Source organism: Oryctolagus cuniculus, chromosome 1 (assembly GCF_051225735.1).
Source record: "Oryctolagus cuniculus isolate XC-2025 breed Fujian yellow rabbit chromosome 1, ASM5122573v1, whole genome shotgun sequence".
Taxonomy (NCBI): domain Eukaryota; kingdom Metazoa; phylum Chordata; class Mammalia; order Lagomorpha; family Leporidae; genus Oryctolagus; species Oryctolagus cuniculus.
Genome location: NC_142867.1, coordinates 212,738,194 through 212,847,639, shown reverse-complemented (window position 1 = coordinate 212,847,639; position 109,446 = coordinate 212,738,194). Strand labels below are relative to the sequence as shown.

The 109,446-nt window shown below is 44.6% G+C and overlaps 4 protein-coding genes across 5 annotated transcripts; 2 read left to right on the top strand and 2 right to left on the bottom strand.

Annotated features, from left to right (window-relative positions):
* Window positions 1-561: 561 nt before the first annotated feature.
* On the bottom strand, window positions 562-5,700 carry ABITRAM (actin binding transcription modulator). Its single transcript, XM_002708118.6, has 6 exons — window positions 5,279-5,700; window positions 3,968-4,019; window positions 3,262-3,391; window positions 2,451-2,527; window positions 2,303-2,372; window positions 562-1,936 (listed from the first exon to the last, which is right to left on the bottom strand). The coding sequence occupies exons 1-6, from the start codon at window positions 5,355-5,357 to the stop codon at window positions 1,799-1,801; spliced, it is 546 nt and encodes a 181-aa protein (XP_002708164.2). The 5' UTR covers window positions 5,358-5,700; the 3' UTR covers window positions 562-1,798.
* On the top strand, window positions 5,696-80,533 carry ELP1 (elongator acetyltransferase complex subunit 1). 2 transcript variants are annotated; one of them, XM_051842674.3, is made up of 37 exons: window positions 5,696-5,921; window positions 9,916-10,120; window positions 10,601-10,753; window positions 12,976-13,057; window positions 13,798-13,878; window positions 18,776-18,861; window positions 22,720-22,816; window positions 23,154-23,244; window positions 24,967-25,090; window positions 25,801-25,894; window positions 28,219-28,449; window positions 29,520-29,690; window positions 33,411-33,510; window positions 35,574-35,759; window positions 40,342-40,448; window positions 40,786-40,889; window positions 41,993-42,046; window positions 42,142-42,247; window positions 43,704-43,819; window positions 44,149-44,222; window positions 45,343-45,421; window positions 45,514-45,593; window positions 47,027-47,164; window positions 47,266-47,351; window positions 47,657-47,805; window positions 49,740-49,863; window positions 50,839-50,936; window positions 52,721-52,922; window positions 55,755-55,816; window positions 67,411-67,473; window positions 68,192-68,252; window positions 71,167-71,280; window positions 71,758-71,869; window positions 74,059-74,186; window positions 74,639-74,793; window positions 77,083-77,158; window positions 79,886-80,533. In XM_051842674.3, the coding sequence occupies exons 2-37, from the start codon at window positions 9,971-9,973 to the stop codon at window positions 79,951-79,953; spliced, it is 4,002 nt and encodes a 1,333-aa protein (XP_051698634.2). In that variant the 5' UTR covers window positions 5,696-5,921; window positions 9,916-9,970; the 3' UTR covers window positions 79,954-80,533.
* A 2,557-nt stretch (window positions 80,534-83,090) lies between these two features.
* ACTL7A (actin like 7A) lies at window positions 83,091-89,181 on the bottom strand. The gene has a single exon (XM_002708122.6). It carries the CDS (start codon window positions 86,645-86,647, stop codon window positions 85,325-85,327), a length of 1,323 nt encoding a protein of 440 aa, XP_002708168.2. The 5' UTR covers window positions 86,648-89,181; the 3' UTR covers window positions 83,091-85,324.
* A 2,807-nt stretch (window positions 89,182-91,988) lies between these two features.
* ACTL7B (actin like 7B) lies at window positions 91,989-93,439 on the top strand. The gene has a single exon (XM_002708125.6). It carries the CDS (start codon window positions 92,118-92,120, stop codon window positions 93,372-93,374), a length of 1,257 nt encoding a protein of 418 aa, XP_002708171.1. The 5' UTR covers window positions 91,989-92,117; the 3' UTR covers window positions 93,375-93,439.
* The last annotated feature ends 16,007 nt before the right edge of the window (window positions 93,440-109,446 follow it).

Sequence of the window (109,446 nt, the reverse complement as noted above, 5' to 3'; positions counted from 1 at the left end):
GAACCAACGGCAAAGGAAGACCTTTCTCTCTGTCTCTCTCACTGTCCACTCTGCCTGTCAAAAAAAAAAAAAAAAAAAAAAAAAAAAAAAAAAAATTAAAAGATGCTGTTACAGGCCGGCGCCACGGCTCACTAGGCTAATCCTCCACCTGCAGTGCCGGCACCCCGGATTCTAGTCCCGGATGGGGCACCAGTTCTGTCCCGGTTGCTCCTCTTCCGGTCCAGTTCTCTGCTGTGGCCCGGGAATGTAGTGGAGGATGGCTCAAGTGCTTGGGCCTTGCACCCGCATGGGAGACCAGGAGGAAGCACCTGGCTCCTGGCTTTGGATTGGCGCAGCGCGCCACCCATAACAGCCATTTGTGGGGTGGATCAATGGAAGGAAGACCTCTCTGTCTCTCTCTAACTCTGTCTGTCCAAAAAAAAAAAAAAAAAAAAAAGATGCAGTTACATACTTCAGTAGGTGTGGGGAGGGGGTAATATTTGACTTCAACAGCGTAAGAGGATAGAAACTGTAAAAAACACAGCTGTTTAAATATATGTAGTCTAAGGAAAAAGTGACATGTTTTCTTAATGTCCTTTATTTGGAATTCATTGTAAATCAGTATCCAATTTTAAGCCATAAATTGAGTTAGTTTGTTTCTTTTTAAGGATGTAGAAGTCTTTGTTGTGTTCAAAGGCAGAAGCTTGTTAGTTACCCAGTCACCAGAGTGACCTTGGTTGACTACAATGTATCCACTATGAGAACCAACTTAAGTTGCCTTATTTTCCATTTGTTAAGGCAGAATTTGGTATTTTTCAAAGATGTGTTCCTCATTTAGTTGTTTAATAGGTGTGAGGAGGACAAAAGGTACACTCTACACTCCAGCCTCTTCCTGTAACTTACAAACAGGCGGGGGCCAGCTCTCTGCTGTGGCCAGGGAGTGCAGTGGAGGATGGCCCAAGTACTTGGGCCCTGCACCCCATGGGAGACCAGGATAAGTACCTGGATCCTGCCATCAGATCAGCGCGGTGCGCTGGCTGCAGCGCGCCAGCCGCGGCCGCCATTGGAGGGTGAACCAATGGCAAAAGGAAGACCTTTCTCTCTGTCTCTCTCTCTCACTGTCCACTCTGCCTGCCAAAAAAACAAACAAAAACAAAAAAAACAAAACAAAAAAACAAAAAAACAGGCAGGACAAGACTTTGTGTCACACTCAAGCAGGGTGAAGAAAGGTCATTTAGGTTTTTGAAAAAACTTCAAACTGATAGAAAATTGAAGTAAAAACAACAGCCATGCCATAATGTTCAAACAATAGAAGTATGTCAAAATACAGTATTTACTTCCATTTAATACGATGAGGATGAATAAATCAGTTACTTAAAATTTCTCCATGTTTGCCAAATTTTACCCAAAGAGGGGTGTGTGTGTGTGTGTGTGTGTGTGTGTGAGAGAGAGAGAGAGAGAGAGAGAGAGAGAGAGAGACGGAGAGGGAGGGAGAGAAAGAATGAATCAAAATGCATCCCCTGCTTGAGAGAGAGAGAGAGAGAGAGAGAGAGGGAGAGAAAGAATGAATCAAAATGCATCCCCTGCTTGCTTGTTTACTTGGAAGCAAGGGAACAGGGTGAGGGTGAAGACAAGTGGGAGCCAAAGCTTATCAGGCAAGACAGAGGGAAAACTAGGTTAAGTGAAGGCTTAGGGCTCTTCTGCTGATGGCTGGGGGAGAAATGTGCTTCACACATTATGCTGCGTCTCCTTGAGGGCACTGATGGTTTAGGCCAGGTAAGGCTAAGAATCCCATGTTGCTCTGGCTCCATTGCAGTCCTCATGATGTAGCTGCAGTAGCATCAGCGCGTTTCAGCACAACTTCTTCATACTGTTTTTGTGTCAGTAAGCCTTCTGTTATGCTTTTGCTTTCTTCAAATTTGGGTAACACAACTGCAATGTAACCTTCAGTAGATGGCTGGAAAGGAAATAGAATATTTAGTACTGGCAAATATATCAGGGGGGTGGGGTGGGGTGGGGTGCGTATTTGGCACAGCAGTTAAGCTGCTGTTTGGGGGGAGGGGCTGTGCTCAGGTCCCAGCTCTGCTCTCAATTCTAGCCCTCTGAGGAAGTGGGTAATGGCTCAGTGGGTGATGGCTCCCATCCATATGGGAGACCCAGACTGAATTCCAGCTCCTGGCTTCAGGCATCTGGAGAGTGAACTAGTGAATGGGAAATCTCTCTTTCTCTGCCTTTCAAATATACTAATGAATAAAAATTCAAAAACGGTTTAAAAATCCCTTAAAAGATACAGGGATGAGATCATATATTTTTCCTCTTTTACCTTTTCTTGAAGAATAGATGGCTCATGGAGAATGTTTTCATTCACTTCCATCAACCGTCCCCTCACACAGCTATTAAAAACAGAATTATTTGTATGAAAAATATTATCTGCTTTGTCTCTCCTAAATGATGGTGAAAAAGTTACTCACCTAGATATGGTATATTCTTCTCCATCTGAGCAGTAAATCTTACACAGAGGTGCGAATTCTGTTAGAAACTGCGCCCCCTGTGTGATGGAAGGGAAGAAGTGAGGAATTGATGGACATTTCTCCAGCTTCCCTAGAGAAGCAGCCCACAGTGCTGCCAGTATATCTGGGCCAGCATTGTGGTAGCTGGGATAAGCTGCCACTTGGGATGCTGGCATCACTAATATGCTCTTAAAATTGTCTGTGGTGTGAAACCCTCTTTCAATAAAATGTCATCTTGCCTGGACCTGTGGAGATACCATGTTTCATAACTGAGGACTGTGAGGAGGTAGAAGGTGATGTGGGTAACTGTGTATTAGACTGGCAATGCAAATACTGTATGTTTTCTCAGGTTGACATATTTTCCTACTCTGTCCAGATTTTTTCCTTTTAATTTACATGTGAAAAATATGGTAAAGAAGACATGGTCACCTAAATTTTATAGAGCTCAAGACACTGGTTTAATAAACTAGAAGGGACAAAATACCTTGTTGATGTTAGAGGTGTCTGTTAAAAGGCCCGCATTCCCCCTCCTCCATCCTGGAGATAAGCGAGAGAGTGGCCCACAACCTAATATGACAGATGTAACTCCTGAAATATCCCATCTTTTTGGTCTGAGAATCTCTTTAGGGTTCAAGGATACATAAAACCAGCGAATCAAAGTGCCAGAGAAGCATGCTGAGCTTGTGTTACCAGATTCTAAGGCTGACTGGATGTGTCACTACCGTGCATGCAGAGGAATTAAGTAGATAATCACAGAATTACAGCAACATACCCGCTTAAATTTCCCAGAGACCTTGTTCTGGAGTCTGCTACAGTTGGTACTTATCTGATAGGAAATGCTCTTAATCGTTTTTCCACTTTGAAGGACCGGATGAGATCCTGCCAATGTGATGACACATATTCTAGAAGGAGAAAAGATTGATCTGGAGTTACTGCTTGCTCTAGTTCTTCCTCTTACATCACAGTATTCCTGCTGGCACAAGAGGACTTAACTACATCTGTTTAGTCAAGCTACCAAACACCTCCCTTTTTTTCTTTGGCTATTACTGGGGCATCACTGTAGAATGGGGAATGCAATAAAGAGAAAATAAGATTGACTTTCCTTCCCAGGAAAGAAGCGTACCAGAGGTGTTGAGGTGGCACTGGGGTAGAAGGGAGAGAAGCAAGGCACTGTGTGGACAGGGTACCGCGGAGGCCTCTGTGGTAGCAATACCTTGGGCCCTGGCAGTTTGGTGCTGAGGCACAGGCTGGCCACTTCAGGTAGCAGCTGACTGAGGGTGAGGTCCTCAGTTTGGACATTTGGAGAATCAAGTTTATTTTTTCAGAGTGAGTAGGCCTTGGAAGATTCATCTCTGCCAACCAACTCTTCTAACACCATTTCAACACAGTGGAAAATGATGGACATTGTTCAAGACCATACCAGGCTAAAATTGGAGGGGAGGGGCTTTTTAGTAAATTAAAATTCCCAAATTGCTTACCGGTTAGAGTGCTGTAGTATACAGTGGTCCTCACAAGGTTTTCCTTTGACATCTGGAAGAAAAAAATTTTATTGGTTATGGAATGAGTATGTATTCCTGCTATTTAGTACTTTATTGGGTTTATATAAATAGTAATTGTGAAGACTGCACACATACTGATCATTGGTATCCTTTCATTACTCAAAAAGATAGACCTAAAAGCTTCCAAAAAGTACTTACAGGTACAGGGACTTGGCCTGGACAGAATCATTTATTCCATGTTTAAGTTCCTTGCTCTATCTTGCTTTGTCCTCACATTAAGAACATCCATTATTTCTACTAGAAAAATGCAACTGGCATTGCTTTCTTTCTTTCACAGTAGTGTATTTTTGTGGGTGGTTTCCAGGGCTGATGTTAGCTTGGGAAGTCCTGCATTTGGATAAATCCCTCAGTACTGGGCAAACCAGGAGGGTTGGTCACCTAAGTTTAGCCAACAGGAAATAGAAAGGACTTAAAAAATGTCCATAGAAAAAAATGAAATTCAAAAATCAGTTTGTTTTGGTGCAAAAATCTTTTGAAGTCCATACATAGTTTTTTTTTTTCCCCTCAGAATGTGCATTTTCCAAGAATTTGTTGATTCCTCATATTATGGACTGCAAAAATCTTTTTGCAGCAAAATTTGTTTTAATCCATTTTCTTGAACTTTTTGGAAGTATCTTCGTTTGCTACAGTATTTTTTTTTAAAGCACACTCTTAAGATCTCCGAAGAAAGTAGGGGTCAGAGAATCCCCATGAAGTTTCTGCCACTGGGGTTACTGTGTACACAAAACGGTACCACAGGAAGACACACTTCTAAGTGACAAATGGTCAGTGCGGCAGCTTCTCATTGAGAGAAAACCGCAGATTCTGCTCTCCAGTGAGTCTATCATAACACCCTCCTCCCGCCGTCGCTGCTGCCTCTACCCGACCGCAGAGCTGATCCTCTGAATAATTTCATGCATCGCTACTCCCGGTAGGATGGCGCTTTCGTCCCAACCGGCAGGCACGCACTGTATACACCTTCTGGCCGCCGCCGACCTCGAGGACCTCGCTTTACTTTAGAATTCCCGCGAGCAACCCACGCCGGAGCCCGCGCTGCCCTGGAAGCCCCGGGAGGCGCCCCGCTCCACGGGTGTTCCACGCCTGCGAGTCCTCCCAAATGCCATCCCTCGATCTAGAGGGTAATTCCGAGGGCCAGCTCCTCCGACGCGGGAGGAAGCGCGAGAGCGCGCGCGCATCCTCATCCGTCACTGCCGTCCCCACAGCATCAGGCCTCCGCGGCCGAGCACTCACCCGTTTTGTACCAGCGAGTGAAATAACGATCCACCAGCGAAGGCACGGCCGGCTCGCCGGCCGGCAGCTCGGTAGCCATGGCGACCCCCGGGGCCGCTGCCCCGCCCTCCGGGATGCGAGCGCTTCCTCCCGCCGGGCCTGCCTTGGGGGGTGTCCTTCCGGTGGGAGGCCACGTCCAGCGCACGCGCACTACCCCCCAGCCAACAGTCTCCGCCCCCTACCCCCACGACAGAGCTTAGGGATCTGATGTCAAAGCAGGAATCAAATCCAGTAGGGTGGGCAGTAATCATAATACAATAGGGGGAGATATAGGACGGGTGCTAGCGCAGCCCCTGTATTTCTACTTCTCCAGGGTTACAGAGTCCACCAAGCCGAATGGCCTGGGAAGCCACCCTTTACTCGGCCACGCCCCGTCGTGTGACGTCACTCCCGCGCCGCTTAGCGCGTGTCCGGCCAGCCCAGCCCGTGGGTCTCTGTCGCACGCTTAGCACCTGAGCGGCGCTTCGCGCTCCACCTTTGGGTGTCCAGTGGCTGTAGCCCCTCCAGCCTAGCGCGCTCCCTGAGAGCTCGGAAGCTGCAGACAGAGGCTTCGGGGGGCCAGCGGCGCCCTGCCGCGTAGGCGAGGGTTCTCGGCGCGGCGCAGGTGAGCGTTCCAGCGACCCCTGCCTGAGCAGGAGGCCAGGATTGGGCCCTGCGCGCCCAGGCATGTCCTAGTGAAAGGGACACCGAGGGTCCTGTGTCTGCTGCAGACCCAGGAGTAGAGTGAGGCGTGGGCGACCTCTTTCCTCGATCGTCAGCTTCTGACTGCGGACGCGCCATCCTTGGCCGTCCGGGGGAGCTCCCGCAGGGGGATGACAGCCCAGCCTCTGGATCCTTGCAGCGGGGAGCTAATGCCCCCGCCGCGAACGCATTAACCCAGGCTGGAAAGCCATGATTCGTAGAGGTGGGGGTGCTACGCTGCGGGTCCCTTCTCGCGAATGCGACTTTTCCGTGGACGTGAAGTCCCGGTGCTTCTTCAACTTAAATTGGGTATTTTATGTGGCTTGCTGTCCCGTTCAGCCGTGGTCTCCGTGGAAGCAGTGACTGAGTAATCGCCTAGCACTTCGTTCAGTCGTTGTTTGGTGGAGGTCACAAACCGGGTCGCGGGATAAGGTGCTGCACTTTGACAGCCACTGATGGGACCAGTCAACTGTAAACTGTGAAAGGGTGGGCAGAAGGGCAAAGACAGCTTTCTGTTTAAAAACGGAGAGAGTGGCAGTGCCGTGTCCCCAAATAGAGCAAACTGACATTTGGTGGAAGAGTAGTTAATGCTTCCTTTCCCAGGTTGCATTTGATGTGCTTGTGAGACATGCTTGTGATAACATCAGAAGGTTGAAAATGTGGACTTAGTGTACAGTAGGGCTTCTTCAGCAGGGCTGAGTATTTCATAATACCTTATCAGCATATCGGTGATCTGCCTGGGGCTGTAGTCATGAGCACCAAGTTAGCCAAGAGGGGGCTAGGTGAGGGGCAAGGGAAGAAAATGGAGTTGTCAGAACAGTAGGAGAGATTCCCAGGAGTGACCAACAGTGTGGACGGATTTTGGGCACACTTAAGTACCAAGAAAATTGAGTCAGTGGAGGCAGGGGAGTTGAACATTACTGATGTCAAGGTAAGAGTATTAATATGGCTGGGTCCTGGGGGACTATTGAGGATATTTCTGTCCTAGCCTGGAAAGGGCTGGGCATGTCTTTCCCTTGAGAGTGTAATGGAGTAAGAGTGGTGAGTGTGAGAATTAAGAGTAGTTAACTTTTGGGTGGGAGGGAGATGAATGAGCTCACCTTTGCAAGCTCAGTGGCTTTGAAAGCTCTGATTTGAGAATGCAGCTTGTTTGTGTTAGGCAGGGCCCTGCCAGAAAAGTAGAAACCGCACAGATTTTCAGTGGAGAGAATTTAATGTAAGAGTTGCTTAAGGCCGGCGCCACGGCTCACTAGGCTAATCCTCTGCCTGCGATGCCGGCACCCTGGGTTCTAGTCCCCGTCGGGGAGCCGGATTCTGTCCCGGTTGCTCCTCTTCCAGTCCAGCGCTCTGCTGTGGCCCGGGAGTGGAGTGGACGATGGTCCAAGTGCTTGGGCCCTGCACCCACATGGGAGACCAGGAGAAGCACCTGGCTCCTGGCTTCGGATCAGTGCGGTGCGCTGGCCGTAGCGCTCCGGCCGCGGCGGCCATTGGAGGGTGAGCCAACGGCCGCAAAGAAGACCTTTCTCTCTCTCTCACTGTCCACTCTGCCTGTCAAAAAAAAAAAAAAAAAGAAAAGTTGCTTAAATAGCTGCTGGAGGAACAAAAACTGAAAAGGAGCAGTGAAGGAACAGACCAATAGACCTGGAAGAAGGAGCTAGCTGCAGTACCTAACTAGGGCTAGGGGTCAGAACAAGGGGAGATGTGGGGGGCTGTTACCACGGAAACCCTGGAGCATTGTAAAGCTGGGCTCTGACTGCTGGTGGTACTCCCTCAGGAATTCAGAGGGTGACACCCACAGGGTTGGGTTTCAAAGTCTGTCAGGGTGCAGGAGAGCCTGCCTAAGTGGTGCCTGGGGGTGCCTGGGGGTGGTCGTGGAAGTGCTAGAGATTGGGACAGAGGCCCCTGCAAGAGCGAAGGTCCACTACTGGGCTATCGTTGGGGAAACCAGTAAGGCAGGAAAAAAGTGGATCCTTTCGTTTTGCCTTTACCGTCCCTCTCACCCCGGGGTCCATGGATCAGGTTGTTGGCGAATAGGTTACAAGTTCACAGGGAGGGATATGGAGATGTGATAATCTGGTCATGGCAGTAGTATGGGCATATGGTGTCGTTTGAATGTGTTCCCTAAAGTTCATTTGTTGGAAGCTGAATCCCCTGTGCAGCAGTGTTGAGTGAGACCTTTATAACCCAGTGGGAAGAACAGCTGGGAGACTCCACATGGGTGACCTCCTGTTGCCTGTCCTATCTCTTGTTGCTTGCTCTATCCCTTGCCGGGCGTTCTCTCATCTCAAATATACTCATCTGTTCAGATGTGTTTCAGTGGTCATCTTTGAAGGTAAAAGACATCTAACTTTTATACGCCTTGAAAAATCCAATTCTATAGGTGGAGCTGGGTTTTTATTAAAAACTTATGTGGTATAAAACTTGATGACATAATTTCCAGAAGTTCTAGAATATAATGTCTCTAAAACTTACTGAAACCATCGTCTGCCTTGATTCTCTTCTTCACACCCACCATACATGATGTTGCATTTCTTTTAACCCACATTATGTTTTCTCATTCCTGTTACAATTGGCAGTATCTGCTTTGTACTGTAAGGAATGTCTCATTTTTATTCTTTTACTGTCCTAAGCATGAAGTGCCAAGATGAGACAGTTTACCTTGCATTAAAGTGATAATAAGGCCAGTGTGGTCTTTGTAATTTCCACCCCTAACATAAGTTAGGGAACTTCTAATTATAAACCTTAAAGAGATCTGAATATAACTATGCAGCATATTAATATTTTTCCCTATTTAGATAATGTTATGCATTAAAACAAGTCTGTTTTTACCAGACCAAAGTAGGTATTCCTATTTAGCATTCTTTTCTTACCTTTTCTCTTATGCTGATAAAAGCCTGGCCAGGAAAATGAAGTTGCTTGAAGTGGTTGTATCAGGTCATCAGACTGATGTCGGTCATCATTTGGAAGCAAACTCTTACCATTCCACAGTATCTTCCTTGCCCTCTGAGAATAATAAATGTTTTTGGCTTAAATTTTTATTTTTTATAAACATATAAAACTAGTTTATTAAGAGTTACCTGATGGAGGCCGGCGCCGCGGCTCACTAGGCTAATCCTCCGCCTTGTGGCGCCGGCACACCGGGTTCTAGTCCCGGTCAGAGCGCCGGATTCTGTCCCAGTTGCCCCTCTTCCAGGCCAGCCCTCTGCTGTGGCCAGGGAGTGCAGTGGAGGATGGCCCAAGTGCTTGGGCCCTGCACCCCATAGGAGACCAGGAAAAGCACCTGGCTCCTGGCTCCTGCCATCGGATCAGCGCGGTGCACCTGCCACAGCGCGCCAGCCGCAGCGGCCATTGGAGGGTGAACCAACGGCAAAGGAAGACCTTTCTCTCTGTCTCTTTCTCTCTCTCACTGTCCACTCTGCCTGTCAAAAAAAAAAAAAAAAAAAAAAAAAAAAAAGAGTTACCTGATGGATATTAAAGTCATTTTATTCCATATTATCTTCAACTGCTAGTTCATATATGTGGATTTTATGTAGTTCTAATGAGTAGCACAGTCTTGTTTTCTCTTATGACTTTATAAATCTATTGGGTTATAAAATTCCCTAATGTGCAAAAATAAAACATTTTCCTGTTTGCTTGTTCTTTTCAACTTTTCTGAGGAGTATTTTTTAAAGAAGCTGTGAAGTTGAGTCTTGCCTCTCAAAGAGTGAGAACCTAAAATAGCCTCTAGCACCCTCAGTGTGTGGCTCTGCACTGTACATGTTATACAGCAGGTGCTGCCACACCTGAGTATGTGGGGTGGGTGTGTGTTCATGTTGGTAGTTGTGTTTTTTTACTCCATCGACCGCTTCTCCACCCTGAGTTATTCTATGTAGGTGAGTGGCCGTTTATCTCTAGTAAGCTGTCCCTTTCTTTCCCAGGGATTAATGCTTCATCCAGGGAGATTTGTACTTTTCTCCTGGGAATTGCTTCATCATGCGAAATCTAAAGTTACTTCGGACTCTGGAGTTCAAGGATATTCAAGCTCCAGGGAAACCTCAGTGCTTCTCTCTGCGAACTGAACCGGGGACAGTGCTCATTGGCTCAGAACATGGCCTGATAGAAGTAGACCCTGTTACGAGGGAGGTGAGTTCCTCATGGAGAATCCCAGCACTTGACATGACCTTTGACTTGTATCCTGCCAGACTTCCTTCCCCCAAGATGGTCGTTCTTTACATCTTATTGAATTTCTTTCTTCCTGAATAAATATTCTCTTTGATTTACATAGATGCCATGTTAGACATTGCTTAAATAGTAACCTTCCTTTAACTACGATTTCAAACCAACTTGATAAGACTCTGACCATATAGTTTGTATGGGTATCCTGTGTTTTACCCTTTCTGCCATGTGTGTATATTGATATGACAGTGGTCCTCAATGGGGAACGCACCTAAGCTTGAGTCCTTAACCCATACCAACTGGTCACAGTCCTCAGTGCTGGAGCCGACCATATACATTTTTAAATGCTCTTTGGGTTGATTTAAAGTATTTTATTTCTGGAAACGTTATGAATTGTTCTTGAAAGTGGGCTGAGTTAATTTGTTCATGTGTTTGCTTTGGTAAAAGGTGAAAAATGAAATTCCTTTGGTGGCAGAAGGCTTTCTCCCCGAAGATAAAAGTGGCTGCATTGTCGGTATTCAGGACTTGTTGGATCAGGAGTCTGTGTGCATTGCCACAGCCTCTGGAGATGTCATTCTCTGCAATCTCAGCACACACCAGGTGAGTAAGGAGGAGGGTCCCGCAAAGAGGAAGTCACAAGCATCCTCAAACAAGTCACTTACTTTGTGTTGATTTTCGAGTCAGTAACCGTAGTATTTAAGCCTTTGAAGTTAGAAACTTTGCATTTTGTATCTCTTTATTAAAAAAAATTGGCATAGCTTTAGCTATATTTCAGAATTTTTCCAAAGTCTGATTTTGTCTATTGGATCTGTTAGAACATTCCAAATTAGAACTCTAAAAAAGTAGTGAAAACTGGCCTTTCCTGGGTGGTATAGGTCACGTCACTTCTTATCAGAATCTCATCCTGAGTTGTAATCTTTAGTTGTCAAGTTAGAACATCTTCAAGATGTTTACATGGCTAATGTTTCTGTTATGGATCTGGTTGGTTAACATACTGAAGTAATTCACTATAGTTGCATACATATTTTAAGACTTCTAAAGAAGATAAATTTCAGCCTGTTGATTTTTTTCTCTACTCTAGCAAAAAGTTGAATTTCTGGATTTCCAGCCTCACTTGCTTAACTACACACTTTCAATTTTGATTGCCTGATTCTTACTTAATCTTCTTTGATTCCTCCATTGGTTGTGATCTCTGCAACCTCGATTATGTCACAGGAGTTATACTGTTACAGGTAATAGGATAATAACAACAGCTTACATTTACTAAATGTTTAGAGTACACTTTTTCAAATGCTCTTCATGCAAAGTTTAATTTAATCCTTACTGTGACTTTATGATGTAGGTCATTGTTTCCCATTCTTCAGAAGAGGAAATTAGGCCTAGAGAGCTTAAGTAACTAAGCCAAGGTCATACACTTACTGGATGGAATTTGAACCTTGTATAAATCCGAGACCTTAACTCTGTTTTTATTTGAGTTACAGAGAAAGAGGGAGAGACATAAAGAGAGAAAAAGAGCAATCTTCCATCTGTTGGTTCACTCCCCAGGTGGCTACAATGGCCAGGGCTGGGCCAGACCTAAGCCAGGACCTTTATCTGGGTCTCCCACGTGAGTGGCAAAGGCCTAAACACAACTTTCACTACTTTTCCCAGACCATTAGGGAGCTGGATTGGAAGTGGAGCAGCCGGGACACAAACCAGAATCCATATGGTTTGCAGACAGTAGTTTTACCTACTACACACAACGCCAGCACCCGAGATCTGTACTCTTTGTTTGTTTGCTTGTTTTTTATTTGACAGATAGAGTTATAGACAGTGAGAAAGAGAGACAGAGAGGAAGGTCTTCCTTCCGTTGGTTCACTCCCCAAATGGCCGCTATGGCCAGCGCTGCACTGATCCGAAGCCAGGAGCCAGGTGCTTCTTCCTGGTCTCCCATGCAGGTGCAGGGCCCAAGGACTTGGGCCATCCTCCACTGCCCTCCCAGGCCACAGCAGAGAGCTGGACTGGAAGAGGAGCAACAGGGACTAGAACCTGGTGTCCATATGGGATGCCGGCGCCGCAAGCGGAGGGTTAACCAAGTGAGCCACGGCGTCGGCCCCAACCTTTACTACTCTTAACCATTCTGTATAATACAGTAACAGACTACTCTCAATTCATGGTGGGAAACATCAAGGTCATTATGTACAATTTAACATTTTATAGAATTTTTTCCTAATACTGTGCTCTTTCAGTCCATTTATATCCATTTAGTGGTGTTGATCCTGTCCCTTTGTGGCTTCTCAATTGTCTGCAAAACAGAATCTGTGTTCCTTATTGAGCATTATAAGGCCTTTTACTGTCTGTTCCCCAAATTCATTTTTAGCTGCATCCTACATTGTTTATATCTTATGTTCTAGTTGCAGCTCATTCTTAAGTGTTCTTTTTATGCTTTCTTGCTTCAAAACTATGTTTTTCTTTCTGTCTCTGTCTCCTGACCTTGTTATCACTCTTTGAGACACAATCACAGAAAAATGTTCCCAGAGTTTCCTGAGCTGTTGGTCATTCCTTGTTTTAAGACACACTTTATTTCCCAGAGACCTCAGTTATAGCTTAATCCTGCTGTAGAGTTGTATTTTTATCTCCTTTGTGAAAGAGTTTTGGGAAGAATGAGGTGTCCATTCGCATCCTTGTGCCTAATACCCTGTCTGGTCTCTATCTCTGTTACTGATGAAATGCGGAGTAAATTCACATTTATGTATGTTTTCAATTGTTTGGGTTGAGGTCATAATAAATTTTTACTGAAACTTGGTGTTTTGAATCTCCCTTTTCAATTTTCTTAATCTTAGCTGGAGTGTGTCGGGAGTGTTGCCAGTGGTATCTCTGTCATGAGCTGGAGTCCTGACCAAGAGCTGGTGCTTCTTGCTACAGGTAAGTTTGTCACCAGTACCTAATTGACTTTTATAAAACATTATTCCTATTATCTTACAGGCTTAAATTTTGGCATTTCAAACAATTTCTTTGAATAGTAATATCACTAATATACTGTAGAATGAGTATTTTTTTCTAACTTAAGTTTTACCTCATATGTTATAAAAGTTGTTTCATGTAACTTTTTGAGTCTTAAGGAATGAGAATGAAGTCATAGAACCTGGGAAGATTGCTAAATTCCACACACGTTATTGTTAAAAAAAAAATCCACACACGTTATTGTTAAAAAAAAATTCCACACATGTTATTGTTAAAAAGTGTCAACAATATTTAACTCAGTTTGATATGCTTTTATATAAACAGATTCTAAAAACTCCTCTGGCATTACTTTTTTTTTTAATTGTAGTCACTTCACTCCAGGTGTATTCTGTCAGCTTGTATCACACTCAGATATGTTTGAAGAGATGTCTTGGAACTAGAAATGGTGAAGTTAGTTGGGAGAGGGCTATGTGGACTTTGATATCGGGCTTTACACACACGAATACCTGAGAATAAGCACCAGGTGATATGTTGAGTCAAGACTTGATTTTTTTTAAGTGAAATCATTGTGTGTGTTCTGTCTGCCCTATTCTGACTATGAGTCTTCTACTCTGGCTCTGTAGCTTATAGTGCCATAAATAGTTATGGAATGGCAAATTAGTTACAGGAACGTGAAATCATTCTTGTTTGTCCCTTCTAAGGTCAACAGACCCTGATTATGATGACGAAAGATTTTGAGCCAATTATGGAGCAGCAAATCCATCAGGATGATTTTGGTGAAAGTGAGTATAGCTTTGTTTAAAACCGAGGTTTCTCCTCAGTTTTAATCATTTCCTTGTGCACTAAGTTGTATCATAATCCAAAGAACCATGGAGCTTCAGATTCTGTAATTAAACGTTTTTGAGCACATTTCCTTCAGCCCATCCCAGAGTTTTTGTGTGTTTTTTAATTTTATTTAAGTTATATAAGTTTCATGTATTTCATATATACAGCTTTAGGAACATAATGATACTTCTTTCCCTCCCACCCTTGCTCCAACCCTTATTCTTCCTCCCTCTTCCATTCCCATTCTTAATTTTTACAGAGATCTACTTTCAGTTTGTTTAATGATCCTAAAGTTAACCGTACACTAAGTAAAGGAGCTCAACAAATAGAAAAACAAAACGAAACACTGTTCTTCAATAGAAGAAACAAGGGCTGTAAACAATCACTGAATCTCAAAATGCCCATTTCACTCCAATGCATTACATTTTAGGTACTCTGTTCGTTACCCCAGATCAAGGAAAACATGATATCTGTCTTTTTGGGACTGACTTATTCCACTGAGTATAATGGTTTCCAGTTGCATCCATTTTGTTGCAAAAGATGGGATTCCTTTTTTACAGCTGAGTAGTACTCCCTAGTGTATATATACCGTAATTTCTTTATCAAGTCATCAGTTGGTGGACATCTGGGTTGATTTCGTATCTTAGCTATTGTGAATTGAGCTACAGTTAACATGGGGGTACAGATAAGTCTTTCCTTTGCTGATTTCTTTTGGTTTGAGTAAATTCTCAGGGATGAGATGGCTGGCTCATTCTCTGGTAGGTCTCTATACAGACTTCTGAGGTATCTCCATGCTGCTTTCCACAGTGGCTGCACCAGTTTATACTCCCGCCAGCAGTAGAGCAGGGCACCTTTCCCACACATCCCCAGCAGCATTTGCTGTTTGTTGGTTTCTGTACGGGAGCCATTCTAACTGGGGTGAGGTGAAAGCGCATTGTGGTTTTGATTTGCATTTCCCTGATGGCTAGTGATCCTGAGCATGTTTTCAAGTATTTGTTGGCCATTTGAATTTCCTCTCTTGGAAAAGTGCCTGTTCAAGTCCTTTGCCTGTTTCTTAACTGGATTGTTTGTTTTGTTGTTGAATTTCTTGAGCTCTTTATAGATTCTGGATATTAGCCCTTTATCACTTGTGTAGTTTATAAATATTTTTTCCCATTCTGTTGGTTGTCTCTTCACTTTGCTGTGTTCCATCCCAGAGTTTAAAAAGCTTAGTTTTAGTGTCTCTCATGGACTGAGGTTTGGCTTTGTTAGTAACTTAGGGAATAGGAATCTATGCTTAAAGTCTATTGCATGGTTGTTGCCCCTGCGCTAGGGAGTACTTAGGCTGGGGTCTCAGTGAAAAGGACTGTACAAGTTAGAATAAAGAGAGTATTTCTAGGGTACAGTTCTGGGGAGAAGAAAACGAGAGAAAGCAGAAGGCTGATTTTTGTTACTTTTTATTAGTTATGACTCTGCATTTCCATGAGACTAGTTAGATAGTTTTCTTGTTAAAATCTACCCACGATCATTTGGACGTTGAGGCTGGGAGAGGGCTGAGAGGAAGGAGAGAGGAGATGCTTATTCAGCGTAAGAAATTCTGGCCAGCTTAAAGGCACTGGATAGCTGGCCTGATTAAAGAGAGGGGTGGGAAAGGGAGTATTTCAGCTTTGGCTGATGAAAACTTGACTTCACCAACTCTGAGAAATCATTTTTAAACTCTTAATTTTATTTAAAGCAATTTGCTCAGAAGTCATTTCTGACTAGGTATATATTTGGTGATATGACCATTTGAAAAAAGGGTTAAGTTGTTGGCTTTTCCCTTAAGGAGTCCCATATGCATAGTAATAATGTGATAAGTTGGTATTAGGCTACTAGAAGGGAGGGAAGGGAGTCACTGGGGAAGGAGAATTTCCCAGAGGAGGCTGACCTGAGCTGAACCTCAGCTGAATTGGTGTTGGGTGTTTGAGGGTTGAAGGTGGGAGTAGCCCAAGCATGTGATTTAGTCCATTCCAAGGGAGGAATGTTATATAAAAAATCATGGTTTATCCAGGGAATTGCAAGTAATTCAGTATTTTTTTTTTTATCCGATGGCAGGAGCCAGGTACTTATCCTGGTCTCCCATGGGTGCAGGGCCCAAGCACTTGGGCCATCCTCCACTGCACTCCCTGGCCACAGCAGAGAGCTGGCCTGGAAGAGGGGCAACCGGGACAGAATCCGGCGCCCCGACCGGGACTAGAACCCGGTGTGCCGGTGCCGCAAGGCGGAGGATTAGCCTAGTGAGCCGCGGCGCCGGCCAAGTAATTCAGTATTACTGGGGGGTAGGACATGAGAGTAGAACAAATGGCGGCCGGCGCCGCAGCTCACTAGGCTAATCCTCTGCCTGTGGCACCGGTACTTGGGGTTCTAGTCCCGGTTGGGGCGCAGGTTCTGTCCCGGTTGCTCTTCTTCCAGTCCAGCTCTCTGCTGTGGCCCGTGAGGGCAGTGGAGGATGGCCCAAGTGCTTTGGCCCTGCACCTGCATGGGAGGCCAGGAGGAAGCGCCTGGCTCCTGGCTTCGGATCGGCGCGCGCTGACCAGATTGGCTGGTCTTGGCTATATAAGATGTAGTTTCAACTGAAATAAACGAGTCTGTAGGCTGCTCACCTCAAGCCTGCTTTCACCCGACTCCCCCGGTCTGTGTGGTGACTCCGTGCCTCTTGCCCCCACCACTCTGCTCCTCTCAGAAATGAATCCACTGCAACATTATTGAGAAATCAACAGCAACAGTGGCCATTTGGGGAGTGAACCAATGGAATGAAGACCTTCCTCTCTGTCTCTCTCTCTCACTGTCCAACTCTACCTGTCCAAAAAAAAAGAAAATGGTGTGCGTTTTGATTACATTTTTGTGCAGTGGTAAGAAATTTGGAAATGGAGTTCTAGGTGATTAGCAGTGAACAGTTTTGAGTATTGGATTCTGAATATATGATTTCCAGACCATCTTTCTATTGCCTCTTTTTTTTTTTTTTTTTTAAGATTTATTTATTTATTTGAAAGGCAGAGTTATAGAGATGCAGAGAGAGAGGGAGAGATCTTCCATCCTCTGGTTCACTCTACAAATGTTACAATAGCTGGAGCTGGGCCGATCTGAAGCCAGGAGCCAGTAGCTTCTTCCAGGTCTCCCACACTGGTGCAATGGCCCGAAGATTTCAACCATCTTCTACTGCTTTCCCAGGCCAGGCCATTAGCAGAGAGCTGGATTGAAAGTGGAGCAGCCAGGTCTCGAGCCGGCGCTCATATGGGATGCCGGCACTGTAGACAGCGGCTTCCCCCACTATGCTACAGCGCCAGCCCCTCTATTGCCTCTTGTAGCTCCTAGCTCCAGGGACAAGAAAAGCTGCATTGTTTCAGCAACTCTTCATTTTTTATGAAGGTACTTCCAAAAATTTGTGGAAAAATGGAATCAAGGTACAGATTTATTTTGGTGCAAAAGGTTTTGAAATCCATGCCTTTTTTTCCATAATATACATTTCCATAAACTTTTTAAGGTCTCTTATAGGTACTAATCTCAGATTTTTATTTTCACCAAAATAAACTTATATTTTAAAAATTATTTATTTTTATATATTTTAAAGGCAGAAATGGGGAGGGGAGAGAAAGAAAGAGTTGGTTAGAGATCCATCTACCATCCACTGGTTCACTCTCCAAATGCCCACAACAGCTCAGGCTGGGTGAAACCAAAACCAGGGTCCTGGAACTCAGTTCAGGTCTCCCTTATGGGTGGCAGGGACCCAATTACTTGATCTATCACTTGTTGCTTCCCAGGATGCAATTAGCAGGAAGGTAGAATTGGAAGTGGAGCCAGGACTTGAACCCAGGTACTCTGGTCTGGAATGCAGGCATCCCAAGAGGTGTCTTAACTGCTGTGCCAAATACCTATCTCCAAACTTATCTTTTAGTCCTTTTTCCACAAACTTTTTCCAGATACCTTCATGTTTATGTAAGGGAAACATTGTGATTTAGAAAAAACCCCAGCCTGGAAGGCAGAGCCCAGTGTTCAAATTTGGGCTTAAGGGACTCAATCTTAAGTGTACAAGAAGGGCTGTTTTCTATGATCTACAGTCCCTTCCACCACTGGTGGGAAGATTGATACATTTGGCCTATTTAAAGCTGATAGAATTCTGTTCTCAGCTCTTACTTGAGTCTGTTGTTTTGATATGCATGGGCATATTGTATAGATTCTCCAACTTTTATTTTTCTTGTAAGATGAAAATGAGATTGCTGTTTTTGTTTTTAAGGAAACTTACAATATTTAAGATGACAGTTAAGTACTTTCCAAAATAAGGGGTATTTCAAATTCTGCCAAGTCACTGCTGCATATAACACATGCTTTTCAAATATTGACTGCTGGTCAATTTATTGAGAGGCCCTAGAGGACTCAAGTAACTGTTAGTGTCTAACTTTGTAAAGAATAGTAATGAATGGCCGGCGCCGCAGCTCACTAGGCTAATCCTCCACCTGTGGCACCGGCACACCGGGTTCTAGTCCCGGTCGGGACACCAGTTCTGTCCCGGTTGCTCCTCTTCCAGTCCAGCTCTCTGCTGTGGCCCGGGAAGGCAGTGGAGGATGGCCCAGGTCCTTGGGCCCTGCACCTGCATGGGAGACCAGGAGGAAGCACCTGGCTCCTGGCTCCTGGCTTTGGATCGGCACAACAGGCCGGCCGTAGCAGCCACTTGGGGGTGATCCAACGGAGAAAGGAAGACCTTTCTTTCTGTCTCTTTTTCTCTCTCTCTAACTGCCTGTCAAAAAAAAAAAAAAAAAAAAAAAAAAAGGCAATGAAATTCTTATTTCATTTTACGTAACTTATTGGTTGTCATGCATGTTCTCAATTGTTCTTTAGGTAAGTTTATCACTGTTGGATGGGGCAAGAAGGAGACACAGTTCCATGGATCAGAAGGCAGGCAGGCAGCCTTTCAGATACAAACGGTAAGGTCGGTTTGATGGCTAAAGAACCTTGATTGGAACTTATGGAAGTTCTGCCACCACCAGGACCTGGGTGACCAGGTAGAGACCAATAAAAGACAAATCTCTTCTGTTTTAGTAAAACTAGTTGTTTAGAGCCCTCAGGGATTGAGTCACCTAAGATTTTTTTTCTTTTTCATTACTGAGTTTATCTGTGATGGTTTTAGTGTAGAGAATAATTATAATATGGTTTAAAAAATGAAACTTCAGGATAAAAATGGAATGCCCTCTGTGGAGCCCTTCTTGATGTGCTTTCCTCCCTCTCCAGAAGGCTGCCGTCTGGTGGTCACTGTTGATCAGTCGCATACATGTTTCCATACTTTTCCTCTAGATGTAGATATTTTCTGAGTTTTCCTTTTGGATGAAACTTTTTTCCCCCCTCTTTTGGGATTGTAAATTTCTAAAGATTACATAAGGGCATCTTGATGATAGAAGGCAGGGCTTTTCAGTTTTGTAACGTGCAGAGCCCCTGGAGCAGAAGAGTGTGAATAGAGATTCTTTGGGCATCTGGGGAGTAGCTTCAGTGTCTTACCATGTTAAATTTCTTTAAATTCTTACCTTTTTCAATTTATTTGTGCAATGTGAATATTTTTAAAACATTAATTTGCTTTAAAAAACATATGAATGTACTACTGAGTCAAATTAAAGCCCAGGAATACGTGCTATATTTATGCTTTGGCCCACTGCCAGGTACCTCCCAGGATAGAATATCTCTGTTAGAGAAGTGCAGATTACATTATTGCCATGACACTTAATAGCTATGCGACCAAGTTTCCTAACATTTCTGAGCTTCAGTGTTCTTGTACAGTGAACATAAAAGTGTCTTCCTTATAAGGATTGAGATTTGGAAGTAATAATAGGTAAAACAGCTACAACAGCACCAGCCCAGAGCAGGCACTTGGGAGGTAGTTGCTGCCCCTATTTTAGTGGACAGATAACTTGTGAAACTTCAAAACAAAAATTTAGTTTTAATTTCAAAACAACTGTGTTATAAGATGTGCATGGCAGATCCACTTTAATGTTCTGAAAGGTATGCTGACCTATTAGAATTAATGTAGGATTATTAGAGGACAGAAAAATGGAATAAGTATACATAGATATAACCTTGCTTCATTAGGAAAGACTTCTACAACTTATAGCTTAGGACAACTGATTTATGTGTGCCTGGCTTATGAGTGATTTTTTATTTTTTATTTTATTGTAGAAAGACTAAAAAGGGGCTGGTAGGAGGGAAAGAACTTGACCAAGTAAAAAGAATTTTACACAGTCATGTATTCTTCTTTCAAACAACAAATAAATATGGTATAACTTTTTTTTAAACTTTTATCTAGTAAATATAAATTTCCAAAGTACAGCTTATAGATTACAATGGCTTCCCCCCCCCACAACTTCCCTCCCACCTGCAACCCTCCCATCTCCCACTCCCTCTCCCCTTCCATTCACATCAAGATACATTTTCAATTATCTTTATATGCAGAAGATCAATTTAGTATATATTAAGTAAAGATTTCAACAGTTTAATGCTATAACTTTTTAAGAGCATATATTTTAAATTTTAAAATTAGTACTTTACTGATACTTGCTATACCATGTTAAACCTCGTAAACATTATGCTAAATGAAAGAAGCCAGTCACAAATGATGATGTATTGTGTAATCTCATTTATATAAAAAGTCCAAGAGAGGCTATGTATTGACAAGAGATGAGAAAATAGATTAGTGGCTATCTAGCACTGGGAGTTTTAGGGACAGGAGTGGAGTCACTCCTGATGAGTTTGGAATTTCCTTTGGGATTATGAAAATGTTCAAAATTTAAATTATGGTGATGGTTACACAACTTTGTATGCTTAAAAACATTCACATTTCAAATGGGTAAACTTTATGATACATAAATTGCATCTCAATAAAGATGTTAAGAAAAAGAAATAGTGCTTTAATGGAATGTTCAGTAGTCTTCAGAATCGGCTGCTTTCTTTAATCTGTTAAATCCTGGAGAGGACATTTTACTCCTGCTATGTTTAGAGTAAGTTATCTAGTACTGCCAGAATTGGGTTGTAAAATTATTCAGGTGATGGGTAGAGGAGGGAACCCACATTCTAATTTATAATGTGCTCTTCAGTAGGTTTTTCTAGCTTTTGTTAGGAACTTTTTTTGCAGGCTATCTGGAACCTTTTCTTGTTTGAAAGGTCATTGTTACCCTTCAGAAAATAGAACAGAAGTTCATGAGTTAATCAGGTGCAACTATTCAACATGGATAGTTTGGTTTTTAAGTTGTATTTCTTTAGCTTATTCCCTACCTGGCTCTCCTATTGCCCAGACACACTGACTCAGGAAGTTGCATTGTGTGGTGTTTTCCTATTCTCTTAACTGTTGATCACTCATTCATTATAAATTGTTTGTTGAATACTTACTATGTGTTGGGCTGTTTCTGAGGCACAGGATATACTTGTATAGCAGAGAACACCCTTCCCTTAATAGAGCATGCATTCTGTTGAAGAGAACAGACATTAAAGTGAAATTAATTTTATTTTTATTTTTATTTTTTTTGACAGGCAGAGTTAGACAGTGAGAGAGAGAGAGACAGAGAGAGAAAGGTCTTCGTTCTGTTGGTTCACCCCCAAGTGGCCGCTACGGCCGGCGCGCTGCGCCGATCCGAAGCCAAGAGCCAGGTGCTTCCTCCTCATCTCCCACGCGGGTGCAGGGCCCAAACACTTGGGCCATCCTCCATTGCCCTCCCGGGCCACAGAAGAGAGCTGGACTGGAAGAGGAGCAACTGGGACAGGATCCGGTGCCCCAACTGGGACTAGAACCCGGGGTGCTGGCACCGCAGGCAGAGGATTAGCCAAGTGAGCCGCGGTGCCGGCCTGAAATTAATTTTAATATAACATTCAGGAAATGAAAGATGCTGTGGAGGAAAATAAAGCAGAATAAGGAGTAACCGATAGGAGCATATGGAATGATCAAGAATGACCACACTAAGATGGGCATCTGGGGACAGCATTCCAGGCAGAGAGGACAGGGAACAGCCAGATGAGTCAACACCTTGCTTGTCATCTATGTTTTCTGCCTGAATTATTACTAGCTACATTTCATATAACTCATATTTCAGTCCTTAACCCTTCACTAGAAGAATTTTGTGGTCTATACCATAGGCAGTTTCTCTGAAAGTGAATCTTGCCAGGCTGCCTGTGTATTCCCTGTTGTGCAGACTCCAGTGCTGGCAACATGCTGACTTAATGCTGTCCCTGGAGTATGGTGAAGGCTCAGGTGGTCATTTGTTTCCCACCTGATAGAGTTGGCTGCTGTCTTCAGGGCCTTCAGAATTGAGATGCAAGTGTCAGAAGAGACCTTTCCTCCCTCAGATGCAGAGTGCAGAACACTGTTTCCATCATTGCTGCTTTACCACCTCTAGCTCTTTCCTACTCACCTTCCTCTCATCCTCTTAACTCTTCTGGGGCCTGCTGGGAAGCTTATCCATTCATTACATAAGACTCTTCCTGTTAAACTTACTTGAACAGCATACGTTTCCTTATCATAGTTACAGGTTTCTTAGCTCATTATACTTGGATATAATATCTAACTATGTAACTGTTCTACAGTGCTCCTAGGCTACTTTTGTTTTTAATGCCCAAAAAGGATTTTTTTAATGTTCTCTTTTCTGGGTGATTTCTGATTCTGTGAGCTCTTCTGCATGGGTTCCTGAGGTTTCTATGAGGCTGGTTTTCTAGATAGCTTAGACCTCATAAAAGATTTGTCTCAGGCTTGTTTGATTCTGGGCCACTTAAGGGTACCCTGTGACATTGGTGTTCCTTCCTCTCTTCAGCATGAGTCTGCTCTGCCCTGGGATGACCATAGACCACGAGTTACCTGGCGTGGGGATGGACAGTTTTTTGCTGTGAGTGTTGTTTGTCCAGAAACAGGTATGGAAATAAATTACAGTTAAACCAAAAAAATTTTTTCTTAACCTCACTAAAGTTCAGGAAAGTTTCTTCTGCTTTGAGTAGGGTGTTAATTACACTTGTCAAGTTCAGATGTGCTGCTTTAGGTGTTAAAGGAGTTAAGAATTAGAAGAGTCCTTTGAGAACATCTGGGCCAGTTTCCCACCTCATGGATACACATTTTTAACAAGATTGATTTAGCTAGCTTTGTGAAACCATGGCAGTTTTTGTTTAGAAAGGAGTTGTTTGAAAAGTTCCAACTTGATGACGTTTATCATAATGTTTTAAATGTGTGTTTCTTTGACTCTGTATTGAACAGGAGCTCGCAAGGTCAGAGTTTGGAACCGAGAGTTTGCTTTGCAGTCAACCAGTGAGCCTGTGCCAGGACTGGGACCAGCCCTGGCTTGGAAGTGAGTGGGAGAAGAAACCTTGGGACTTCTTTTTCAAACATTTATTTGGAACCTGGATAGGGATGGTGTTCCCCACTGAATATACACATTTACATAACACTAAAGGGTATCTTGTTTTATTCATTTGGCTGTAAGCCTTTCAATCTATCAGGCTTATCTGTTTCTCTGAAGTCTGAAAAAAATTTTTTTTTAAGATTTTATTTATTTGAGAGGTAGAGTTACAGACAGTGAGAGGGAGAGACAAGGAGAAAGGTCTTCCTTCCGTTGGTTCACTCCCCAGATGGCCACAATGGCTGGAGCTGCACTGATCCGAAGCCATGAGCCAGGTGCTTCTTTCCAGTCCTATGCAGGTGCAGGGGCCCAAGCACTTGGGCCATCTTCTGCTGTTTTCCCAGGCCATAGCAGAGAACTGGATTGGAAGAGGAGCAACCGGGACTAGAACCAGCACCCATATGGGATGCCGGTGCTGCAGGTGGAGGATTAACATACTGTGCCATGGAGCCGGCCCCATGAAGTCTGAAATTTTTTAACAATATTTATTTATTTATTTGGTAGTCAGAGCTATGGGGAAGGGTAGAGAGAGAGAGAGAAATCCTCCATCTGCTAGTTCATTCCCCAAATAGCTGCAATGGACAGGGCTAGGCCAGACTGAAGTCAAGAGACAGGAGATTCTTCCAGGTCTCCCACGTGGGTGTGGTTGCCCAAGCACTTAGAGCATCCTCCACTGCTTTTCCTAGGCCATTAGCAGAGAGCTGGATTGGAAGAGGAGCAGCCGAGACATGAGCCCATATCAGATGCTGGCGTCACAGATGGCGCCTTTACCCAGAATGTCACAGTCGGCCCTGAGGTCTGAATTCTACTTGATGAGTGGATTCTGGGCTTCCTCACAGACCTCATCATTAAAAGACCCACACATTTGTATTCCTAATTCTTTAAAGGTTATGACTGTTGACTGTGCCTAGTGAAACCATGGTGTAAAACAGCCAGACTCTGTGGGGCAAATGGAGCTTTTGTGAAATCTTCAGAGCTTCCTTCCTCTGTGTAGTCTCCCACAGTATGGGATCTGCTTGCAGAGGGACCTGCAGGCTGGATTTGGGTTCTTCCCATTTACCTCCTTGGTCCACTGCCCTTGTGGAGGTCACATTGTGCCTGTCGTATGCAGCTGCTTTGATTATAGATCTGTGTCAGTGGCATTGTTATGTGCAGAACCACTAGGTCTCTAGGATTCAGATATCTTGGTTCTCACCAGAATTTGAAAGGCATTGGATGATAGAATAAGAGAAAAGTATATTTTAATTAAGACTTTAGAGATGAATATGAATACAATGAAGAGATTTTCATTAGTTGGAGGCCTTAAAAAATGCTTGCCTGATCATAGAATATTTCCTGAAGTCATGTAATTGAAGGAGAAATAGGTTTCAGTTTTTAGGACATTTAGAATGGTTTATATATACATACATATATGTAATTATGCAAGTATAGTCTGTATATAAGGCTTTGTGGGCAAGTAGAGGCTTTGTGCAGATCAGGAAAAGGTACTCTTTCTTCTGGGCAAGTGTAGTTCCACACCAGGAAGAATTGCCTGCCAATCACAGGGAACTAGGGACTTAAAACTTCTTGTATGAGGAGTTTTACTGAAAGAAATTTCTTGTCTGAATTTCCCCTTGTTCTCAAACCAGCTGTATGCGCTGTAGGATGTTTAACACTCGGATTTGCTTTAAGACCCTCAGGCAGTTTGATCGCATCTACACAAAATAAACCAAACCAACAGGATGTTGTGTTTTTTGAGAAGAATGGACTTCTTCATGGACAGTTTACACTTCCTTTCCTCAAAGATGAAGTTAAGGTGGGTGCCTGAGTTGTTTGACCATCAAATCCAGAGGACTTTCATATTTGCTGGTTTTATCACGTACAGAGGTTCACAGGTGATATGGCTAGTGAGTAGAGGCTCCAGAGTAGATGATAATAAACATGCTGGCTTCTTACAACTGATTTTTTTTTAAAGATTGATTTATTTACTTGAAAGTCAGAGTTACACAGAGAAGGAGAAGCAGAGAGAGCGAGAGCAAGCGAGTGAGCGAGACAGAGGTGTTTAATCCGCTGTTTCACTTTCCAGTTGGCCTCAATGACTGGAGCTGTGCCAATCCAAAGCCAGGAGCCAGGAGCTTCTTCTAGATCTCCCACGTGGGTGCAGGGGCCCAAAACTTGGGTCATCTTATACTTTTTTCCCAGGCCATAGTAGAGAGCTGGATTGGAAGTGGAGTAGCCGGGACTCGCACCGGCGCCCATGTGGGATGCCGGCACTGAAGGAGGCAGATTTTACCTACTATGCCACAGCGCTGGTCCCCGCATAATGCATTTTTTAAAATCATTTTTTAAAATCATCTCCATGTAATGACATTTCTCAGAGTTGTTTAGTGACTCTGTAGGTTAGTAATTTATGCTAATAATGTATAGTAATTTTATTATTTGACTTTTAAGAACAGGGGATTCAGCTGTTTGTGAAGATTTTGCTGTAAATGCAAAAGGCATTGCCAGATCTTTTTCTCCTACTAGGTAAATGACTTGCTGTGGAATGCAGATTCCTCTGTGCTTGCTGTTTGGCTGGAAGACCTTCAGAGGGAAGAAGATTCCGTTCTGAAAACCTATGGTAAGACAACGGAAGTGTCTCAGCTTTATGCCCCATAAAATGTAGTTGAAAGTAGAAGGCTATGGGATTTCCTTCGTTCCTTCTTAGTCTCTTACTGGAGTCAAAGACATCTAAGTGAATATATGGGATAGGGGAGAGATTAGATTTTAATTATTTATGAGCTTTGCTCGTATCTTAGTGTTCTGTAGAGGAATAGAACCAATGGAGCATACATACACACATGCACGTTTGCATTTGAGTACTTAAAAAACTTTAGAAAATGGAATTTAAAGATAACTTTATTTTGGTGCAAAATATTTTGGAATCCCTGTATATATATTGAGAGGGGAAGGAGAGAGAACAAGCAAAAGTATTGGTTGACTTATTTTAAGGAATTGGCTCATCTGGTTGTAGGAGATGGCAGATTTGAAACCTGTGGGGCAAGTTGGAAACCCAGGGTTTCTCTATTAGAATCTTGAGGCAGAGTTGGCTTCCTTTGTGGGAAATTCAATTTCAGTATCTAAGGCCCCTGAATGAAATCACCCTGTTATGAAGGGTAATCTGCTCTACTTAGAGTCAGCCAGTTATAAATGTGAATTACATCTACAAATTACTGTCATAGCAGCATTTACACTTGTGTTTGACTGGACAGCTGGACCCTAGCCAAGTTGACACATACCATGAACCATCATAGATTGTCAGTGACTTGCATGATGACTGTGGAAAGTCAGAACACCATTAAACTAATACCAGGGAAGAGAAAGAGGAATTAGATTTGAGAGAGAACCTTTTCTTTTACTTTTAAAATGTGTAAGTAATGTGTTTTTTTAGTAAGTGTTAAGAGGTATATAGAATGTTATTGAATAAAGATGAGAAGAAAAGAAAAAATACCATATTTCTACCACTCAGTAATAATCACTTAAACTTTTCTTTTCCTCTAGGTTATCTTGTGTGTATATCTCAATATACTATGAGCTCATTTTTTTAAAAGTGTAGGTGATATATATGCAGTTTTGTCGCTTTTTTTGACACTGTATCACAGGCATATTTCCATTTCAGATATACATCTGTATCACTTTAAGTTGCTTTTAGCCAGTTATTAAATCTCATACTGCTAGACATCCAAAGTTTTGTAATTTCTCATGACCACCAACAACACTACACTGACCATTTTTATTCATACATCTTTTTACCTTCTGGATTATTTCCTAAGTGGCTTCCAAACTCTTTAGTCAGTAGAACTTTTTTTTAGCTGAAATGTTACTAAGAAATTCATCACAATAGTGATATACTTTTAAAAAAGAATAATGATATCCAGGTTTCATTTCAGAGATGGATTCATTGTGTTGGAATGGGGAATACTATCCGTCAGTATTTAATTTTTAATAAAACCTCCTAAGCTATCTTAACATAAGCCAAAACTGACAACTACTGATAACTGGTGGGTGAAGTGATGGACTGTGATATGTTCAGGATAAAAACCTTGCACCTGAGCAGTTCCAGCATCTGTCCTTGTGGTGCACGAACACGTGGTTTAACTTAGCAACTCATGGCAGTACAGAAGCGTTGTAAGATTTAAGAGTAAGTGTGTGAGAAGTTTAAGAAAATAAATTTCTTTATGTAACTTGTTTAGTAAAGGTTTGTTTTAATGCAGTTATGTCTTGTTCTTTTAATAGATATTGGAAAGGGTAATTGCATGCTTAAGTCCCTTGTGCATTTGAATCACAGTTAGAACTAGATTTGCTTAGAAATGACTGCATGAAGAACACCTGGAAGAAGATAGGCATCTGGGCCTGGCATTGTGGTGTAGCTGGTAAAGCTTCCATCTGTGACACTGGCATCCCATGCGGCTGCTGGTTCATGTTCTGGTTGCTCCACTTGCAGTCCAGCTTCTTGCTAATGACCTGGAAAAAGCAGTAGAAGATGGCCCAAGTGCTTGGGCCCCTGCCACCCAGGTGAGAGACCCAGATGAAGCTCTTGATTCCTGGCTTCTTCCTGGCTCAGACCTGGTTATTGCAGCAGAATGCAACAAGTGATACTATTATTTTCTTCCCAGATCTTCATACTAAATCACTAAAACAGTGCTTTGTCTAGTAATTTTCCATCATGATCATCAGGTTTGAAGGTAGAAGTGAAATAAGATTGTATACTTCTGACCTTATTTGATACTTGACATTTTATCTCTATGGAAAACTAACTTAACAGTGGTTATTACATTACTGTTTTAATTACGAGAAAAAAAGGGTCATTTGAAAAAGAAAAGATTTTCCTTTTTCCCTTCTAGCTAGTGGCTTGAAATCTGGTTCCCTGGCCTCTGAAGGTTTTTATTTCGTTTTCCTTTTCAGTTCAACTCTGGACTGTTGGAAATTATCACTGGTATCTCAAGCAGTGTCTGCCTTTCAGCACCTATGGGAAGAGCAAGATTGTATCTCTGATGTGGGACCCAGTGATTCCATACAGGCTGCATGTCCTCTGCCAGGGCTGGCATTACCTCTGCTATGACTGGCACTGGACGACTGACAGGAGCTCAGGAGATAATGAGAGTGACTTGGCAAATGTGGCTGTCATTGATGGAAGTAAGCAGCTGGGAAGTGTGTCCAAGTGCCTGCAAGAACTCCTGAGCCCAGGGTCTGCAGATGTAGTTGGACATGGGGAGCTTTGTTTTGGTTGTTTGATTTCTTTGTACTTGTGTGTTGTTTTATCTTTGGTTCAATGGGAATACCCTTGGGTAGAATATAATCTCCTGAGAACCATATTCCCTTCCCCCTTTGCCCATTCCTTGTTGTACCCTATCCATGGCCTTTAGACATTTACTTGTGTGGCTGTTGGAGACTGAAGATGTTGACCCTTTGACCCTGGGCAGAGAATTAACAAAGGTTAAGTGTCTCCTTGCCCTAACACAGATTTGTGTTGACCCTTGCACCACTCCATGTGTGTTGCTTTGTTTTCTGATAGAAGTACTCTCCATTAAGTTCAGTTCAAGTCATAGATGTCTGTCCTGTATGAGTATTAGGTTGGTTTTTTGTAATTACGTTGCAGGGGTTTTGTGGGGCCTAGGTTGTCTCAGAGTGGGGGTAGAGGGTAAGGCTGAGGAATGAAGTAGCCACATGAGTAGTTTACTTATTGCTGATAACTTAAAGGTCACTTAATTCTAAGACTATAATGTGAGTTAGTTGGTATACTAACTCATTTCTGTGCAGTAATCACAGTATTGATTTTATAATCTTATGTTCTGTATAGATAACTTGATCAGATCTGCCCTACTACACAAGGCCACACATGGGAAAAATAAGAATTTTGAAGGTGTTAATTTCCTTGGTTTAGTTTGACTTGACTGAAGGCCCAGATTTAAAGCTGAAACTCTGACCTCTTTGCCTTAGTTCTTGGCACCTGAAACTTTCAGGTCAGATTTGGACTACTCTAGGCCTGGAGGTTACAATAGTCAGATATAAACAGACCCATGACACTTACTCCTCACTTGTTATACTATTTTTAAACTTACTTTTGAGAAAAACATAAAAAATTACCTTTATACATTGCTGTTTTTTACTACCAGTAGTACTTAGGGGTACTGTGATGTTGAGATGCTTGTTTTACCAGTTAACTATCCGCTTGTCTAATCCTTCTCTTTTGTTTTCACTTGCAGACAGGATATTGGTGACAGTCTTTCAGCAGACTGTGGTTCCGCCTCCCATGTGCACATACCGACTGCTGCTCCCACACCCTGTGAATCAAGTCACATTCTGTGCACTCCCTAAAAAGAGTAATGACCTCGCTGTCCTAGATGCCAGTAACCAGATTTCTGTTTATAAATGTGGTATGTTAAAAAACTTAACAGGATATTCAGAATGAAATTCTTCCCCACACCTACACAGAGGCAACTTATATTTTGGTGTTGCCTTAACAGTAGTTTGAAGTCTACAGTTAATTTCATTGATATTTAATAAGCTTGTGTACCCCTTTATCCCACCCACTTCCCCTCACCCCCCAAATCCTACTCTGGCTTATGAAAGCAATTCCTTTTGCCTTATTGAACTTGAAGAGTCATTGGTTTATAAGCATAATTAATTCAGCCCTGGAAATAATGTCATATATACTATGTATCTATTTAACATGTTTTAATGTATTTGTTGCTTTTATACATAATTTCGCTTGACCACATACTCCTCCTAGGAACTATGCCAGGGCCGGAGTTCTCTTGTCTGATAGATGAGGGGACATGGTGCCAGAGGGGTTGCAGTTTTCTTAAGCAGGAATGGACACAGACATCCTAGCTCCTAATCCAATTGTCCTTTCACAGTCCCCTTGATGCCAATTCCTTGTTGCTTTCCTGATGTACTAGGGAACCTGAAAGTTGTTTTGTGTGTGAATTCTGTAGTCATCTCATAAATTATACTGGCATGTGTCAGTGGTAGCCTTACTTTCAAATATCTTGTAAATTCGTATAAAAAGCCTAGGTAGCTGCTGGGAGAGAATAATCAAAATTAATTCATATTGGAATTCCCTGGGTTTTTTTTTTATCAGCTTTTTTGTTAAATCGGTAGCCTACTGCTTTTATGATTCCTATTTAGATGTGTTACCAATTTTTCTGATTTGTTTCACTCTGTAAAATGCTGTTACAGTCTTCCTTAACTTTTTAAAATAACTTAAATAAATACTGATGTGTGCATTGTCAAAGTAAATCAAAAAAAGAAATTGTTTTTCAAAGAAGGCTTTCTATTAGCCTGTCAAATCAAATTTTTGTCCTCACACTGTAACTGTTTGGGTATCTTATTGCTAGTTTTGTAAGATTCAAAACAGTCAGGTGCAGATTAGTGTTACAGTACTTATACTATATGATTTTATGTATCATTTTACAATGTGTGAGATGCTTTGTCCTGAATTCACTTTCTAGAAAGGTAGCCTTGTACTAGTCCTCTGTTTCACATGTATAATTCAGTGATATACACATCAACACTTCAGAAAGCACATAGAAACCTGGAATTAAAAGATGAAGTTTATATTGATGCAAAAATTTTTTATATCTATGCAGATTTTTCATAATACACATTTTCTATGAAATTTTTGAGATACTCATGTACATATTCATATTCAGAGTTATATAGCTACCACCACAATTCAATTTTATAACATTTTCATCTCTCCTTAATGAAATCCTATGCCAGCCTACATTCATTTCACTTGATACTTAACCCCCTGTGGTGAGGTAGGGCAGGTTTAGTGTTCTGGTTTTGGGAGATTGGATGACATCAGTGTGTGATGTTGGCCATGAGAGGAGGGCTCCTGGAGGCAGAGAAAGCAGTTAGGAGAAACTGTTTTAGAACGTCTAGGTGGGAGAATAGTGAGTTAGGCCAGGGGAGAGTTTGTAGAAATGTAAAGAGAAAGATTATACAAATGCTCTGGGAAGTTTGAGGAACATGTTGTGGAGGGTTTGTATATAAGAGAAATCTGGAAAAAATGGGGGAATCCTTATTTTTTTTTTTTTTTTTTTTTTGACAGGCAGAGTGGACAGTGAGAGAGAGAGACAGAGAGAAAGGTCTTCCTTTGCCGTTGGTTCACCCTCCAATGGCTGCCGTGGCCGGCGCGCTGCGGCCGGCGCACCGCGCTGATCCGATGGCAGGAGCCAGGAGCCAGGTGCTTTTCCTGGTCTCCCATGGGGTGCAGGGCCCAAGCACCTGGGCCATCCTCCACTGCACTCCCTGGCCACAGCAGAGGGCTGGCCTGGAAGAGGGGCAACCGGGACAGAATCCGGCGCCCCGACCGGGACTAGAACCCGGTGTGCCGGCGCCGCTAGGCGGAGGATTAGCCTAGTAAGCCGCGGCGCCGGCCCGGGAATCCTTATTTTTTAAAGATTTATTCGTTTATTTGAAAGGCAGAGTTAACACAGAAGGAGAGAGAGAAGGGGAGGTCTTCCATCCTCTGGTTCCCTCCCCAAATGGCCACTATGACTGGGATTGGGGCAGGCCAAAGTCAGGAGCCAGGAGCTTCTTTGGGTCTCCCACGTGAGTGCAGGGGCGCAAGCACTTGGGCCATCCTGTGCTGCTTTCCCAGACATGATTGCAGAGAGCTTGATCAAAAGTGGAGCAGCTGGGATTTGAACCAGCACCTTAATGGGTTACTGGTGCTGCAGGCCAAGACTTAACCCACTGCACTACAGCTCTGACCCTGTGAGTCCTTCTTAGAATGTAGCATTTAGAGATTAGCCTCTGAAACCCCAATTGGATGAATGTGGTACCAGGACAGGCTGGGGAGAAATTAAAGAATGCGTTTGTAGAAGCAGCTGATGTCAGCTTCCAGGTTGTCCAGGAGATCTGGTAAAGGTTGAGAGCTAGTACATTTTACTGAGATAAAGAAACAATGAAAAGAAGAAGGAGCAGAAATTGAAGTCAATGTCAGAACATTCTACTTTGAGATCGCATAGAGGAATAGGTCAGAGTATTGAATAAGAGTCATTAGTGCCCAAGAGAAAACAGTGCTTGTTGGAAGTGAACTTGGAGGCAACTGATTGGCATTGGAGTGGTGTGAAGACAAATTAGTTGCCAAAATTTTCAAAGGTGGCTTTTGATGTGTCCTGAGTATCACCTCTTTTTCTCCTTTACTGTTTATTGATCGTTATTTGCCAGACCCTTTTCTAGTCATTGCATTTGTGGAGTTTATCAGATGGCATGATCCGTAGAGAAAAGTTATCCACGATGGGGTTATAGGGAAAGCTTGAATCTCGGGTCGTGCGGAGAAGGTGGCTTTTGTATTTAAGGTGATTAGGGAAGCAGAACCCTAGGGTAAAAATAGTATTCTGGGGGCCGGCGCTGTGGCGCAGCAGGTTAATGCCCTGGCCTGAAGCGCTGGCATTCCATATGGGTGCTGGTTTGAGACCCGGCTGCTCCACTTCTGATCCAGCTCTCTGCTGTGGCCTGGGAAAGCGGTAGAGGATGGCCCAAGTCCTTGGGCCCCTGTACCCACATGGGAGATCTGGAGGGGGCTCCTGGCTCCTGGCTTCGGATTGGCACAGCTCCGGCCGTTGTGGCCAATTGGGGAGTGAACTATCGGATGGGAGACTCTCAAAGACTGTGACTCTAAGTGAGATAGGAAGCCACTTTCAGAGTGGAACAGAAGAATGCTGTGTTCTTGCCTTTGTAAAGACTTGCAGTGATCACTGTGCATGAGTAAACTGGATCAAAAATGCAAAGAGGGTATCCTTTATGCGAGTACTTAGGACTTCAGATCATGCAGAGTTACTGAGAAATGGTTGTAGGACCATGGAGGAACCAACACTGCAGGAGACAGCAGCCTGTCCACCTGGGCTGGCTGGCATGAGGTCTCGTGAGGTGTGACAGTTATGACAGATATGGTGTTACAAAGGCAAAAGTTGGTTTTGTTTAAACTTGAAAAATAGGCAAAGATTTAAGAAAGAAATTGAGATGTGGTTATTTTCTAGATTGCTTTATTTGCCTTCTAGAATCGACAATTGCATATAGTATTTGGTATTAGGAGCAATATTTATAGTTTGTAATGATAATATTTACAATTTTGTTTTTAGGTGATAGTCCAAGTATGGACCCCACAGTGAAACTGGGAGCTGTGGGTGGAAATGGATTTAAAGTCTCCCTTAGAACACCTCATCTGGAAAAGAGATACAAGTAGGTTCTTAATTATCCTGGACCTCTGAGAATATAATCCTAAATTCACTAACTGTTAAACTGCCTGATGCTGAGTAGAACAGAAATAGAACGCTAGGGCTCTGGTTGGGGATGCTAGTCACTTGGCTGTTCAGAATGTCATGTATTTTGAAGAGTGGCAGGGGAGCGTGGGTTGTAAACTAGCCTAGATCCACTCCCCACAGTAGCCCTTAGTTCTCTTGGAAAATTACAGGAAAGATGGAGGTGATGGTGATCAGGCAGAGTTGTATTCCTTTGCATCAGTGAGGGTGTCTAAGTTGCTAATGTAGGAATGGCCTCATATAGCCTTTGTCTTTGCCTCATCTCAGACTCTAGATCCTCAGCTTGGAAATCAGTGGGTTTTCCTACTGAAACTGTATTAGAAACAACTGGATACAATTGAATGCTTCAGGTACACTCTAGGAGTTTGCTGTGACCCAGAAGCCAAACTTGTAATGCCACTTCTGTGGGAAAATGTTTTTTAAAAGTGTTATTTGAGTAAGTGCTTCCAGATAAGAAAATAAAGTATAGAGGTTAGGTATCTTCCCAAAGATGTGGATCTGGTAGCCAGAGGATCCGGGATTTGATTCTCTTCTGTTTTATAAATCCATGGTGGTTCTTTACTGAACTGCCCCACCTCCTGGAAGTATTTATTCCTAAATTAATAGAAATAATCTTCTGAGTGCAACAAATAATAGAATTTAGTAAGTATTATATACTTTAAATATATGTGTTGTATATGTTCAACCTGTGTGTTATTTAGGAACTGTTTAGTAGGTTTTTTTTTGTTTTTTTTTTTGTTTTTTTTTTGTTTTTGATAGTTAGAGTAGACAGTGAGAGAGAGAGAGACAGAAAGAAAGGTCTTCCTTTTGCCGTTGGTTCACCCTCCAATGGCCTCCGTGGCCAGCGCGCTGCAGCCGGCGTACCGTGCTGATCCGATGGCAGGAGCCAGGTACTTATCCTGGTCTGCCATGGGGTGCAGGGCCCAAGCACTTGGGCCATCCTCCACTGCGCTCCCTGGCCACAGCAGAGAGCTGGCCTGGAAGAGGGGCAACCGGGACAGAATCCGGCGCCCCGACCAGGACTAGAACGCTGTGTGCTGGCGCTGCAAGGCGGAAGATTAGCCTAGTGAGCCGCGGTGCCGGCCTGTTTAGTAGTTTTTAAAGAAGTTTACATGCATTATTTAATTTCACAGCCTTGATACTACTAGAGAGAGGACAGAGACATAAGGCAAAGTAGAAAGTGTGAGACAGTTTAGAATATGGTTACAGTTTAGAATATGGTTAATGGGAGGATAACTCCAAGTCTTCAGAGATCTCATAATGACACAAGTATTTCTCTTGAACCTTGAAGAAGGAGTAAGCTTAGGATTTGAAAGAAGGACTGAGGGTGCTGGGTCTGGGGGAGGAGAGTGTTGGTGACTAATAGATAGGGAGGATCCTGTGTAGAAAGAACACCTTGGGCTGAGTGCAGTGCAGGGGCTGAGTCCAGAAAGGCTGCTTGAGTGGGAACGTGCGGCTAGCGGCAGCTGAGCATTTGTCTCTGGATCTAAAGGCAGGCAATCTATGGTATGGGTTCCTGTGCGAGGTTGCAAAACGAGTGCACTGGTCAGAAGGCTACCTAAGGAAGGTGTTGGAGACAAGAAGACCATCTCTGGAGCTAGTTAGTCATGTTGATATGAGGTGCTTAGGAAATGACCAAATCTCCTGAGACCCAGAGATCTGCTGGAGCCGGGATTGAGTGCTGGTACCCAATTAGGTAGAAGGGCTCTGGCGTTCATTAGTGTAGGGCTTGGAGCCCGATGTTTTTGTGTATTCAACTTCCTGAATTGTTCCCTTCAAATTTAAACATATCAGGGGCTACGAAATTTAACTTGAAGTAAGTATAAAAACGTTCTTGAGCCAATCAAGCATTATTACTATTACTCAGTTTTTATTCCTCTTAATAATTAGGAATTGGGTGTATACAAGATAGTTCATTCGGGAGGATCTTTGTGCTTTTAAAGTTCTATTCATGTCTTAAATATTCTCCAATATTTAAAACAGAATTCAGTTTGAGAATAATGAAGATCAAGAAATAAACCCACTGAAGCTCAGCCTTCTCTCCTGGATTGAAGAAGACATTTTCTTGGCCATCTGCCACAGTCAGTGCAGCCCCCAGCAGTCTGTCATTCACCGCTTGACTGTGGCCCCTTGCGAGGTGGACGAGGAGCAAGGGCAGCTCAGTGTCAGGTATTGCTATGCACATACATCTCTATAAACAAATGGAGGAGGTTGTTTGTCTTTTTATTTTATTTTATTTTATTTTGGCTTCTAGTTAGCAAGGTTGAGAAGCAGTAGCTTTCCTGGTAGGCATATTTAGCTTAGCAAGATTAAGTCTAGTTTTGAGTTACATCAAAATAACCAACCAAAAATAAAAAATATAATAAGAAAGTAAAAAATAGGACAAATACCCATAAAGAGGCAGAACATTTTCAAGTTATGTTAAATATTTTAATTCAGCATGTACAAACATTCTTGCAGAGTAACTATTAGATCTTAGAACTTATGTTAATAAAGATGGCTAATTCTCATGGACTAATGTAATGGGAAGAGATTACAAATGTAGATATGCTTCCTTTTGATGTGGTGACTTCAAAAGGCTTCTTCTGGCTACCTCATCTATACATCCTGTTTGACGTTAGACTGCCTTTGCCATCAGAAAGTCATCTTCGTTTTTCTTTGCTGAAATTTCTATGCTCCCTGTACCTGAGTTTTGTTTTGATTCCTGACCACATCTTCATCATGTAACAGACTTCTGATGTTCTTTTCTGTAATATAAGCCTGTTGGGCAGCAGGTAGCATTCTGGCCAACTCCCAGAGCTCCCCTTAGGTTTCAATATCAGAACTTGGCAACTAGTCATATACTGATATTATCCCTAGATTTGTTTGTAATTAAAGCTCTACTTGTTAGATTTATATTTTGAGAACCCTCATTGCTGTTGAAAGAAAAACTGCAGGGTGGGCTTTGTGCTGCAGTAGGTTAAGCTGCCATTTGGGACTTCGACATCTGTACTGGCCCCAGGTCAAATTCTGGCTACTCTGCTTCTGATCCAGCTTCCTGCTCATGTGCCTGGGAGGCAGCAGATGATGACTGAAGTTTTGGGCCTCTGTCTACCCATGTGAGAGCGTAGGTTGAAGTCCTGGCTTCTGACTTGCCTGGCCCAGGTTTGGCTATTGTGGCTATTTGGGAAGTGAACCAGCAGATGGAAGATTGATCTTTCTCTCTGTCTCTCTGTCTGTCATTCCACCTTTCAAATACATACATCTTGAAAGGAAAAAAGAAAAACTGAGACTAGTTAAATATAACAGTTTTCTTGAGAAAGAAAAAAAGATTCCAGAACTAGGTGGCACTCCAGGCCAAGATGATTGAGAATGCCCCTTCTTTTAATGTGGTGAGCTACTTTTCTAATCAGAACAAAAGGAAATGACATGTAGGGTTTACCTGATTGGTGCAATTTGACATGGCTGTATTTGGGCATAATTTGAGCAGCCTTGAACCTCAAATTAACTGAGGGGTCAGCTACTAGAATTGGCCAACATGCATTTAGTCAGGTGCAAATGTGTACTCTTTAAGTTAGGGGACAGCCTGCTGGCACATCAAGTTAAGTTATGGTTCACTATATATGGGGGCACAATCGGGCCAAACGCATTGGTAAGTGCAGAAGTTGGTTTAGGCCTGCTTATTCTTACTCAACTTTGGAAAATTAAGAACCTTTCCTTATTATATATAAATGACATAATACAGTCATTCATTTTTAATCTTTTATTCATAATGCTTCATGATACAACGGGTCTTCAAAAAGTTCATGGAAAATACATGTTACATGGGAGACCAGGAGGAAGCACCTGGCTCCTGGCTTTGGATCGGCACAGTGTGCCAGCCGTAGCAGCCATTTGGGGGGGAACCAATGGAAGGAAGACCTTTCTCTCTGTCTGTCTCTCTCTCAGTGTCTAACTCTGCCTGTCAAAAAAAAAAAAGAAAAGAAAAGAAAATACATGTTACAGAAGAACTATGCATAGATTTCCAAAAAATTGTACCAAAATAAATTTAGAATTCCATTTTTATGTTAAATTTTTGAAGTACCTTCATAATTTGAAGAAACTTTCTGTGAATATGTCGAGATGCAGAATATGTTTTAGATATATGGAACACTCAAAGTTAATGGGATTTTACTTTATAAAGAAAAGTTGAGTGGTTTACATAAGACATTAGAAATGTTTACATTTTACAGGTTTTACTTCCTCAAAAATTTTTTATTTTTCTTAAAGATTTATTTATTTATTTGAAAGGCAGAGTTACAGAGAGGCAGAGTCTGAGAGGGAGAGTGAGAGAGGTCTTCCATCTGCTGGTTCACTCCCCAAATGGCCACAACAGCCAGAGCTGGGGTGATCCGAAGCCAGGAGCTTCTTCCAGGGCTCCCACATGGGTGCAGGGGCCCAAGGATTTGGGCCATCTTCTACTGCTTTCCCAGGCCATTGCAGAGAGCTGGATCGGAAGTGAAGCAGGTAGGACTCAAACCCATATGGGATGCCAGCACTGGCAGGTGGCAGCTTTACCTGCTACACCACAGCACTGGCCCCCTCAAAAAAATTTTTTTTTTGACAGGCAGAGTGGATAGTGAGAGAGAGAAACAGAGAGAAAGGTCTTCCTTCTCTGTTGGTTACCCCCCAATGGCCGCTGCAGCCAGCGTGTTGTGGCCGTCACACTGTGCTGATCCGAAGCCAGGAGCCAGGTGCTTCTCCTGGTCTCCCATGCGGGTGCAGGGCCCAAGGACTTGGGCCATCCTCCTCTGCACTCCCGGGCCACAGCAGAGAGCTGGACTGGAAGAGGAGCAACCGGAACAGAAACCGGACCCCGACCGGGACTAGAACCCGGGATACCGGCACCGCAGGCAGAGGATTAGCCTAGTGAGCTGCGGTGCTGGCCAAAAAAAAATTTTTTTAAAGTTTTATTTATTTTAAACATTTATTTATTTATTTGAAAGTTTGAGTTACACAGAGAGGGAAGGAGAGGCAGAGAGAGAGAGAGAGAGAGAGAGAGAGAGGTCTTCTATCCACTGGTTCACTCCCCAATTGGCCACAATGGCCAGAGCTGCAATGATCCGAAACCAAGAGCGAGGAGCTTCTTGTGGCTCTCCCACGTGGGTGCAAGGGCCTAAGGACTTGGGCCATCTTCCGCTGCTTTCCCAGGCCATAACAGAGAGCTGGATTGAAAATGGATTAGCTGGGTCTTGAACTGGCACCCATATGGGATGCCGGCACTGCAGGCAGCGATTTTACCTACCATGTCACAGTACTGGCCCCAAGTTTTATTTATTTATTTATTTGAAAGGCAGAGTTAGAGGGAGATCTTCTTTCCACTGATTGACTCCGCAGATGGCTGCAACAGTCAGGACTAGGCCAGGCTGAAGCCAGGAGCCAGGAGTTTTGAGGTTTCCCACATGGGTAGCAGGGGCCCAAGGTCTTGGGCCATCATCTGCTGCTTTTCCCAGGCATATAAGCAGGGAGCTCGATTGAAAATGGAGCATCTGGGACAAGAACCGGTGCCCATTTAGGATGCCAGCATTGTAGGCGGCAGCTTACTCGCTGTGTCACAAAGCCAACCCCCAAATTTGAAATTCTTTGTCTTTAGTTTGTAGAAGGAAAAATGAAAGGCAGTCATCTTATTTGCTGTAAAGGAGACGAGAAGTGATTTACAATATGTTTCTGTTGCTTTGGTTTTCTCAAGAAAGCTAATTTTGTTTCTATAAAATGTGATTATTGGTGTCGTTTTTCGTTTTTTAAGATTTACTTATTTGAGAAGCAGAGTTACAGAGGAGAGACAGAGAGAGAGATCTATCTGCTAGTTCATTTGCCAAATGGCTGCAACAGCTGAAGCAAGGCCGTTTCAAAGCCAGGAGCCAGGAGTTTTCTTCCTGGCTCCCATGCAGGTGCAGAGGCCCAAGCACTTGAGCCATCTTCCACTGCTTTCCAAGGCTGTTAGCAGAGAGCTGGATCGAAGTGGAGCAACCAGGACTCTAACTAGCACCCATATAGTATGCCAGTGCTGCAGATGGAGGCTTAGCCTACTATGCCACAGCACTGGCCCTGATTATTGATGTCTTAAAAGCAATATAATTTGAAGTCCTTTGATTATTTTATAACTGTTATTAGCTTACATTTACTATAGCTTGAACTTCATAAAAGATACTCTTTTAAGCGTGTTCCTTGTATTGGCTCATTTATTTCTCACCATAACTCTGTAAAGTATGTGCTTTCAGCACTGCCATTTTATTGATGGGGCAACTGAGGTGCAGAGGAGTTTTGTAACTTGCTCCATATCATACAGCTGGGAGCAGGATCTAATGAGAACAGTCTGTTCTCTTAATCTCTTGATAATTTAGCTTCATAAAATTTGAGGGCCGGCACCACGGCTCAATAGGCTAATCCTCCGCCTGCGGTGATGGCACACCGGGTTCTAGTCTTGGTCAGGCAGGAGCCAGGTGCTTCTCCTGGTCTCCCATGGGGTGCAGGGCCCAAGCACCTGGGCCATCCTCCACTGCCTTCCCTGGCCACAGCAGAGAGCTGGCCTGGAAGAGGGGCAACCGGGACAGAATCCGGCACCCCGACCGGGACTAGAACCCGGTGTGCTGGCGCCACTAGGTGGAGGATTAGCCTATTGAGCCGCGGCGCCGGCCCCTTGTCTGTTTTTAAAACTTGTGAACTGTTGCTACTTTTGAGAGTAATAATTGTTCATAATACTTCTTTTTTTTTTTTTTTCAACTTTCATCAGTTCATCCATATCGGTGGATGGGATCATAATCAGTATGTGTTGCAATTCCAAAACCAAATCGGTAGCATTACAGCTGGCTGATGGCCAGATACTTAAGTACGTTTGGGGTAAGTATCAAATTGGTAGGAGAGTATGTATATGACTTAAATAGATATTTAATTCTTTTTGTACTTGTGAGTAACTTGTCAATGTATCAGTGATTGTTAGGCCTTGTAATTACCCTGGAAAACTCTTAAGCTAGAGTGGAATTAGCAGATATATACTTCTGTTTTCTTACGTGATGAACTGGAGTACCTTAATTACTTTCCAATACACATTTAAATGCAAATACATTTGGGAAGTGATCCAAATTGCATGTTAAATGTTTTATCAAGTATTAGTTTTGACAGGTTTTTAACAAAGAGCAGATTAGCTATTTGTAAGCCAGATCTCTTCATTTTGCAGAGTCACCTTCTCTGGCTGTTGAGCCGTGGAAGAACCCTGGTGGATTTCCCATTCAGTTTCCTTATCCATGCATACAGACTGAACTGGCCATGATTGGAGGAGAGGTAAGTGAACACAAAGCAGGAAAATTTGCCACTTAAAGAGGTTACCCAGGGACTGACAGCATTAGGTGGAAGGAGCATGGGCTTTGGAGTTGGGAGTTTAGTTGGTCTCTAAATCCCAAGACAGCAATGGGAAGTTAATGTACTCTCCCGAGCCGTACCTTCTTCATCTATAAAATAAGAAAATCAAAATCTATCTTTTAATGTTTTGGAAAAACTATAGAAGATAATATTTTTATCCTTGTTTATACAGCTTATTGAAAGTTTTATTAAATGTCTTTTTATGAAAACACAGCTGTGATCTCAAAAATAGTGTTCAGTAGGTTGTCATTCAACAAATACTAGAATGTCTATTATGGTGGGCGGTGGAATACGGTGGTTACAAACAAAGCAACAGGTGAATCCTTTCTCTTCTGGAAGTTGTAGTCTAGCAGTGTAGCTGTATTTATTTCTTCAGTTGGAAGAGTAAAAGAAATGAGCAGTGTGTAATGGTATAGAATAGTGAGGGATATATGGAGGAGAAGGGCACTAAGAAGATAGTAGCTATAAGAATGGCAATACTTCTTTTGTAGTCCCAGAAAGCCTCTGAGCCAGTGATGTGTAGGCAGAGATGTTAAATAAAAGAAGTTTGTCTCCCCAGAAAGAAAGAGAGATCTTCTGTCTGCTGGTTCATTCCCAAATGGCTGCAACAGGTAGGGCTGGGCTAGGCCAAAGCCACGAGCCAGGAACTCCAACTGGTCTCCCACATGGGTGGCAAGGAGACCAAGTACTTCAGCCATCCTCTACTGCATTCACAGGCACATTAGCAGGGACCTGGATTGGAAACAGCAGCTGGGACTTGAACCAGGCTTCCAATATGGGACGCCTGTGTTGCAAAGCAGTGGCTTAACCCACTGCAACACAGTGCTGGCTCCTGATTTAAAAAAAAAACTTTCTACCAAGATAAACTTCTTCCCATTCCATTTTCCATGAGCTTTTTGAAGTATCCTTTATATTCAGGCCTGATTACAAGGATTTTGTTGGGGAGTAGAACTATATAGTACAAAGGTTAGGTTTAACTAGTTTGAAATAAAATTGCTTATTGTTTCACTTTTATTTCTTTGCAGGAATGTGTCCTTGGTCTGACTGACAGATGTCGCTTTTTCATCAATGACACTGAGGTATCAGGGTTTGGTTTGATGTTGGATCCTTTTTACTGTCTTGGCTACAAGTAGTAAAGCTAACTTTCGCTCCCATCTTTCTTGCATTGTTGCAGGTTGCATCAAATATCACATCATTTGCAGTTTACGATGAGTTTTTATTGTTGACGACCCATTCCCACACCTGCCAGTGTTATTGCCTGAAGGATGCCTCAATTAAAAGTAAGTTTTCAGTAAAATAAAATAGAAATAGTCCCTCTTTCAATGTCTTTTGTCTTTTAGAGTTTTGATGACATTTTAAATTCTTCACCTCCTTTGGCTTTTTATCACAGAGGACTAAACTGGAGGAAACCTTCTGAGTTCATTTCTGTAGCCCTTATTCTCAATATAGTATCTGATTTAAATCATTCTGCACAAGTTAGCAGACTTCTTTATTATTTTTTAAAAGATGTATTTATTTGAAAGAGTTACAGAGAGAGGTAGAGACAGAGAGAGAGGTCTTCCATCTGCTGGTTCACTCCCTAGGTGGCTGCATAGCCAGAGCTGCACCGATCTGGAGCCAGGAGCTTCTTTCGGGTCTCCCACATGGATGGGTGCAGGGGTCCAAGGGGTCCATCTTCTACTGCTATTCCAGGCCATAGCAGAGATAGCTGGATTGGAAGTGGAGCAGCCAGGAGTAGAACCCGCATCCATATGGGATGCTGGCACTTCAGGCCAGGGCTTTAACCTGCTGTGCCATAGTGCTGGCCCCTAGACTTCTTTTTAAAGATTTATTTTATTTCTATTTGAAAGGGTTACCGAGAGAGAGAGAGGAAGCCAGAGAGAGAGAGAAAGAGAGGCCTTCTATCAATTGGTTCATTCCCCAAATGGCCACAATGGTTGGGGCTAGGCCAGGCTGAAGCCAAGAAAAGGAGCTTCTTCCAGGTCTCTCAAGTCGGTGCACGGACCCAGTACTTAGGCCATCTTTTGCTGCTTTCCCAGGTGCATTAGCGGGGAGTTGAATCAGAAGTGGGACAGCTGGGACTCAAACTGGTGCCCATATTGGTTATTGACATGGCAGGCAACACATTGCCACAATATTGGCCCCAAGTTTACAGACTTTCAAAGGACGGTTTTCCTTAAGAAGGACATTCAGGAAATTTCATTATGTAACTAACTTGAAATTTTATTTTGAGTTACTGTGTAGGTTTCAAGCTACCAGTGTGCTTTCAGTATGTTATCTAACTTTTCTCACTGTGATTACCCTTTGTTGTATATCTGGACTCCATCTCATCGTTTGTAGGATATTGGCTCCATTTTTTCTTGTATTTCACACCCCATCTTTGGGTGTGTTTTCCTTATTCTGAAAAGCCCACTTACTTTCTTTGCTTCTGACTTGCAAAATGGCATCTTTGTTTCATTTATTTGGTTATAGTACACTGATAATGCTAAGAAAGAGAGAAGCTCCCTAATCTTTCCTGTGTTTTTCCAGATCACTTGAGAACTTGTGTATGTGAATATGCATAAGGGCTGTGTGTAGGAGAGAGGGCAGTTTCCAGAAGGACTCAGGGTTTGGAGGTTGAGTGGAGACCAAAGGAACCTGGTAGTTAATTGTTTTCTTCTAGTTCAGATAATATGTGTGGTTTCACTGCAATTACTGGAGAGAGAATTTTTAAGCCTTGCCCAATGATATCTTTAGCATTACAGGCAGGTCTGAGCAGCAGTCACGTGTCTAATGGGGAGATTCTGCGGAAAGTGGAGAGGGGTTCACGGATTGTCACCGTTGTGCCCCAGGACACAAAGCTTATATTACAGGTAAGCTGATTTTTCAAGCTGTCCTTCTGATTGTCACTCTGTCAGTACCGAGCAGAATTGTATTTTAGGATCCCTTGTCATTTCTATTCATTCATTATAAACCTTCCTTGCTAGGTTGTCTGTTAGCTTTATGCAAAGGAATGTTCATACGGTTTATGACCAGTGAGACTCAAAAGGAAACTTTTTTTTGAAAGTCAAGATACTGAGCACAACTAGATTCTGCTAAAAGTATGCCCATTTTAAAACATTGCAGTGGTTCTCTTTGAAGAGTTCAGTAGAATTGTGTATCCTTCTACTTAAAAGTGTTATTTTGATTTATTTATTCCAAGATGCCAAGGGGGAACTTAGAAGTTGTTCATCATCGAGCCCTGGTTTTAGCTCAAATTCGCAAGTGGTTGGACAAGTAAGTGCTATATATATGACTAGTTGTTTTGTGATCCATGTGAAATAAGAAGTGTTTCATTGCGATTTTTAAAACTTAAAAACTGACAAAGCTTCATTTCAGGTATCTTTAGTCAGTTTTAGTTCCTTCCTACCTTCTCCGCCTCTCCCCATCCCATCTCCCTCTCTTCCTCTTTAGTACTGTATGTTGTAGTAGACATTCTTTTATCAGAAAGAATCTTGAAGCTTGTCATATAATGCAAGTCTTCTGTTAACCTAAGGTATCTGTGTAGGCTTTCAAGTTGTCCTGTGAACCCAGAGAAATTGTACACCAGCTTGTGTCTGTGTTTATTTATCTAGATAAAAAGTTTGAATGCTTCAACAGATTGATAGAGGGGCCTGTGACCCAAAAAAACCTGAGACACTATTATGCAGGAAATGATCCATTTGCTGGGCCTGTTTAGGGAAAACTTTATATTAGAAGGGTCTGCGTAATGTTTTGTTGAAAAAGTAGACCTAAGTTCTGTCAGAGTTTTCTGTTGTGTGTATGTGGGGATATAGTCCTCAGACTGCTGGGATCACACCTTTTCAGAAGGTGGATAAATCTGGTCTCTGGTGTTTTTTTTTTTTTTTTTTTTTTTTTTGACAGGCAGAGTGGACAGTGAGAGAGAGAGACAGAGAGAAAGGTCTTCCTTTTGCCGTTGGTTCACCCTCCAATGGCTGCCACGGCTGGCGCGCTGTGGCCGGCGCACTGCGCTGATCCGAAGGCAGGAGCCAGGTGCCCCTGCTGGTCTCCCATGGGGTGCAGGGCCCAAGGACCTGGGCCATCTTCCACTGCCCTCCCTGGCCACAGCAGAGAGCTGGCCTGGAAGAGGGGCAACCGGGACAGAATCCGGCGCCCCGACCGGGACTAGAACCCGGTGTGCCGGTGCCGCAAGGCGAAAGATTACCCTAGTGAGCCACGGCGCCGGCCGGTCTCTGGTTTTGTCATCCTGTAATTTCAGAGTTGAAATCCAGTAGTAGGTGTGTGGCAAAGAGACTGTAAACTGATATAACTGGTTTGTATGCTGATGACAACATTCTGGGTCCGGGAAGCTTTGTTTTTGTGCATTATCCTTTCTCTCTCTTTTGTCTCCTTACAGAATTATGTTTAAAGAAGCATTTGAATGTATGAGAAAACTAAGAATTAATCTCAATCTGATTCATGATCATAACCCTGAGGTAACTTTGTAAATCCTACTTTGTAAATCTGGTTTATTTTATACTTGAAATATTGTGATCTGAACTAAAATGTTTTGTGCTTTTTTTGGTAGGTATTTCTTCAAAATGTGGAAACTTTCATAAGGCAGATAGATTGTGTAAATCATATTAATTTGTTTTTCACAGAATTGAAGTAAGTATTTTCAATAATTTATGAGTATCATTGCCATAATTTTCTTGCTAAGGAAATCATACATGAATATCTAGAGGAGAAAAACAACCTTAGTAACACTCTTAGATACCAGTAGGTTTTTGCTCATTTCTTTGGAAAACAGCCTACTTAAGACTATGACTTCAAAATTTGTCATTCAGAATTATTGATTTTTTTGGGTAGGCATGTTAAACTATCTGTTTTTCTTAGGAGATTGAAATCAATTGATATCTTTCTCTGTGATGATTGTTTTCCAATTTTTTAATGAAACATTTTAAACAGAGAAAAGTTGAGAGACTTGTCCAGGAAGCATCTGGTACTACCACCCAGCCTCTCCAGTTCATATTTTACTGTATATGTATTATCATTGTCTAATATGTCCATCTGTCATTCATCTTGTCTTTAGACAAATTTCAAATGACATTGTAGATATTAGTCTACCTTACCTCTTAGTACTTCACCTTGCTTGACATAATGAGAGTATTATGTATAGATTCATTTTGGACTTTTTTGTGGTCAAATTTATCTACATTGAAACATACCACAAATCATAAGTGTGAAATTCAGTGAAATTTAGCAAGTATAGAGTTTCTGTAGCCTGAGCCTCTGCTGAGTTAGAGAGCATTTCCCTCTTCTTGGATAGTTCCCTCAGATTCCTTCTCAGTCAGTCCCTGTCCCGTTCCGTAGGCAAGTACTGTGCAGAGTAGTTGTGCCTATTTAAGAATATCTTATACCCGGTCGGGGTGCCGGATTCTGTCCTGGTTGCCCCTCTTCCAGTCCAGCTCTCTGCTGTGGCCAGGGAGTGCAGTGGAGGATGGCCCAAGTGCTTGGGCCCTGCACCCCATGGGAGACCAGGATAAGTACCTGGCTCCTGCCATCGGATCAGCGTGGTGCGCCGGCCGCAGCGCGCTGGCCACGGCGGCCATTGGAGGGTGAATCAACGGCAAAAGGAAGACCTTTCTCTCTGTCTCTCTCTCACTGTCCACTCTGCCTGTCAAAAAAAAAAAAAAAAAAAAAGAATATCTTATAAATGGAATCATATGGTATTGGTTCTTCTGTGTAAATAATGTTGCTTTCATTCATTGTCTTGAGAGACATTCACTTTTGCAAGTATCATCAGGTAGTCCTTTTCTTCATTACCAAGTCATGTGCCATTGTGTAACTATACCACTATTCATTCCCCTGGTGCTGGACACCTAGATTATACCCTATTTGGGGTAATGTGAAGAAAACATTTAAGAACATTATCCTGTAAGACTTTTGTAGATAGTTTCATTTTTCAGTATTTTTATAATTAAACTCTTGCAAAAGCCATTCGTATTTTTTGTCTCATCAGCATGCCAGGTATGTGTTTGTAATTTGATTACAGAGCCTTGTGTTCCCTTAGTGACCCATTCATACACAATTGTTCTCAGGGAAGAAGATGTCACAAAGACCATGTACCCTCCACCAGTTCCCAGCAGTGTCCAGCAGTCCAGGGATCCTGGTGGGACAAAGCTCGACCTTATCTGTGATGCTCTGAGGGTAGCCATGGAGAATATAAATCCTCACAAGTACGTTTGCCGCCATGCACGGGCATCTTGAATCACAAAAGTCCAAGTTTGTTCCAGGTCAGCTTATTCAGTTTTCTGGTGTTTTCCACTTGTTACCTTAGGTACTGCCTGCCAATACTCACATCTCACGTGAAGAAAACAACTCCAGAATTGGAGATTGTGCTGCAGAAGGTACACGAGCTTCAAGGTAGAGACCTGCTCACAGAGAGTGTGTTTAACTTGGCCTTGACTGTCACTATTCTGAGATGATCATTGCCACTTCACAGGTCAAACATGTGGCCCTTGGGTCACCATTTGAAGACCTGTTTGAGTTTTTTTGAATGCTGCCCTACAAAGCATGTAAAAAAGAGTCAAAAGTGTATATGTTCATCTGCTGTCCAGTTTTATAGGGAAAATGTTCTACTTTGTATTTTTCGTTATATTACTAGGTTTGTGGATTTCCCCCCCACCCCAAGTGGTTTTATTCTGTTTTGTTTCCTCAAACACTGACAGGGAATGCTCCATCTGACCCTGATGCTGTGAGTGCTGAAGAGGCCCTGAAATATTTGCTGCTTTTGGTAGATGTTAATGAATTATATGATCATTCTCTTGGGACCTATGACTTTGACTTGGTCCTCATGGTAGCTGAGAAGTCACAGAAGGTAGGTGGAGTTAGTACTTTTTACATCATTTTGGCTCTCTCTATAATTTTGATAGAATGGAACCCTGCCCCTGATAGTGCCATGTCTTGTCCAGGGTTACCGTCTGAGTACAGGATGGGAGGCAGGTCTATGAGTCTCTGCGGCCATGCCACACTCCTAAACCTAACTCTCTATCATAGTTCTGGGCCTGTTTAAATGTTTTGATTGCTTGGTTGAGCAAGTGAAATAAAATCATATGGTTATTTTTAAGGTTATAGATATATGTCTGAACTAATTCTTTTTTTTTTTTTTAAGATTCATTTATTTATTTGAAAGTCAGAGTTACACAGAGAGAAAAGGAGAGGCAGAGAGAGAGGGAGGTCTTCCATCCGCTGGTTCACTCCCCAGTTGGCCACAGTGGCCGGAGCTGTGCTGATCCGAAGCCAGGAGCCAGGTGCTTCTTCCAGGTCTCCCACGCGGGTGCAGGGGCCCAAGAATTTGGGCCATCTTCTTACTGCTTTCCCAGGCCATAGCAGAGAGCTGGATCAGAAGTGGAGTAACCGGGGCTCGAACTGGCGCCCATATGGGATGCCGGCACTGCAGGCAGCAGCTTTACCCGCTGCACCACAGCGCCGGCCCCATGAACTAACTGTTTTCTTACAGAGAGATGTCACAAGTGGTTCATGTCCTGCTCTTTGAATACGGCTCTTTTTGTAGTGGGAAGTGGGAACATAGAGCATAGGAAGGCTCACAGTCTCTTTTCCCAGCTTGGTACGTGTGCTGTGGTCAGAAAGTGGGAGCATCACTGCTCTAGGTATTTTATTTGTTTTTTACAGCCTCATTCTCTTCCCCTGTCATTACTTTCTTAGCTATTGCCAGAGTAATCCTTCATGTCTCGGCTTCAAATCCTGTGTGAGTTCTGCATTGCCCCTAGGATAAAGTACAGAAGCCATCAGTACTTTAAAAACCTTCCCTGATTTCACCTCTGTGTGTGTTTGAGTTCTCATCTCTGCCCTTGGGGGACAGGCAGAGCTTTTGTCCTTCCTCTTTCACAGCCACCGCCACCATGTGCCTTTGCCAGTAGCATTACTTCTGCCACCTACGGGCTGGTGCTTCCATTGCTCTCACCCGCATATTCACCTGGCTGATTCTCACTCAGCAGGTCAAATGGTGCAAGGTGGCAACTTCCCAGTAAGTCATTTTTGCCTCCCTCTAGGGACTGGAGGCTTCTGTTGTATCCAGTGACTACCCCTGTCTCCTTCTAGGATATGTTTCCTGAGCTTAAGGTTACATTCTATTGCATTCTTTATACTTAGTAGATTCTAACTAAATGTTTGTTGATTGAATATTTTGGCCCACAGTTATCCTCTGTATCGCATATGCATGAACCTTTAATTATGTAGTTTCTTGTTTTTTTCTGATTTTATTCTTAGGTGTATTCCTCCTGGTTAATCAGTGAAATTGCATTCAGAACAGGAAACATGTCTTCTTTAGGAAAATAAATAATTTGTGATAGTCCAAGGCACCAAGCTGGACATACTGTCAAATATTAGTGTGGTAGGGCCTCAGAGCTCTCAGAGCTTAGCTTAGCGTAACAGTAGCATGTGGTGTTTGCAGATGGAGGGCACGGAATATCGTGAAAACAGTAACAAGAGCATACTCTTAGAAGAAATTTGAGTATCTTCTAGATTAGAGCCTTGTTTCCTTATTAGCTATGACATACAAGTGGCTGTTATGAGAGTTGAAGATTAATCATGACAATTGTTATTCCACATATAAACAAATACGTAGATGTGATTTGTACCAAAATTTGTTTGATGTAGTTTGATTTTATATATTATATATTATTATATACATCTTGAAATTATAAAGCTTTGGGTTTATTGCTATAATTGTTGTAGGTATTTTTATTTTCATATGTAGATGTCACAAGTAACACAATTCTTATTTTTTAGGATCCCAAAGAATATCTTCCATTTCTTAATACACTTAAGAAAATGGAAACTAATTATCAGCGGTTCACTATAGACAAATACTTGAAACGATATGAAAAAGCCATTGGCCACCTCAGCAAATGTGGTAAGCGGGAGGATAGTATGTTTATTTCTGCTTCAAATCTTCTTTGGACATAGTTAAGTTGTAAATTAAGATAAAATGTTAATTTAGGGGCTGACATGGCATAGTGGGTTAAGTCGCCACCTGCAGTGCCAGCATCCCATATGGGTACTAGTTTGAGTCCCAGCTGCTGTGCTTCTGGTCTAGGTCCCTGTTATTGTACCATAGAAAGCAGTGGAAGATGGCCCAACTGCTTGGGCCCCTGTACCCACGTGAGAGACCTAGATGAAGCTCCTGGCTCCTGGCTTGTCTGGCCTAGCCGTGGCTGTTGTGGCCATTTGGGAAGTGAACCAGTGGATGGAAGATCTCTTTCTCTCTGTCTCTCCCTCTCTCTCTGTAACTCTGCTTTTCAAATAATTATATTTATTTGAAAAACAAATATATATTAGTTTAGACAGAGCCTGATTTCACTTTTCACTCCTGAAGGCTTTAGTGATTATGTTTGTTTTACCTTATTTTGCCACATGTTCTGAGAAGCTGAGGGTAAAACAGATCAGTTCAGTGGGCTGGAGGAACTCGCTGAACTGTGAGATAGCACAAACCCTTCTTGGGTTAAGAATGAGCACCTCCTAAATTAACTTCATTGTCTCAAAGTTAAAATTGATAATTTTCTCTTGTGGTCTTTGCACACATGTGAAGGATACCCCCAGCTACCTGCAGTGAGTAGTGAGGTTCCCCTTTCCCCCTGTCCAGTGCCCTGAAACATGGTTTTAGTTGGAAGTGATGGCATACTGATCCCAGTCGGTGCTTCTCCTTCCTCACTATATTCGGTGGTGCTCATTAAAAATTCAGGTTCCTGAATTCCGTTTTCCAGACACTCTTGATCATGTTGGTCTTAAGAAGTCGCTCACTGATTTTTCCGGGGACAGTTGGTGTAAGTGGAGGGTGTTGTGCTTCCAAAATCTTAAACTTGTGTTTGTGTAAATCTTATCCCTGCAGGTCCTGAATACTTCTCAGAATGCTTGAACTTAATAAAAGATAAAAACCTGTATAATGAGGCTCTGAAGTTATATCCACCAACCTCACAGGAGTACAAGGTGTGTTCTCTGTGGGATGACACTCTGATTTTTTTTTTTTTTTTTTTTTTAAATTTTTGACAGGCAGAGTGGACAGAGAGAGACAGAGAGAGAAAGGTCTTCCTTTGCCGTTGGTTCACCCTCCAATGGCCGCCGCTGCAGCCGGCGCACCGTGCTGATCCGAAGGCAGGAGCCAGGATCCAGGTGCTTTTCCTGGTCTCCCATGGGGTGCAGGGCCCAAGCACCTGGGCCATCCTCCACTGCACTCCCTGGCCATAGCAGAGAGCTGGCCTGGAAGAGGGGCAACCGGGACAGAATCCGGCGCCCCAACCGGGACTAGAACCCGGTGTGCCGGCGCCGCAAGGTGGAGGATTAGCCTATTGAGCCACGGCGCCGGCGACACTCTGATTTGCTTTATGCATTAGTTGGAAAGAGATGAAGATCCTGAGTTCATAATTTCAAGGTTTATCTGAAAATGCACTGGCCTCACATTTACTCTCCTATCTGAGAGACTGGCTCTGACCCACTGTGAAGAAATGCCCAGGACGGAAAGCAAGTAGCTATCCCTGGCCCCTTACCCTGAACACCACAGTAGCTTCAACATGAGGTCCCCTACTCCTGCCCCACCCATCTTCCAGTGCAGCCTCATGCTGCATGACTGATGAGCCTAACAAGCACAAACTTTCCCATGTACTTCAGGAGAAAGGGAGTTTTGTTTTACTTGTTTCTTAAATATTTATTTACCTTTACTTAAATGCCAGACACTTGCCTTGCAAGCCAGATGTATTGTACGGCCTCAGTACCCTGTAGTGCACAATTTATAGATGAGGGAACAACTTACCTAAGTGTCTGGGGCTACAGCATGCAAACACAGGGAAGGGAAGCCAGGATGTAGCCACCAAGCCTGTGCTGTCAACATCACTCTTACCGTGCCTCCATCACCACCACTTCTGGTTTGTCTGCAGATCCCACACCTGTCTCTGTGGTCTGCCCCGTGTTTAACACTAGCTTGGCCCCTCTCCACATTCCCAGTTACTTGGAGGTAGTTGCACATTGTGCCTCTGCCAGCTCTACCCTCCACTTCCTTTAGCCCTGCTTGTCCATCAGACCTCCTGAAACTCCTTCCTGAAAAAGGTGCCAAATGCAGAGTTCCCAGAATACCTTGTTCTTACGAACTACCAGTTTGTGGCTTTGTCTCCCCTGCTGGGTTCTGGGTTCCTTAAGGGCAGGAATTCCATGCCTTGTCTGTGTCGCTGTCTAACACCAAGCCTGAAGAAGACAGGATTTGGCCAATGACTGCCTCTTTGCTCTCATTTTCTGTTCCTCTTTCCTGTGCTCTTCTGCTGCAGCCACAGCAGCCTTGTTGTTCCTCAAACCTGCTGTGCACATTCCTGTCAGAGGCCCGGGTGCCTTCTGTGCTGGTGATGCAGCACTCTCCTGACGTCTCACACAGCTTCCTCTCACAGCCCTGAGATGGGGCTCCCATCCCACTCTGCCACTGTATCATGTCCATGAGGCCATTCTTTATCACTGGAAGAGCAGGAACTCGGTAGTGGGTCTTGTAGGGTTTGTCACATTGATTTTGCTCTTTGCCTGGCACATATGTTGGAACTCAGCAATTATTTGTTGAATGAATAAATGACATACCCCAGAAGGTTTTGAATGAATAGAAAAATTATTGGACTAACTGATCAACGAAAGGATTTTCCCATGCAGTTCAAGGGTTTCAAGTAAGTCACTAAGGTAGCCTAGAGTGAAATGATTGTCATATTTCCTCATCCACCCTAAATCTCCTCTTGTCACAGGACATCAGCATTGCTTATGGAGAACACCTGATGGAGGAGCACCAGTATGAACCAGCAGGACTGGTGTTTGCTCGCTGTGGGGCCCATGAGAAAGCTCTCTCAGCCTTTCTGACTTGTGGCAGCTGGCAGCAAACCCTCTGCATGGCAGCCCAGCTTAACATGACTGAAGAGCAGCTGGCTGGCCTGGGCAGAACTCTGGCAGGTTTGCATGGTCGTTTATTTGTCTACTTCTCTGAAAGGTTTTCCTGCCCCTTTTTTTTGTTGTTTGTTTTGCTTGTGAGTAGGGCAGCATACCTAAGACAGTCTCATACTCACTGATAAAACTTAGAATGGTTTACTAAGTAAGGTAAAGGTTAAGCTGCTGCAACAAGAGTCCTGAATACACTGGCATTCTAAAGAAAGTAGTTTATTTCTCTCACAGGAGGACCCATGAGTCCTTCCATTGTGTGGCTCTGTGGTCTCTTAGGCAGGCGGTTGTAGCTGGGTTATCTCCATATCTTGTGTTCAGTCCTTGGAATGGAGAGCAAGGCCAGAGTCATGAGAAAATACTTACCATTAGTTTAGAAACTACCTGGAAGTTAAACAGTCACTTCTGTTTCATTTCAGTCGCTGAATGTATGTCATGTGGTCACACTAAACACTGTTTAGCTGGGGCCATGTGCTCTGTCAAAAGATAAAGATGAATCTCCCTCTTTTTTTTTATTTGAAAGGCAGATTTAGAGGGATACAGAGAGATCTTTTATTTGCTGATTCACTCCTCAAATGACTGCAACAACCAGGGCTGTTTCAGGCCAAAGCTAGGAGCCAGGAGCTTCATCTGGGTCTCCCATGTAGGTGCAGGGGCCTAAACACTTGGTCCATCTTTTGCTGCTTTGCTAGGTGCATCAAGAGGGAGCTGGATTGGAAATGGAGTAGCTGGAACCTGAATCGGCACGTATGCTGGCACTGCACCACAGGGCTGGCCTCAAGATGAATCTTCTTAGACCACAGATTGTTGGAAACAGTAACAGCTGTGGGCATTAGGTGGTAGAAAAGGCCACATACACCAGCAGTGTAAAGCAGACAGTTCTGTTGCTTCAAGGCCTAGAGATTGCCTGAACCACAGGCAAGGCTGTGGTTCTGATTTCTCAGATTGGAAGAGAGTAAGGATGCCTATAGAAGAGAAGAGTAGGACCCTGCCTTCTCAGCAGTACTTTGAAGTAAAAAATGACCGATAGACTTTCCCCTTTACCTTTTTTGTCCTAGTCCGTTTTCTGTTGCTAGTAACAGTATCACAGACTGGGCAAGTGATAAAGAAAAGAGGTCTATTTTGGTCCTGGTCTGAGGTTGAGAGTGTGCATCTGATGATAGCCATCTTGCTGTCAGAGTCCTGAAGCAGCATGGGGCATCACTTGGTGAGAGATGGAGTATACATGGTGCAGGCAGCCACTTGTGTGGCTTCTTACAAAGCCACCAGTATTCAGTCATGGAGATCCACTCTGATAAACCTCATCTCATCTAATTGCCTTCCAACGGCCCCACCTCTAAACACCAGAGTTGGATTAAGTTTCCATTTTCTTTATACCTCACAATGGGGAGTGAACCGTAGTAGGAGCTGGGGTTTGAACATGAGACAGACCATAACATTTTGTTTTAAAGTCTTTATAAATACTGTTTGGTCTCAAAAAACAAAAGAAGCACTCCTGAAAAAAAATTCCAGATTGTAGCATGTTGAATTTATGTTCATGTTCTCCTGTGTTATTCATGTAATTCCTTTTTCCTTGGGATTATAAAAATTTTGAGATTATTGCATTTCTTTTTCTGGTTATTAGATCTGTAGACTCTTCTATAATCCTCAAGTTCTATTTAATGTTGAGTATTTCATATTAAGGCCTATTAATTATTCATTCTGTCTCTGTTACTTCTGCATTAGCAACTTAAGTTCTTAGGGGCCAGTGTTGTGGCCAGTGCATTAAGCTTCTCCTTGCATCCCATAGTGGAGCACCTATTCAAGTTCTGGCTGCTCTGCTTCCAATCCTGCTCCCTGCTAATGTACCCGGCAAAGCAGTAGAAAATGACCCAAGTACTTGTGCCTCTGTCAGCCACATGGGAGAACCAGCCGGAGTTCAGGATCCTGGCTTCAGCCTGGCCCAGCTCCAGTTGTTGAGGCCATTTGGGGAGTGAACCAGTAGATGGAAGATCTCTCTCGCTCTCGCTCTCTCGCGCGCGCACTCTCTCTCTCTTGTTCTTTCTCTGTTGTGTGTCCTCCCTCTGTCACTCAACCTTTCAATTACATCTTTAAAAGAAAAAAGAAACTTATGTTCTTGGATGTTTATCCCATCTAGCTCTGTTCTTGGGCTCTGTTAACTCCTTAGTATTCTTTACGACTCTTAGTGTTGCTGTTTACCAGGTCTTATGATGAACTATACCAGGTTCTCTTACATGTTAAGCAGGAAGGTGGAAGGGGAAATGATCAAAGATTTTGGGGTAATGTTACCCAATGGAGGCACTGTGAGCGCACATGTAACTTAGACAGTTTTGCACAATCAGCAAAAGACAGAAAACATAACTTGAAACAGTGGAGATGACTATCTATTTTTTTTAGTGATAATGTGAGTGAGCATGAAATGGGAGGCAACAATCTGTCAGCTCCTTTCCAAGCCTTGTGTTCTGTGTGCCTCTCATAGTATGTTTATCTCACCTGGGATGAGAGTGATTCTAGAATTTGAAGACACTGCATGACCCCAAACATAAGCCAACTACCTCCATCTAGTGCTCAACCAAAGAAACAGCAGCTTTTTCTGTAACAGAAATAGGTGGATTAGTGAGGTCGGTTTTGCATCTCTAAGCCTTTGGAAGCATTTTTCAAAGCTAGTCTTGATTATTTGTGATTTTTCTAATCTGCTAAATTTACATTCTGTCATTTAAGATACGATCTATTCCCCTCACAGAAACTCATGGGTTATATAGTTTGCTGCATAATAAAGACATATGGAAGAGGCACTTTGGCCAGCGAATCTGTTTAACTTTGTTGTCAAATGCCTGTTCTTTGCAGGAAAGCTAGCTGAGCAGAGGAAGCACAGTGATGCAGCCATTGTTCTGGAACAGTACACCCAGGTAAGCTTGGTTCCTCCTTCATAAAACTCTCCAATCTGCCAAAAAGGACTTCCCAGTTGTACCTTCATCATAAAGATTAAAGGACATTGTAAAGTCCAGAGATAGTACTGGCCCTGAATATCTTTCTTCTTGCTGCCTTGACAGAAATTTAAATTCAACACATCTAAATACAGGTTGATCATCCTTAATTCCAAATTCATAGAGTTCCAAAATCCAAAACTTTTTGAGTGATAACACAATGCCACAAGTGAAAAACCTCACTTGAGACCTTATGAGACAGGTTGCAGTCAAAATTCAGGCACACTAAAAGTAATTGTATAAAATTAACCTTCACGCTAGGTGCATAAGTATATGAAATGTAGATTAATTTCTTGTTTAACCTTGAGTCTCTTCCTGAAGGTATCTGTCTCATTATGTATATGCAAGTAGTCCAAACTATGCAAAAATCCAAAATACTTCTGGTTCCCAGAATTTCAGATAAAGAGTACTCATAAGTGTAAGTTCCATGAAGGTTGAAAACACAAGAGGTCCATGATAGTATATAGTAGTGGTTTAACCTTGATAGAAAGTACTAGAATAAATCTCAAGGTAGTTGTCTTTGTACAAGTAGAAACAGTGAGAAAGGACAGTTAGGAAACAAAGTAATTGAACTTGTGGATATTCTTTGGCTTTTATTCCTGTTCTCTCCATGGGAAATATTGCTATTGTCTCCGGCAAGCTTGATAGGTTCCAGTTATACCATGGATTATAAAGATAAGTACCCATATGAGCTTTTGATATAATTGTAGTATTTGTTATGAAAGTAATAAGGATTTACTGACACAGGCCACAGACTAACAGGATTCATGTACATAGTTGACATCAGGGATTACTGCCTTGTAGAGCTTTGACCTTTGATGAGAGAATGTTGGTTACAATTGCTGGTGGCTGCATTTCTTGACATAACTATTTTTAAAATATCTGAGTGTAATAAGTGAAAGAATATAACTGAAATTGTTATCATTAGAGCTTGGAAAGAAAATATGCTGAGTGATTGCATTGAAAATATCAATGAACAAAACATGCCTACAAGGATAGAAAAGTTGAGGTGGAACAGTATCTCACCAAGTCAATTAAATGGATAATTTGCCACCATCTTTTTTTTAAATTTACAAAATATTAACTCATGAAGTTAATATTGTGATATACTTTACATCTAATAAAGTTCAATCACCAGTTTTAAGTGATGAATTGTCTGAGTTTTGACAAATGTCTACAGCCATGTAAGCCACACTGTCACCCCCTCATGATATGGAACATTTGTAACACTCCAGAAAAATTCTTTGCTTTCTGCTTTGCAATCCATCTTCTTCTGCCACTTCCAGCCTCTGGCAACCACTGATATTTAGGATTTTATATGAATAGAACCATATAAACAAATGTGTACTCTTTAGTCTGGCTCCTTGCACTCCTGTGATGCCTTTGAGACTCACCTGTGTGCGCTTATATCTGTAGTTTCTTCTTTGCTGCTGAGTAGCACCTCGTATGGATCCGTCTTAGTTTGTTGATCTACTCACCAGTTGATGTACATTTGTATTATTTTCACTTTGGCTTATTATGAGTAAAGCAACAACTAGTCTCTGTGGAAGGAGTGGGAGGGTGAGGTCACATGGTAAGTGGAGGTTTACCTTCACAAGGCTGCAGAACTCCTGCAATGGCTGCACCATTTTGTGTTCCCACCAGTGAAAGAGTGCTTTAGGTACTTCTGTGCTCCCAGCACTGGTGTATTACCTGTAGCTACATAACAATTTACTGGAAAACTTAGCAACTTAAAACAACAAACACCTGTTATCTTGCCATGTCTATGGATCAGGAATCTGGGCAGGGCTTAGTGGCCTCTGACTCAGAGTCTCACAAATCTGCAGTTAAGGAATTGGGCTAGAGTCATCTCAAAGTTTAATTAGTTTTTCCAATGTTTTATTAGGAGTGTATAGAAATATAGTTGGGATAGGTGTTTTTGTTTTTGGTATATCCCTTTGTATACTAAAGCTTTGCTAAACTCATTTATTAGTTCAAGAAGCTTTTGCAGCACTGGTTTTGTGGTACAGCAGGTTAAGCTGCTGCCTTTGACACCGGCATTCCAAATGAGCATTGGTTCAAGTCCCAGCTGCTTTACTTTCCATCCAGCTCCCTGCTAGTGCTCCTGGGAAAACAATGGAAAATGGCAAAGGTGCTTGGGCCTCTGCCACTCACATGGGAGACCTGGGTGGAGTTTTGGGATCCTGGTTTTGGCCTGGCTGAGCCCCAGCTATTGAGGCCATTGGGGAGTAAACCAGTAGATAGACATCTCTCTTTCCCTGCCTGTCCCTCTCTCTAACTGCCTTTCTTTTTTTTTCTTCTTCTTCTTTTTTTTTTTTTTTTTGACAGGCAGAGGGGACAGTGAGAGAGAGAGACAGAGAGAAAGGTCTTCCTTTGCTGTTGGTTCACCCTCCAATGGCCACCGCAGTCGGTGCGCTGCAGCCGGCGCACCGTGCTGATCTGATGGCAGGAGCCAGATACTTCTCCTGGTCTCCCATGGGATGCAGGGCCCAAGCACTTGGGCCATCCTCCACTGCACTCCCTGGCCACAGCAGAGAGCTGACCTGGAAGAGGGGCAACCGGGACAGAATCCAGTGCCCCAACCGGGACTAGAACCTGGTCTGCCGGCGCCGCAAGGTGGAGGATTAGCCTAGTGAGCCGCGGCACCGGCTCTAACTGCCTTTCAAATAAAATAAATAAATCTTTTTTTAAAAAAAGTTACACAGAGAAGGAGAGGCAGAAAGAGAGGTCTTCCATCTGCTGGTCCACTTCCCAATTTTTTTTTTTTTAAACAAGCTTTTGGATAGACTCTGTAGGGATTTTTACATTAGTAAACATGGTTTCTATGAATAATTTTAAATCTTTCTAATTCATATATATATATATATATATATATATATTTCTCTTTTATTTCATTGCTAGGACTTCTGGTATAGTGTTGAGTAGGAGTGGTAAAAGTGGATATCCTTGCCATTTCCCTGATATTAGGGGCAAAATTCAGTCATCTTTTATCGTGAAGTATCATTTTTAATTTTATTATTACTATTCATTCTCTCTATTGCAGGGGTTGGTTAAATACCTGTGGCAAACCTAGCCTGCTGCCTGTGTTTGTAAATAGTTTTATTGGACAGCACAGCCATGCCCACTTGATTACATATTGTCAGTAGCTGCTTTTACACAGCAGCACACAGTTGAGGAGTTCTGACAGAGAGGGTATAACTCACAAAGCCTAAAATATTTTTTGTCTAGCCTTTTACAGAAAAATGTGCAACTCACTGCCTGCTTAGTTGAAGAAATCTTTCTATTCCTGGTTCCAAGAGTTTTGTTTTGTTCTGTTTTTTTTTAAACCACAAATGTTGTTGGAATTTGTCAAATACATTTTAACTGTATTTTTTTGTTTTGTTTTTAGACTAGTGATATAGTAAATTATATTGATTGATTTACAATTATGAAACCTCCTTTGCAACCCTGGATTATACTCTTTTTTCTTTTTTTAAAGATATACTTATTTATTTTGAAAGTCGGGGTTATAGAGAGGGAGAGATAGAGATATCTTCCATCTGCGGGTTCACTCCCCAGATGGTGGCAGCATCCAGGACTGTGCCAGGCTGAAGTCAGGAGCCAGGGGCTTCACTGGGACTCCCACATGGTGGCAGGGGCCCAAACACTTGGACCATTTTCCACTGCTTTTCCCAGGCCATTAGCAGGGAGCTGGATGGGAAATGAAGCAGCCAGGATATGAACCCATTTGGGATGCCAGCATTATGGGTGGTAGCTTTACCTGCTGTGTCACAGTGCTTGCCCCCAGGGTTATATCCTTGATCATCATGTGTTATGTTTTTTTCTGTATTGGTGGATTGGGTTTGCTAAAATTTTCTTGAGGACTTTCATGTTTGTGTTAATGAGGATTTGAAGTTTCCTTATGTCATCGTTAGTTTTCCACCAGGTTTGGTATTAGAATAATGGTGCCCTCAACAGAGGGGAAATGTTCCTGTTCCTCTTTTCCTAAAAGTTTGTGTGGAATTGAAGTGAGGAGTTCAGCTCTTGGTTACAAACCTATGTGTCGTTTTTTCAAGCCTGACCCAAAACAGTTGCAGACTTCACCTGGGACGCCTCATGGGGAAAAGCTGGCCTCCCCTCACCAGATTTGGGGTACTGCCAGTGCGCTGGTGGCTGCTGCTGCTGCTGCTGCTGCTTCTGCTTCTTGATAAAGATTTATTTGAAAGGCAGAGGAACAGAGGGCAGGGGGGAGATCTGTAACAGCCTGGCCTGGGCCATGCCAAAGCCAGAAGCCCTGAATTCCATCCTGGTTTTCCATGGGGTTGGCAGAGTACCAATCTTTTGGGCCATCTTCTGCTGCTTTCTCAAGTGCATTACAGGTTTTAAGTGAGTTGTGGTCAAGGATTCACTCCCACTTGTAGGTCTTGCCCTTCATGTAGTTGCATTCGTAGCCATGGCACTTTTATTTCTAAATTTTTTTATCTGAGGCCTTTGGCTAAGTCCAATTCAGACACCTCTGCTGAGGCCTGTCTATGGGTGGGGATGAGGGGGGTGAGAAGCCTTGAAGACATTTTTCTATTCTCTTACTACCCAATACTTTTCTGCTCCTAGCGTTTCCACTGCGAAGCCCCATGGCCACTCCCAAGGCCCATAGAACTGCTGGAGTTATGTTGTAGGCTTCTTTAGCAGTGATACATGTTTGTATTGATCCACCAGATCCTCTCCTGGTGTTTTTCCTTTGGGAAGAATGAAACAGAGGGAGTTGGCACTTAGTGTGGTTTTAGCCTCTTGCTTGTACCAATGCAGTTACTAAAGGCTTAACTCTTTTATTTTTGACTTGTTTAATCAGCTCCTACAAGTCTTGGCAGCTCCTCTCTCTCTCCCAGCTCAGCTGAGCTTGTTATGATATTTTCCTTAAATATTTAGTAGAATTTACCATTAAAACCATCTGGGCCTGGAGTTTTCTGTGTTGAAAGGTTTGCACTATGAATTCTATTATTAGTATACAAAAGCCTATTCAAGTTAGACATTTCTTCTGGAATGGGCTGTGGTAGTTTATATCTTCCCAAAAAAATCAGTCCATTTCATTTAAGTTGTCAGACTTCCTGGTATAAAATTGTTTATAGTGTTGTTACCATGTTATTATTCAATAGGATCTTGAATGATGGCCTGTCTTTCATTCCAGATACTGGTTATTTGTGTCTTTTGTTACGATCAGTCTGGCTAAAGATTTATCAGTTTTGTTGTTTTTTGTTTGTTTGTTGTGTTTTAAAAGAGTGAGGTGGAGCCTGCGTTGTGGCACAGTGGGTTAAATCACTGCCTGCAATGCTGGCTCCCATAGGAATGCCAGTTCGAGTCCCAGCTGCTTGACTTCCAATCCAGCTCCCTACTAAGGTGTCTGGGAAGGCAGAGGAAGATGGCCCAAGTACTTTGGCCCCTGCCACCCATCTGGGAGACCCAGATGGAGTTCTGGCTCTTGGCTGTAATCTGGCCCAGTCCCAGCTGTTACAGCCATTTGGGAATTGAACCAGAGATGGAAGATCTCTCTCTCTATCTCTCTATCTCTCTCTCTCCCCCTCTATCTCCTCCTCTCACTCCTCCTCTCCCCCATCCCCCTCTCTCCCTCCCCTTGGTAACTTTCAAATTAAAGAAATCTTTAAAAATAAATAACTAAAAGAATCAGCTATTTCATTGTGTTTCATTAATCTCTGTTTATTTTTCCCACTTCATGCTTGCTTTGTGTTAAATTTGTTTTTTATTTTCCTAGTTTTTCATAAAGTGATGGCTTAAAGTAATTGATTTGAGACTTTTTCTCAAATCATTTAATGCTATAATTTCCCTCAAGCACTGTTATGGTTATATCCCATGAAGTCTAACATGTAGTGTCTTCATTTTCTAATTTCCCTTGTGATTTCTTCATTGACTCTGGGTTATTTCAAAGCAGATTGCTTAACTTGCAGATACTTGGAGATTGTCCAGCCATGTTTCTGATACTAATTTCTACTTTAATTCTGTAGTGATTAGAAAGCATAATTTTTGTTAATTCAGTCATCTTTCTGTGCAGCCCAAAATATTGTCTGTTTTAGAGAATGTTGTGTGTATACTTAAAAGAACATGAAGTAGATTGTTATTGGGTAGAGTTTTCTGTAAATGTTAACTAGATTAGGTTCACTTTAGCAGGAAGCTAGGTCAGACAGAAGTAGAGGAGCTGGGTATTGGCACTGGCACTCCCCAAGTGGCATCATAACCGCTAAACCAAACACCCACCCCCAATTTAGTTGGATTAAGTCTGCCATCTTGCTGATTGTTTTCTATCTAATTGATCCTTTGTTTTTTGGGTTATTTTTCCTTGCCTTCTCTTGGGTTTAGTATTCTTCATAAATCCATTTTATCCTGTGCTTGGTTTATCTATACTTTTTGTTTTAATATTTTAGTGCTTGCTGTAGGATTGACAATAAAAATCATTAATTTATCACAGCCTCCCTTTAAGTAATCGTGTACCACTTCGTATATAGTGTAAGAACCTTACAAGTTATACTTTCTGCTCTCTGGTCCTTTTTGCTAAAGTTCATGGCATTTGAATTCTGTATGCTCTCTGCTGTGGCCTGGGAAGGCAGTGGAGGATGGCCCAGGTGCTTGGGCGCCTGCGCCTGCATGGGAGACCAGGGAGAGGCACCTGGCTCCTGGCTTCGGATCTGCGTAGCTCCGGCCATGGCGGCCATTTGGGGGGTGAACCAGCAGAGGGAAGACCTTTCTTTCTGTCTCTCTCTCCCTGTCTAGCTCTATTTGTCAAATAATAAAAAAATAAATAAATAAATAAATAAAAAGAGAGAGAGAGAGAAAGGTCTTCCCTCCGTTGGTTCAATCTCCAAATGGCCACAACGGCTGGAGCTGCGCTGATCTGAAGCCAGGAGCCAGGTGCTTCTTCCTGGTCTCCCATGTGAGTGCAGGGTCCCAAGGACTTGGGCCATCTTCTGCTTTCCCAGGCCACAGCAGAGAGCTGGACTAGAACCGGCGCCCATATGGGATGCCGGCGCCGCAAGTGGAGGATTAACCTAGTGCGCCACGGCGAATTGGTTAATATTTAAGGAGATTTAAAAGTGACTCCAGCATGTCATATTTCTTCTCTTTTTTTTTTAAGAGAAGCTGGAAATAGTTAAGTTGTAAAACTGTGAAAATCATAGGACTAAATCTTCATAACGCTGGATTTGGCAGAGGAGTCTGAGACTTATTACAAAAAAAGCAGCAAAAGAAAAATAATCAGTAAATTGGATTTCATAAAGATTAAAAACTTCTGTGTATCAAGGACATGATTGAGAATATGAAAAGCCAAGTTATAGAATGGGAGAAAACATTAGCAAATTATATATCTGATAAGGTCTTATATCCAGGATATACTTGTAAAAAGAACTCCTATAACCCAGTAACAAAAAACCAAATAAACTAATTTTAAAATAAGGGGAGAATTGAATAGTTATTTTTCCAAAGATAGATTGTCAGCAAGCACTTGAAAAGATGTTCAACATCATTGGTCATTAAGGAAATGCAAACCAAGACCACAACAAACTATTACTTAATATTGCAAGAGTGGGATTGTCTGTTTTTTAATGAAGATACAGTTTCAATTTTGTAAGATGAAAAGAGTAAATCAACCATCTGGAGATGGTTGGCCAATCGTGAATTTTCTTAACATTTATGAAACTGTATTCTTAAAAATGATTAAGATGGTAGATTTTATTTGTTTAGTTTACCACAATTAAAAAAAAAAAACAAAAAAGGAAAATAAATGATGACAAGGTTTAAAGAAATAAGAACCTTCATACATTGCTGGAGAGAGTATAAAATTATGCATTCTCTGGGGAAAACAGTTTGGAAACTCTTTGAAATTAAGCAGTTAACATGTGACCCAGCAGTTAACTCCCTAGATACATACATTCAAGAGAAGTAAAAACATGTCCACAAAAGACACTGGTACATGTCTGTTTATAACAGCATGCTTCATGGTAGCCAGAGGGGCAGACAACCCAGATGCCCCTCCATGGATGAATGGGTAAACAAACTGGTCTGTATATAAAATGAAATACTACTCAGAATGAAGAACTGATATGTGCTGCAAGTTGGAGGAACCCTCAAAACATTAGGCTAAGTGAAAGAAGTCAGACACCAAAGGTCACTATTGCTTGGTTCCTTTGATGAGATGCATCCAGAATAGGCAAATCCAGAGACAGCAGATTAGAGGTTACCAGGGGAATGCTGGGAGTGGGAAATGGGGAGTGATTCATCAGTGCATATGAAGTATATGGGACATGGGAAAACTTTAGTCCTTTTTTTAAAAATATATATATATTTTCATTATTTTGTTTTTATCAAGTATCTTTTATGCCTAAAAATATATATATATTTATTTATCTACTTGAAAAGTAGAATGACAGAGATCTTCAATCTGCTATTTGGCTTTTCAAATGCCTGCAGCAGTCAGAGCAGGACCAGGCCAAAGACAGGAGCCCAGAATTTCATCCGGGTCTCCCACAGTTGGCAGGGGCCCAGGTACTTTAGCCATCATTCTACTGCCTCCCAGAATGCAGTAACAAAGTTATATTGGAAGCAGAAAAGTCAGGACTCAGACCAGGCATCCCAAGTAGTGGCTTACCTTGCTGCACCACAACGTCCACCCTGGGGTACTGAAAACTTCTGAAAGTAAGGAGACCACAACATTAGAAATACATTAAGTACCAGCAGTTGTATAAAGTGACCAAGTCAGTGTTATGTGAATTTTGCCTCAGTGATACACACACTCACTCATACTCTACAGGTCAGGCAGCACATTCTACTGTGTTCCTTTGTGATTTGGGGTATGGGAATAAAATATTTACTTTTATTAAATCTTTAATTAAAAAATAACATTTTTTCAACTTTTATTTAATAAATATAAATTTCCAAAGTACAACTTTTGAATTATAGCTGCTTTTTCCCCCCATAACCTCCCTCTCACCTGCAACCATCCCATCTCCCACTCCCTCTCCCATCCCATTCTTCATCAGGATTCATTTTCAATTATTTTTATATACTAAGTAAAGATTTCAACAGACAGCACACACACAGACACACAAAATATAGAGTACTGTTTGAGTAGTAGTTTTACCGTTAATTTGCATAGTACAACACATTAAGGACAGAGGTCCTACATGGGGAGCAGGTGCACAGTGACTCCCGTTGTTGATTTAGCAATTGACACTCTTGTTTATGGAGTCAGTAATCACCCGAGGCTTTTGTCATGAGATGCCAAGGCTATGGAAGCCTCTTAATAACGTATTTATAGTAGTATATGCATATTGTAGATCGTTTAAAATACTGAAAGACAAGAACATGAAAGCACCTTATTCCTGATACTCCAAGTTTGATATTTTTAGCTTCATATTATATATCTTTCCAGGGTTTTCTCTGTGTAAGCATGCACGTATGTGTGTGTGTGTGTGTGTGTGTGTGTGTGTATGAGAAGGGAGTTTTAACCAAAATAAAATAATATTCTGTGAGATAGGCTTTGATTTGCTTTTTTTTTTTTTTTTTTTTTTTTTGACAGGCAGAGTGGACAGCGAGAGAGAGAGACAGAGAGAAAGGTCTTCCTTTGCCGTTGGTTCACCCTCCAATGGCTGACGCAGCCGGCACGCTGCAGCCAGCGCACCGTGCTGATCCGATGGCAGGAGCCAGGTACTTATCCTGGTCTCCCATGGGGTGCAGGGCCCAAGCACTTGGGCCATCCTCCACTGCACTCCCTGGCCACAGCAGAGAGCTGGCCTGGAAGAGGGGCAACTGGGACAGAATCCGGCGTCCGGACCGGGACTAGAACCCTGTGTGCCGGTGCCGCAAGGTGGAGGATTAGCCTAGTGAGCCGCGGTGCCGGCCATGCTTTTTTTTTTTTTTTTAAGATTTATCTATATTTTTTTTTGAAAGGCAGAGTACAGAAAGAAAGGGAGAGACCGAGAAATCTTCCATCTGCTGGTTCACTCCCCAAATGGCCACAATGACCAGAGCTGGGCCAATCTGAAGCCAGGACACAGGAGCTTCATCTGCGTCTCCCATGTGGGTGCAGGGGCCCAAGCACTTTTCCAGCCACATTAGCAGGGAGCTGGATGGGAAGTGGAGCAGATGGGACTTGAACTTGCGCCCATATGGGATGCTGGCACCACAGGTGGCGGTCCAACCTACTATGCACAGCACTGGCCCCTTTGATTTACTCTGTTATGAGTTTCATCTTTTTAAAATGTGTTACATTCTATATGATTTATCACTATATTTAGTAATTACATGTTGGGGAACAAAAAATATTTTCCTGATAAAGGCACAGCATCAAAACTGAAGATTGGCAGATATTGTAGTATAGCAGGTATAGCAGGTTAAGCTTCTGCTTAGAATGCTCATGTCCCATATTGGGATGCCTCATTTAAGTTCTGTCTACTCTACTTCTGATTCAGCTTCCTGCTAATGAGCCTGGGAGACATCAGACAATGGCCCAAGTACCTGAATTCCTGCTACCCATGTGGGAGGCCCAGGTGGAATTCTAGGCTCTAGCTTCAGCCTGGCCCAGCCCTGGCTGTTGGGGGCACTTGGGGAGTGAACCAGCAAATGTAACATTGATATCTCTTTCTCTCTGCCTCTCAAGTAAGGAAAAATAAAAATGTATATATTTATTAAAAAAAACCTTAAGAACTTTGGAATATACAGAACTTATTACAGTCATTTTCCAGTTTTCTGTAGCTTTGAAGTTTTTCAAAATAAGTTAGAAAAATGTATTTTTTTTTTTTTTTGACAGGCAGAGTGGACAGTGAGAGAGAGAGACAGAGAGAAAGGTCTTCCTTTGCCGTTGGTTCACCCTCCAATGGCCGCCGCGGCCGGCGCGCTGCGGCCGGCGCACCGCACCGATCCGATGGCAGGAGCCAGGAGCCAGGTGCTTTTCCTGGTCTCCCATGGGGTGCAGGGCCCAAGCACCTGGGCCATCCTCCACTGCACTCCCGGGCCACAGCAGAGGGCTGGCCTGGAAGAGGGGCAACCGGGACAGAATCCGGCGCCCCGACCGGGACTAGAACCCGGTGTGCCGGCGCCGCTAGGCGGAGGATTAGCCTAGTGAGCCGCGGCGCCGGCCAAAATGTATTTTAAAAAACCGAACATGTTGAGAAGATTACTGTTTGTCTACCCCTTTTCAGTGTGTAATCGTATTAGCCGTTCTGGAGCCCACCTGCACCTGCCGAGTCCCACTAGGTGAAGTGGAGGGGTGGGCATTTCTAATAGTCCTTTTGGTCTTGCCGCCCAGGAATGCAGAGAGGTGGTACTTGTGTTTCGTCATTATTTCCAGGAGAAACTCCTCTCCCTTGTCTTTGTACCAGTATTTATGGAGCATGGAGACTGGCCCAGGCACCATGCTGAGAACTGGGACTGCAAGGGCTGCCAGGGAGAGTGGAGCAGTCCTGTGACCAGGTTTGCCCTTGGTTCTGATGGCATCCGACACTCACCTGGTGTCTTCCTTGCTATTCCCTTGTCAGGATTATGAAGAAGCTGTTCTCTTGCTGTTAGAAGGAGCTGCCTGGGAAGAGGCACTGAGGCTGGTAAGAGAATTTTTAAAATCCTCCATATGTTGGATGCTAAGCAGAGAGAGATTGCAACAGAGACCAAATCAACTGGAATCTCCTATCTTCAGAGGTGAATGAAATTAAGTAGAAACAGTTTAGATTTCTTGTCTAAGGGTGCTTTTAAACCCATTTTAAAAATATTATATTTGATAATGTTTTGAATTCTCTATATATGAAATATTACTGTTGTTTACTGAGGTAAATTTCCTTGGGCACCTTATAGGAGGCCTGCTCCTCAGGAAAATAATACTGCTCACCCCTGAAACGGACCCATTTCTTTTCAAGTATTTTTCAAAAGATTCTTCTTCTTTTAAAGATTATTTGTTTGAAAGGCAGGGTGAAGAGAGAAAGGGAGAAACTGAGAGAGATCTTCCATTCTCTGGTTCACTCCCCAATGGCTGCAATAGGGCTGGGCCAGGCCAAAGCCAGGATCCTGGAACTTTATCTGAGACTCCCGTGTGGGTGGCAGGGGTCTAGGTACTTGGGCCATCTTCTGCTGCTTTCCTAGGCATGTTAGCAGAGCTAGATTGGAAGTGGAGCAGCTGGCACTCAAAGTAGTGCCTGTGTGGGATGCCAGCATCGTGGGTGATTGCTTAACCTACTACACCATAATGCTGGCCCCTCTTTTCATGTATCTTAACTTGCCAGTGACTAGACATTTTCCTGCCTAAAATTATTGTGTTTTTCCTTTTAGGTATACAAATACAACAGACTGGATATTATAGAAACCAACATAAAGCCTTCCATTTTAGAAGGTGAGGGTTATATTTAGAATTCCTCATTTGTTTTTATATCAGTATTTGGAGAAGTTAGAAGAGAGATAAATGGGAGAGCAGTCCTTCTGTTACTGCATTTCTTAATATATTGTGTGGACTCAATCAGAAATTTAAAAAATATTGTTTTAAAAAACTTGTTAAATAGTAACACACAAGAGATTTTAATGTTAGAGACATAAAATTCATTTCAGAGTCTTTGTAAAGCGTGGGCTTGTCCTCCTGCCCTTTCCTAGTATCCTTTGTTAGAGCCAACTGGGTCTCTGAACCAGTGCCTGTCCCCTGCGCCTCTACACCACTGGCACTGAAGCAGGTTGCACAGTGGGGGAAAAAAAGAATCTGTATTTGGGAATAGTTGGTAAACTTGATTATACAACTATATTAGATAATACTATTCTATCAATGGTTAGTTTCCTGCACTTACGTAATATGGTTATAGAAGAAGATATCCTTATTAATCTTAAGAGAGAAATGCTGAAGTACTTAGGAGTGAAGCATCACATCTACAACTTACTCCTAAAAGGTTTCACAATAGTAACCATGAATGTGTTTGTGCCTGTGTTCACAGAGAAACAGGAAATAATATGGCAAAAATGTTTACAGTTGGTAAAACTTTGAAACGTATTTGTGTTCATTGAGTTATTACAACTTTTGTGTATGTTTGAAAATCTTGAGAATAGTAAAGAAAGAAATCAGAACTCTCACAAACGAAGTTTATGTTTTCTAGAGAACAGCTGAGTTTTAGCAGTTCTAGAATAGTCTTGTCACTGTGTACCCTTAAAGACAAGTGAAAAACAACATCAATTTGACTCACAGAAATCTAAGGCAGTGAGGGTTGATTTTAAGCTTTGACTTAAAAAAAAAAAAAAGATTTATTTATTTGTTTCAAAGGCAGAGTAATAGAGAGAGAGGGAGAGGGAGAGAGGTCCTCCATCTGTTAGTTCACTCCCCAATGGCCCCAGTGGCCAGAGTTGGGCTGATCTGAAGCCAGAAACCAGGAGCCAGGAGCTTCATCTGGGCCTCCCACATGGGTGGCAGGGCCCAAAGACTTGGGCCATCTTCCACTGCTTTTTCCAGGCCATTAGCAAGGAGCTGGATTGGAAGTGGAGCAGCTGGGACTTGAATCGGCACCCATATGAGATGCCAGTGCTATAGAAGGTGGCTTAACCACTACACCATTGCCCCTGCCCCTTTGTCTTTTTTTTTTTTTTGACAGGCAGAGTGGACAGTGAGAGACAGAGAGAAAGGTCTTCCTTTTGCTGTTGGTTCACCCTCCAATGGCCGCTGTGGCCGGCGCGCTGCGGCCGGCGCACCGCGCTGATCCGATGGCAGGAGCCAGGTACTTATCCTGGTCTCCCATGGGGTGCAGGGCCCAAGCACTTGGGCCATCCTCCACTGCACTCCCTGGCCACAGCAGAGAGCTGGCCTGGAAGAGGGGCAACCGGGACAGAATCCGGAGCCCCGACCGGGTCTAGAACCTGGTGTGCTGGCGCCACAAGGCGGAGGATTAACCTAGTGAGCCGCGGTGCTGGCCCCCCTTTGTCTTTTTAAACAAGCCTATCCTGCAAGTAGTGTCTAGCCTTTCTTAGGTTAATTGACATCCACCTCCCCATTCTTATTATCCTGCTTTCCTGTGGTAATTAAAAGTGTTGGTGAGATAATTTTTGTGTCATTCACCTTTGGTATGCCTAGTGACTAGATTTTTTTTTTAGATTTATTTTATTTATTTGAAATACAGAGTTACAGAGAGATGTAGAGACAGAGAGAGAGAGTTCTTCCATCCACTGGTTCACTTCCCAGATGGTCGCAATGATTCGAAGCCAGGAGATTCTTCCAGGTCTCCCACGTGGGTTCAGGGGCCCAAGGACTTAGGCCATCTTCTACTGCATTCCCAGGCCATACCAGAGAGCTGGATTGGAAGAGTAGCAGCCAGGACTAGAACCGGCGCCCATATGGGATGCTGGTGCTTCAGGGCAAGGCTTTAACCCTCTGTGCCATAGCGCCAGCCCCATGACTAGATTTTGAAAGCATCCTTCCTGACCCTGTAACAGTTTGCCTGGCCAGCTCTTACTTGGATTTTCACCAGTAAAAAGGACCTAGAAACATGCAAATAATTCATCTGCATAAAACTAATACCTATGAGTAAAATGTATCCTTGGGTGGTAGTATTATTTTGTTTATACATATATTTCTGAAGATTTATTTATTTGAGAGGCAGAGTTACAGACAGACAGCGGGAGAGACAGAGAGAGAAGTCTTCCGTCTGCCGGTTCACTCCCCAAATGGCTGCAATGGCCGGAGCTGGGCCGACCAAAGCCAGGAGGTTCTTCTGTGTCTTCCACGTGGGGACAGGGGCCCATGCACTTGGGCCATTGTCCACTACCTTCCCAAGCCATTAGCAGGGAGTTAGATGGGAACTGGATGTGCACACTGCAGATGGAGACTTGACCTTCTAAGTCATAGTGCCAGCCCCCGTGTTGTTTTTGTATATTCTGTTAGGGCCTTTTTCCTCTTGTGTGTTTTTCTCTTGGATGATAATTTTCAGACATTATTAGTTCATGAGCATTTTAATAGATGCTTAGGAAGAAACATTTAAGTAATTTGCCTCCTATTTTTGTTAACAGCTTCCTGTGCACAACATTTATTTGCCAGTCTTCTTGGGTTAGATAGCAAATCTCCATTCAGGTGATTTCAAGTTTGGTAGTTGAGAGTGTTCTTGTATGATATTGATGACACTGAGATCTGGAATCTGAACTTTATTTCATTAGCACTCATTTATTTGAGAGACATAATAACCTCTTTCATTTTATTAAATTCTAATCCAGTACCTCCCTGCTTAGTTTTTTCTCTTTGGTTGAACATTGTGCTCAAATTCTTTTTCCTGCTGCCTTACCAGCCTATAAAAATTACATGGCGTTTCTGGAGTCTCAGACAGCCACATTCAGCCGCCATAAAGAACGTCTGTTGGTGGTTCGAGAGCTCAAGGAGCGAGCACAGCAGGTGGATCTGGGTGAGTGTCTGTGCGAAGACCTCTGATACCTGGTGGGGAGGTGGAAGTCAGTCAGTACCACCCATTGTCCAAGCTGCTAGGTGTTCCCTGTGATTTGACAATCTTGACCCCATGGGGAAGGCTGAGGCTGTCACTCAAGCTCTCGGGGGCCGTGGATGGCTATGCTTATATGTGTTAGGGGAGGCTTTGCGGGACAAGATTTCTGCTAGACTTTCCCACCTACCTTATCCAACCAGAGCAGTGACCATATCTCTTCCACTAAAGAAGTTTCTGTGTTTCCAAAAACAAAAAAGAACTTTAGTAAACTACTGATTTATAATAAAAAGAACTTTATTTCAGTGTTGTCTCATTCATTTTGAGAATAACTTTGTGATACCATTCATGTGCTCCGGTTGACTGTGATCCACTTCACCTCTTGAAGGTGAACCCAGGCTAACAGAGAATGTTTTCCGGTGTTATCTGGTTCTTCTTTTCTAGATGATGAGATGCCCCATGGTCAAGAGGCAGACCTCTTCTCTGAAACTAGCAGTATTGTGAGTGGCAGTGAGATGAGTAGCAAATACTCCCATAGCAACTCCAGGATATCAGCGTATGTATCCTATTTTTTCATCAGAATGACCATCCCTGGGGTGAATGAGGAAAGTAAAAGCAAGGAAGGTTTTCTACTAGGCCAGTAAGGTGGGAGTGGGGAGGATATTCTTCAAAGCTATGTGGAAGCTGTGCGAGGACTTTCCCAGTCTCACAGAAACATTAGACTTTATGTTGAAATGTTTCCTTCTACAGCTTTGTGACATATGTACTTGCCCAGTGCCCATGAGGTTCTTCTGTTGGGTACACAATTTATATGACATCTGATTTTACTCATCGAGCAAATGTTAAGTGACTATAATGTGTAGCACCAAAAAAATGAAATGATGAAGAAAAAGGATTCAGGTTTCTTCAGTTCAAAATCATGATTGGAAGAAATTAAAATATAAATTAAATCATCACACTTTTACTCAGCAATTTGGCAAAACTATTTACTGAACACCTGTATGCTATGTTCAGTGACAGTTACCAACAACTTTGAAAGAGATTTGATTTATAAGAACTTATTTTGTTTGGGAGACATGAAATAATGCAAAATTATATATTTAAACAATGTTTTAGCAATTCATAGCAAGAGTCTATGACATTATATGAGATGATGAGAAATTGCAAGAAAGATAACTAGAACTGGACTTCTAAGAGTTGGAGAGAGACCAGCCTTGTGGCATAGCAGGTAAAGCCACTGCCTGTGATGCTGGCATCCCATATGGGCACCAGTCCCTGTCCCAGCTGCTCCACTTCTGATCCAGCTCCCTGCTAATGGCCTGGGAAAGCAGCAGAGGATGGCCCAAGTGTCTGAGCCCCTGCCACTCCTGTGGGAGGAGACGTGGAAGAAATTCCTAGCTCTACCCTGGCCTAGCACTGGCAATTGTAACCATGTGGGGAGTGAACTAGTGGATGGAAGATCTCTGTTTCTTTGTCTCTTCCTCTCTCTCTGTAACTCTTTCAAAATAAACAAATAAAAAAAAAAAAAAAAAAGAGAGGGGCAGCATTGTTGCTTATTGGGTAAAGCTACCACCTGAGATGCATCCCATATGGACACTGGTTTGTATCCTTGCTGCTCAACTTCTGATCCAGCTCCTTTCTAGCTGCTTCTTGGTTGTTTCTTTTTTTTTTTTTTTTTTTTTTTAAGGATTTATTTTTGTTTATTTGAAAGAGTTGCAGAGAGAGGTAGAAACACAGAGAGAGAGAGAGAGGTCTTCTGTCCGTTGGTTCACTCCGCAAATGCCCACAATGGCCTGAGGTGGGCGATCTGAAGCCAGGAGTCAGAGCTTCTTTCCAGGTCTCCCACGAGGGTCCAGGGGCCCAAGTACTTGGGCCATCTTCCTCTGATCTCCCAGATGCATTAGCAGGGAGCTGGATTGGAAGTGGAGTAACCTGGACTTGAACCAGCACCCATATGGGATGCTGGCACTGCAGGCCAGGACTTTAACCTGCTATGCCATAGTACTGGCCCCTGATCCGGTTCCCTTCTAGTGGCCTGGGAAAGTAGCAGAAGATGGCCCAAGTGCTTGGGCCTCTGCCACCCACAGGAAAGGCCCAGATGAAGCTCCTGGCTCTGGCCTGGCTTAGCCCTGGCCATTGCAGCCATTTGGGGAGTGAACTAGCAGATGGAAGAACTGTCTCTCTCTCTCTTTCTTTCTGCCTCTTTCCCTCCCTCTCTCTTTCTCTCCCTCTCTGTGTAACTCTGCCTTTCAAATAAATAAATAAATCCTTTTTTTAAAAAAAAAGTTGGGGAGAGAAAGTCCCAAACAAAACAAATGACAAAATGAAAGATCTCTGAGCCAGGAAAACATGGGATTCATATATATTTCATTATATTCAGATTTTAACCTAGTATGTCTTTTTCCACCTTCTTTAAATTTATCTTTGTCTTTAAATTTATTTACCTTATTATATTAAAATTTGCATTGGTTGTTCTTCTGTTCATTGTTCCATCCTATTACCAGAACTAACCTCATTTTACTATGTATTTCAATTAAAACTTTGGAGCAAAACATCCCTTTTTAGAGTTTTCCTTATTATTTCCTGCTTGTAAGACCCCTCCCACGTTTATGTGTGGCTTTATCACTGTGATGCCATTTTATCCCATCCCCCATACCAATACCATCCAGTTTCCCAGCAGCTACATTCATTTTTGTCAGTGCGTCACAGGGGGACCCCCTTTTAAAGAGCTCCCTGACTCTACAGGAGATCTTCCAAGAACCGTCGCAAAGCGGAGCGGAAGAAGCACAGCCTCAAAGAAGGGAGTCCGCTGGAGGATCTGGCCCTCTTGGAGGCTCTGACTGAGGTGGTCCAGAGCCTTGACAAGCTGAAAGGTATATTCTCAGTACTGGCCACCCCAAACAGTAAATGGACAGCACAGATAGAATTCAGTAGATAGTTAAAACACAGTTTCCCATCTGGGGAAAGATAAAGACTTTGAACAGGAAGGGTTCTTTCAGTGCATGTTCTGGAAGCAGCTCTTCTCAACCAGTCACCTGGAAGCCTCCTTCCTTTGGCGTCTACCCAGCTGACGTGTGAGAGATTAGCACTATGCTGGACTAGAACATTGCAGGACACTGCTGCCAGCTTGGCCCCAATGTGTTTGTTTTCCTTTTGCAGTAGATGTGTTGAATTATATGAGCATTTCCAAAGAAAGAAGAAAATGTGGGAAGAAGCAACTGTAATGTGATATTAGAAGTGTTTGCTTTGAAAGGGAACTATGGTATGATTCAAGCAGGGGAGCTAGGAACATAACTTACCGCTTTCTCAAATTTCTTCTCTTTAGATGAAGTCTACCGTATTTTAAAGGTACTCTTCCTCTTTGAGTTTGATGAGCAAGGAAGGGAGTTACAGAAGACCTTTCAAGACACTCTGCAGTTAGTAGAAAGATCACTTCCAGAAATTTGGACTCTGACCTACCAGCAGAATTCAGCCATGCCTGTAAGTTTTATATTCACACAACCCAATAGAAGTCAAGCAAAATGCTTTCTGTGCTTAAAACATAACATGCCATACTTAAATTATCTTAGTTTTGTGTTTGGGCTGTCAGTAGAACTTTCTGTATGCCTGTAGTGAAACTGGTACATCTTGGTGTAGATTAAATGGGCTCTTCTTTTTCCCTTCTGGATGGAGCAGTTGTCCTGGAGTAGATGGGAAAGTCAGATACCCACCCCTGGCCTTCCATGAGGTTGGGTTAGGGAGTGGGTATAAGTGTCAGCCCTTCTTAACCTGGTTTGGAACTCATGGATGGGATCAGAGTCTTTAAAGGAACCACAGAAAATTGTTTTTCCTTTTATTTTATGGAAAATGTGACTTGTCACTTCTGTGTTGTTGCAATGAACTTTGCTATTAATGTTTAGGGCTGAATCAGCTTTGTGTCCCATGAAGAATTCTAATGTATTGTCATCTGTTTTGCTTGTTGTTTGCTCCTCTGTTCACTCTCCTACCTCAAATCTATCATTAAGAGTTTTGATTTGTATTCAGAAAAACTGATCTATCCGTCAGGCTAGTAAGGAAAACTGTAGTGTATGCATTGGTTAAGTGATGGAGCACTCAAGGGAAAGGGAGCTACAGAGGAGGAATGCAGAAGTAGTAGTGTCTAGGAAGCAGCTCTACAAAGAGAAACCTCGGTGACTTACAGGTCAGAAACTTGGATGCCGGAGCCTGCAGGGCTGCATCTGGAACCTCTGGGAAGAGGGTGACAGCCAGCTGGTCCTCAGATTTCTGAAAGGGCATGATGAGGCTGATTCCAAGTTTACAGAAATCATTGGAAACCACAATGAGCAGCTGCTGTTGGGGCGGAAGCAAGCAAATCCTTTTCTTCTTCCAACAGAGCATAGCAGGGAGCCAGCCGACAAGGAGGAATGTTTCGTAAGGCCTCCTAAGTCATGAGCAATGTATAGAAGAGCAGGCTGAGAGCTGAGAGAGGATGGCGATCAACTCTGCTTAGAAGAACATAGGCCTCCTGGGTCTTGATTTCCTTATTTTGAAATAAGGATAATTCTTCCCCACTGTGCTTCACTGGAATTTTTTTTTTTTTTTTTTTTGACAGGCAGAGTGGACAGTGAGAGAGAGAGAGACAGAGAGAAAGGTCTTCCTTTGCCGTTGGTTCACCCTCCAATGGCCGCCGCGGCCGGCGCGCTGCGGCCGGCGCACCGCGCTGATCTGATGGCAGGAGCCAGGAGCCACGTGCTTTTTCCTGGTCTCCCATGGGATGCAGGGCCCAAGCACCTGGGCCATCCTCCACTGCACTCCCTGGCCACAGCAGAGAGCTGGCCTGGAAGAGGGGCAACCGGGACAGAATCCGGCGCCCCGACCGGGACTAGAACCTGGTATGCCTGCGCCACTAGGCGGAAGATTGGCCTAGTGAGCCGCGGCACCGGCCTCACTGGAATGTTTTGAAACTTAAGTTGAAGTACTTTACAAAGCATAGAAATAAGAATCAGGACCCCACAAACACTTCAGTTTGCTGTAATAGGTGTTTGCTAGAAGAAATGTAATCATTATCTTCAAAACTGTAGTGAATGTGAAGCTAACAACTTATGTGTGCCTTCCCCTTACATATCCCTTCCCCCTTAACTGCTAATACCAATTTTATGACTCTTTTAGGGAAAATGATGAGGAAAATGTGGTTTTGGTTGGTAGGTTAGGTTTGGTAAGGAATATATGGCATATGTCCTAGTATATGTTCAGGATGGCTTGGAAGTGCTTTTGAGCTTATGGTATTGCATCTGAGACTGAGGGACTACATTCCAAGATGAGTGACAGCAAACCAGAGGGCCTGGCCTATGTCCAGAGGCTGCTGCAGGCATGAAATTCCTATGAGATCCTGTGTTTTACCTTTGGCAATGTGTGCAGAGTTTGCATTCTGCTCCAGAGGATGCACATATTTGTTTTGATGTAAAATATGCATTTCCCACAACTCTTGCGTGTAAGATACCCTGTATTCTGTAACTTTTTGTACTGTCCCCCCTCCCTTTGGGGTGGGGCTTGCTCATTTGGAAAAGGTAGAGCATTTTGTAGGATTAATTTTCCTACCCTTCCCTCTTGTTCTTCTGGGACAAAGGAGATATGGACATCTGAGACGAAACTGTAAAAGGTGGAAAATTAAAAACACATAGGAAAAAAGAAAATTGCTGTGTTTGATGCTACACCAGACATGACCTTTGGCTTTTGCAGTCATCAGAAGTGTAAGATGGCATTTGCTGATACAGTCTGCTTTCTATTTAGGTTCTAGGTCCCAGTTCTACTGCAAATAGTATCATGGCCTCTTACCAACAACAGAAGACTTCCGTTCCTGTTCTTGGTGAGAATTTTTTATTATAATGCTAAGCAGAAGGAATATTTGTCAGTGTTGAAAGAAGTGTAAAAAGAGATTGATTATTAACTATAATTCTCCCTCAGTTCTAAGAATACATCTTTAGTGTGGTCATTTTGATGTTCCTAGATGGGATCTGGTGCAGTGAAATCCAATAGAACTTTAAATGTATAATTAAAAAAAATTTTACTGACAGTGGCATATACTTGTCCATACAAGTATATCACAGTGACAGTTTGAGTCTGAACAGTCTATATTTACATATACATTAGAAAGATTCTTCTGGGAACAGGTGTTGTGTACGGTAGGTTAAGCCTCCACTTGGGATGCTGCATGCCACATCAGAGTACCTAGGATGGAGTCCTGCCTCTGTCTCTGCCTCCACTTCCCATCCAGCTTCCTGCTGGTACACTTGGGAGCCAGCAGATGATGGCTCAGTTACTGAGTCCCTGCCACTCACATGGGAGACCCAGATGGAATTCCTGATCCTTGGCTTCAGCTTAGCACAGCCCTGGCTCCTGCAGGGTTTGGGAAATGAACCAGCAGATAGTATCTCTCTCTCTCTCTCTCTCTCTTCTCTCTCTCTATATATATATCTGACTCTCCCCTTAAATAAATAAGAATAAATATTTTAAAACAATGTTAACTCCTTCTTTTAAAAAAGAGAAAGGTTCTTAGGAATTGCTGTTTTTGGCTATTGACAATCGTGCATTGAACCTCAAGGGCATTTTCATAATCCTTGCTTATATGAGGTCCTTGTGAAAATTGAAGAGCCGTCAAAACAATTATTTTAGGGCCATAAAATCCAAACATGGAAATGTAGAAGATGTTAAGTCCCACCTCCACCTCCACTCCTGATCCAGCTTTTGTCAGAATTATTACTGTCTTTGCCAAAAAGTTAATACTTGATGTTTATTTTCAGGTAAGTATAGAATCAAATGTAGTTGTATTTATGCCTAATTTTTAAAAGTGTTTTATTTGAGAGGCAGAGAGATACATAGACAAATAGCTCCCATCCTCTGGTTCACTTCTCAGATACTGCAATGGCCCCTAGCTGGGTCCCCAGCCATAAGCCAGGAACTCAATCCAGGTTTACCAGGTGTGTAGCAGGAACCCAACTGCTCAAGCCATTACTGCTGCCTCTCAGGGAGTGCATCAGCAGGATACTGGAGCCAGGGTACTCTGATATGTGTGTGACATGGGTGTCTTAATGGGCTACTTAACAATGAACCCCTGCCCCATGCGCAGTTTTTAAAGTGAAATAGAGTACTTTATAACATTTTTTAAAGAAAAAGTCTCATTCAAACACTTTATGAAATTATGGGCCTTTTGGCATTTTAAGTAATGTTTTCTCAGTGCTAGGGTTCAAAGTAATCAAAAACTCTCGTGGGCTTTTACTTAGTTTTTTATTTTGGGAAGATGGGGTAGGTAAAGAGCCAGAGTATCCAGGAGTACATCAAAAGTTCACAATTTTTTTGCACCAGGATAAACTTATCTTTTATTTTGATTTTCCACAAATGATTTGAAATACCCTTCTATATATAAAATTGTAAAATCTATGTGATTTGTTGAGACAATCTAGATTCTAAAGTATGTCAAGGAAAATTAAATTTGACAATTTCTAGTAATGCATCTATATATGTACATACATATATTTATAACTTGAAAGTCATGATTTTTTTAAAAGACTTATATATTTATTTGAAAGGCAGAGTTACAGAGAGGCAGAGAGAGAGAGAGAGAGAGAGAGAGAGAGAAAGAGGTCTTCCATCTGCTTGCGGCCAAAGCTGTGCCGATCTAAAGCCAGGAACCAGGAGCCTCCTCTAGGTTTCCCATGTGGGTGCAGGGGCCCAAGCACTTGGGCCATCTTCTACTGCTTTCCCAGCCCATAGCAGAGAGCTGGATTGGACGTGGAGTAGCTGGGACTCAAACCGGTGCCCACATGGGATGCTGGCACTGCGGCAGCAGCTTCACCCGCTACACCATAGTGCCAGCCCCCGTGGTGTTTTTAAAAGCCATTTTATATTTTCCACACATTGTTAAAATATTCTTTGAAAATAATTTTTAATATCTTTATGGCTCATGTCAGATGTACTATTAGAAGTTTAATTATCATAAATAATGCTGGGAGAGAACATCGTTATATATACATATTTTTCATATTACCTCTACTTCCGCTATATGATTCTTAGTTAGATAAGAGTCCTTAAATCTAGAGCATGCCTGGAGTTTTAGGTACAATGAAGGCTTTTCCCTGACCCCTGCTCCCTTTACTTTTCAGGCAGGGATATCTTCATTGATCAGCATGTCTGTAGAATTTCTATTAGCTTTCCTTATTGCCTACAAGCCACCACGTTTTTGGTGCTCTTTTACAGTCAAGCTGTTGTACAGATAGTAAATCCCACAGATCTTAGGTGTAAATCTGATGAGTTTTATTAAATGTATATGGCCACCACCACTCCTTTCCAATTTCAGTATGAGTGTAGAACGTTCTTCTCCCTTGAATCACTGGTAAACATACCTGGAGCTGAAATGCAGTCCTTCTCAAGGTAGGGCTCTGACCACGAGGCTGCGAGTGTAACAGGCATGTGAACTCTGGTGCTGGTGGCCGTCATGCAGGTGCAGAGCCTGTTCACCCAGTTTCTTCCACTTAGTTACTTTCTCAGCTCCCCACCAATCAGAGAGTGTCTCACAGTTTTCCTCCTTGTCTTTTAGATGCTGAGCTTTTTGTACCGCCAAAGATCAACAGAAAAACCCAGTGGAAGCTGAGCCTGCTAGAGTGACTGTGCCCAGCTGGGAGGGTTCTGACAGAGGAGACCATAGACCATTCCCTGCCCTTTCCTGGTTGTCCTTCCACCCCTTGTTCCTTGAGGCCTGGCTGTTGAGAATGAGCCTTGCTGGGAGTGCTGTGTGTGCCACACTTCAGCAGACACCAAGTGATTCTATTTTTATTTTATTTTCTGTATATCTTAATTATTAGAAAAACTTTTTAAGCTTTAGCTAATATAGCATATTTTTAAATGCTACTCCTTAGTGCTGTGTGAGAGCACATTCCTGGTAATCATGACATTGGGTTCACTCTCAGCTTTAGGTCTGATTCATATTGGACCCTGGACAAGTCACATAATTATGTTGTGCTTCAGTTTTTTGTCTGTTGATTGGGAATAACGTTTCATGGCTTCTACCTCAAGTTTAAAGACAAGTAAAATAATGTTTCTAAATTGTTATGTTACTGGAAGAGAGCACTCTATATAAATATTGTGGTTATTAGAGCTACTGGTGTTTGGTTAGATATAGTCATTTAAATGATGTCTCTTCACCGTAACTAAAGCAGAATAAAAAAATGAAATGTATGCTGTGAAATTCCAAGCCTTCCTATGCTGACAGCTCTGTTTTTAACACCTTCTTGGGTCTTGTGCTTCCAGGTGTAATTGGGCTGAGCCTCCTGTAGTTACACTCTCCACAGGGACCATTTCATTGTTTCCAACTAGAGAGTTAGCAGTGTTAAAGCTGGAACAGTTTAGAATTTCCCAGCCAGGGCCGGCGCCGCGGCTCAATAGGCTAATCCTCCGCCTAGCGGTGCCGGCACACCGGGTTCTAGTCCCGGTCGGGGCGCCGGATTCTGTCCTGGTTGCCCCTCTTCCAGGCCAGCCCTCTGCTGTGGCCAGGGAGTGCAGTGGAGGATGGCCCAGGTGCTTGGGCCCTGCACCCCATGGGAGACCAGGAAAAGCACCTGGCTCCTGGCTCCTGCCATCAGATCAGCGCGGTGCGCCGGCTGCAGCGCGCCGGCCGCGGCAGCCATTGGAGGGTGAACCAACGGCAAAGGAAGACCTTTCTCTCTGTCTCTCTCTCTCACTGTCCACTCTGCCTGTCAAAAAAAAAATAAATAAATAAAATTAAAAAAAAAAAAAAAAAAAAATAGAATTTCCCAGCCAGTGTCATGCGGCCGGTAGGTATTGTATGGCATACAGGGTTGTGAATTACTGTTTGTTCTCCAAATATTGCTTCCTTTAAAAGAAATGTTTTTGTCAGTGTCTAGGTCATTTCACATTTTTCTTTGTGGTGCTTAGCTGACCTCTGTTGCATTCAGTTTCTCAAAAGAACTTTCAGTTATTTCCTTTGGAGTAAATGAAAATGTTTTCTCTTTTTGGTGAGTCCAGAAAAGGCCCTGTTCATTTTGACAACAGTTTTGTGGCTAATCACTGGGTAAAGTAAAACAGTTTTTCATGTTTTTAATACCAAAACTAGACTTTCATTACTGTACATAAACAGGAAACACTGCTTTTGATCCTCAGAGTATAGATTTACTCAAGTGTAATTTAAAAAAATTCTCCCTAGGGGGCCAGCATTGTAGTGTAACAAATTAAGCCACTGCTCACAACACCAGCATCTGATATGGGCACCAGTTCATGTCCCAGCTGCTCCACTTCTGATCCACCCCCCTGCAAATGGCCTAGGAAAACAAGCAGAAGATGGCCTAAGGCTTTTTGGGCCCCTGCCACCCACATGAGAGATCTGGATGAAGCTCCGGGCTTGTGGCTTTGGCCTTGCCGAGTGCTGACTGTTGTGGTCATCTGGAGAGTGATCTCTCTCTTTGTCCCTCCCTCTTTCTAACTAACTCTGACTTTCAAATAAATAAATATTGAAGAAGAAAATTTTCCCCAATATAACAAGATGCTCACTGCAGAATCTAGCAGCATTTGCCATATCAATCACCTTTTTAATGTGTTTGAACATTTTTGCCAAATAGAAAAAATAAAAGAAGAACAAGATCATAGACTGCTTTGGGAAATCTAATTTTTGACTCCTAACCCTACTGGATTTGCTATAATTCAGTGCCCCTCATTGAAAAGTTGAAAGTACCTTGTGACTACTCTTTGGCATGGTAAATGGGCATAGTCGCTTACCTAGCACTTCAATGTAGTGTAGTCTTCTTGTTTGGATAGTAGACTGTGGTCTGTTGATAACAGTGTGAATCTTCACAGGGAACAAATTGGTACGAATGCAGATTACTGTTGATTACTGTCAGATTACTGTCTGTTGTCTGAGCAGAATTGAATTTTGTTTAAATTGAAAGCAAGCGAATTGCTAACAAAGCCAAGGGAGGATTCTTGGACAAAAATTGAGTCAATAGAAAAAGGAGAAACCCCTGTGAGTGATAAATGCCTGAAGTGGGGGAAAAGTTCTGTCTAGTTCTAGAAGAGAACATGCTCTTTCCAAAAATGTGTACTCTGTCCCATTTATGCTGTGTCCCAAAGCAAGTTCATGCTGTAGTACGCCAAAACTTTCAGGTTTCTTAGTTCCATTGAATCAGACAACTTTACTCAAATGTTCTAAACATCAAGAGGGAAATTGGAGAGCAATCCAATTAAAGAGTAATCTTTAACAACATAGATTTCAAAGTACACTTTCTAAAAAACTGAGGCAGTAGCTAATGTTTGTATTATGTCTTTATGAGTGTAGGTTTGTGTAATTTCTCAGCACTGCCACAAATTATAAAATAAATTTATATATTTATACACTTATATATTTATACATTTATACACTGTATAATATATACACTGTATATATTATACAGATCCTTTATACATCCACAATGTGCATACATGTACATAATTGTGAATTTTTTATAGCCATAACTGAAAAAGTTGTCTTTAGAAAGAAACAAAATTGGTAATTCTTAGTAATTGAAGGTGATTACAAGTTTGAGAAACAAAATTACGTTTTTTGCCTCTTGTGCCAGTCTCCACATACCTGTGCGTTTCTGGAAGCACCACCTGGACATGCCTGTGGGAGCCTTGGCTTGTCCTTGTGGATATTTTTTGGTAACTAGGGTAAGCATGAAAATCTTGAACTCTAGGTGACTGTACACATCCCAAGGGGACAGACAAGCCAAAGCTAGTATGATGAGAACCTAGTATTGTTTTTGTTTTTTAATTTTACTTATTGGAAGGGCATAGAGTCAGCGAGAGAGAATTAATGTTCTCTGTCTATTGGTTCACTCCCCAAATAACTGCAACAGCCAGGGCTGGGCTGGGCCAAACCCAGGAGCCTGGATGTCAATCCCTGTCTGCCACGAGGGTCACAGGGACCTGCTACTTAAGCCATTACCTGTCGCCCCTCAGTGTGTATTATGAAGGCCTGCTCTTGATCCTGTATTACGTGTTCTCTCTGCTCCCTAATGCTGCTATTGGCTCAAGTCCCAGGAAATTTAAGAACAAGATGCCCTGGTATAAAGGATAGAGCAAGGCTTTGAGCCATGGTTCTGTCCTTGGACAGAGTTATTTTACCTTACTGAACCTTGGTTTCCCACAGCCTTGTATACCCAAAGGGCTGAGCAGAGTTTCTCAGTGATGCCTTGGGTTTGGGGCTGAGACTGTCTTGAGCATTGGAGTATTTTTAGCAGCTTCTCAGGTTTCTGTTCACTAGATGCCAGTAGTATAAACTCCGACCTTGGCTTTGGTAACCAAAACTCTCTGTAAACCTTGTTAAATGCCCTGTGGGGGTCAAAATTGCCTCCAGTTGAGAATCACTGGGCTTCGATGATGTCCACATACTAAAACTGTTCATCTTTTTTTGTGTGTGTGAGGAAGATTCTCTTTTTCTGCTAGAGCAATTGTAAGAATCAAGTGAGAGAATTCATAAAAGTGCTTTGAAAAAAATTGCAGTTGTTCAACCTTATGTTGGTACTTTTCATTTTCTTTTTTCTTTTATTTATTTATTTATTTTTTGACAGCCAGAGTGGACAGTGAGAAAGAGAGACACAGAGAGAAAGGTCTTCCTTTTCCATTGGTTTATTCTCCAAGTGGCCGCTAGGCCGGCGCGTTGTGCCGATCCGAAGCCAGGAGCCAGGAGCTTCCTCCTGGTCTTCCATGCGGGTGCAGGGCCCAAGCACTTGGGCCATCCTCCACTGCCTTCCCGATCCACAGCAGAGAGCTGGACTGGAAGAGGAGCAACTGGGACAGAATCCAGTGCCCCAACCGGGTCTAGAACCCGGGGTGCTGGCACCGCAGGCAGAGGATTAGCCTACTGAGCCATGGCACTGGCCGGTACTTTTCATTTTCAAATGAGCTTTTAGGCCAAGGATGACTCTCATCCTCCAGAGATCCACCTCTTTGTCAAACCCTCACTTTTTGGAGGTTCTTAACTTGGAGTGCATAGAATTTATGCATTTAAGAACTTCCTGAGAGGGTTTCATAGGTTTTAGCTCCCTGCCAAAGAGTCCAAAGCTTAAGAACTAACTCCAACTTGCCCATCTGTCAGTGTTCATGGAGTGTTGATAGCGGAGTGGTTTGGACAGAAACCATGGTGAACAAGATGCACCTCTCTCAAGTCAAAGTACCCAAGTCCTGGCTGAGCGCTTAGTTCTCCAGGACAAGACTTAGTCGTCTCTGCTGAACCAGGCTCGTCAGGTGCCCTTCTATGGCTATTACTTGTCTCCACCTTGGCTTCCCTGCTCCAGCTTGCTGTTGCCAGCCGTGTGTGCTTACTAACCAGGCCTGGAGCTTAGGCCAAGCACATTGGGTCTTCCAAGGCTGTCTAGGCAAACGTGGAGGCTATGAGGGGGCAGCTCTTAGGGTTTCTCCCTGAAGATGGGAGGAGGTCAGCTCTCTTCTGAACACTGAGTATGTGCCGTTGAGTGCAGGTGTGACCAAGGACCATAGTTAGAGACTTTCAGACACCTGTATAAGAGGTAGATGGGTGCTGGCATTGCAAGCAGCAGCTTAACCTGCTGTGCCAAATGCTAAAACCCAGCACTTGTAACAGAGTTCCCCCAAATGAAAAAAAAATAGCCCAGTCATTCCTCCCCTTCCCCTGCTAACAAATGGAAAACAAGTCCCTGAGCCCTGTCAACCGTGTGCACTGACAAGTTTCTCCCAAGAAAATGAGTGTTTATAAGCAATCTACATGTGCTTGTCTTCATCGATCCTCCTCCCCGCCCCGGCTTTTGTTTTGGCAAATGCATATTGTTAAAACAGAAGCCGCATCCGTGGGATTGTTCTCACCAAGTAGGAAACACATACTGCAGAGGGGAACATGAGGGCTGTTTAATGCTACAGGAAGGAGTGTGCTGGCTCAGCTCCCCGCGTGGAGGGTGGACGCTCACCAGGCCACGCTGCCGCACGGTCACGGCAGTGGCTCGGCATCATGCGTTCAGAAGCACCTTCTGTAGAGGAAGAAGGGCCCGTGTTCCTCGTACTCAGAGCGATGGACCCACAGGGGTTGGAAGCCCTGCAGCGAGGCCAGGATGGAGCCTCCGGTCCACACCGCAGTGTCCCTCTCCGGCAGCACGTTCACCTGCGGGGTGTCGTTGGGACACATGCTGCTTAGCTCCTTCTGCAGGCGGTTGGGGAAGCCGCTGAGCATCGTGCTGCCTCCGCAGAGCAGGATGTTCCCCATGAGGTCCCGCTTGAGGGCAATGTCGCACTTGTTAAGGCAGGACACAGTCTGCGTGTGAAGGCCCAGCTGCATGGACTTGATCAGAGAGGGCTTGAAGAACATCTCGGCGCAGAGGAACCTTTCCTGGTAGAGGTATATCTCCTTCCCATCGGGCAGAGTATACTGGATCGCGTGCTCCGTGGGAGGGACTTTCTTCTCCTCGATGGGGTCCAGGGCCACGAAGCAGCATTTCTTCTTGATGTCCTCCACAATGCACATCTGGTCCTCGCTGAAGTATTTCCCGGCGTTGTTCAACAGGTTCATCAGGTAGGCGGTCAGGTCAGAGCCTGCGTAGTCCAGCCTTCCGGTGATGCTGGGCAGAGGGTAGCCCTCATAGATGGGGACCACGTAGGACACGCCATGGCCCACCTCCACCACCAGGCCGGAGGTCCGCCCGTAGGAGTACATGGACAGGCGGGACTGGTAGGCGATGTGCATAGCGGGGGTGTTGAAGGTCTCAAACAGCATTTCGGCGTACTTCTCTCTGTTGGTGTGTGGGCTCAGGGGCGGGTCTGAAACCAAGACCGCATGCTCCTCCGGGGCGATCTTCATCTCCTGTCGGAAGAGATGCTCCCAGATGTCCTGCACCGTATCCCAGTCCACGATGATGCCGTGGCGCAGGGGGTTAACCAGCCTGAGGCGAACCTTTGGGTTGATGAGCTCTTGCCCCACGAACGTCTCCTTGCGATTGTCCCCGGTCTTGGCTGTCTCCATGTAGGGCTTGCCCACTGTTGTCGAGATCTTGTGGGTGGGCTTTGGCAGGCCAGCAAAGCCACATTTACAGTAGCCAGTGCCAAGGTCCACGACCACTGCTTTGGTCACCCCTAACTTGGGCCGCCTCTCGGCCACTGTTGATTTTGTAGGCTCTTCTGGCTCCGAAGAGTTACGGCCGACCCACACTGCCCGCCTGGCCGGGCCATCCTTGAGGGAGGCTGTCTGGAGGAGCTGTGTCTGCATGGAGGCCCGGTCACCCACTTTCTTGCCAGGCCCATCACCTATGTTTGCTGCCTGTGGAGCCCACATGCTTTCCAGAGCCATACTACTCTCAGAACGCTCCTCAATCCCGCTGGCTGCAAGGCCTGAAAGGCCTAACTCAGAGCAGAGCCTGAGAATTTTCCCAATAATGACATCACTGATTATGATGTAATCCAGTGACCTGAGTCTTTCTAAACACTGAGAATCTTTGTCCCATGTCAGGGTTGAACATTGTTTTCCAAACAGCTCCCTTTTTCTAAAGTTTACAATAACTTTGATTTACTCAGTCAGTATTTATTGAGCCTGCTATGAGTGAGACAGCTGGGAATACAGCAGGAAGGGAGAAAAAACCAAAGATCTTTGCTGGTACAGCTTATTTTTGTATTAGTCAGAAGGGGTTGGGAGAAACAGGCAATAACCAAAAGAAATAGCTATTAGAAAGTGTTGAGAGTGAAGGACAAAAACTAGGCAGGGTTCTGTGAGATGGTACTGCTTGCAGGAAGACCCGAAGAAAGGTATAATCTATTCAGGTGTGTGTGCAGGGGTCCAGCAGGTGCATAAGACTGGAGGCAGACGTGAGACTTGGGGGTTAGAGCAGGGGGTGTCAGATGGCAGCCAAATGCAGTCGGCAGCCCAGGATGGTCTGGGAACTTTAGTTGGAACACAGCCACGCTCATGCATTCGCCCACTGTCCACGGCTGCTGTGGCAGCACGACAGCAGGGCTGAGTCTTTGCAACAGAGATTGTGCTGAAGAAAACTAAGTATTCACCATCTGGCTCTTTACAGAGAAGAGTTTCCAACCTCAAGTTAGAGGATGGGTGGGAAAGACCAGGGAAGCCAGCGGAGAAGGAGCAAGGAAGGAAGGGAGAAGTGGTTGTGGGAGTGGGGGTGGCTGAGTAGCTCGTGTCAGTCCTTATAGGACATTGCAAGGCATTTGGCCTTGGCCCTGGGTGAGCTTTGATAGTGCCAGAGGATTTTGAGCACAAGAGTGACACCACTTGACTTAGATTTTAGAAGGCTGATTGGCTACTGGGGTGACTGTGCCATGCTCTTCTATCTCACTTAGGACACTAAACACCCTTTAGGACCACCTTAGGAGGAATTGTTTTTAGGGCATCCTTTGTGTGCTTGCTCCTCCTTCATCTGGGTCAGAGGGTGGGCAGTTAGAACCTGCTGAGTCCGGCTGATGAGAATATTGAAGCTTGTGGATGCGTAGCTCACTCAATGCTGTCCAGCCAGCAATGGCCAAGTTTCCTCGCTCTGGCTTCCTCCCGATGTATGCTGTGGACGCACCTTGAGACCTAACTTGCATCTCTGAGGCTGCTCGGCCACTTTCTTGTACGCCACTTTGAAGCTGGCTGCATTGGTGCTGCTGGCCTGCCACACTAAGGACACCCAGAGCCCTGCCTCATGTCAAGCAGCACCTTGGACATTACCCCTGCTCCCTGCTCTTCTACGTCACGCCAGTAATGGCCTTTCTCTCTCTCTTTTTTTTCTTTCAAAAATTGTATTTATTTGAAAGGCAGACATACAGAGAGAGGAGGAGAAGGGTTTTTCACCTGTTTGTTCACTCCCCAAATGGCTGGAACAGCGAGGGCTGGGCCAGGCTGAACCAGGAGCCAGGAACTTCTTCCGAGTCTCCCATGTGGGTGCAGGGGCCCAAGCCCTTGGGCCATCCTCTGCTGCTTTCCCAGGCACATTAGCAGGGAGCTGGATGGGAAGCAGAGCAGCCAGGACTCAATCCTGTGCTCATACAGGATGCCAACACTGTACCGCAGCACCGGTCCCAGGGCTTTCTCTCTTAAGGAGGTTCCTGGGGATGCTCTTGGCTCCTTGTAGGGATAAGGAAAGAAAAGGATGAAGTTCCGGCTCCTGAGCTTTGAGATTACCTGGTGGGGGCAGTTAAGCATCCCCTCCAGGACAAAAGTCTCAGCTTCTTGCTTCAGTGGTAGTGGATGAAATAATAGCATTGCATTTTGAAGGAAGACTAGGAAAGTACTTTCAAAAATATTTATTTGAGAGAAAGATCTTCCATCCACTGATACACTCTTCAAGTGCATGCATCAGTCAGGGCTGAGCCAGGTCAAAACCAGGAGCCTAGGGATCCAGCTCTTCCATAGGCTGAAGTGTGGGAACCCCTGGGTGAGGAGTTCCCAGCAAAGAGGATTCCTTGCCAAGCGGGCATTTTGAGCATCTTTCTGAAAGCTCAGTCCTATGTGCTGTAACCCAAGTACCAAGACTGTATCCAATTTCTTTGAGGTAGAAAGGAAAGTTCTTGGGGCTGGCTCAATAAGCTATGCCTCCACCTGCAGTGCTGGCATCCCATATGGGTGCCGGTTTGAGTCCCAGCTGTTCCACGTCTAATCCAGCTCTCTGCTATACGGCCTGGGAAAGCAGTGGAAGATGGCCCAAGTGCTTGGGCCACTGCATCAATGTGGGAGACCCAGAGGAAGCTCCTGGCTCCTGGCTTTGGATTGGCCCAGCTCTGGCTGTTGTGGCCATTTGGGGAGTGAACCAGTGGATGGAAGACCTTTCTCTCTTTCACTCTGTGTCTGTAACTCTACCTCTCAAATAAATAAAACATTTGAAAAAAAAAAAAAAAGTTCTTTTCAGAAAGTAGAGATACTCTTGAGACTTAATTCTGGATCCAGAGACTTTATCGTGAGCTGTGGACCAACAGCTAGATGCCCTTTGGCATCTCCAGATGGAACTCATTTTCTTCCCCCACATAGCTGTTCTCCCCACTGCATTCTCTCTCTCTCTCTCTCTCTCTCTGTGTGTGTGTGTGTGTGTGTGTGTGTGTGGTGCCACCATCCACCTAGTTAGTTGTTCATGATAATCCTGGAGGTGGTAGGCAGGGATCAGGGATCAGGCTGATGAGAGAAGAAAGCACTATAGGAATCAGATTCTACTGACAATTGAGTAGTTTGCCCAGATCTTTCAAATAATAATAAAGCTAGATTTGACTCAGGTCTTCTGAGTCCAATTCCATACTCTCTTCTATACTGTTTCCATTAGGAATGGAAGAAAGTAGGCTCAGGCTGTCTACTAACACTGCCTATAAATAGCCTAAGGAATGGGGCTGGCATTGGAGCACAATGGGTTAAGCCACTGCTCTCAGTGCCCACATCTCTCATACTGGTGTGCCAGTTTGATTCCTGGTTACTCCACTTCCAGTCCAGCTGCCTGCTAATGTTCCTGGGAAAACAGAAGATGGTCCAAGTATGTGGGTCCCTGCCAGCCAGCTGTTGTGGCCATCTGTGGAGTGAGCCAGTGGGTGAAAGATGGATCTCTCCTCCTTTCAAATAATTTTTTTCAAAATTTTTTCAAAAATTTTATTTTTAAGATTATTTGAAAGGCAGGTTTACAGAGACAGAGGGAGATCCTCCATCTGCTGGTTCACTTGCCCAGTAGCTGCAATGGCTGGGGCTGGGCAAGGCCAGAGCCAGGAGCCTGGAACTCCCTCTGGGTCTCCCACATGGGTGGCAGGGGCCCAAGTATTGGACCACCTTCTGCTTTCCTAGGATATTAGCCGGGAGCTGGATCAGAAGTGGAACAGCCAGGACTCAAATGAGTGCTCCCTTAAGATGTGGGCATTGCAAGTGGCAGCTTAACCCACTGCATCACAACACTGGCCCCATAAATAAATATTTAAAAAGATAGCCTAAGGGTTGTCACAGAAGCACAACTTCCCCTCACCTCCCAGCCAGTTAGTAGCCTCTTGGGAAAAAGGGGGTCATCAGTTCAGTGTGGGAAAAAGTTACTGCTCACAGCCGGTCAGAATGGGGTCAACTGACAATGCCAGATGACTGGGTGTGATGTTCCAGAGGGGACTCAAGGGACCAGTCCCCAGGTTCTGTGATTTTGTGGCATCACCCATGGTGCTTCTAGGCCACGATGCTCATCATTGCAATCTTTATAAAGTTGTTACCCACACAGTCCAGCTCAATAGTGCCAGTGGACAGCTCAGCAAACCAAATTCCCACAGGTTCTCCACTGGCATTCTTGCCTGTTCCACACGGTATTTCTTAATGGTGTCTTACAAACCCTGTCCTCTCCCTATCCATGTGACCTAATTCCTCGGCTACTTTTGCTCTTCTTAATTCTTCCAGAGAGTTTCCTCAGCCCCAGTTGCCCCTCTTCTCCCCTCTTTCTGTGGACTCTTCCCCACCAAAGCCCTAATCTGCTGTGTGCTTTGATAGGTCTAAGGTGCAGGACCTCTTGCCCGGCACAGGGAAAGGACCCGCCCTGCCCTCCCCTCACTCCCCCCTTGGAATCATTTAATCTAAGTGCAATGTTTGAGGCGAAAGAGGTCATAGATGTCAACGGGGGGGGGGAGGGAGGGGGTCTTCATTGCCAGAGTAGGAGCTTGGATTGAATTGAGGACGGCTGGGAGCCAACAGATAAGATTTGATTCTACCTTCCAAATGTCTCTGGAGCCTATCTCAGCCCCAGCTCCAGCACGAGGATTTTCCCAGCAGCCCCTTCTCAGGCCTCAGTTTCTCGTCTTGCCCCTCCCCTCCATTCTCTACATCACAGCCGAGTGCAGATCTTTCTAAAATTCTTCTAAGAGGCAAATCTGACCACTTCCCTACTTAAGGGCTCCATTGGTTCCCCAGCTGTTTTTAGTTTAGTACAAGCTGCTCTAGGATTTGAGACCCACCCCAGCTGGTTGCACACTGTCTGTAACTTCATCTATTTTTCTAGACACTTTCAGAGAAGTTCCCCTTCTGAGCTTTGCCTGCAGCTGTTCTGTCTGCTTGCACTGTCCTTGCTTTCTCATTGCTACTTACGAACACCCACATTTCCCAGAATTTGACATTAGCATCACCTCCTCTCTAGAAAGCCTCTCTTGTCCTCAGTGGGCACTCACTCCTGTATGCACGAGTAGACCTTGGTCTCCCGAGTGCCTCCATTCTAACTTCCACCCCCCTAGAGTGGGCGCTGCTCGTGCCAGGGTGTCCATCATCGGTCACCCGCAGGCGGCAGTGGCTGGTCCTGCCTGGAACCCCAGGAAACGAATGTTGAGTGAATGGAGGAAGGTACTCTTGGGGTCTTCAGGCTCTTTAGGGAGGCCTGGTGTGTTGGGGTTGCATGAACTTGGAGTAAGTGCAAACACTCCAAAGAGCGGCTTGCACTGGGCTAAGTCATCTGAGTTCTGATCCTCTTATTTCCTGACTCCCAGGAGTCTGTGAAGAAAGGAACTGCTAGTGCCTGATTTACTGTAAGGGCTCCGAGGAAAAGGTGTCGGCGAACAGGGGGCAAGGCCCAGAGAGGGAGAGAGGAGAAACCTCAAGACACCAGCCTGCTGGGGTTTCTAAGGCCACCCGGGGAGCAAATTCCAATTAAGGGTATGGGCGGGGCGGGGTAGGTGACGAGACCAAGCTCCGCCTCCAGCAGCCTGAATGGACCAGCCCCCAGTGACATCACAATCCCGAGCGGTTGCCAAGGCTGCACGGGGGCGAGGGGCGGACTCATTTCTCCCCTGGGAGCTCTAGCATGAAGCTGTGAGAAGGCGAGCAAGGGCGGCAGATGGCGACAAAGAGCAGCCCTAGCCCCATGCCCATGGGCACGGCTCAGGGTGACCCTGGAGAGGCGGGGGCCGTGCCCGGCCCCGACGCTGGCCTCCGGGACACAAGCTCGGCCAGTCAGCTGAAGATGAAGCCCAGGAAGGTGCGCAAGATCAAGGCGCTGATCATCGACCTGGGCTCCCAGTACTGCAAGTGCGGCTACGCGGGCGAGCCGAGGCCCACCTACTTCATCTCCTCCACGGTGGGCAAGCGCTGCCCCGAGGCGGCCAACGACGCGGGCGACACCCGCAAGGACACCTACGTGGGCCACGAGCTGCTCAACACCGAGGCGCCGCTCAAGCTGGTGAACCCGCTGAAGCACGGCGTGGTGGCCGACTGGGACTGCGTGCAGAGCATCTGGGAGTACATCTTCCACACGGCCATGAGGATCGTGCCCGAGGAGCACGCCGTGCTGGTGTCCGACCCGCCGCTCAGCCCCAGCAGCAACCGCGAGAAGTACGCCGAGCTCCTGTTCGAGACCTTCCGCATCCCGGCCATGCACGTGACGTCGCAGGCGCTGCTGTCCATCTACTCGTACGGCAAGACGTCGGGGCTGGTGGTGGAGAGCGGCCACGGCGTGTCGCACGTGGTGCCCATCTCCGAGGGCGACCTGCTGCCGGGCCTGAGCAGCCGCGCCGACTACGCGGGCAGCGCGCTCACCAGCTACCTGATGCAGCTGCTCAACGAGGCGGGCCACCACTTCACCGACGACCACCTGCACATCGTGGAGCACATCAAAAAGAAGTGCTGCTACGCCGCGCTGCTGCCCGACCAGGAGCTGGGCCTGGGTCTCGACGACCTGCGCGTGGACTACGAGCTGCCCGACGGCAAGCTCATCACCATCGGCCAGGAGCGCTTCCGCTGCTCCGAGCTGCTCTTCAAGCCCTCGCTGGTGGGCTGCGAGCAGCCAGGCCTCGCCGCGCTCACGGCCGCCTGCCTGGACCGCTGCCAGGAGGTGGGCTTCAAGGAGGAGATGGCTGCCAACGTGCTGCTGTGCGGCGGCAGCACCATGCTCGACGGCTTCCCCGAGCGCTTCCAGCGGGAGCTCAGCCTCCTGTGCCCGGGCGACAACCTCGCCGTGGCCGCAGCCCCCGAGAGGAAGACCTCGGTGTGGACCGGAGGCTCCATCCTGGCCTCGCTGCAGGCGTTCCAGCAGCTGTGGGTCAGCAAGGAGGAGTTCGAGGAGCGGGGCAGTGCTGCCATCTACAGCAAGTGCTGAGGGGCGGGCCCCGGACGCTGTAGACACATTGATTGCATTTCACATAAAACTGCTGGTGGGCAGTGCCTCCTTGTCTCGTTCCAATTTCTTCCCGCTCGGTCCGAGGAGCTGGGGGGGGGGGGGGGGGGGAGGGTGGGCTACTAGCGCCGTTTGCTTTGCAGGGGAAAGGGGGAGGGTAGGAATGGGGGACTCCCGTCCCCCCATCTCACCAGAGTGACGTCAGAGTCCAGAGCGTGGCTTCCTGTTCCATGCGCTGCTCCCGTGGGTTTCAAACCCTGATTCAGCAAACACCATGCTCACCCATCAAGCAATGGGGCAGTGGCCCAGGCTAAGGGACTGGCGTGGGATACAGAGTTCAGCGGTGATTCCAAGGAGATTCTCAGCCAGGCGTCTGCGGCCTCCGTGCCCCGGGTGTGCTCCTGACGGTGGCTGCTTCCAGCGCTGTCCCTGCCGGCTCTCCCCAGCTCCCTCACCAGCCACCGCTGAACTGCCTGCCCCTCCTAAGTGACAGCCCACAGGTGTGTGTGTATGTCTCCTGGTGTGAGAGGCCATTTCTGCCCCATTTTTAAAAAAAAATTGTTTTTATTTGAAAGGCAGTTACAGAGAGAGAGAAGGAGAGAGACATCTTCCATCCCATTTTGATCCAAGCCAGAATTGCAGATTCTTCCAGAGTCTCAAAGCAGAGTCGCCTCACCCAGAGGATGGCGGAGGGATCAGAAGATCCTTTTGGCGTCGTGTGGCCCTCCCCCGCTAGAGATGGGGAAAGGGCAGGCCAGAGAGGGGGAGGGGAGAGCAGCTGCAGGCCAGCGCTGCAGCCCAGGTCTGTTGTCTGAGTCACGATTATTTCCAGAAATGGCAAACATGGTTCTTACCGGGCAGTGGCCCAGAGCCCTTTCCAAGCAGCTACTATGGGCCAAGCCCAGTGCTGAGAACCAGAACACAGTCCCTTCCCTGGGGACAGCCTCTGGGTGGGAGGTGCCGTGGGAGCCATGTGAGGGCGGTGGAGAGTTTGAGGGCTGCACACTCACTGGTGTTGGGGCTGAGGACAGAGCTCCTGAGGCTTGGCGGGTTTCATCTGGTGAATGACCGTCTACCTAAAAGACCTGGTTCCTGCGGCTTTCCCCACCCCCACCATCTGACGGAGCCCATGACCCTGTGCCCATCCCTCTATGGGATCAGACGTGAGCTGGGTAATCTGGCGTGGGCTGAGTCTCCCATGTCCCTGAGCCGTCTCTTGTCTTGGCAGAGATTTGGGGCAGTCCTTGAGGCTGCCTCAGCAGAGGTGCTTTGTTGGCTATCACGCTGTAGAAATATTTCCCTGGAATGTTTTAGTTCCAGTGGGGCCGTGTTCTCCCGATTGCCAGAGTCTCCGCCACAGCCCTGACATTTTCGTGCCCACCTGCTACTTCAACAACACAATTTTGTTGTAATTGGCATTAGTTTGTTACTGGCAACCCAACAAGCTTTGACTACTACTGGACCATAAAGGCCTGAGGAGATACAGAGAGGGAAACTGAGGCTTCCACAGGGGAGAGTGATGTGTCCCGAATCACGCAGAAGTCAGCATGCAGGCCTCCAAGATGGGAATCCATGTGTGTCCACCTTCCCCACATCGTCTCTCTCCCTCTCCACAGCTTCAGCAACTCGTCTCCTCACATCTACAACCTCGGGGCCCTCACCACTGCTCATCCCCTCTGAAAGCATCCCAGAGCCTACAAAATCACTAAAGAAATCGCTTAGTCCTCCACAGGAACTTATTTAAGCCAATCACGGGCTCAGCAGGACAATTGATTTTGGTGGAGAAACACAGGCAGTGGCTTCCGCTTAAAAGGACTGCTGACCCTGGGTGTGCAGGGCTCCTCTCCTTTGTGTCCTTTGAAGTCATCCATAGAAATGCAAGTGCATTTGGGTTGTGGGGGTGGGGCCCGCAGGGACCTAGAGAGCACCACCTGATTCCTGATGAGTGGCTGTGGAAGAGAGGCAAGACTGGAAGGCTTCCGGCAGAATTGTACAGGGTGCCTCTGGCAGAGCAGGGCGACCTCCTGGGCTGCAGAGTGGGCAGGGGTTTGGGGCTTGGCGATGCCGATAGGGAGGACAATGGGAGTCAAACAAATGCATGTGCAAATGGGCTGGGGAAGGAGTCGTGGCTAACAGGCTCTTTCTGGAAGCATAGCCCCTCCTGCACCTCAAGTGTAGAGGGGTGAGCGTGTGGCCAGCCTCTGCGTGTGCATTTCTCAGAGGAAAGTTGAAGAACTCACTCTGAAGGTGGTTCTAGCTCAGGGGAGTGGGGGAAGGCAGTGTGTAAGGAGCAGATCATGAACCCTGCCTGGGAGAAAATATTCACAGACACCTACCCGATAAAGGATTGGTATCCAAATTGTACAGAGAACTTTAAAAAAAAAATTTTTTTTTTATTTATTAGAAAGGCAGAGTGAAAAGAGAGAGGAGAGGCAGAGAGAGAGAGAGAGAGAGAGAGAGGAGAGATTTTCCATCCACTGATACCCTCCTCAGATGGCTACAACAGTTGGGGCTTTGCCAGATTGAAGCCAGGAGCCTGGAACTCCATTCGGGTCTCCCGTGTGGCTCAAGTACTTGGGCCATCTTCTGCTGTTTTCCCAGGCACATTAGCAGGGAGCTGGATGGGAAGCGGAGCAGCCAGGACTTGAACCAGCACTCCAATATGGGACGCTGGCGTCCCACACAGAGGCTTAACCCACTGAACCACAGTGCGAGCCCCTGTACCTAGAACTCCAAAACTCAACAATAAGAAAGCAACTCAATTAAAAAATGGGCAAAAGATCTGAACAGAAATTTCACCAAATAAGATCTAAAGATGCCAGATAACACATATGCAAAACTATTGAACATTATTTATTAAATATGTAAAATGATACAGCTGGCTAGAAAGACAGTCTGGCAGCTTCTTACCAGGCTAAACATATTCTTACCTTATGGTTCCAAGATTCTACTCCTGCGCATTTTCCCAACTGAGCTGAAAACTTACACAGAAACCTGCACACAGACGTCTGCAGCAGCTGTAGTCACTATCACCAAAACCTGGAAGCAGCCAGATGCCCTTCAGTGGGTGAACGGCAAAGCTGCGGTGCGTCCGTATGTGGAATAGCGTTCAGCAACTACAAGAAATGAGCTGTCAGGTCACAAAAAGCATCAGTGCACACGAAGAAGGAAAGGGAAGGCCACATAGATCCCAGCTATGCGGTATCCTGGAAATGGAGAACTGTGTGACAGTTAAATAATCCCTGGTGGCCAGGGACTGGGGAGGAGGGTGGAGGCAGCAGGGGGAACCTGTAGGGCCGTGAGCGTGTTCTGTGTGATGCGGCGGGGGTGGCTCCACGATGTGATGTATTGGTCAGCACTCACAGAACTGGGCAGCACAGAGTGGACTTCAGAGTGGACTATGGGCCTCGGTAAGGATGGGTTAGTACTGGACCCACACGGATGCAAGGGTCAGCGATGGCAGCAACAGTATGTGGGTAGAGAGTGGTGTGGGGGGTGGGGTGCATGGGACTCTTTCTACTGTCTGCCTGTGTTTTCTGTAAATCTAAAACTGGTCTAAGAAAGTCTATTAATTGTTTTAAAATGAAGCTAAAAAGAACGATACTCTAAGGACTAGGAGAAAACATTTGTCAATCCTATATATATCCCTCAAAAAATTTGTATCTAGAAATTGAAAAGACTGTTCTAAACTGAACAGTTAACTGCAGGCATTTGACATGGCAGTTTAGTGCAGCTTAGGGCGCCTGCATCCCATTTCTGAGTGCCTGGGTTCAAGTCCTGGCTCTGCTCCTGTTTCCAGTTTCCTGCTACCTCACACCCTGGGAGGCAGCAGGTGATGGCTGTTGTGACCTTGCTGACCACGTGAGAGAGCCAGGTAGAGTTCCTGACTCCCTGCTTCAGCTTAGCCCAGCCATGCCTGGGCAGCTGGGGAGTAAACCAGCAGATGGGAGATCTCTGTCTCCCTCTGCCTTTCAGAGAAATAAAATAAAAATCTAAAAACCCTGAACAGTTAAAAAAATCCAATTAAAATATGGGCAGATATTTCACTATAAAGGATAAACATACAGCTGGCAGAGCAGCATATGAAAAAAAAATTTCCAATATTACTAGCTGCTGCAAGGGCAATGTAAATTAAAGCCAAAATGAGCTATTACTACACATCCATCAGAATGGGGGACAAAAGGTGGCAACCCGAAATTCGTTCAAGGTGAGGACACACTGGGTCACTCAGCATTGCTGGTGGGAATGGGAAACCCAGTCGCTGCAAGAAATGCTGCTGCATGCATGCAGCTACCACCCCACCAGCCGCGGCACGTGGGCTTGTATCCCAGAGAAAGGACAGCTGTCTTCACACTGCAGCCTATTCACAAACGTCCATGACCAACAGCGAGAAAGCAGACTGGTGAAGCTGTAGAATACGCACACCATGGAACACCGGTCAGCAATAAGAAGGAGCGAGCTAAGGGGTGCGGCACATTGAAAATTTACCCGGCAGGTTTTCCACATCTAAGGGGAAGACCCTGGTGGAGGGCGCAGGGGTGGGGAGAAGGGGCAACAGTTTGGATGAATCTCCAGATAATGATGCTGTTAAAAAAAAAATCCTCAAAGATCACATACTGTGTGATTCCATTTAGCATTGTGAAATAACAAAACTATGGGAATGGAGATGACATTAGCAGTTACCAGTGTTAGGGCTGGGTAGGCAGGAGGAAGCAGGTGTGGCTAGAAAAGGAAAACTGAAGGGGCATCTGGAGTGGTGAAACTGCTGTGTATCTTGACTGTGCAAATGTTAATATCATGGTTGTGGCGTTATACTACACTGCACTATATTATACTACTATACTATACTATACTATACTACACTACACTATACTATACCATATAATATAACATACTATGTATACCATAGTTTGGCAAGATGTTACTACTGGGGGAAACTGGTATATTAATTCTTATAACTTCATGTCAATCCACAATTGCCTCACTTAATTTTAAAAAATAAATGAAGAGATTGGGAAATACAAATATACTAACAATAAATATCTATTGCTGAAACTTGCTTAGACCAGGTACATGAAACTCTCTTGGGGTGGGGAGACTGGGTGTTAGCATTTCTTTTTTTTTTCTTCTTTTAAGATTTTATTTTTATTTATTTGAAAGAGAGTCACAGAGAGAGGCAGAGACAGAGAGAGAGGTCTTCCAACTGCTGGTTCACTCCCCAAATGGCTGCAACGGCCAGAGCTGTGCTGATCCGAAGCCAGGAGCCAGAAGTTTCTTTAGGGTCTCCCAGGTGGGTGCAGGGGCCCAAGGACTTGCGTCATCTTCTACTGCTTTCCCAGGCCATAGCAAAGAGCAGGATTGAAAGAGGAGCAGCCGGGACTAGAACTGGCACCCATATGGGATGCCAGCACTTCAGGCCGGGGCTTTAACCTGCTGCGCCACAGCACCGGGCCCAACGTTAGTATTTCTTTTCAAGTTTACCCAGATGATTTCAATGTGTGCCCAAGTTTGAGAAACGACTGTGTGGAGGGTGGGAGTCAGTGTAGGCGGCTGTGGAGAACTTTGGGGTTCCACAGATGGTCTCTGACACCAGCTGTGTGGTCCTGGGCAGGACTTCAAACCTCACATGGCTTCAGCCTCTCCTTTGTAAATTTCAAGTTGGTGTCCTTTCTTCCCAACTCGGTTTTGAAGATCAAAGAGAAAACATAAGTGAATGTTTCGTAAGTTATAAAGTGCTATATGAATGTTCCAATCCACATGTGGTGCTTACTGTCTTCTGTGCAGGTGTGTGTGTTTCCAAACACGTGCAGCATACCCATGACATGCAAGAGTTTACATGCTTCTTTTAAAAGATTTATTTATTTATTTTGAAAGGCAGAGTCACAGAGAATAAGGAAGAGACAAAGAAAAAGAGATCTTCCATCCTCTGGTTCACTCTCCGAATGGCTGCAAGAGCTGGGGTGGGGCCAGGCCTAAGCCAGGAACCTGAGGCTCCATCTGTATCTCCCACATAGGTGGCAGGGGTCCAAGTATTTGAGCCATCTTCCACCGCTTTTCCCAGACCCTTAGCAGGGAGCTGGATCAGAAGTGGAGCAGCTGGGACTTGAACTGGCACCCATATGAGTGGTTTTACCTGCTATGCCACAGCGCTGTCCCTGCCCCCACATCCAACTTACTTCTTATAGCATTTGATGTCATCAGCAACCCAGAACTGCAGGATTATGCTCCTAATTTTACAGGAAAGGAGGAACCCGAGGCTCATTGAGGTGCATGACACCTCTGGCGTTAGGAGCACAAATAGATTCTGCTAATCTCCACCTGCCATTAGTTCACTCCACTCAAGTGGCTATAAGTAGGCCCCTTGTTGTCTCTGGAAAACCTCTTGGTATATGTCCATTCCCATGTTCCTGGCCCCAACACTACATGACCCTGACACCCTGCAATTAATTTGGGGTTCTGTTTCCTTTGCCATGTGATACAATGTTGTCTTCTCCCATGGTGAAGCACAGAACAAGGGGTCTGGATGTGGTCCTGGGACAGGAATGGTGGGTGTTCTGAGGAATAACCCATTTGAAAGTTGCTCTGAGGCCAGTGCTTTAGTGTAGCAGATAAAGCCACCACCTGCAGTGCCGGCAACCCATATAGGCATAGGTTCGAGTCCTGGCTGCTCCACTTCCAATCCAGCTCTCTGCTATGGCCTGGGAAAGCAAGGGAAGATGGCCCAAGTCCTTGGGCCCCTGCACCCGTGTGGGAGACCTGAAAGAAGCTCCTGGCTCCTGGCTTCGGATCGGTTCAGCTCTGTCCGTTGTGGCCAGTTGAGGAGTGACCCAGTGGATGGAAGACCTCTCTCTCTGCTTCTGCTTCTCTCTGTGTAACTCTGATTTTCAAATAAATAACTAAATATTAAAAAAAGAAAGTTGCTCTGTATTCTTTGAAAGAAGGACTGCCTGTTCTCCTGAATGATTTTATCCCTTTAATTGGTAACTTTCAGAATGATTTAATTAGTGAATATTCAATTCAACAGACTCCTAGTGGCTGGCTCTGCAGCTCCAAGCAGGCTCCCGCCTTGCTGAAACATTACAGCTGAGGTTTGCGGGTACTGAGCTGCTCCAGCTGCAGCAGCCGACCACTCTGCTGGCCCGTGCAGAAACCGGGGTCAGCTGGTGCAGTAGCCAGGGCAGGCCCTCACACAGCAAGTTCCACAATGTTGCAAACTTAAAACCAGCACCAGATGGAAATTTCCAACATGGTTGCAGTGCAGGCTGTGTCCCCACGGTGACTTTTAGATCATTAAAATGTCATTATAATAAAATTACCATGGCCTGCACTCCCGTTCCCTAATACACGTGATGTTGTGACACTTCTGAGACTTCCCAAAAAGGGCGTGGAAGTGGGTAAGTGGGTGGTACTTAAGCCCTGCCCCAAACTCTACCCTCTGAATATTCAATTGGGTCCTACCCCAGGCAGTACCCGTATGCCTCCAGATACTAAAAAAGGGTGTCCCAAACCGTATTGGGGGGGGGGTGAGGGCCATTCTCCCAAGCTTGCATGAACCTGTATCTTGAGTATGTACTTTTCCTTTGCTTTAAATAAATCTTCCTTTTCTGCTCAGTTTACATTTCCTTCCTCAATTCCTTCTTGTGACAGAGAAAAGAACCTGAACCAAGCCTGGCCAGGGGCCTACCCCCAACGATCCCATTAGTGAATATTAAATCTCTCTTCAGTCCTGTGTTTGATTACAATGGTAGTTAAAAGTGCACTAAGTATAGAAAGAGTTGGTTTTGGCATTAGACTTTCACAAAATGAAAAGAATGCTAATGCAAAGGAGAAGGAAGCTGTCACTTTTGCACCTTTTTATGTGCTCCTGTTATAAATTACATTACTCCAACATGTGTAAAAATGAGAGATGGGTTCAAAACATATCAAAGGACTGAGGCAACTGAATGTTAAGAAGTTAATTTATGTGACTGGAAATAACTAAATCACTTAATATGCTTTTTGGGTTATTAAGATAATTGCTTGGTTGGTCAGCTGTGTGTGTATAGAGACCAAATAATTTAAGCTCTTCCACCTCCCACATGGATTTGGAACAAGGGATCAGCCTCGATGTTGGCTGCCTGACAAAGTTTTTCCAATGGTCTTCCAAGAATTTGGAGTTTTTCCCCTATCTTTGGCGGGTGTTTTCCCATATACTCTAATCTCTGGTTGTATGTGCTGGTTCCCAGGGATATTAAATCCTGAAAGTTCTGGCTCACAGAGTTGGAGGCAGCTCCCCAAATGAATCCTCAGAGATTGGAACAGGTACAGTTAATGACAGCAAGATGTTTTGGTAGCTTGATCCCTTTTCCCTGTTGAAATCAAGAAGAAACCTTTCTGTTGGCCCAGGTCTTGGGGAAGAATGGCTGGATTCAGCCCTAAACTGAGAATGTCTAAACCTTGAAGAAGTTGGACATGGCTTTTTCTCATCGTTTTTGGCTTATTTTTCTTTTTTTTTTTTTTTTTTTTTTTTTTTTCTTTTTGACAGGCAGAGTGGACAGTGAGAGAGAGAGACAGAGAGAAAGGTCTTCCTTTTGCCGTTGGTTCACCCTCCAATGGCCGCCGCTGCAGCCGGCGCACCGCGCTGATCCGATGGCAGGAGCCAGGATCCAGGTGCTTTTCCTGGTCTCCCATGGGGTGCAGGGCCCAAGCACCTGGGCCATCCTCCACTGCACTCCCTGGCCATAGCAGAGAGCTGGCCTGGAAGAGGGGCAACCGGGACAGAATCCGGCGCCCCGACCGGGACTAGAACCCGGTGTGCCGGCGCCGCAAGGTGGAGGATTAGCCTATTGAGCCACGGCGCCGGCCTTATTTTTCTAAGCTGGTGAAATGATACTGAGGAAAATGTTACGGGAAAATCCCTGTGCAACTTTGAGTCAACTTCCTGGCACTGTCCTGATCCCTTGTGGATGGAGGTTTCTGCAGGGGTACCTGCCGATGCAGCCCCTAGACAGGATCTGCTCCTGTAGCGATGAACACCCCCTAAGCTCCTCTCTGTTCCCTCTTCCTGGCTATTTGGAACACGTGGCTCTTCTCAGCTTCTCAATTCCTTCTTCCTCTTTGTCTGAACTTCCATTTCACCCTGGATCTTTAATGGATTGGCAAGTGCTATTCTGTTTCTTAGAAAACAATTAGTGGCTTTCAGTATTAAAAATTATTTTGAAGCAGAATTACAGACAGGTTGTGTGTTTCCCTTCCCCACCTGCCGATTATCTTAATAGCCCAGTTGCTTTTCACATCTGTGTAGCTCTATTCATGTCATGGTGCCTCCTTGGTGACACTTGATCATCACCAATGGCCTAGAAGAAAGGAGTTGGGAGAGGGATGCTAAGCAGTATTCATTTTTCACAGATAAGAAAATCAAGGCTTGGATCCAAGGTGTTGAATCTCGTTCTTGTGCCAGGCGCTGTGCCTGGTGCATGGCAGGACACGAGGGTGGCAAACACAGGCACGGCTGTGAGAGGACCCTTCTCAGGGCACCTGACCACGAGCTGCATTAGCATGCACTTGGTCCAGGCTCTGGGCCAGGCAGTGGGGCTGGACATGAAAATGCCCAGGTCCTATGATCGAGTTGCTGTGGTTGTGTAGGGGTAGGGTTGTGAGATGTAGCAAATAAAGAATGCCCAGTTAAATTGGAATTTCAATAAACAATCATTTTTGTCAATACACACACATGCCATGAAACTTTATCTGGCAATGTTTTCCTTGACAAACACCCATGGAGGAGGATAGAGTAAAAGTCTAGAAGTGTCACAGCAGGGCGGGTTTTGTGCTGGCACCAGTTAAATCACTGCTTGGGAAGTCGGCATCCCATATTGCAGCATTGGTTTGAGCTCTGGCTGCTCCACTTCCAATCCAGCTTCCTGCTAACGTGCCTGGGAATCAGAAGATGATGCTCCAAGTACTTGAGTTTCTGCCACCGATGTGGGAGACCTGGTTGGAGTTCCTGGCTCCTTGCTGCAGCCTGGCTCTCATCTGGCTGTTGTGGTCATTTGAGCAGTGAATCAGTGGATAGAAGATCCTCTCCCTCTCTCTCTCTCTTTCTCTCTCTCTGCTTTCAAATCAATAAATAAATTGTTCAAAGAATAAAAATTAAAAGTAGCACGGTGCCAGCAGAAATTCTGTGACGATTTCCTGGAGGAAGCAACAGCTGGGTTGGATTTTGAAGCTGCAGAGGCTGTGAAACGATGGGGCCCAGGAGGCACAGTACAGTCCCGTGAACTTGGGGGAGGGGGGCTAATTAGCTCCGTCTCAGTTTCCTCCTCTGTAAAATGAGGGTAACAAATAGTACGCACCTGGTAGGGTTGATGTGAGGGAAAAGGAATGTGGATGTGTGAAGCACCGTGGAGAGGGCCTGGAACAGAGTAACTGAGAGGAGACGCTACGTTACAGCCATGGGAAAAATGTGAGCATGAATGAGCAAGGGACAGCAGAGAGGTCTGGACTTGATGGGCAGACCAGAGCCATGGGGTAGAAGGTGGAGAAAAAGGGGTGACGTTCCTGCCGGGGCTGAGTCGGGAAAGCACGAGGCTGGGAAGAGGTGAAGAGGAGGAGAACTGTGCAGCTGCATCTGTGCAAGTGCAGCCCAGGGCAGGGGCGAGGCTGGGGTTCAAGCAGAGTCTCCGGAGAGAGGGTGGGGCGAAAGGCAGCAGCTCAGGGGACTTCCGGCTGCAAGTGAGGTAAGCAAGCCAAGGGCATAGGTGAAGTTGCCAGAAGACACCACCCCACCGATGCACTAGATATTCAGCTTAACATACACTCACTAGGGCAATACCCAAGACCCAGGGCACCCATGAAATTGCCCCGAGTTACAGGCCTGCACACCTGCTGAGATGGGCGTGGTTTGCTCCTGACTAGCAGGTCTGGGGAGAACTGAGACAGCAGGAAACAGGGATGGGAGAAAATCTCAATTTCTACTGTGTACCTTTTACTTACTTTTTAAAAAATATTTATTTATTTGTTCATTTGAGAGGTAGAGTTACAGATAGAGGGAAGAGAGAGAGAGAGAGAGAGAGAGAGAGGTCTTCCATCTACTGGTTCACTTCCCAGATGGCCACAAGGCTAGTGTTGGGCCAATCTGAAGCCAGGAGCCAGGAGCTTTTTCTGGGTCTCCTACATGGGTGCAGGGGCCCAAGGACTTGGGGTATTCTCCGCTGCTTTCCCAGCCCATAAGCAGAGAGCTAGAGCAGAAGAGGAGCAGCTGGGACATGAACTGGTGCCCATATGGGATGCCAGTGCCGCAGGCAGAGGCTTAGCCTACCATGCTATAAGCGCCGGCCCCTACTTTCGTTTTTCACCCCAGTGTGAACTAGCTATTTGGATGAAAATCTAAAGACAGTTTGAAAGCTAGAAAAGTGGCTATAAGAGCCTGCAGACTGTAGGTTCCATTTGGGCTCCATTCTTATTTTATTCATCCCGGAGTGAGTTTTGTGGGCAGTTATGGCTCTGGTCATTTTCAGCCCTGGAAACAAGACCCTAGGCCTCAGGGTGCTTGTATTGCTTCGCATGTGTCCCTGGTCTCAGCTTAAGCGGGAGATATTTCTTCAAAGATCACACACGCTTCTCATTGCTCTCAGTGTCTGGCTGCCTCAATCTATGCAGCCAGAGCTGCTACAGTCCCTGTGACGTGCGTCTGAGACCAGCCTGTAGGCCCGCCCTGGGGCCTGGTCCCCACAAGGTACACGGGGCTGGGTCACTTTTGGCCCCAGGAGAAACAAAAGGCCAAGGGAGGAACTGCCTTTCCCGGATAGTTGTTTCTGAAGGGTTCCAAACAAGAAACAGACGAGAAATCATGGAAATGAACTCCTTTTACTCACCATACTTCTGACACCAATCATGTCTGGTTTTTTCTCACACCAACCTATTCTCCAACTCTGTGGGCACCAATTCAATTGAGATCCCACCTGGACTTAGTGCGGGTCTCATGGGTTCATGCTGCAGTCTCAGAAACCTGGAGAGAGAGGGAGAGAAGGAGGGGGAAAAAAGGGGGGAGGGAGAGAAAGCAAGGGAGGGAGGGAGGGAGGGAGAGTGCTTCTATTTTCTGGTTCAACAGCTGGGCCTGGGCCAGGCTGATGCCAGGGACTTAATGTGGATTTTCCACATGAGTGGCAGGACCTTAACTACTTGAGCCATCACTTGTTGCCTCCCAGGGTATACTTTAGCAGGAAGCCGGAATCTGGAGCAGAGTTGAGACTCAAGCCTAGGCCCCCCCCAGTATGGGATGTGGAAGTCCCAAGCAACATCTTGACCACTAGGTCAAACACCTTCCCCAAGGCCAAAAAATTTAGCTAGGAAAACAGAAGTGCAGAGTTTGGATGTGCCCTGCCCAGGGACATTGCACAGCTGGCAAATAGGGAGGGGAGAGGACTGAGACCATTGTAAGATTTTCCAGTTTCTGGTCTCACATTCTCTCCACACCCTCAGAGCCTCTAGTTCAGCTATGTGCCACTCAGCACACCCAAAGGCTTTGTGTAGTGTTCTCTTTACTCCTTTAAGACTCACTTAGAGAGAGACAGATGTGTCTGCTGTTGCCAGTGGCCTGGCAGGAGCACACTCGTGGTAGGCACAGTATGAGTGTGCTCCCTCTACAAGGAGCAGATATGAGTCACCTCCAGTAACAGCCGAGACAGGGTTCTCACGACACTGTGGGATGGGGGGTGGGTGCCATGCATCAAAATTCTCTCTTCAGAGCTGGCGCTGTGGCACAGTGGGTTAAGCTGCCACCTACACTGCTGGAATCCTGTATGAGCACTGGTTTGGGTCCTGGCTTTTCCACTTCCAATGAAGTTCCCTACTAATGTGCCTGGGAAAGCAGTGGAAGATGGCCCAAGTGCTTGGGCCCTGCACCCACACAGGAAACCTGGATGGAGTGCCTGGCTCCTGCCTTCGGCTTGTCCCAGCCCCAGTGTGAGGCCACTGGGGAGTGAGCTAACAGATGAAAGTTCTCTCTTGCTCTCTGTACCTCTGCCTTTCAAATAAAATGAATAAATCTTTTTAAACATTATTTTTATTTGAGAAGGAGAGAGAGAGAGAGAGAGAGGAAGAGAGGTGTGTGGGGGGGGAGATAGAGAAAGAGAGATCTTTCATCTGTTAGTTCACTTCCCAAATGCAAGGGCCAGGGCTGGACCATAATGAAGCCAGGAGCTGGGAACTCAGTCTGGGTGTCCCATTAGGGTAGAGGGACACAAGTAGTTGAGCCATCACCTGCTGCTTCCCAGGGAGTTAATTAGTTGGCAGCTGGAACTGGAAGTGGAACTGGAACTTGAACCCAGGAAATCTGAGAAGTGATGCAGGCATCCTAAGTGGCATTAAACAGAAAGGATATGTATTTTGAAGGCAGACAGAGAGAGAGGGGAGACTGAGCCTGACTTTGACCCTGCAGGTCATGCCCCTGCCCCCAGTCCTTCTGCCTGCTTGGCATCCTCTGAGGAATCTTCCTCTCTTTCTAAACTTTTCTCTCAGTCCCCTTCTTTTCCCCTGTCCCGCCTTCTCTCCCACTACCCGTTCATGCTCCCCCAAAGTGCTCCCAGCTGCTCATCCCTACTCCCTTTCTTCCTTCCCTTCCTTTCTTTGCCACCACTTTTGAAAAAACACTGGCAAGGGGCTGGTGCTGTGGTGTAGTAGGTTAAGTATCTGCCTATGGCACTGGCATCCCATACAGGCACCAGTTCGAGTCCTGGCTGCTCCACTTCGGGATCCAGCTCCCTGCTGATGGCCTGGGAAAGCAGTGGAAGATCGTCCAAGAGTTTGGGCCTCTGCACCAACATGGAAGACCCAGAAGAAGCTCCTGGCTCCTGGATTCGGATTGGCCTAGCTCCAGCTGTTATGGCCATTTAGGGAGTGAACCAGCGAATGGAAGACCTTTGTCTCTGTCTCTGCCTCTGTCTGTAACTTTGCCTCTCAAGTAAATAAATTATTAAAAAAAAAAAAAAGCACTGGCAAGAACTGGTCTTAAGATGCTTTCTCTTAAACTGCTGTTTTTACCACCAACCTCACCCCCTGCAGCGCCATGCTCCCCCCCCACACTCCCTCTAGACTTGCAAGAGTGGGCCTGACAGTCTCTCTGACCCAAAGGGTTCCCATTTTCTTGCTCACTCAATTACAAAACTTCCTGTGCCCACCTATTTAAGATCCTCTGTTTTAGGTTGGGGCCAATATAAGCCTTGTTAAATTCAGAGAGCTCTCTCTTTGCCACTGCCTGAGGTCTAAAAAGATACAACAGCTGTGACGCTGTACTGTCTAAAATGCTGTAAATCACCAAGTTGTTACCATGGTCATCTGTTTTAAGTCTTTTTGTCATCCAGTTGTGATTCTCTGACAGCATTTGCAATACATTTATGAAGCTATGTGCTTTAACAAAATGTATTGTCTTCTAGGTATAAAGATTTTCCTGAGATTTCTAGGGTTTGCACCATTTTTGGTAGAGTGTAATTGTGTAAAATCATTTCATCTGTTTCTCACTTATTTCCTTCAAAATTCAACAAGTGTTTTAAAGAAACTATGGCTTCAGGGGCCGGCGCTGTGGCGCAGTAGGTTAATCCTCCACCTGCGGCACCGGCATCCCATATGGGCACCGGTTCAAGTCCCGACTCCTCCTCTTCCAGTCCAGCTCTCTGCTATGGCCTGGGAAAGCAGTAGAAGATGGCCCAAGTCCTTGGGCCCCTGCACCCATGTGGGAGACCTGGAAGAAGCTCCTGGCTTTGGATCGGTGCAGTTGTGGCCAATTGGGGAGTGAATCATCAGATGGATAGACCTCTCTCTCTCTCTCCCTCTCACTGTCTGTAGCTCTACCCTCAAATAAATAAAATCTTTTAAAAAAATCCTATGGCTTCAGATTCTGTATGTTCTTTTTTTTAAAATTTATTTATTTGAGAGGCAGAGTTACAGAGAGAAAGTGTAGAGAGGGTGAGAGATCTTCCATCCACTGGTTCACTCCCCAAGCTGGGCAGTTGTGAAGCCAGGAGCCAGGAGCTTCTTTGGGCCTCCCATGTGGGAGCAGGGGCCCAAGTACTTGGGCAATCTTCTGCTGCTTTCCCAGGCACGTTAGTAGGGAACTGGATTGGAAGTAGAGCACCCATATAGGATGCTAGCACCACGGGCAGAGGCTGTACTTGCTACACCGCAGCGCCAGCCACTATATATTCTTTTTTTTTAAAAAAAATTATTTATTTATTTGAAAGCCAGAGTTACACAGAGAGAGAAGGAGAGGCAGAGAGAGAGAGAGAGAGGTGTCTTCTATCTGCTGGTTCACCCCCCCCCCCCCAATTGAATACAATGGCCAGAGCTGTGCCAATCCGAAGCCAGGAGCTTCTTCCAGGTCTCCCATGTGAGCGCAAGGACCCAAGCACTTGGGTCATTTCCACTGCTTTCCCAGGCCATAGCAGAGGGCTAGATGGAAAGTGGAGCAGCTGTGCCCATGTGGGATGCTGGCACTGCAGGCTGAGGCTTTACCAACTATGCCACAGCTCTGGCCCCTGTATATTCTTTTAAAAGATGTTTTTCTCTTAATTTAGAGGCTTTAGGGAATTATTTCAGAATGTACATTTAAGGAACTGTGGGTCTTGGTGATGAAGGTGAAGAAAGACTTATTTGAGAGGGCTGGTGCTGTGATGTAGTGGTTAAGCCGCCGCTTGCAGTGCCGGTATCCTATATGGGTAACTGGTTCTAGTCCCGGCTGCTCCACTTCGGATCCAGCTCTCTGCTATGGCCTGGGAAAGCAGTAGAAGATGGCCCAAGTCCTTGCACCCCTGCACCTATGTAGGAGACCCGGAAGAATCTCCTGGCTCCTGGCTTCGGATTGGCCCAGCTCTGGCTGTTGTTGCCATTTGGGGAGTGAACCAGCAGATGGAAGACCTCTCTTTCTCCCTCTGCCTCTTCCTCTCTGTAACTCTTTCAAATAAATAAATAAATAAATAATTTTTTTAAAAAAGAATCATTTGATAGAGGAACTAAAGGATAGCAGGTTTGAGGAAGTTGAATGCTGTGTGCGATTAGGACAGATATTTAAAGGAAATTATAG

Excerpts from the sequence above, each read along its gene's own strand:
- ABITRAM (XM_002708118.6), bottom strand. The coding sequence starts at position 5,357 with ATGGCTACCGAGCTGCCGGCCGGCGAGCCGGCCGTGCCTTCGCTGGTG. Across the intron at positions 2,528-3,261 it reads TCTCTGGGAAATTTAAGCGG|GGGGCGCAGTTTCTAACAGA; the intron begins GTATGTTGCTGT and ends TCCATCACACAG. Across the intron at positions 2,373-2,450 it reads GAAGAATATACCATATCTAG|CTGTGTGAGGGGACGGTTGA; the intron begins GTGAGTAACTTT and ends TGTTTTTAATAG.
- ACTL7A (XM_002708122.6), bottom strand. The coding sequence starts at position 86,647 with ATGGCTCTGGAAAGCATGTGGGCTCCACAGGCAGCAAACATAGGTGAT.
- ACTL7B (XM_002708125.6), top strand. The coding sequence starts at position 92,118 with ATGGCGACAAAGAGCAGCCCTAGCCCCATGCCCATGGGCACGGCTCAG.
- ELP1 (XM_051842674.3), top strand. The coding sequence starts at position 9,971 with ATGCGAAATCTAAAGTTACTTCGGACTCTGGAGTTCAAGGATATTCAA. Across the intron at positions 18,862-22,719 it reads CAGCCTTTCAGATACAAACG|CATGAGTCTGCTCTGCCCTG; the intron begins GTAAGGTCGGTT and ends TCCTCTCTTCAG. Across the intron at positions 25,895-28,218 it reads TTCCGTTCTGAAAACCTATG|TTCAACTCTGGACTGTTGGA; the intron begins GTAAGACAACGG and ends TTTCCTTTTCAG.